At 35.3% G+C, this 144,179-nt stretch overlaps 8 protein-coding genes across 9 annotated transcripts; 5 read left to right on the top strand and 3 right to left on the bottom strand.

Moving 5' to 3' along the window:
• Nucleotides 1-2,751: 2,751 nt before the first annotated feature.
• Nucleotides 2,752-11,728, top strand: LOC144442661 (uncharacterized). Its single transcript, XM_078132039.1, has 5 exons — nt 2,752-2,757; nt 2,829-2,980; nt 3,804-4,060; nt 10,155-10,340; nt 11,092-11,728. Exons 1-5 carry the CDS (start codon nt 2,752-2,754, stop codon nt 11,493-11,495), a joined length of 1,005 nt encoding a protein of 334 aa, XP_077988165.1. The 3' UTR covers nt 11,496-11,728.
• A 19,651-nt stretch (nt 11,729-31,379) lies between these two features.
• Nucleotides 31,380-46,611, bottom strand: LOC144442659 (uncharacterized). Its single transcript, XM_078132037.1, has 15 exons — nt 46,482-46,611; nt 43,399-43,490; nt 42,339-42,431; nt 41,036-41,167; nt 40,588-40,664; nt 39,441-39,550; nt 38,486-39,148; nt 37,890-38,197; nt 36,780-36,884; nt 36,182-36,261; nt 35,198-35,246; nt 34,478-34,658; nt 33,758-33,914; nt 32,485-32,717; nt 31,380-32,317 (listed from the first exon to the last, which is right to left on the bottom strand). Exons 1-15 carry the CDS (start codon nt 46,609-46,611, stop codon nt 31,380-31,382), a joined length of 3,348 nt encoding a protein of 1,115 aa, XP_077988163.1.
• Nucleotides 46,612-48,593: 1,982 nt separating this feature from the next.
• Nucleotides 48,594-56,934, top strand: LOC144442473 (ferroptosis suppressor protein 1-like). 2 transcript variants are annotated; one of them, XM_078131835.1, is made up of 7 exons: nt 48,594-48,760; nt 51,533-51,721; nt 52,463-52,701; nt 53,007-53,208; nt 54,089-54,241; nt 54,751-54,951; nt 55,549-56,934. In XM_078131835.1, the coding sequence occupies exons 2-7, from the start codon at nt 51,547-51,549 to the stop codon at nt 55,707-55,709; spliced, it is 1,131 nt and encodes a 376-aa protein (XP_077987961.1). In that variant the 5' UTR covers nt 48,594-48,760; nt 51,533-51,546; the 3' UTR covers nt 55,710-56,934. The 2 variants fall into 2 exon arrangements, with proteins under 2 accessions (XP_077987961.1, XP_077987962.1); XM_078131836.1 differs by having other exon boundaries at nt 52,463-52,708; nt 53,014-53,208.
• Nucleotides 56,935-59,628: 2,694 nt separating this feature from the next.
• On the top strand, nt 59,629-63,448 carry LOC144442809 (ferroptosis suppressor protein 1-like). Its single transcript, XM_078132181.1, has 7 exons — nt 59,629-59,717; nt 59,834-60,043; nt 60,569-60,804; nt 61,283-61,484; nt 61,957-62,109; nt 62,792-62,992; nt 63,224-63,448. The coding sequence occupies exons 2-7, from the start codon at nt 59,866-59,868 to the stop codon at nt 63,376-63,378; spliced, it is 1,125 nt and encodes a 374-aa protein (XP_077988307.1). The 5' UTR covers nt 59,629-59,717; nt 59,834-59,865; the 3' UTR covers nt 63,379-63,448.
• A 7,040-nt stretch (nt 63,449-70,488) lies between these two features.
• LOC144441925 (sodium/hydrogen exchanger 6-like) lies at nt 70,489-101,199 on the bottom strand. Its single transcript, XM_078131191.1, has 17 exons — nt 100,950-101,199; nt 91,069-91,286; nt 87,269-87,346; nt 85,830-85,906; nt 84,984-85,081; nt 83,791-83,896; nt 83,017-83,143; nt 82,103-82,208; nt 81,390-81,478; nt 80,692-80,805; nt 79,608-79,719; nt 79,045-79,198; nt 78,112-78,166; nt 76,002-76,025; nt 72,089-72,174; nt 71,631-71,727; nt 70,489-71,003 (listed from the first exon to the last, which is right to left on the bottom strand). The coding sequence occupies exons 1-17, from the start codon at nt 101,197-101,199 to the stop codon at nt 70,761-70,763; spliced, it is 2,034 nt and encodes a 677-aa protein (XP_077987317.1). The 3' UTR covers nt 70,489-70,760.
• A 282-nt stretch (nt 101,200-101,481) lies between these two features.
• Nucleotides 101,482-123,500, top strand: LOC144442767 (LIM and senescent cell antigen-like-containing domain protein 1). The gene is made up of 13 exons (XM_078132140.1): nt 101,482-101,521; nt 105,354-105,473; nt 110,971-111,016; nt 111,546-111,612; nt 112,691-112,811; nt 113,676-113,716; nt 114,904-114,934; nt 115,358-115,435; nt 115,727-115,877; nt 116,095-116,187; nt 117,008-117,059; nt 117,457-117,532; nt 118,454-123,500. Exons 1-13 carry the CDS (start codon nt 101,508-101,510, stop codon nt 118,605-118,607), a joined length of 1,044 nt encoding a protein of 347 aa, XP_077988266.1. The 5' UTR covers nt 101,482-101,507; the 3' UTR covers nt 118,608-123,500.
• A 1,301-nt stretch (nt 123,501-124,801) lies between these two features.
• LOC144442502 (ADP-ribosyl cyclase/cyclic ADP-ribose hydrolase-like) lies at nt 124,802-132,289 on the top strand. The gene is made up of 7 exons (XM_078131862.1): nt 124,802-125,163; nt 127,458-127,581; nt 127,958-128,185; nt 129,484-129,560; nt 130,341-130,424; nt 130,770-130,859; nt 131,483-132,289. Exons 1-7 carry the CDS (start codon nt 124,955-124,957, stop codon nt 131,622-131,624), a joined length of 954 nt encoding a protein of 317 aa, XP_077987988.1. The 5' UTR covers nt 124,802-124,954; the 3' UTR covers nt 131,625-132,289.
• A 4,519-nt stretch (nt 132,290-136,808) lies between these two features.
• Nucleotides 136,809-142,422, bottom strand: LOC144442372 (uncharacterized). Its single transcript, XM_078131700.1, has 3 exons — nt 141,961-142,422; nt 140,749-140,944; nt 136,809-139,411 (listed from the first exon to the last, which is right to left on the bottom strand). The coding sequence occupies exons 1-3, from the start codon at nt 142,248-142,250 to the stop codon at nt 138,800-138,802; spliced, it is 1,098 nt and encodes a 365-aa protein (XP_077987826.1). The 5' UTR covers nt 142,251-142,422; the 3' UTR covers nt 136,809-138,799.
• Between the last annotated feature and the right edge of the window lie 1,757 nt (nt 142,423-144,179).

Genomic DNA, 144,179 nt, shown 5'->3' with positions numbered 1-144,179 from the left:
AGAAAATACAATGACACTGACACTGTGACATGACATAGACAATCGAGTACCGCGACTTACTTCGTCTGGCAGGACTATTATATAGTCCTGTTTGCGAGACTCTAATTCTGACAATAGTGTCTCTCCCTTCAGTGGTAAGGGTCATGTTAGTAATCTATTACTGGTATATATAGTAGTACCGTACACCGTCTGCATGCAAGCAGGACTAGCGGGACTAAAATATTTATGTTTCAAACTGTATCTAATACATCCATGCATATATTAATGTAATATAACTATCACGAGATGGTCTCGTGGAGAAATTTCTTAACTAGTGGTCTGGTGTGGCAGGTGAACGAGCGAGACGGCGGTTGAACGAGCGAGACGGCGGTTCACTGATCGTACAGTACTACTATTCTTTATTAAATTTTGGAATTTCCAGTACGTCTTTAACGTACTTGTTCCCAAAGTGTGTACCAGAAAATTCTGTAGAGTATTTACTGTTCTCTGTAAACTACGTGACATATATTGACGGATTAAGATTTGATTATTTGGCTTAAAAAGTTTAAATAGAGAATCGCCAATAATGTAAGTTTTTAACATTATGCTATTCATTTTTTTCGAATTTGTGATATGGACCTTGGACCCAAAAAAGTGAATTCACCAAACCAATCAATCAGTCTGTGTGTTGACTTTGTATTGGCTTTTTCACTTGGTGTTTTGTTTTTTAGACAGACCTTCCCACACTATTAGACAGCCAAGGCTCAGAGGCCCATTGGCAGTTAAAGTCCGAGGCAATTTACCAAATTAAAGTGATACTTTCTCTGGACGCTACGATGACTCTGATACATCTCCGGAGAAACTGAGATGTGTTGGAGTTATTGTAGCTATCCAGAGGAGAAGTGGCACCAGCTGAGTTTATAGACTTTGAGATGTAATTTGTTATACATGGTTCAAAGGAGTTGACAGTATTCTACTATAAAGCATACATAACCATCACTGTAAATGACTAAACTCAAATCTTGTAGTAAGGTATGTCACTTTCAGCCTTTGATATTACAAATATATTTTGTTGCATGATTTTAAAAAATTACAAAAATGATTTTTGTAAAAATGTTTAAGAATTACAGCATCATATTTCAGACTTTGATATTTGTTTCAATATTTTTATAAATTACAAAAAAAAATTCTTTTTAGATATTAGTAATTTACAACATCATATTTCAGTGCTTGGTATTTTTATGATTATTGTGAATATATTTAAATTTCATACATTCCCATATCTGTTTGTGAGGAAGTATTAGTCATAATAGTCATACTTTATTATCAGAATACTCACAGAGGGAAAGACCTCTGATAGAGTATTAAGATTCAGTGTCGACTGGTTAGAACCAGTTTGCAAACACGGAGGGAAAACCTTCTGTATAGTATTAGGACTGGTTACAAGCACAGAGGGAAAGCCCCTCTATAGGAAAAACCATTGCAGTCTCCATTCAGAACTTGTTCAACTAGTTTACTTATGGTGCTGTGTTTTAAGCAAAAGGTTACACTTTGATGTAGAATTTACAAGGTCTAAAACAGTCACATCAGTTGGACTTAGGAGGCATAGTACAGTCGCTATCACTGTGTTTGGACTGTAGTCAGTTCTAAGGAAGAAAACTATAGCCTAGAGCTTAATCGCGGCTTCAATCTCAAGATCGATCTTCGAGATTCAAAGCTCTGGATACTGGAGAAAGCTAATAGTGGATAATTGTCATGGTAATCAATTCCGTTGTTATGAGTATAATGTTGGTCTGTGACAGTCTGTTTTGTGTTTTGGTCAAAATGACGGAAATTGTCTTATGAGTCACCACATAGTGTATATTGATCAGAGACATATTACATGTAATCCGTCAGGGTCACAAAGATATGTCATGATCCAATCTGATTAAATTCTGATGTAGGAATATGGCTTGATTTCTTAATTTACCTTAATTTCCTTGTGTATTGTCCCAAGTTATCAATTTCGGTGTTTCTTTCAAACCATATCCCTACATCAGATTTTACTCAGATTGATCATGATCATGGTGTGTTGTTGTTGTTGTTGTTGTTTACTTCAGCAACTGTAGTCACGGTATTAACAAAAACATAGAGCAACTATGGAATTTACAACCCTCTCATTTCCCTATTGTATATCAGTGTACATGCTGTATAGTTTACAGGAGAGTACAGAGTCATTGAGTATAATATAATGGGGTCAAGGGTCAGATGGTCATGGGACTGTCCCATACAACTTCAGTACATAGCCTCACAGACATTCAATGGGAAGTGACTAACTTAGATTTTGACTAGAATTATATCAACATTTCATTCATCAAAGAATTAAAACTGATATGGATTATGTGTTAATTATTTTTATTTACAGAACACAAGGTCTAGAATGGAGGTTCAGAGATTGCTGAAGCAGATATTCAGACAACTATCTCAACCAGATGATAGTAATGGAGAAGCATTGCCATTACATGAACTGTTGGCACCCAATGCTGATAGAGATAAAGTAATACCATCATTATTTTTTACTGCCTTATATTTTTAGTGTCTTTTTTATATAGTCAGTTTTAGTTTCTGGTGCCTTTTATTTCTGGTGCCTTTTTTTAAAATTTTAGTTTCAATTTTCATTGTTTCCTTTGTGTAAATATTCTTTCCGTTTTGACTTCATTTCACTGTTGCGCAGAGAGTTGGGACAGTAAAGATTATTTAATTGTTTGCCATTACAGGAACCATCAGCACCCGATGTTGGTACAGACAGTGTGCCATTACATGAGCCATCTGCACCCAATGTTGGTATAGACAGAGTACTGCCATTACAGGAACCATCAGCACCCACTACTGAATCAAGGGAAGTTGTAGCATTGTATATACGATCACAACCCAGAGTTGAATTCGGTGTATTTATCAGTGGTCCACATCACCAGATAGTTGATGTTATTGAACATAGTTATCCTCACAGACTTGGTCTCAGGTAAGTCATGCCAACAATTTTATGATTTCTTGGAGGGGTGCTAGGGAAGGGGGAGGGGTGACACTTCCCATATTTCATAATACAAAGACAGCCTCAGTATGTTTTAGAGCCTCACTTTGTTAAAATTGGGTACATATATTTCAGATGAAATAGTCTAAAATGTTGTCCATTATACAGAATTCTTAGTATTTGGTGTATTACTATTATGTTCCTGAATTCCTTATTACAAAACAGCTGACTTCGTTGGCCTGACACAAGACCCATGTGACAAATATGACTATCACTGTATCAGGCCAAAATAATCCAAATTAATCCTCTTTCTCCCAAGGGGGTATTTGTTGTGGGAAAGAGGATCAAACATCCTAATAACAAATAGCATGGCATTGCAGGTTTATCTATGACCACAGGGGGCATCAAGCATGTAATTGATTGGTCAATCAGTTACATGCTCCCCCCCCCCTGTGCTTTGACTGCATGCTTCTTAATCATGTTTTTCTCAACTTCTCAATGGTTGCACACTGAATGTTCATGACAGCAGTTTTACACTGAAATGTATTGCATAAATGTGCTCGTGAATATTAAGCATGCAACTTGAATACATTATTTCTGCTGACTCCCACAATGCAATGGGCCATAGAAAGATACCCTAATATAAAGGCACAAGATCAACTTGATGTTTCTCTGAAATCGCAAATAATTGTAGGTGATGTAAAATCATGAAATGACTCTCCAGAACCCATATTTTATGAAAATGTTTTTCTTTCCTGGAGTGGCGATCCCCTTTAACCTTGTACCTAATCCTGAATATAATTATCTTTCACAGAAAAGGAGACAGACTCTTCCGTCTGAACAATAGAAACCTTCCTGACTTGTCCACCAGAGAAGTTGTCCAGGAATTCAAAGCCATACAACATGAATGTGAACTAATCATCCTCAGGTATAAAGTTGAGAATGAAGTATATATAAACAATGACTATAACGACAGTCATGATGGTACAGGAGGCAACAACACACAACAAGTCTTGAATAATGACAGCTTTGAAGAGATCTGTATGAACATTTCTATCCCCAAATTCCAAGGTAAAAGTTAATTATTTTTAATTTATTGTATTAATTGAATTTCATGTCACTCTAATTGGAAGAATACAATGAAATGATATTATCATAAGTATTGTGTGAAAGGGGCATAAGTTGACTTTAAGTTTATACATGAAAAGGTATTGTAGCCTGTACTTTACTTACTAAAGTATACTTGTCTACTCTATTCCACTCTACTCTACTCCACACTACACTACTCTATTCCACTCTATTCTACTCTACTCTACACCACACCACTCTACTGTACTATACACTACTCTATTCTACTCTACTCTGTTCCACTATGCGCTGTTCTTCTCTATTCTACTCTATTCTACTCTACTCTACCCTACCCTACTCTACTGTACTCTACACTACTCTACACCACTCCACTCCACGCCACTCCACGCCACTCCACTCCACTCCACTCCACTCCACTCCACTCCACTCTACTCTACATCATATGCTATTAACAGAACTTGAATCTAGTATTTAGGCATAATATGACAAGCCCATGACATGTAGGTGCAAGTATGGCATACTTAGAGTATTTGCATGAGTACATATCATTTGCATATCATTTACATACAAGTATGTAGTAGTGTTGCCAGTATTACACTGCCAGTGAAAATACCACTGGTATGCTCATCATGCATTGATATAAGTTATCAGTACATTACATACAGGTCTGTCATGAAATAAAATATGAAAAAATGAATACAAAATTAGTACATAGGCTAGTTGACTTTGTGTAATATCAATAGTGTTTCCTAATATGAATTATGACAAATTTGGCTAGAACAGGTTATAGGTTAATCACAAAGTGCACAGAAAAACAATGACCTAATGTCACACAGCATGTATGACAAGAGAGTATGGATCTACAACATTATACTATAGAACTATATAGAATGGAATCCTGATAAACACAGCATAGAAATGTCCTCTAATGATATAAACTGGGATTTCTTGTGAGTCACCACATAGTAAGAGATAGGGGAACACCAAATTTTGGTGTATCACTAGAAATTGTGTTCGTCAGTGGTGTATCTAATTGGCTTGGATTACACACTGGTCACCACATAGTAAGAGATAGGGGAACACCAATGTGTCAATAGAAATTGTGTGCGTTAGTGGAGTGTTAAATTTGCTTAGGGGGAATACTGTATACTGGTTGGCTCATAGTAAGTGGTAGGGGAACTCCAAATATTGGTCATTCACTAGAGATTGTGTGTGTCAGTGGTGTTGTCATATAGTATCAGTTGTAACCCATAGACTTTGCCATGTGGCTTGACATACAGCCTCAACATAACAAGCCATATAGCCAAGTGTCTGGACATCATAACATATAACTGGATTCCCCAACAACATGGTGTTGTATGAGGAAGACATCTTTGATAAGACGGGAAGACATAGTTAAGCTTTCAGCCTGTTTTTCCAATATACTTGTTATCTATGCAGTGATTGTATTAATGTGTACCACGGCCACCCTATGTGTTAGTGACTCAGTTTTTAGATATCATATCACTATACATACACAGAGCAAATTCATGGTGACCTTCAGTGTAAAGATCACGGCATTCTATTATACTATGTGGAGTATGTGGGAGTTGTGTCCGGGTATTTCGATTTGGCTGAATAGATTAGATTAGATTAGATTAGATTAGATTAGAAAAATCTGTTCGCTTGACAGTTTTGCATAAAATTTGTGGGATATATTTGCCACTGTTGATGATGCCTGTCGGGTACTACTCATATGATTTGGTTTGACTTTGAAGCTCAGAACACAGTGTTGTACAACTATAAGAGTATATCTATATACATAGACCCTGAGGGTCTATGATCTATAATATCAACATATAATGATATATACATATTTAATGGTGTCATTGCCACACTCATGTATTATTCCATATGTACATAGATTACCTGCATGTGTGTACATACTAAATGGTATATGCACTGCAGTACAGTACTGGAAACATTTCTGCATACCTGTATGCTAATGAATGCGTGATTGATCTTTGTACATGAAATGGTACATACACTGCAGTACAGTACTGGAAACATTTCTGCATACCTGTATGCTAATGAATGCGTGATTGATCTTTGTACATGAAATGGTACATACACTGCAGTACAGTACTGGAAACATTTGTGCATACCTGTATGCTAATGAATGCGTGATTGATCTTTGTACATAAAATGGTATATACACTGCAGTACAGTACTGGAAACATTTGTGCATACCTGTATGCTAATGAATGCGTGATTGATCTTTGTACATGAAATGGTATATACACTGCAGTACAGTACTGGAAACATTTGTGCATACCTGTATGCTAATGAATGCGTGATTGATCTTTGTACATGAAATGGTATATACACTGCAGTACAGTACTGGAAACATTTGTGCATACCTGTATGCTAATGAATGCGTGATTGATCTTTGTACATGAAATGGTACATACACTGCAGTACAGTACTGGAAACATTTGTGCATACCTGTATGCTAATGAATGCGTGATTGATCTTTGTACATGAAATGGTATATACACCGCAGTACAGTACTGGAAACATTTCTGCATACCTGTATGCTAATGACTTGCATGATTGATCTTTGTACATGAAATGGTATATACACTGCAGTACAGTACTGGAAACATTTCTGCATACCTGTATGCTAATGACTTGCATGATTGATCTTTGTACATGAAATGGTATATACACTGCAGTACAGTACTGGAAACATTTCTGCATACCTGTATGCTAATGACTTGCATGATTGATCTTTGTACATGAAATGGTACATACACTGCAGTACAGTACTGGAAACATTTCTGCATACCTGTATGCTAATGAATGCGTGATTGATCTTTGTACATGAAATGGTACATACACTGCAGTACAGTACTGGAAACATTTCTGCATACCTGTACGCTAATGAATGCGTGATTGATCTTTGTACATGAAATGGTATATACACTGCAGTACAGTACTGGAAACATTTGTGCATACCTGTATGCTAATGAATGCGTGATTGATCTTTGTACATGAAATGGTATATACACTGCAGTACAGTACTGGAAACATTTCTGCATACCTGTATGCTAATGAATGCGTGATTGATCTTTGTACATGAAATGGTACATACACTGCAGTACAGTACTGGAAACATTTCTGCATACCTGTACGCTAATGAATGCGTGATTGATCTTTGTACATGAAATGGTATATACACTGCAGTACAGTACTGGAAACATTTGTGCATACCTGTATGCTAATGAATGCGTGATTGATCTTTGTACATGAAATGGTATATACACTGCAGTACAGTACTGGAAACATTTGTGCATACCTGTATGCTAATGAATGCGTGATTGATCTTTGTACATGAAATGGTATATACACTGCAGTACAGTACTGGAAACATTTCTGCATACCTGTATGCTAATGAATGCGTGATTGATCTTTGTACATGAAATGGTATATACACTGCAGTACAGTACTGGAAACATTTGTGCATACCTGTATGCTAATGAATGCATGGTTGATCTTTGTACATGAAATGGTATATACACTGCAGTACAGTACTGGAAACATTTCTGCATACCTGTATGCTAATGAATGCATGGTTGATCTTTGTACATGAAATGGTATATACACTGCAGTACAGTACTGGAAACATTTCTGCATACCTGTATGCTAATGAATGCGTGATTGATCTTTGTACATGAAATGGTATATACACCGCAGTACAGTACTGGAAACATTTGTACATACCTGTATGCTAATGAATGCGTGATTGATCTTTGTACATGAAATGGTACATACACTGCAGTACAGTACTGGAAACATTTGTGCATACCTGTATGCTAATGAATGCGTGATTGATCTTTGTACATGAAATGGTATATACACCGCAGTACAGTACTGGAAACATTTGTGCATACCTGTATGCTAATGAATGCGTGATTGATCTTTGGACATGAAATGGTATATACACTGCAGTACAGTACTGGAAACATTTGTGCATACCTGTATGCTAATGAATGCGTGATTGATCTTTGTACATGAAATGGTATATACACCGCAGTACAGTACTGGAAATATTTGTGCATACCTGTATGCTAATGAATGCGTGATTGATCTTTGTACATGAAATGGTACATACACTGCAGTACAGTACTGGAAACATTTGTGCATACCTGTATGCTAATGAATGCGTGATTGATCTTTGTACATGAAATGGTATATACACCGCAGTACAGTACTGGAAACATTTGTGCATACCTGTATGCTAATGAATGCGTGATTGATCTTTGTACATGAAATGGTATATACACTGCAGTACAGTACTGGAAACATTTCTGCATACCTGTATGCTAATGAATGCGTGATTGATCTTTGTACATGAAATGGTATATACGTACACTGCAGTACAGTACTGGAAACATTTCTGCATACCTGTATGCTAATGAATGCGTGATTGATCTTTGTACATGAAATGGTACATACACTGCAGTACAGTACTGGAAACATTTCTGCATACCTGTATGCTAATGACTTGCATGATTGATCTTTGTACATGAAATGGTATATACACTGCAGTACAGTACTGGAAACATTTTTGCATACCTGTATGCTAATGAATGCGTGATTGATCTTTGTACATGAAATGGTACATACACTGCAGTACAGTACTGGAAACATTTTTGCATACCTGTATGCTAATGACTTGCATGATTGATCTTTGTACATGAAATGGTATATACACTGCAGTACAGTACTGGAAACATTTTTGCATACCTGTATGCTAATGACTTGCATGGTTGATCTTTGTACATGAAATGGTATATACACCGCAGTACAGTACTGGAAACATTTTTGCATACCTGTATGCTAATGACTTGCATGATTGATCTTTGTACATGAAATGGTATATACACCGCAGTACAGTACTGGAAACATTTTTGCATACCTGTATGCTAATGACTTGCATGATTGATCTTTGTACATGAAATGGTATATACACTGCAGTACAGTACTGGAAACATTTTTGCATACCTGTATGCTAATGACTTGCATGATTGATCTTTGTACATGAAATGGTATATACACCGCAGTACAGTACTGGAAACATTTTTGCATACCTGTATGCTAATGACTTGCATGATTGATCTTTGTACATGAAATGGTATATACACCGCAGTACAGTACTGGAAACATTTTTGCATACCTGTATGCTAATGACTTGCATGATTGATCTTTGTACATGAAATGGTATATACACCGCAGTACAGTACTGGAAACATTTTTGCATACCTGTATGCTAATGACTTGCATGATTGATCTTTGTACATGAAATGGTATATACACCGCAGTACAGTACTGGAAACATTTTTGCATACCTGAATGCTAATGACTTGCATGATTGATCTTTGTACATGAAATGGTATATACACCGCAGTACAGTACTGGAAACATTTTTGCATACCTGTATGCTAATGACTTGCATGATTGATCTTTGTACATGAAATGGTATATACACTGCAGTACAGTACTGGAAACATATTTGCATACCTGTATGCTAATGACTTGCATGATTGATCTTTGTACATGAAATGGTACATACACTGCAGTACAGTACTGGAAACATTTTTGCATACCTGTATGCTAATGACTTGCATGATTGATCTTTGTACATGAAATGGTATATACACTGCAGTACAGTACTGGAAACATATTTGCATACCTGTATGCTAATGACTTGCATGATTGATCTTTGTATGTATTGGTATTGTTGCACTGTATAGTATTGATGGAATTCTGATAAACATGAAATAATAACAGAACGTACCCCATGTTGTTCAAGTATCAGTGTAGGCACTAAGTAGTATTTACACCCTTGCTTGCAATGTTTTCTGCATTTTTACAAGTGCCAAAGTTTAGGAAACAAAAGCGAACCCAGAGGCTTAAAGAGATTTGGAGTAATCCCGAGTTTGATTGACATCTTGGTCATCTCTAAACACCAAAAGTTTTGTTCCTTTAATATACCATAATTAATACATTTCTATGTAACTTTTCTTCATTACAGAGTTGATTGTACCACTTGATGAAATTCCAGTGAAAGCTAACACTGTTCAACTGAAACACAAGAAAAGCTACAACGCGTATGTGAAAAGTATTTCCTGTTCAAATCGTATGGCAACTGATGCCTGCTTGAAAAACGAAGAAAATAATGTAGTGGCTGCACCAATTAGAAATGAGAATGTTGAATTATGTAAGTATTTGTAGTTATAAGGGGGTATTGGGCCTGAACCTCGAGCTTTACCCAACAGTGTCCGATTATTTTCAGTTAATGGCCTCTGACTTGAACGAAAACTATCAGTTATAAGGGGGTATTAGGCAAAGTAGAATATTCGGCAAAACAGAAAGATGGCAAATTGTCTTTTTATGCTCCAATAAAAATCTTGTTAAATACAAAAAAAAAAAAGGTGGCAAATTGTACAAATATTTTTTTAGGAAGGAGGATATACTACAGGTTGAAGTGAGATCTAAGATGTAAAAATGGTGTCAGATGTCACCAAGCAAGTTATATTTTCTACATACATGTAGGATTAAGTACCCATTTTACGTTTTACTTTATCTCCCATAAATCAATGGTGTTCAATTTGATGCTAGATCTTCCAACAGTAAATTTGAGTAATTGCTGGTTTGTTAGAGGGAGCCCTCAAGCGACCAAATCTGGCATACCCTTTGTTTTTTTCCATAATGCCTCACTAGATACTTTGTCACCAGTACAAGCGATGGTTTGAGGATAAAACTACCCACATGTAGTCACGTAAAGTGAAGGTTTGAAATCTCTTTCACATCTATGAAGCTCTGCAGTGTGACCCACACTATGTTGAGTTGCATTCAGTGGACATTTTGTTCATAAGCATTGTACCATGTCCTACATTTAGCCTTATGTATGCCAGTAATGCAGTTGATTAGTCTAAAGTAACATAATCTCTTCTATTTTGTGCACACAGGGCAATGCAAGGTACACTTGTATAAAAGTATTCTTCCAGTTGATGGCCAGCCATGTGTTATACAAGTTGGACCTGATGGACACTGTATTGCTTGTCGGCATGACAACAGATCAGGCAACTTAATGGTATACCCAACTCCCGATTACAAAGACCCTGTATCTGTGACGAGCGTGGATGAATGTGTCTTTTACAAAAAGGCTCCCAGTGGCAGTGATAGAATAGTTTTCCAGTCAGCAACAATGCCTCATGTTTATCTTTGTATGGATGATACCACACTAGTTGCTAAAGAGACACATGATGTGGAAGAATTGGGAAATAGTGCAAAATTTGATTTACAAACTTTCAAAGCAGAAAAAGCTACTGAAAAGAATTGTATTCTTACACCCTTCAGATTCTTGCGATGAGATAAACACTTCAAACTCTATCCTGTAGTGAAAGTTTGGAGATTTTTCTACTGAAATAGTGGCATTTTGATTTGTGCAATTTTGTTTCTTATGGCACAATGTTACGAGACGATTTCCTTTCTAGGAGGCTTATAATAACAGGTTTGTTTTATCAGCAGTGATCTGTTTTTGAAGATGGAAAACCACTTGTTTATAATAGCCTCTCTAGAAAGACATTTTTGCATACTAAGTATCCCTGAGAACAATGTAACTGAAATCTTACAGAGTTTTACTGAAATAACAAAAAAAAATACACTTAGTATTATGATAAACAGTATCAATTATCTTTATATACAGTTCAAGTATTTCTCTGTGAGAAATCTTACATATAGTTTGCTTACCCCCTGTGGGGCAGCCTCACTGATTGAACTAGGACAATTCTTATTGGTTCTACAATTAGAAATCTTATATGCAGGTCATTTACTCCCTTTGGGGAAACTGCACTTTTCTGATTGGTTCTTTGATGAAACAGATGGCCAATCAATGAATTTTCTTGTTACACTAACCATGTCTTTGTATGGGTTATGATGTTGTATATACATCTCGGCCTAAGACAGATTTTATTCAAACTGCACATTCATATAATATGTGTAGAATTTCTATATGATCTCATATTGAGTTTTAACTTTTACTAAATATTCATCAGTTTACCGTTCTCTCTTTTTCAAGCTATAAATTCAGCAGATCTAGAGTTACGGAACTATGATGACATTTTAGTAGAAGTTAGAAAAGTATGTTGCTATGCAACTGAATTTGTTACCATGGTAACATGACAGTTTTTAACATTCAATCAGATTTTAAGTAGTTTAATTATTTGTTAAATTTGTTGTAAGATCATGAATAATACTATATGGGCTAAAAGATGTCGGCCAACACGACTCTCAATTTGACTGAATAGCGCCCTCAGGTGGCAAACATAAATTAAGATAAATTAGTGAGTGGTACATACATGAAAACTTATTGTTCCATAGACAGTGTAGACACTTCTTATGATTATTCAGATATGCTGTAATGTGAATCTTGACAAATTTAGAAACTTGTTTTTTTCAAGTTTATGGCTTCAATGCTATTTCAAATTGCTATGTTCATAGTTATTTATCAGTTTGATATACAGTAGTACAAAATGTTACAGTCTGGTCTACTGTGATTTGAATGTTATGACCAAAAACCCAAAAACTTGATCTGCCACGTCTCAATCTGTCTGTCATCAGATCTACAATCAATGAAAAAAACCAATGTTTATTATGAAACAGGAAGAGATGTGGTTTCAATGAAACAAAACCTTAATGTTTTGAGAGAAAGCAGAAGTTTTTTCTTGATAGACAGAACTGTTAGTTGTCTTCCATTGTATAAATAGAGAACTAGACATTTCCTATACACGTTTATGCTATGCATATGTAGACCCAGTTTTGAACATTGAACTTCTCGCAACGTTTCTCAGAAACTTATTTTTAATGCTTTGTACAAGTTTTTACTGAGAAGTAGTTATTTGATATCAGAATTGGGTCAAAGTTTTCCCATATTGGGCATTTGAGAGAGAATTCTTGTAATTTTAAACTTTGTTTTTATTTCTTTTCTTTTAACTTAACAGCAAACACAACCTGTGATGTTGGATCAAATAAGATCTTTAAAACAATGTAATAAAAAGACATTTTCATGACGTTTTCTTTAGTAAGATTGATAGCAAGTTTCTGTTGTGCATTTTTGACATTAGAGAGGTTTAGATGCGTGTATTTTATGTCAAAGTTCAGATGCATAACTGTAAACGAATTGTTCGATGTTTCATTTGTTTTTTTGCGGGAAAAGTGGCAAAAATATCGACATGTTTAGAAACCAAAGTCATGGGTGTGGGCTTCTAGGTAGAAAATGCCAAAAGCACACATGTTCATTCCACTGTCTTAGCACATTTGCGTTCTGAATGCGTAACTAAATACAATTTTGTACACGTCATTCTGTGTACGCCTGCACAATAATTCTCCCGTATGTGTACGCGTTCTGAATGCATAACTAAACCTCTTTATTGTGTCTGTTTGTGCATATGTAGTGTATGGTGTGTATTCTTGATATAATTTGTATAAATTATTACTTTGTGTTTAGACCACAGTGGAAATAAATCTTACTCTACAGAATTTTGATGTTGTTAGGTTTTTTATACTACATTCTTTATTTTGAAGTGGGCTGCAAAAAACAAACCAAAATTAAAATAAAAAATCTCATATTTTCTATAATATTGATTTTATCAATTAATGTGTTTGCATAGTTTGTATAAATATTTACACTTTTGAAATTGGTTTATTTCCGGTTGTTTACACGACTCTGTTTTCAAGTCTTCATTTTTGCTTGTTTACAGTGATTCCATTTTAGATATTATTTCTGAAATTATCTCCTTTTTGCAGTGTTTTCAAAATTTTTGCATCTCCATGAAAACAATAGGTGGAAGGCAACAATATAGTTGCATTTTGATTTGAAAGTGAGGCTTAGGCTTGAGGTCATGACCTTTTTTTTAGGTCATTGCCTCCTTCCCTGATGAAGATGGCTGTTAGTCATTGAAATATTGGAATACTTTGATATTTTATTGCACTGTTGATTGATGAAATTAAGTTTTGTTGAGAATTCTACACAGTGAATGAAACTATTTGAACATAACAGATTTGAAAGTGGCATTGTGTACTTAATTTGTAGGTCATCCAGACTGGATTTAGGAGAATATTATTTATTGTATATCCGTGTTTCCACAAATAAAATACTACTGGCATTTTTGCACTTTCAAATAAAAAAAGGGTGTGTTTCCGTTAACCCAACCAACTCTAGTTTAAGCTGCTGACCCTAAACCATTTTACAAACATTTAAAAATAAAATTATTGGAGAACTTCTTTCTCTTCCTGACCTTCATTTACAACTGTTTTCTTTCCTCCAATAATGTCTGTATATATTTCACCAAAATATCACAGAAGGGGTATTCTGACTGACAATTTGTTTGTCTTTGAGTTGAAGTAATATTTTTCAAAATAAAAACAATTGAAAAAATTAAAATCCCAACCTACCTACCCTATTTTTTGAGGACATGTTATCGGAAACACACAGTTAATTTTTTTCTGCCTTAATTACAATACTGTGGAAATTTTTGTACTTCTGCTTTGTTCAATGCAGAAGTAAACAAACCCTGTCATGTACTTTGACATTGATTTCTGTTTGATTAGATTACTAGGAGCATTCTGTGTAGCGTTCAGAGCTTGGTGCATTTTGTGTAGAGTTCACAGCTTGGTGCATTTTGTGTAGAGTTCACAGCTTGGTGCATTTTGTGTAGAGTTCACAGCTTGGTGCATTCTGTGTAGCGTTCACAGCTTGGTGCATTTTGTGTAGCGTTCACAGCTTGGTGCATTTTGTGTAGAGTTCACAGCTTGGTGCATTTTGTGTAGAGTTCACAGCTTGGTGCATTTTGTGTAGAGTTCACAGCTTGGTGCATTCTGTGTAGAGTTCAGAGCTTGGTGCATTTTGTGTAGAATTCAGAGAGTACCTCTGTAAATTCTGTCTTCCTGAATTGTCTTTCCTAAACTTTGGCTGTGTTTAGTCATTTTACAAACACTTTCATATTGTTGAATACTTAATGTCAAAGGATATCATTATCTGTGATATTACGTGAAACAAAGAGTTAACAAGTTTGTTGGTAGTTTTTCCTGGTTTCAACAGACATTTTAAACATAAAGTATAAATAAAATGAACTTTCAAATAAAATTTAGTCAAGTCAAAGATACATAACCGAAATAAAAAAATTCAATAAGAAAAAAAAATCCAATTGGAAATAAAGTATTCTGGTATATTCAGTGTTTCTAATCTTCAGAAAATGGAAAATTCAGTGAATTTCCTTTTTTTTGATGTTCATTTCTTGCAAATATTTTTTTGATGTTCATTTCTTACAAATAGTTGTATTCATCTGTTTACAAGTTTGGTATATAATATTTTGTGACATTTTGAACTTAATGCAAAATAAAATGTTGTTTCCTCTTATATCAATTTTACCCAGTTTTAGTACAACTAGATTTAAAGGGCCATGTTTCAATCCCGGGTCATTGCATTAATAGGTATTCTGCCAAGTATAACATTCTGTAGGAGATTAACACTTACCACCATGTACATAGATCACTTTTCAGACAAAATAAAACCATGGGTTTATTGGACAACATGGGGTAACGGCATGATAAATGTCACATGCATGGACCCTCAAGCACATTTAGATGAAAGCTCGACATTGCATGCTTGTATATACATGTACTAGTAATCCTGTGATATAGTCAAACATCATTGAACATCACAATAACAAAACTAGGATAGGTTCAGTAGTGTTACAGTAGGCATGGTGTGTGTGTGTCTGTGTCTGTGTCTGTCTGTCTGTCTGTCTGTCTGTGTGTGTCTGTGTCTGTGTGTATGTGTATGTGTGTGTGCACATGTTTATGTGCACATGTGTGTTTGTGTGTGTGTGCACTTGTGTTTGTGTGTGTGCATATGTGTGTGTACATGTGTATGTTTATGTGCATGTGTGTTTTTGTGTGTGCATGTGTGTGTGTGTGCACGTGTATGTTTATGTGCACATGTGTATGTTTATGTGCACATGTGTGTTTGTGTGTGTGCACATGTGTTTATGTGTGCACATGTGTATTTTTATGTGTGCATGTGTGTTTTTGTGTGTGCACATGTGTCTGTGTGTGCACATGTGTATGTTTATGTGCACATATGTATGTTTATGTGCACATGTGTGTTTGTGTGTGCGCACGTGTGTTTGTGTGCACATGTGTATATTTATGTGCACATGTGTCTGTGTGTGTTAACGACGTTTAAAAAAGGTAGGTTAATGACTTTGATATTTGGCAACCATGCAGAAACCAACAAGAAACTGCACATACTATACAAGATTGGATAGAGTTTCTTGCAATATTTCGTCGAAATGAAAGACGTAAAAACATTGGCGCCCAAGTGTCTGTGTCTAGTTGCAGTATGTTTAAATCAATGTTTTATTTCACAATAAACAAAATGTAGCAAGAAATTGTAATCTTAGTGTAGAATACGTAGTTTCTTATTGGTTTCTGCATGGTTGTATCAAACAGAGCCGATGAACGGTCAGTTGAAACTAGCTGTACATGTGAGAAATCCTATAACTATTTCAATGGTAAGAACTTTACCCCTCTACAACCACTACACTTTTGTTTCCCACTACTACCACCACAGTGAATTTGTATCAAGGCACTGTCACGAAATAATCCCTGTACAGGTTGGAGCTATTTGGTAGGGCTGATGAAGATCAGCTGAGATCAGACCTTGGAGACTACATGGTTGTGCACTACCATTTCAGTGTATGATTGTCAAAAACATCGCACTTATACAATAACGACAGTGGTGGGATGTGGCAGAATGGCAAATATGGAATGAAACATTTTGATTTAAAAATCTGTGCCCCCCCCCCCCACACACACACACACTTTTCCCGGCCCTCCCCGACGTTTACAACTTATAATTCTGATATTCAAACTACTAAAAATATACAAGTATTTCCATCCTTACTTTAATACAATATGTGTTCATAATTGTTACATATAAACCGGAAAATGTCACAATGTACTTGACCTACATGACAGTTTGTGTACAGGTCAATCCAAAAATGGGAAGTTCAGAAGCAGAAAATAGAAATCGAGAAGTCCCGCTGTATTTGAACTATAATTATGTTAAATCCCATCGCAGTTTCGCATATTCGTGAGCTTCCGAAATTGGGGAAGCCCCTTTGATTTTCTATTTATTCGAGTTTATAAAATGCCAGACCACATGCCATCCTTTATCACACGTGGACTCTGGTCAAACGGTGTTCTTGCTTTAGGTTCTGACGGCCTCTTCCATAGCTTTACTGTAGTGTTGTTGAGATGGATTCAATAGAGGAATTATCGAGACTGTTTGACCAGCAGTGCCTGGATGAATGCAGTACCAACGAAGACCAAATAGTGTCCCGTCAACATTCCAAGGTACGTACGTAGGACAACCGTAATTCTGACTTTAACAAACATTATTATATTTTATCTATGACATAGACATAGTGGTTAACACGTCTCTGTATATGGATCAGAAGATTGTGGGTGCAGTTTTACAATATCAAATACTTCTTTCCTTTCTCCATTCCGTTGAACATATTGGTGCCAAATTTTAATTTTTAGACTTGGAGTTCAAAATAATGCGAGAATTTTTGTTCATTTGAAGGGGAAAGTCTTTTAGGGCTTCATCATAGTAATTTTCATCTTACCTTAACAAGTTTACTTATTTTCTTTATACTTCCCAAAATAAAATCCTAGCAAGATATCAACTTTTCCGCTTCTTATGCTGTTAAGCTTATTTGCACTGTGAAAATAAAAGTTTTCTGTAAACAATAACAATAGCGTAGATATGTACAAAATCTAGTCTTTTTGTTTGCGTTTTATAAACAAACAGACAAAACATTAACCATCACACATCTCTTTTTCAGGAGCCATTACGGAAGAAAAATTCAGGAAAAGAAGTCAAGTTATCCATTCCACATCCCAGTTTTGAAAGCGTCACCGAATTTGATTTGGGAGCGTCGTTGAAGAAAAACGACGAAGGTAACAGAGAGGTGAAGGTGGAAGAAAATGGACAATTTAAGAAATGGGGTATTAAGTAAGATATGAACCAGAATTCTTTTTTTAAAAGATGATTTGTAGATAGATTTGATAGCCTGAAAACCATGCTATGTATTGCACACTGATAGAAATGCGGTGTACTGAGTAGTTTAGCACGATATGGACAATATCACAAGCCATTTTGTACATGTGCATTGTATTCGACCTTGTCTGTGATACAAGGTAGTGTAGTGTATAACTGGACAAAAGTATTTGAAAATAAATCCTCCAGGATATGTACATTTGCTTGTTCTGAATTTCACTCAATATTTTTCGGTTTCACTTATTTTTCATACTAAATCTAATTCCTGTGAAATACTCAATTAATCCACTACTTGCTTCGTTCGTATCTAATAATGGCACGGGTGATCGTGATAATTACAACATTGTATAGTTGCTTTAACATGGCCATATGGATGGCCCCTGTGAAACAACATTAATAATATGCCAATGTTGTACTACAATAACAAACTTTTACAAGTTTTTAAAAATCGTTTTGCAATGTATTGGGTTACAAACACAGACTTGGTCAGTGTTGTTTCACATTGATTTTTCAGATAGGAAGGCATGATAAAATTGTTTTATAAATCCAAAATCTAAAATGAATACCCAGTTCTCATCGATATGTCCGCTTTACTAGTAACGTCATGCACTACCCTGTCCACTTGAAGTAACTGTTCTATGTATTCCCACCTTAAAACGAATACCCAATTCTCATCCATATGGCCATTTTAACGTCATGCACTACCCTGTCCACTTGAAGTAACTGTTCTATTTATTCCCACCTCAAACAGGTCTGGTGATCAATTAATAAGAATGAACAGTAAAGATCTATTTGGAATGCCTACTGATACTATGGAACAGCGTTTTAGGACTTTTAAGAAAGAAGAACTCGTTCTTGTAAGTCATGAACTAAAATTGATTATTTTAAAATACGTACTCTTTGAAAACAATGGGCTGCCCTATTACTCACATTGTGTCTATATATTGAATACAAAAACTACTGGGGATTTTGATTTAAGGTAGAATGAGCCTCGAGGACAAATTTCCCTGAAAATCAAAGTTCTTCAATTCTATCTCTCCAACCTTTCCCATTTGAAAGCTTGTTCCTGGTCCTTTTGACATAACAAAAGAAATCTGGGGGTTCACCATCTTGTTTTCAAGGAAATCATCAATCTTTTATTTCCCCATAGAGTTAACCTCGGTATTTGGTGGCCATATTGGATTCGGCGGCCATATTGGATTATATTAAAATGGCTTTAATTAAGTTTGATATCATTATTACCTCTTTTTCAATAATTTGAACGGTGACCCCTGATTTTTTTCATTTATTTTAAATGATAATCGTGAACAAAACTACAGCAAAGGTTTGAAGAGGTTATTTCCGAGGAAATTTGTTAGTTTTATATAAATTTAAGGTTTCTCTCAGTCTTATGGCTTGTTTGTTTTGATCTATTCACAAAGACGGTGTTTCGTCCAAAACCTATACCTGAGTCAAGTGTAGAATGTTCAAATGCAGTACGCAATTCAGAAGATATCAAGGAGAAACTGAACCAGTCTGGTGATTTAGAACATGGTGAATGTGTTAATCGTATGGACGACTGCACAGTAAAAGAAAGAGTCGTATGTCACACTAACTTCGGAGATGTCGTCGAATATAGCATCGTGTGGGCGTTTTTCAGTACGTAGATTTATTAACATCATATGTTCTAATTTAATCAACGCATGCTCATTAGTATTCAAAATTCTCTTTTGACATTGGTACCATGTAGCTAGGGGCATGGTAGGAGTTTACCCTGCGTTTTAGTATAAATATAACAAATTATGCCATCCAAACGTTTATGTTATGTCTGGATAGTTTCATATCAAGTACCATGAAAGACAGTAATCATACTTCAGTAAGAAGACTACAGATACCTGTTATGTGTAATACAAAGCATAAATTAACATAAATTAACATGATCTAAAATGGATGAACAACTAGTTTTTGAACACCAGGCACGTCCTTCTAAAATCGCCGCTCAAATAACATTCTCTACGACAGTCACATGTTATTGTTAACATTTTTCAAAATGGAATCCTAGGTACAAAATTGTACAATGAGCTGTTACCATTTTGAAATGCTTAAAACTAACAGGACCAAATTTTCAGGCTGAGCCAAACAACTTTTTTTTCAAAAATACGAGAACATTATTTTAACGATTTTCCAGCAATTCCAGTTCTTGTCAGGACAAAGAGATTGAGGTATTCATGACGTCATCACCATGAGTTTTCCCACAAACCCTTGAAGGAAAACCCTAAAATGGCTGAACGTGTGTCAAGTGCAGTAGGGGTTCTTTACAAAATTTCAAAGTTAAGTCAAGACACCCTGTTTAAGTCATTAGGGTAAAAATGAAGTTTTCCCATAAACAGTTGAAGGGAGGGCCCAAAATTTACAAACACACGTCAAGTGCAAAGTCGAGACGGTGTAATCAATACAAGTGTACGCCTACTGTTATAAAGAAAAAGGTAGAAATAAGTCAGAATTTTTCCTTTTATAGCTGTAACAATTTCTTACTTTCTTCAAAACGCATGATAATGACATACCCTGTCGCTGTTTTCTCCCTGACTGCAGCATGGATTCAACGCGTATTTGAACCAATATTCTACTCTGGACCTGTATTACAATACTATGATAAGAGAAGAGTAAATATTGTACTGACAACTAGCCACGGACAGAATTCCGCACCAGCTATGTTAACATTACATGGTGATGATGGCGATGTTGTCAGCACAGCGATTCAGAGTGGTGACCTGGACAAAGGTAAGTACATCACTGCTACCACAGGGAGCTCAGGCTTTATATAGTTAGTTATGCTTACGACAGAACAAAAGTGAACAAACAAACAAACAAACAAACCAACAACGACAATAATAATAGTAATAATAACAACAACAACAACAACAACAACAACAACAACAACAATAATAATAATAATAATAATAATAATAATAATAATAATAATAATAATAATAATAATAATAATAATAATAATAATAATAATAATAATAATAATAACAACAACAACAAAATAAAGATACCAACACTGACAAACATGGCTGCCATATGCTGCAGAGTATTACAAGAATTATAATCCGGTCACAGTGCGTAATCTCACTACTGTATATGAAATGGCTGATTCTAACGAAAACCATTTCGTATAGGGTGATAACGCACAATGAGCGCATTGTAATCCTTGTCATTGCTATGCCATACATGTCTACCATGTTTGTCACCGTCATCGTCATCCATTTTACATGTAGTTCTCATCTTACAAAAACGGGATTATTCTTTTTAAAATAAATATGGGTCTGTTTTGTACCCCTACATACAACTATTTCAAAACAAATATTGAGAAATGGAAGAATTTTCGCCATAGTAAATGCATGACACTAAGATACAACAAAGTGTCAATGAAAGATCTATTTTTCATCACTACATACTGACTTTGTATTCATAGTACTACATACTATTACATATTGGCTCTGTATTCATAGTACTACATACTACTACATACTGGCTTTGTATTCATAGCACTACACACTGGCTTTGTATTCATAGCACTACATACTACTACACATATTTGAAATTGATTTGCTGTCTGAAACAAATTTCAATTTTGACTTTAGTAATTAGTTAGAAAGCGGGTGGGGGAGCTTCTGAGGCCTAACTTAGTTGTTGTTTTTTGTCCTACATTGAACTATTGATCTCGTCCCCAAGTTTAGTAAATTTCCATTTTGCAGGTAGTATAATATATAATTTCCCCATTTTCTCTTCAAAATTACAGGACACATCGAGATGTATTCCTACCGTTCAGACATTCAGGGAAGTAGAGCGGGTCGTCCGGTATTACTGGAATTCTGCCCTCAACGGGAATCCCCGTCACGCTACATAGCATGCCACTACAACCGTCGCAGAAGATCATCATCAGCTGCAAGACTCTACTTAGAATCGTCTGTTAAAGTGTGCCATCCCGAAACATTGCAACGACTGGATAACCGAGTCTTTTACGTAATCGGACAGAGGGACAAAGTGATATTCAATTCTGCAGTTTATGAAGATTTATATTTGTGTATGAATGGCAATTCACTGAGTGTTATCAACACGACCGATCCTAAGGACGACAGTTTTATGTTTCAAATTGTGGAAGTTGAGTGATTGATTTACATTAGATTTAGGAGTGCCTCCCCCGTTCAACACCACTTACAAGCATAAACACATTACGCATGGTCAGTGGACGTTGAGTGATTGATTTACTTTAGATTTAGGAGTGTCTCCCCCGTTCAACACCACTTACAAGCATAAACACATTATGCATGGTCAGTCTCCGCTTTATACCTCATTTACATCGAATATTAAAAATTCATGGTCATGTGGTCAGTTCCCCTCTAAATCCTTATAAAATTATATGAGCTTGTTTTCCTGTAAACGTTTTGCAAGTTTCAATGCTATTTTAGATCAAACTTTTAGAAAAGCACTTTCTTTTCAGTATTGAAATAGCACATATGTGTCGGATGGTGAAGATAACTTTCTGAAATACCTATATTATAAATTTCCGTTGCTATTGACTATTCGTTGCTATTGACATTCATTGCAAATTATTTGATTGCAGTACTAGTGCTAATGTTCTAGATCACAAAATTGCTATGCATGATGTTCACTGAATTCCACTTCTATAAAAAAAAATCGGAATTGTCCCTGGATTACATTTTGCCAAACGATATCTTATAATTATGTGAAGTTTTCAAACGTTTGATAATTTTGCATTCAGTCCTGTCAAACTCAATATCCGAATATTTCCGAGAATTTTCAAGACTTTCGTGTACAACATTTGAGATTGACATGTGTATATTCTACGAATATAGGGAAGTAAATTATCCTGCTCAAGTGATTAATGTTAATAACCATAATCTTCCTTTCTGACAAATACATCATTAATTATATTTACAATTCAAAGTGGAAAGCAGTGTTTAGATAAGTATTTCAAGGATAAATAAAAGCGCATTCTCTCTAAAAATTCTGTAGAATTCAGTGAGACTGACGTACGTACGTGTCACGGTGCTTGACTGTGTATGAAATGTGAAAACACGCAAATGGGCGAGCACACATGCTAATAAGGAACATAAAGTAAAACTTCATACATTTTTGTGTATTTGAATAAAATATCACCTAGAATAATTCCCAAGACGAAATTATTTAGATAAGAAATTAATAGATAAAAAGATTGAATGGGCATATTGTCATTTTGATGGGCAAGCTCATCTAGCACTTTACAACGACGGCCATGGGGCTTTACAATAAACAAGTTCATGTACGACTAAAGGATTTATTTGTCGAATTACTATGTGTCGGTACTGCAACAAGGGGGAGGAGGCGACGGGCGGAGACTCAGTCGATGTTAGACGAGGGTCTGTTAGTTCTAAAACATATTTTTATGCGTACATAAGAGTAACAAGGTTAAAGAATTTGACCGTTGGTGGCGCTATAGAAAAAAAGGTGTAGCGGATAATTGTACCTTCGCCAGTAATATAAAAAAAAAATCGGGAAAGTAATGGGAATTTTGAGCGTTTGACTCATATTTCAAACACAGCAGGACCGGTGACGTACACACGCGTTGTCGTGACGTAGAACGACCAGAGTATGTATTCCATATTGTTTGGTTATGCATGGTATAATCTCGATATATCATACAGTATACACAAAATTACGTGTAAAGTCAAACACACCCTCATAAACCCCCCCCCCTCACATGAACATCATTAAGTACAGTAATATCACATCATGTACAAAAAAAACATATGCATAAAAGGCCAACAACTTGGCAATCTATTCCGATTTGTATAAAAAGGGAAAGCTGGAAAAGCAAAAACCAACACTACGATTATTGTGACTAATCTCAAATTCTACAACTGTCTCTTCAAACATAGCTTCCAATGCCTAGCGCCTACACCTTGCTTACATCAGAGCCAACAAAGTATATATTGCTGGTTGAAAATAGAATTTGAACACCACGCTATGGCTGTGCACCCAAACAACACTCAGAATAGTGATAAATGGCCGTGCTAACAAGCAGACGTTCAAAGGAGAGGTAGTGATAATCCAGTGGTCAGTGAAATCACGTAAGATTTTGAGGCACACAAGGCCGATATCAAGTCTTGTGAACGAAAACAAAAAATTCAGAAGGTGACGTAAACATTTAGAGGACAACGGGACTCCCCTTTTACTTTACCAGTCTGTTCTCGAAATCATGGAGAAGTAGTTAGATTAGTATCTACAAACGCCCCTCAACGTACAGTGCCCATGGTATATGACTGTCCTCTCACGTCACATCAAACTCAAATCTCGGAATGAGAAAATTGATGGAAAGACGTGCTCCATAAGTGCCAGGTGGGTGAAATGAATTGGCCAATCACTGGCCTATTGCTCGCAATGACTTGCTAATGTGTGTACTCACGACAGGTGTGTTTGCGTATTGCAGGTGAGAGGGCAGTTTTGGTTAACCCTTGTCATTTTGTTTGAGTCCAAGGCTCGGCCGAGGACAAATTTAAAGAACAGATATGATGGGTTAACCAAGTGTCCAACAATAAATGGCCGAAGACCTGTACTTTATCGAAGGTATACTTCGAATTCGACGAGTTTTTAGGTGTTTCACTAGAAAATCAACACCTTGTTGTCTACAGTCATGTTACCATTATCATGTTAATTACAAAATTCACTATAGAAATCCAATCCCGCATATCTCGGGGATATAATCCGATGTTTTCATCAAAATTCAATGTTTTCCGTGTGTTCATTAGCCTTAGATTATGCACATAATGTGCAAAAATATACAGTAACTATTGTATCTGACCAGATACTATAATCCAAGGTTTAAGGTTTCCTTATACCTCCATGTAGAATCTAAGGTTGATTTATTTGCTGGCATGCTGGCACGCACGTGTAATTCATCATTTAATTAATCGTTAAAGCTAAACTATTTACTTCGGCGCAACTACTATATAAGGTATATCAGTATCTGTTATCTGTTTCGCAGCCTCTTGCCGTTGAGGGCTCCACCCCATCAGATGGGTGGAGCTGGGGGGCGCTCAACGACAAGCGGCTGACTAAACGCATAGCGCATATAAGACCTCAACTACCTACTTTTCATTTCAAGAAGCAGTACTGGAGCCTTACTTCTTTTAATGATTTCATTCAGAAAACATAACAAGGACAATATTGTTCATACAGCGCATATTCATCTATAATAAATATCAAAGGAAGGTAGCCAAGCTAAACTCGACCGTTGTTCAATGATATAGCTTGTCTTTCTCAAACCACGCTTTGAATATGTTTGGCAAACTGTCAGTCTGTCACAGGAAGTTTACGTACTCGGAGAAAATGTACCAATATAATAAATATCAAGTTGTCTATGGACTGTTAATACTAATTTAAAAAGTAGTAACAAAGAAATACAATACAAAGGAATTGTTTTAGTTTAAACCCCCCCCCCACCCGCAAAAAAAGCAAAGCTCAAAGTCAGAACAAATGCTACAATTATAACAGCTGAAACAGGCTGAAAAATATTTAGTTGAAAGTGCGTAGTGTAAAATGCTCTAGGTGAAAATAGAGGGCGCCCTTGTTGTGATTGGCCGATGTCAACTATTCAACAGATGCTCATATCAAAACTTCACTACTGATTGGCCGATGTAAACTATTCAACAGATGCTGACATCAAATCTTCACTACTGATTGGTCGATGAACACTGATGAACAGATGTTAACATCAATACTTCACTACTGATTGGTCAATGTAAACTATTCAACAGATGCTGACATCAAAACTTCACTACTGATTGGTCGATGTAAACTATTCAACAGATGCTGACATCAAAACTTCACTACTGATTGGCCGATGTAAACTATTCAACAGACGCTGACATCAAATCTTCACTACTGATTGGTCGATGAACACTGTTGAACAGATGTTGAGATTAAAACTGCACTCTTGATTGGCTGATGTAATGAAAGTGATGGACATAATACACTCAAAATAAGGAACACTTGGATATAGTTGCTTGAATTGCTATTTTAATGATGAACACAGAGTTCAGTAATAAATAGGATACTTTTGAAATAATTAATAATCTAAAGATTCCGTAAAGACTATGAAAAATAAACTACATAAAGTATATGTCTTGTCGCTAAAACTGAATAATCAGAGTTACATGAAATACACCATGGAAGTATTACAAGCCTATTTGATGGATAAAAAAATACAACATAGTTAAAGCTAAAACTTCTTAGCAGAAGAAATAAGTATACAACAACTACAAAATGCACAGTACATGTATATTACATACAGACATGGAACCTTAACACAATCATTTAAAAAAATGTTTACAGTTGCATGCAAATTAACATAGAATCATGCCTTCTGATTGGCTCATAAACTTGAGATATTTTGGTAAAGATGTGATTTTAAGATCATGGTAAAATGTTTTTCATTAAAAATGATACAGATATATACTTTTTTTTTCAAAAATGAAAAGCTGACTGTCATACATCTGTGACTACATCACCTATATTAGTATTCCCAATGCCTTGTTTTCTTCTTGAACTAAAATACTTTCCATACAATAACATTCTTTGTTGACCCCCCTTTATACCCCAAGTCGTTATGTGTCATATCACTCAATGAACAATCTGTCTTTCCAGTCATTATATCTTATATTGCCCCATCACCGATGTCTGCCAAGTCATCATATCCTATATTGCCCTTACACCGATATCTTCCTGGTCACCATATCATATATTGCCCTATGATTGTTGTCTTTCAAAGTCATTATATCATATATTGCCTAAGTCCAATGCCATTGAAGTCAATATATCCTATATCACTCTAGGACTAAGGTCTTTCAAGTCATATCCTATATCACCCTATGACCATGGTATCCTAAGTCATCATATTTTATATCACCCTGTGACCAAGGTCTTTCAAAGTCATTATATACTATATCACCCTATGACATGGTATCCCAAGTCGTCATATCTTATATCACCCTGTGACCAAGGTCTTTCAAAGTCATTATATAGTATATCACCCTATGACAATGGTATTTCAAGTTATTATATTTCATATTGCCCTATGACTCGTACGTCTATCAAGTCATTATTATTCAAACTAAAATGAATAATAACTTCAAAGTTGCAATAGTCACAATAGACACATGCTATGTTGCCATGGTTTCAGATATAAATATTGGATAGTTGCCAGGTGAGTTGAGCTGATTCTGGCAAAATAACAAGTTTTGACCTTTATTCAATTGGGCCAAAATATAAATCGTTTTGATCTTTATGTTTGAGGCTACAAATGAATAACATATCCTAGAAGATAATAGTGATTGTTGATATCAGTGAAAGGGCATGTACCAAGATAAACACAACATTTATGTACACTGCGGGACTTAAGTACTCAATCAAAAACATTTTCTTTTCTAACTTATGGTTAATTTTGGCAGCTTCTGCCTCTCCCCATATGTCACACACAATTCAAATTAAATGTACATCTGCGAATATTTGATAAAAACACTGTCAATGGCATAGTAGCACAACTGATTAAATAGAAAGCCATGTAACTGCTTTTTACTCTGAATAATTTCCAAAACTTGACACTAGAAGTATCATTGTACAATTATACAGTTTTTAACAAATCGTATACTTTAACCTGATCTATCAGTACACCAAAGATTTAAATTTTATTGAAGAATGATAAAATTCCAACCAAATTTCAGACCAATCTGTCTGGCAACATTTGAGTTTGAAGTTTATTGACAAATTATCACTTTTTCATCCAATCTCATTCCTATAGTGTCATCATTTTCATTTGAACAATTTCCAGTCTGGGCTATCAGTTGGCAGCTTTTAACTTTATGTCACACACACACACACACACACACACACACACACACACACACACACACACACACACAGAGAGAGACACACACACGTGCACACGCGCGCACACACACACACATACACACACATGAACACAGGTACATGCACACATGTGAACACACACACATAGACAGACAGATGCTATACCATGGCTATAACAACTCTGAACCTCTGTTCAGTTAAAAAACAATGAAGGACCTGCCTAGAATATATTTTGTACTTAATGCTGTCATGTGATTACGTAACAGTAATGGCAGATGGACTATCACACAATATGCTAATTACACCTCCTTAATTATGTTTCTATATATAGTCATTGGATATCCATACATAGTCACTGGGTATCCATATATAGTCATTGGATATCCATATATAGTCATTAGATACTCATATATGGAGATTTCTTGTACACAAATACTTGTCTATGTATCGTAATGACATACTAAATGCTGTGGTTTGGATGTTGAACATGCAAATGACTGATAATAATGACACAAAATATTACTAATTAATATTCATGTATTCACATTTTGTGATAATCACACATCATGAATATTCATAGACCATGGATTGAACACTATATATAAGCATCCTGTAGAAGAACAAAACCACTGTGCTGTGATAATTTGATATAAGCTTGAAATATAAACCACTTGCATCAGTGTGCCCTCTAAGCCAATTTGACGCACCACTGACATACAGCAATATCTTGTAAAACACCAAAATATGGTGTTTACTATCTCTGAGTGGTGACTCATGACAAAATCACCAACACACAGAAATGTCTTGTGACACACCAAAATTTTCTGTTTCTCTATCCCATGAGCTGTGATGCATAAAACTAAATTTTTTAACATTTTGATAAAAATGTTGTCTCTTTTCAAGGGACACACTGGTCAAAATCTTAGTCCTAAAATATGCAACATTAAAATATTATATTCCGACAAAGACTGTATGATTACACTATGTACTCTTAGTTTTATATACTATTTTGAACAAAAATTAACTCTGGTAACATAAGTTGTATTGGAAGTAAGGGCCACAGGAGTTGAGTACTTATTACCATCAAACTTTTGTACTGCTAAAATTAAGCCGAGTAAAAAATGAACAGTTCTGAAAATGTGGTGATTTTGTACAGCACACATCTATCATATGGCAGCCATATTGGATTCTGAACTCTTTATGGAAATGAAGGCAAAACAATTTAAAAATAAATGCTAAAAATGTGCTGAGTTGAAAAATAAATAGCTTTGAAATGCAGTGATTTTGTACAGCATACACCTGTTCATATGGTGGCCATATTGGATTCTGAACTCCTGACTGAAAAGAAGGCAAACATTTAGGATCAACAATATACAAAATACTACACATTTCATATAACATTAATAAGATTTTTGCAGTAAAAAAGTGATATCACACATAATCATTTAAATTTCAAGATAACTTTTTACAAGTTGTAAACGAGTGATAGAAGTCTGGATGTACAGCTTAGTGTTGTACAATAACCTGGATTACATCTGTACAATACGGTTGATGCCAAATCTATTTTAAATCGACAAAAGTTGTACCTACACAGTTTTATCAGCAAATTTGTTACATAGCATGTCTTATCTTTAAATGTTAAATTTCCTGAAGTATACTGAACTGTTGTTGGACAAGTCAGCATGTGTAGGCTGAGTAGTATACATTCAGCAATACACAGTTAATAAAATGGCTTGTATGCCTAGATCTGCACCTCAGGGTTGGATTTCATGATGCTAAAGTTTGTGACATTAAAATAAAATTTTCATAAAAAGCTTTGTGAATTTTTTAAGAGGCAAAAATTCATGGACTGTGCTCAAAAAAATTCCAATTATTAGGGGCTTTACTGTGTAGGTATCCAAGTACATTTGGAGGAGGTAACATGGAATACATTCCTTCCTGGTCAATCCAGTATTCTTCAGGGAGAATAGCAATAAAAAAGGTAAGCATGTCTATGTATGGATAAGTCTTATTTCATTCTATGTTTCTTACCATAAAACCTTCAGATTGATGGGGTCAGTTGGTCAGTCAGTTTAAAAAAATAAAGTGTGTTTACATGTTGGTTATGCTTTCAAGTCATAATCGCATTTAAAAATTCTGGATGCCTTCGGAACATGACAAGTAAACACTAAAAAATGTTTGATTTATAAAGTATCAGTTGTTTTGCCAAGATACACACTTATATTGTTGTAACTACTATTATCAATGATATTGTCATTACTTTCTGGTCACACGATTGATTCGTTGATTTTTGAAATTATTTTCTCGGGTTGAAATAAGTTTCACCAAGATATGGGCTTACATTGATTTTAATTAAATTATTTCTCTGGATTGAGGAAATATATTGGTCTTGTTGTGAGAAACATAGGAATAAAATGGGATGGCCTGATGAATTTACAAAGTAAAATTGATTTAGATAGAACCTTTGTAGTCTATTGTAATTATTAAAGTTGAGACTGTATAACTACACACCGTTGTAACAATGTTTTACATTGCAGTGAAGAGCTGATTTGGACATTGAGTTGATAGAACAACAACTACTATGGAAAATATGCTATCGCCAAACTATGATAGACACAAACTATAACTATTGTTGTTGTATGTGGTAGATTACACTGGGTGGTAGCAGTGACTACAGTTATGTCTAAAATAATCACCATGTAATCAAGAGTGTTAACACTGACTGCGGTTGAATGTGCAGCAACTTGCTATCTGAGATGATACTGCGAATGTAATGCTTAGTACCTATAATAGCATTTTACCTCATGTTAGAGGGTCAAAATAGAACAAGAAGGTTGACTTATTCTCAGTACCTGTAATAGCATTTTACCTCATGCTAGAGGGTCAAAATAGAACAAGAACGTTGAACTTCTTCTGACACATGTCTATAGTAATGCATATGAAGTGCGTGGAGCAGAAGTTATGATGTCAATGGAGAAATTGAATGTTCGTTACTTTTATGATGTATCTAGGCAGTAATATTCTATTTCAGGTACTGAAAATTACATGAATTGTTATTAACAGCTTATATCAATAAGACATAATAATAGTGTTAGGTTGTGTCTGTGTTTGATTGCCGATAGTTCATCTTTCATTGTTGTACAAAGGGCAGCTTTATGCTTCTTTAGAGTCCATAAATGACTGTTAAACTGTACAGTTAGTAGTTGAACAAATAAACTAAGTATCCCTTGTCACATAATCCACCAAGTCTGTTACATTTAAAAGATCTTCATCTTCATCCATATCTTCCTGATTGTTAGCATTATTGCCGTTATGGTAAAAGTTATTGTGTTGATTACCACCGTTCACCTGTGGTGCTGCAGCTGCTGGTGTCATTGCTGTACCTGTTGCTGTTGCCGCTGCTGCTACTGTCGTTGACACTGCTGCTGTTGCAGCAATTGATGCAGCTGGTGGCATACTGTCTTTTGTTGCAATTTGTTTACTTGGTGTATCAGTCCTTTCTGGTTTACTTTCTCCAGTCTCACTACCTTCAGACTGGCTCACTGTCTTTGTCATACCATTTTCACATTGTACTTTCCCTGTAGTATTGTCTGATTTGGGTTCTGTTTCTTTCTCTGGAATTATCTTGTCGTCTATTTCCTCCTTTTCTTCTACATCTTCTTCATCTTTGCTATCATTACTGCTATCATTTCCTACCAAGTCTTGATAATTTATCCTTTTGACCTGTCGCTTAGAAACTCTCATTTTTGGTCGTTTTTTAAGTCCAGTTTGCGCATCAAGCTCAAAGTCACTGTCATCTTCGTACCGTTTTGAACGTTTTGCTACTGGCTCACCATCCTCCCCCTCCTCTTCTTCTTCCTCTTCGTTATCCTCTTTTTCAATACTGCTATTCTCTGATTTCTCCTCCTTTTCTTGCTCCTCCTCGTCCTCGTCTTCACTTTCTGACACAAGACGATGTTTCACTACTCTTGATTTCCTAAGTTCCTGTGGTAATTCTTCAGTCTTTTCGCTTTCACTTTTTTCGCTATCTTCCATTTCTGATGAGTCATCACTGTCGTCTGATTTTTCTTGATACCTTACACGACCTCTACTTTTTCTACCTAAGTTTCTTCGTCCAAGAATACCGTCACTATAATCACTGGAATGATCACTCTCTGTCAAAAGAAAACGCAAACCACAAATAAATGAAAATAAATTGTAACCACAAATAAATGAAAATAAATTGTAAGAACATTATGTAAGTTAGAAGTTCAAATCTAGAATATTATGGTAAGAACATCAATAAGAAATATTGCCATGGCAACCAATTAATCATTCTTACCATAATCTTCCTCCTCCTCTTCCTCTTCATCCATACTGTCACTATAGTAACGTTTTCTTCCTCGGTTCCGCTGACTTCTCCTGGTAGGTTTTTGATATCGTCGACCTCTACGTTTTCCCTTTGAAACCCTTTTAGGTCGTTTGGGTCGATTTCCACAGTAACTTTCATCACTGTCAGTAATATCTTCTTCTTCTTCTTCTGGTATCACAAAATCTGCCTCACTATCAGTAAAACTGTAAAAATAATCATAATATCCAGGTTGTCTAGATACTCATATCCACTCTCATTGGCTAATAATCGTAATACACAGGTTGTCTAGTTACTTATATCTATCCTCATTGGCTAATAATCGTAATACACAGGTTGTCTAGTTACTTATATCTATCCTCATTGGCTAATAATCGTAATACACAGGTTGTCTAGTTACTTATATCCATCCTCATTGGCTAATAATCATAATACACAGGTTGTCTAGTTACTTATATCTATCCTCATTGGATAATAATCGTAATACACAGGTTGTCTAGTTACTTATATCCATCCTCATTGGATAATACTTCTGGGATATTTGCATATAAACAAAGACCTCTAACTCTTTTTCATACATCTGCATTTTGAGTGATTGCTGAGAAACAATGTATGGACACTTCTTCTCCTTCTTTGTTCAATGGGTCCATACCATGGACATGCATTTTCTGATGGGGAATTTTAGACAGGAGTATGCTACTCTGGTTCCGAAACATCTACCCATGTCAATGGATAGAACAGACAGGACTAAGTTTTCTACTACCAGGTAAACCATATTTACAGATTTGTTTGTGAAATAGTGATCCATTTAGATTGAACATGCCTGTTTCCCTTCCTATGGGAGCACCCTACCCCTAACCAGGTGATGTGGGTCATACTGCTAAGAATGCTGGGACAAAATAAACACAAATCTCTCAGTTCTGCTCAGGTAGCCATCACTAGCACATCTGATTAACAATCATTTTATGACATTGACATCTATATTCGTCTTTCATGTTTTGTTGATTTTTTAATGATCAAATTGTAAGGATATCTCTTAATTACAAAATAATACTTCAGTTTTATTAAATCGAACATGGTTTTTTCAATGTACCAAAGTGCCTGAAAGTGCCCCTTTTGTTTAAGTGAGGCCTTGTTTACTTCATTTGATGGCTGTGTGGTGTTTATAGAGGGCGCTGTGTGTGACCCCTACCATCTGAACTCCAACAACTGATTCACTTGTGTATTTATTTACCTGCTTCCATACCTAAATTCTTCACTACTATATGATTCTTCACTTGTTGCATCTAGATCCATTAATCGTCGTTTCTTTCCCTTCTTCTGTTTGGCTTCTCTCTCCCTCTCTGCCCTCTCAATGGTTGCCATGTCTTTACCTCTGCTGACTCCAATTTCTTGGTACTCAGCTAAGTTAGAAATCAATAAATACACTATCAGAACAAAGGGACTTGCTGTACCTCCACAGCTCAAAGTCTCTACTTATGACAGATCCTGTACATGTGGGTTGAGCTTATCATAGAAGTGGAAACATACCTGGATCATTCAGGCTAGTAAGTAGCAGTAGATAGATACAAGTAATTGATAAAGGGCTGTTGTACCGATATAGATCCGAGCCAGGGATAATAATTGAAAAGCGCTTTGAGCACAGAGTGGGAAAGCGTTGTATAAAAACCAACTTTATTATCATCTATTACCTACTAATACTACTATATAAATTATAGGATGATCACTTTGCCCTTGATATGCCTGAGGATCTTGCTGTTTGTCGGTAAAAACTCACAAAAGAGACGAGCGTTGTCAGCAAGCTCAAGAGTGGCGGGCCAAGTTTCAAGAACGGCGGGCCAAGTTTCAAGCATGGCGGGCTGAGTTCCCAGCATGACGGTACCGCCATGCTTTCTCTATGCTAGGGAGAACACTGCAGTAGATAAATAGAAGTTATTAATCTTTGATAGTTGAATAAACAACTTACCTTCATATTCCTCTTTCTCTTTGATCTCATCTTTGATGGCAGAGTAAATAGCATCATCAAACTCTTCAAATCTATAACTGATCTGTCGTCGCTGTCTTCCAGACCGCCTTTCAAACATAAGTTCTTCTTCATAAGTTTCCCTGCCCTTTCGACTGATTTTGGTCGTGATTTTGTCAGCGTTCTTAGATAAAATAACGATATGAATACAATTTAAAATAACGATATGAATACAATTTAAAATAACGATATGAATACAATTTAAAATAACGATATGAATACAATTTAAAGTATGATGAAGGGTAGCAAGAAAACCTGACATTGCCTTGAAATTGTTATGGTCATCTAATACATATGTACATCTACTAACTGAAAGACAATACTTGACCACTTCTAGGACAACAATGAATGTGAAGCAAGTTTCAATTTGGCGTTTCTTGGCAATTGCCTGAATTTATGTGATGAGAATTCATTCATTTCCTGTGCTGGCATCCCTTCAACTTGTGCTAAAAATTAATTCTGAATATTTCTTTTTTGAGATATATCTATTTTTACATAAATTGAAACTAAGTAAATATTGCAGACTGAACCCTTAGAATGGTATCAGATAATCTCTATTTCAAATGACATTAAGTAGCTATAGAGTACAGATGTGTTCAACAAGAACTGTTTCCTAAACTTGTGGTGCTATGTTTATCAATTATTTATTAATTCATAACTTACCATAATGATGTTTTCTGGATTGATTCCAACAAATGTCAGTCTTTCTTTTCTGAAAATTACAAAACATTTATACAAACTGAATATTACTAGATTTATGGTACAGCTGAAAAAGGTCCCAACACAAAATATCTGTGAGATTTTTCTGTGTAGTAAGTTGAAATGTTGAGGAGTATGTGTTCGACGAAGGCTTATCCTGTCTGTATAGTTTAGTACAGGTGACTTTTTACCATTCTAGTGATTCTAGTGGCATTCATCACTTTTGTAGAGTTCAGCACCTATGAACTTTTTGGATATATGGCACATTACAAGTATTATTATTCTATCAGTCAGTACACATGAACTGAACAGCAAATTGTAAAACTCCTTCCCGTAGATATTTGGATTTTGCTGCTTAAATCAGGAGTCAGAAAAATAAATATGGTGTTTACATTAACATGACATATATTGGGTTTATAGGCTTTAAATGGCCATATGGATGAGGATTGGATTTTTATTTTGGATTTTTAATTTATAAAACAATATTATCATGACATCCTACTTGTGTTTGTGACTCAATATATTGCAAAAAACTAAAAAAAAATATGAGTAAAACTGGTTGTTATTGTACGTACAATATCATAGATTTTACACACTTATTAATCTTTTGCAATGTATTGAGTTACAAACAATGACTTGGTCTATGTTGTTTCACACTGATTTTTTCAATAGGAAGCCATGACAAAATTGTTTTATAAATTAAAAATCCAAAGTAAATATCCCAATCCTCATCCATATGGCCACTTTAATACTCTGGAAAAAAGCAATTAAATGAAACCTCTAGTTAAGTAGTCTGGTAAAATGTTAGTGCTGGTGCATTCTTTTCAAGACCATCTTGTGGGCTTGCCCCACTACACTATAAATGCCATGTGGGGAGAGGGGGGAAGGGGCATCCTGCAAGCTGAACAGATAGCTGAAACTATAATGCTACAAGGAAGTTGAACTTACCGTCGTTTCTTACGTTCAGTACGTTTTATCTGCCCATCCAAAACAAACAGATGTTCTTGGAGTATACTGACAAGTTTAACCTTGAAATTATAAAATGAAATGAAATGAGTTAGAAGTCGAAACATTTTGATTGCAGTGAATCAGGTATTCATGATTTCAATATGACACATACACTCAGAATGTCTACTATTGTTGAATTACTGAGATTTGAAGAAGAAATAAAATCAAACTTCTAGTCCAGAAATTTAATATAACGGGAATAAATTGTAATGACATACATTTGACTGAGTTGGTCTATATTTGTTTTGTGGTTTTTCTCAATTACCATTAAATTAAAGTGCTTACAGGCAAAAATGAAAGAAAAAGGTCTGAAGCAAGTACAAGAAGTAAAACGATATCACACAGCTGAGATTAATTAAAAATGAATGGCATAAGTATTATTTTCAGTTTCTTTGATGAAGACACTCAATTTAATTAATTACACTGTCTGCTTGACACCTGAAATGTGTTTTTTAGTTGAAATGAGGTCGGTCGGTGAGGGGGAACGTCACGACCTATCTTACAGTCTAATGTTGACCCTGAGGATGATCAGACTTACGTGTTCACAGGATGGACAAAACCATTCACCATCGGGAATCATCATCAACGGAGGACGAAGACATGCAGTGTGATAACCAGCATCACACTTGTCACAGAGTAAAATCTGAAAAAGTACAACATGGGTTGACATGACATACACATATTACAAGTTTACATGTATTCAGCAGTCAGCTGTAAAAGTGTTCATTATCTATCAAGTAAAACAACAACCTGAACTTGTCAAATGATTGGGTTTGATTATAAATGGATACGTTGTGTACAGTCTTCTGGTGGGTGCTCTCATCATGTAAAAGTAAAATAAAGTTTACATTGTTATAAGACTGCCATACCTACCTATTTACAGCATGGTTTAAATAATATATCACCCTCTCCACGTATCAAACTGTGTCTTACTTACCCATTCTGGATGATCATAATGTCCACATTTACAGCATGGTATATCACCCTCTCCACGTACCAAACTATGTCTTACTTACCCATTCTGGATGATCATAATGTCCACATTTACAGCATGGTATATCACCCTCTCCACGTACCAAACTGTGTCCTACTTACCCATTCTGGATGATCATAATGTCCACATTTACAGCATGGTATATCACCCTCTCCATGTACCAAACTGTGTCCTACTTACCCATTCTGGATGATCATAATGTCCACATTTACAGCATGGTATATCACCCTCTCCACGTACCAAACTGTGTCTTACTTACCCATTCTGGATGATCATAATGTCCACATTTACAGCATGGTATATCACCCTCTCCACGTACCAAACTGTGTCTTACTTACCCATTCTGGATGATCATAATGTCCACATTTACAGCATGGTATATCACCCTCTCCACGTACCAAACTGTGTCCTACTTACCCATTCTGGATGATCATAATGTCCACATTTACAGCATGGTATATCACCCTCTCCATGTACCAAACTGTGTCCTACTTACCCATTCTGGATGATCATAATGTCCACATTTACAGCATGGTATATCACCCTCTCCATGTACCAAACTGTGTCCTACTTACCCATTCTGGATGATCATAATGTCCACATTTACAGCATGGTATATCACCCTCTCCACGTACCAAACTGTGTCCTACTTACCCATTCTGGATGATCATAATGTCCACATTTACAGCATGGTTTATCATCCTCTCCATGTGGTTCCTCCTCTTCTTCCTCTTCTTCATCATCTTCACTAATTTCTTTGTAGGTTGTCACTTTTCGCAAAACTGGTTTCCTAGGACTTCTTTTTGGTGTGAATCTCAGACCTTTCCTTTTCTTTTTTCGCCCCCTTCTAGCTCTACCTTTCCACTTCCTCCCCTTTGTCTTTTTGTCCCTTTCCTCCTCCACTTCCTCATCTTCTCCCTCATTCACATCTTCTTTCTGATCTTCGTCTTCCTCTTGTGGAGCTAAAGTATATCAAGGATATGTACAATATGCATTTTGTCTACATTTTCTGTTGAATCACTAACACTAAAATATTTTTAATACACCAAGTAAGTTGATGTTGTGCATGCATGTACGGGCAGCACTGCTAATGGTGAAGATTCAATTTGTTTCAACACTTCTTTGACTACTGTACATAATAGATTGGATACAGACAATGACATTTTGAGATTGTTTTACATTATCAAAAATGATGCTACATAACTTCATATAAAGTAAAATATTTGAATTTCTGTAATAAGTGTCCTTACCTTGTGCTTTCACCTCTGTTTTCTTAACTTGTTTTTTCTCTTGACTTCCATCATCTAATTTCTCTGTACTCTTTTGTTTTTCAGCACTATCTTTAGTGTCTTTTGTTCCATCTTTTTTATCTTTTGATGTATCTATTTGTTTATCTGATGGTGCATCAATTTTTTTCTCATCTTTATTATCTTTTTCTCCCTCCTCAGATGGTTCCATTTTCACTTTAATGTCTTTTTCCTTTCCAAGTTCCACATCTTTCTTTGCCTTCTCTTTTCCATCAGTATCTGTAACTGACTCCTTTTTCTCCTCATCCTTTTTCACTTCCTTGGTGTCTATGTCTTTGTCTTCCTCTACAGGTGAATCACCTTTCTCTTTATCTACAGATACATCCTTTTTATTTTCATCACTTGACACATCTTTTTTCTCTTCTCCATCTTTACTACCTTTGTCCATTTTCACTTCTTTGCTGTCTTCAACAGATTTTTCCTCTTTCACTTTTATACACTTCTCTTCTTCATTGCTGGGTGGCTTTGTTTCTCCTGTTTCCATATCAACATTCTCTGACTTGGTATCACTTTTATCTTCCTTTTCTATTTTCATCTCCAGTTTATCCTTCTGTACTGCTTTATCTTGTGGTATCGACAGAACTGTGTCACGACTGGTTTCATCATCTAACAAAACAAATATAGATAAAGTCATTCAAAAACTAACATTCTCAAATCTACAAGCCTTACACATTAGATTTCACCACAAACTGTAATCATGCCATTGCATGAAGACCACAAACTGTAATCATGCCATTGCATGGAGACCACACTGACATGTGTATGATAACTGCTAAGTATCATGATCAAGCATACGTAGGAGTAAACACATGTAACACATGTAAAACCTCTCTGCAAAACTCCCAATACTGAAATACTTCTTGATTTCTGATTCAGACCTACTTGGCTTCATACTCACCTATGTTTTTAATATCAGTCATAACTGATCCAGATGTAGAGTCTGTGTCATCTGATTTCTTCTCAGGATTTTGTAGAGATGATATCAAACTGGCAAGTTCATGGCGATCACTGAAATACGATATGATAACAATTAAAACACAAACTTATTTGTGTGTTGTCATAGATTTCATTTGTTTTGGTTTTCCATTCTGGTTGTATGATATCCTTTGTGCGATCACGTTTTTCTTTGTTTGGTATTGGTCATTTGTAATATATTGTATATAAGTGTAAATAAGTATGTGTATTTGATTATTTATTTATCATTTTTACAAGTACACCTTGTATTTAGTTACTGCCCATATTTACCAGGACCATGGACTAGATTAGTTCCAAGTGAACTATTTTCATGGTCCTCACCACAACATATTCTTATCAGTGATATTTCCATTTTGTATGTTTCTAGTGGAAATAAATTCAATTAGAAAATTCAGTTAAATTTCACTGCAATGCTCTCATGAGAGTTTTAGCTGGGTTCAGCACCTTGCTATCAACAATTTACATTCTCGTAGTGTTGGTTATGTACAAATCAACAGAAAGATATTTGACGATGTTGTCCATGATGTGTTTTAACAAGGTCAGTACCCTGCTATCAACAATTTATACCCTCACATTGCTGGTTACGCACTGGGCTGTAGTTTCAATGTCCCCATCTAAATCCCTCAGTTCAAAATATTCCCATAAAATCTACATCTTTATCAAACCATTTATATCTCATTTCAACATTACAAGGACATACAGAATAAGTGGGAAGACTTCTTCTGATGTGTCGTGATCTCTCTATAAGCTATTACCCATCCCAAAATTTTGACCATAATGTTGAATTTAGCAACATTATTTGCATGAGGTCAGAGTTTATTTGAGGAAAAGTCTTTCATAAATCGTGTAAATTTCTGCTCAGAAACAAAGTTTGTATGAATGTCCCTAGTTACTGGTAGGGTGTTTGTACTATGAAATGATGAGGCGTGAATTGGGCAACCATCTTTCAATCATGTGTTGAATTGTCAGCCCTGCTAGAAAGTTATCAGTAATGTAATATGACAGACAGCTTTGCATGTATGACCTGACACAAAGGTTAAAGGTGAATAATTAACCTATGACCTACTGACCTTACAACCATTTGCCAGGTTGAGCTGTCTGCATCATCTTGTTCCTCTCTATAAATACGTACATTGAATTCTACGTCCTAATAGAAAGAAAACAATGGTATTGAAATCACAGGAATGAAATATGAGATGACGGACGGTGTCAGACAGCTTTTATATGTGAAGGATCCACAGAGTTGTCAAATTCTTAGCATGTTGTTGATGCCATTTTCACATTATATTATTTTGTATGATTGTAATGTATCATGTTTTCTTTTTTTCATTGTTGGTTTTTCTTCTTGTGAAGGATTAATAAATAAATAAATAAATAAAATATGGACTCTGGGTTCTTAGGGATGACTGCAAAATGTCACATTCACAAGTACATACATATATTTCTTCCAATATTGATGATTCAATTATTCCTTTGAAAAATAAAATAATAAATTAGATATGAGGTAGAAGTTCTTACCTGTTGATACCAATAAACTAATCCATTTTTATCACGTCCGAGAGGCTGAATTCGCATTTTTTCGACATCAGACTCCTTATTGATGAAGTTCTTAAATTTTAAATTGTCATCAAACTGTGCCTCACAGAGAAACTAGAAGACAAATAAACACAATGCAAGTTTACTGTACAGGCCTGGAATTCAGTCTCAGATTCTTGTATAGTGTTATCTTACCAGTGCTGCCCTAAGGATAAAATAGGGGTACTCTTTTATCTTACCAGTGCTGCCCTAAGGATAAAATAGGGGCACTCTTTTACTTTGGATTAACTTTTTCTATAGTTCTGACAAACAACCGTTTTTCATACTGAAATTTTAATCCTGATCTGACATGGGCATTAAAGGCAGTTAACAGCTTAGGATTAAACTTTAGGTGTGAAAGACAGTTTTCTAGCAGAGTTAAAGAAAAGATTGGTCCACACTAACAGATTAATCCTATGTAACCCATATAATTCCACTGATAAGAAACACTAGTGTAAGAACCTGGGATGAAATCCTGTTCTTTAAAGACATTTCTGCCATCGTGATTTAAACATGGGACTTGAAAAAGTCATTTAACAATTGTTGATCTGATTTATTAACACATGACATCTACTTGACTTATAAAACATATTTTTTCTGCATTTAAATCATAAATTATACCACGATTAACAAATGTTTAAGAAACTGTTCTCATTTAACCAGAACAGTTTACATTAAACATTCTTGGCACACACACTATTAATGAACACATCTCTGGTTTGATAGACAAATTTTCTGTTACCATGTCCATGTCTTGTGAAATATCCTGGTATCATGACAAGTCCATTCTCTCAGGAAATGGAATAATCATTGAAACCAGAATTTGAATGCTTGGCTTGTACTTCACTCAAATGCTAGCTTATACCACAAGTGACAAAACACATTCACTATACACTATCATATTTGTAATTGGGTCCATGTAAATAACATTTGACAACTTGGCACATCCAACCAGTTTTAGTTTAGTTTGGTAGGATTTAGCTGATAGGGCCATGGCTACCACATTTGTATTTACATTTAAACTTTTTAACCTTTCATCATTCAATTTTATTCTTTTCAGCTGTATATATCTTGTTTGTAATTACTCTGCTGGTCTACAGGGAACCAGTAGAGTAGCCAGCCAGGCTTTCTTGTTGATAGTGTGCATGGCATAGCTATTCACACTTGCACTGTATATGCCCCCCCCCCCCCAAAAAAAAAAAAAAAGAAAAGAAAAAAAGATGACAGTAGTTATGTGTTTACTTACCTTCAAAAGGTCTAATTTGGTATCTATCTTAATCTCAGCATAGCCCAACTCATGTAATTCCCAATAAGCAACATTGGAGAGATTTTTACTGATCTACAACAGAATATAGATCAATCCATTATGTGTAAGTAAAATAATAAAGTAGCAAAAGTTGGAGATTACACATGTACACATTATACAGACAGTAAAATTATTGATGTTTTTGAAATTTCTATGGACGTCAGAAAACCACAACTACACTACCTCAATGGTTATGTCTATGTTACAGATTCTGAATTATTGGGTAAATTGTGATATTTCTAATAGGCCTGTTGTCAGTTCCAAGACGCATTGCATGTCTCTCCATACAATGCCATGTATTATGTACGCGCGGAGGGGTTTGCATGCACTACTCAGGGGATGGCTGTCACATGATGGTACCCTGGGTTTACCCGTAAAATCCCACTGTCATCGATGGCGTTCAGTCTTTGTTCTATAAAATCACCCATAATTAAAGAGGTCAACATGTCTTACCATCATTTCCTGCTGAAAATGTTATTTCAAATGTAATAAAGACAAAACAAGACTAAATCTAACAACATAAGCAACGTCTTTTTATGCACTGCATCTTGGAACCAGAAAATTGACTATTACAAACATGTCTAGAGTGACATTCTGTCATATTTCATATTGTCTTGAAAGACACTGACATACATACATTCCACCTTTATGCCAGGTTTGAATGAAATCTGAGTGTCAGAAAAATGGTGGTAGACACACATGTGACCGGAGAAAATAAATAAATACTTGGCAATAACTGATACTTAAAATTGTAAATTTGAAATGTGCCTCAACACAAACATAGCTTGCATACATATATTTATCACTGACTTTTAACGATACAGCAATACTAGGCTACACATGTGAATCTACAAATAACCATCATTTCAAAAGGAGTGAATGGACAACAGTAAAAACTTGGTCAGTTTTTTCATTGACAAAAATAGCTTATACTCACAGCTGACATGGCTACCACACAAAATAAGATTTCCCAAATAAGTCACAAGCTCACTATACCTACCTTCAACAGTGTTCTCTCCCATTTATCTACATTCACAGTTTTATTTATCTTTCTCATCAGCTTGACATGCAACTCTATCAATGGTTGACACACTGCAAAAAAACAACATATAAATAATGAAGAGAGTTTGAATTCAACAGTGACCTAGTCTAGATGCCATCCATGGCTTTGAATCTCAGGATCTCTCTTCATCCGAGCTCAATGAGATATCATGAACCAAAAGTTGTTCATGCAAATAAGAAAATCCCAACCAGTGTTTTTGCTGAGGGCGGTAAGTAGGTAAAATCTGCCAGGCTTTCCACATCAGTTTATTGGGATTCCAAACTAAAATAAAATATATTCTATAGGAAATACTGTCTTTTTTACCCTATCCCCTATTTCTGTTACTGGGGTTCCCCAACCTCAGCAAAAATACTGCTCAACTGTTACAATGATGTAAACAATAGATAGCCCTGTCTTCATCTGAATCTACTAGTATTTAAATTTGAATTAAACTGTGACATGCGTGAAAAAATTACTTAGATGTGCTTGAATTTGCCACAAAGCACTGTGGGTCATAACCATGACGACACTTGATTTTGTGGGAAATAATGACATCGAAATGAATATTTGTCAAGCAGAGGCTGGAAGAGTTTGCAAATTAATTCTTTTGAGACATAGAGAATATGAACATAGCAGGGTAGGCAAAGTCAACTGGAATGTTACATGTGTGAGTGCCTCCCCCCCTTTCAAAATGGTTACTTGGTTATGATCATTATACTACAATGTTCATTAGGAATGAGTCAACAACAAGATCAATTTCAGTCAGGCGTCACAACACTGACCTCTACATGTACATGATTTTACTGTGTGATGAATGAAAATGGATGGAAAATACACAGATTTTGAGAACAACTTGTTGTTAGCAAAATGTTGATCTTGGGTTCATCGTATAACAATACTAGCACATTGTAAATCTATAACATCACAATTACATTGATCAGAATCAAACTAATTCACTTGAGTATGCTCCAGGCTTGTCTGTAAGGTACGCCGTGACAGAGCACCCTCAAACACCAGGCAACCCCTAACACCTAGAGGAGGCTGGTGAGGGCGAAATGTCACGACGTATCTTACAATCTAGCTCCAGGCCTAACTGATTGTGATTTGATTTGAATTCCTTTGATCCAAATGGAAACCACCACCCAGAGTAGGCATTGATCCGGCTCTATTTAATTCAAATTTGATACAAATTAACCATAAGTATGGAGACTCGAGAGGTAAATCAAATAAGATCCAAATTAAATTTTGTAATGCAGACACACTGATATAGATCACTGTTATCTTCCTGTGGACTACCAAAGACCCAAACAGTCCATATGGACCACTTACTAAAGTTAAAACTGTAACCAAAACACAGGTCGAGTCAATTTACCATAAAGTACAGAAGTGTGAAAATATGGAATAGAATACCAATAAATATCAGGAATCTCTACTGCAGGTCAGAGTTCAAATGAGAGTTTAAAATATATCTACAGTCAGTTAATTTTGTACTTTAGATTTGATGTATTTACTTATTTATATTTTTGTTGTGTGTATTGTATGTATTTGTAAGTTTTGGGAATCCCAGATGTATTCTTTTATATTGGACATGCCCAGATAATAGTTATTGCCAATTGTCAAATGTATTTATGGGGTTAGACTAGATTAGTTCAGAGACAACTACTTTCATTCCCCTTTCCCATTAGCTATTGATAGACATATATATTTATCTGGCAAATGTATTTGTAATTCTTATATATTATTGGGAATAAAATTATCAATATTAACAACTATACATATATGTATGTATTTATTTACATAATGAAAGATAACCCAAAACAACAGAAGTAGTCTACGACAGTACGTCTTAATTTCAAATATTTTGATTAAATTTAGAATTCAGGAAATACTTTCAAATTTCAACATTATTCTCACAAAATGAAAGAGAAAAATTCTTTTCAACTGGAAACCATCTGCAAACAATTTCTCTTTTCTTCTCTTGGTTGTTAAAAATTAATACCTAAAATTAACATATTTCTTAGAAAGATTTTTTTTCAGGAAGTAGTAATGTAGTTATTCCATTTATTATACAGGGGTGGTGAAAATAAAATGTTCTCTGTTCATACTTTTTCATTGGAAATTGACAGAATATATTACAACAACATTAAATTGGTGATTATTCTAAGCAAAAAGAATATATATCTTCATTGGAATTTAAACCCCCACATAATATTGTACAACAAAAGTCACTATCCCTACCTAAACTTCCTTCATTAAACCCGTCCCACCTATTTATAAAGTAGAATGGCCACGTCGAGTCAAATGTGGTATTGTTTACATCAGGCTAATTTGCATACACGCTACCACACGCTCAAGTAACTCAGCCACTCTGTCACGCACTATGAAACCGCCAAAACATTTCACACTCGTTTTGGCATCTTTTGAACGATCGTTCAGAAAGGCTAAAATGGAATAATCAAAAATGGCGGACGCTGATTAAACCTTACGAATCAAATGCTGCGAGTATTTTGCCGATTGACCTAAATAGTGCTTACCTACAATTTACTATTTATGGTTCATAGCAGGCCACGTTTCGCGTCCTCGCTGTCTGACAGTCAAGCATTTAGAAATTATATCAATATGCACCCCGATCCTAGGAATCCAAATGACGTAGCTAGCTAGCAGTGGCCCACAAGTACAAAATAAATAAAGAAAACGCACACACACGCCATACTTTTTCAAATAACATATGATTAATGGTCGTGACTAAATCAAATCAGTGTTTTATAAAGGTAATGTCTGCAAATGCAAACGTCAAAGGAACATATCGTATGTAGTCCATCAACACGTCCAATTTCCATCGATGTTAGTTTTCACAGGAGCGTCTTGTGCTCAAAATCTCCGACCTCTAGCGTCTTTATTTAAATATCTACACTCAAGCACCATAAAAAGGCTGTACTGTACAGTATAACAAAGAGTCAGCCAGAAACCATTGCAGCCTTCTGATATTATAGCGACACATCAAGTCATTGATGCAATGGTTTGATAAATGATGCACATACCTGATTTCTGGTCCTCGATGGCATCTCTTAGCTCTGGAAATGTAAATTCTGGGAGCTTTAGCAGTCCACCATATCGCTCTAAAAACGAGCAGATAACTGCATAATTTGGGTTCTTCACAACAGACGCCATGTTGGATAGCATTATACACCACAGAGGGCGCTATGCGTGTCCCGAGAAAGCGACACTGAACGAGCGAAGACGAAATAAGATTAGAAATTCATTTAAAAAATATATGATACGTTGATTAAAAAAAAGCTACATACGTTTTGATTATTGTCATTTGTATATTCTATGGATGTATTCCATAAGTATACTATTACGGTATTATTTCAATAATTTTTTAATGAAGTAAAGTCGCGTTGTATGCAAAATATTTTAAATAAGCCTATCGTTCAGAGTAATATAAAGATAACTACGGCAATAGATAAAATACTCGATCTACAAGTTTTGGTCTTATAATTACAATATACGACGATTTAGGGTTGATGTTTGAAATATTCGTGTCTTCTAACATATTGAACTTTCCCCGAGATAGAAATTGACATGTTTACTGCTAACATGACCCTGAAGGTCAAAGTACTGTAGTAACCTATACGACACAGAAATAGAGCTAAATAGTTGGATGTTTCTATTGGGGATGAGGGTTGTCGAAGACAATTTATTGGTTACTTGGACTAAGTATATAACGCCTAATTCAGTCAATGTTTTCTTATTTCAGGCAATGTTGTGAAAAACATGGTTTTGGCACAAAAAGTGTGACATGGTCAAAAAGTGTCAGTTCTGATTTTTATGTCAATGATATTTAAAAACACTGACTGTGAAGTAACACTGATAGCAATGATTTTGTAGTCATAAAATTAACTAACAATTCTTTAACTAGATATACTATATTCGACATTCATTTTGGGAATGAACAATAAGAAGAACTACTGTTGCGTGTACACGTGCTTTATGAAATGTTAGCATATATTAAATATGTTTGAGTTTTCAAGACAAGCTGAAAAGTGGCTTCAATTAAAAGTTCAAACACAGTGTACACGAGTAGATATAGCACAGACAGACACACTGCAGACAAACGAAGTTCCCGCTCCAATTGCGATGGTTCGATCATAGCCTCCATGATTCTGAATGATTCGACGTGGCACTGGGAAAATGACGTCAGATAAAGAAAGCAGAAAAACGAACAAAAGAGTGAACAAATAACAAACAAACTTACCAGTGAAAGAAAGAGCGAACGAACGAACGAATGAACGAATGAATGAATGAATGAATGAATGAATGAATGAATGAATGAATGAATGAATGAATGAATGAATGGAAATGAAGTATCGGGAAAATAAATAAACAAATGATAAACCAACGACTTGATATGAAAAAGGAATTACATGAACGATGGTTTCATGACGTAAATTGTAAACCTGTTTGCTGACTTTATGAAAATATCAAGTCTGGACATGTACTTTTTGAGTCGAGTTGTTATTGGAGAAGACCCAATCAAAATCCATGTTATAAAAGTAAAATATGGGACGATTTAGGGGGACGATTTAGCCGCGGAATAAACACCCCTTTATTTCATGTAGCGTTTCACTAGTTTGCATGTCAACGAAAATTAGTAGACAAATCCAGCGTACAGGTAGTATTTGGTGCTGTATGGATTTCGCAATATTGGGATAGTCATATGTTTACCTTTACTAGACTACCAGACGTTACTTAAAATAACAATATAATTTTTTATTGATCTTTACTAAAAATGAACCAAAAAAGCATGTTTATCATAAATGCGAATAGATTATAATTCATATCATATTAAAAGGAAAGTTTGCAAAGAAGTTACAGAAAAAAATAAAAAAATATGTACTGATGATTTTGAGCGGGAAAGCCTGTCAGACAGTGAAACCAATTTTACAATGTAAAACTCAGACTGGTATATAGGCATGCCCGAGACAAAATATGCCGAGTATAAATAGAGATGGGTTTCCATTGGAGGTTATTTTGAGATAGGAACAACTAATACGGGTTGCTAAATGCAGGATATCTCTATACACTGTATCAAAATTTGCATATGTGTTATTAATTCATGCATTTTTCACACACGTTGTGTTTGCTGGATGTTGTTCAAGAAAATTACCCCGTATTCTGGGGGTCCGGTTGAATGTCTTACATAACACGGTATAGTCAGTCACTGTCAAATTGTTGACGAGGCGAGGGAGTTGGAAAGCTGTGAACCATTCTTCACCATCCTTCGGGGGAAAGTGACAACTACTTGGTCCATAAGCAGGTAATGTGGCGTACGGTATTTTTATACAAGCAATAATATTGTAATGTCGGTTTAGTTATGATGAAAAACAATACTCTCCCTCTATATGAAGAGAAACATACAAACATATATACGGGCAAAGTGCAACGGAATGATGAAATGAAACAGTTGCATGTTGTTGTGATGACGTAGGGCTCTGTATTAGGTACATATGGCAGAGGTAAAGTACAACAAGACTGTCTCAAATATATCAAAGAGTGGATTTGTTTACTTTCAGAAGCAAATATAACTTAAATTATTACAATTTGGAAGTTTCTGTACTCTCTTTGGGATTATAGAATCAACAAAAACGACTTAATCTGCCTCTTCGTAATTCGCTGGAACTTGAAATATCCAGGGTAACGGGAAGTATACACCTTGTTATGCATGACGTAAATTCAATTTGCGTAAATTTGACATTGTTTTGTCAAATTAATTGAATTCAATTATTGCAATTATCGACATAATAACCGTATGGAAATTAAAATTAAATCCAAGGCCATTATTAAATCAACAACCAGCAGACTGAATGTTAATTAGTTAACTGCCTTGTAACGAAGGGGGGGGGGGGTTGTTGTTGTTGCTATTGCTGCTGCTGCTGCTGCTGCTGCTGTTGTTGTTGTTGTTGTTGTTGTTGTTGTTGTTGTTGTTGTTGTTAAATGACGCTTTGACATAATCTAAGCAAATACTACAAATTTTGTGCCTCTATTTTTCAAGTTAATTGTAAAATAGAGGCACAAATAAAAAACAAACCAACATATTTGTTTCCGATAACATGACTTCATAAAATAGGTTAGGTAGGTCACAATTTTATAATTATTTTTATCTGTTATTTAAATTTTTTGGCAGAAATATTTCGACCAAAAGACAATATGCAGATATTATCTAAAAAGATATAGTGATTGTGATTTTAAAAAAAGGTGACCAAAGATACTTCGGCAAGAAAATCTACACGGAAATAAATTGAAGTACATTTTCACCATTTTACCTGTTTACATGATGTAAAAAATGTTTATGGTCGACGAGTTGGTCGGATTATCGGGAACACACATTTTTTTCTTTGGCCTGAAGGGAAAACTGCTACGAAAGTTTACCAACCTTCATTTTTTAGTGTTTATTGTTTAGTGCGAGGAGTAACAAATATGACAATTTTGTTTACATTAAATATATTGATGACAACAACATTACATTCTATTTGATGAAATGTATATTGTTTACAAATTGATAATCTCATAAAGACCATTACTATTCTTTAGTTGATATCAATATAAATACATATCTAGTTCAGCTTGTAAACGGAGTTTTGTGGGACTCAATCTGGGTATTGTCCCTACACCCACAGACAAGTCTGGGCTACACCATTGGCTGTTCCGTCACCTTTTGCCCCGGCCTTTTACTTGAGTCGACTGACTATACACAACTCCCGTCTCCAGGCAAGACTTATGAACCTAGATACTAAATGAAATGTAAATCATAATTACAATCTTGAATCTTAAATTAAACTTGGCCTAGATCGGAAACATACGGACAGACACAGACACAGACACAGACACAGACACAGACACAGACACAGACACAGACACAGACACAGACACAGACACAGACACAGACACAGACACAGACACAGACACAGACACAGACACAGACACAGACATACATACATACATACACAGACATACATACACATACACATACACAGACACAGACACATACACAGACACAGACACAGACACAGACACAGACATAGATACAGACACAGACACAGACACAGACATAGATACAGACACATACATACACAGACACAGACACAGACACAGACAGACAGACAGACAGACAGACAGACAGACACAGACATATATATATATATATATATATATATATATATATATATATATATATATATATATATATATATATATATATAGGCAAAGGCACACAGACACATACATAGACTTGAACATATACATTTAGACAGATATATAGACACGCGTAGACACATAGACATAGATAGATATAGACACGCATAGACACAGATACAGGCAGACATACATACATAGACATTGGCATACACACAGACACTCACTCACTCACTCACTCACTCACTCACTCACTCACTCACTCACTCACTCAGGTCGATTCTAATACATGTAAAGGACCTAACATATAGCAAATGGTCTCATCAACAAAATGCTTGAGAATGTAAATTCTAAAGCATAGTAATTGGCAGTTTCTAGTCTACTGAGGGTTGATATTCGTAGGATAGTCAAATATTTGATTTAATTATTTATGCAGGTCATTGCAATATGTTGTGCCTGTCAGACTTAAATGACATCTCATTTACATATTTATGCAAATTACAGGTTACATTGAGGAATAGTGTGTATGTCAGTCTGCCGTTGACATTGTCACATCCTTTGCTCTATGAAGCCAAGACACGTGACAGTACTGTAAAGTTTGATATATCTCATACTCTGCTGTTATCATTTCTTTGCTTATTTTCTTTGATTCTAACTAGTAGAGTTACTTTCTTTAAAGTTGACCTTTTTCAATAGAGTTTTTTTTTCAATATAAGACTTTTGATGCAATTTAATGATTGTTCAGTCTCAGCTTTCTTTTCTATGTATCTGGTCAAATATTGTTTTTCCCTTGACGATCGTTGTGAATTAGACACGAGTGGTACACTTCAATACCTTTCGTGTACTTTTCTATACGTTTATTGAAGTATTTTTGTTATGTCAATTTTTCTGTTTACAGACACAGTAAGCGAGATGGGTAACGGATCATCTCGACTGCCGGAAGGATCCCACGTGGTCATTGTTGGTGGGGGATTCGCAGGATGTCAGTTAGCTATGCGATTAAAGGACAAAGGCAAATTCACTCTGATTGACAGCAGAGAGGCCATGCATATGAACTTAGGAGCGCTGAGGTCATCAGTAGAGACGGGTGAGTGTGATGAGGTCACGGTAATTTCAAACTAGTTTACATTTCTCCACGGTGATTCTTAAAACCCCGGAGATAAATCAATACCGCCCTCATCGGTGAAGGGTTGGCTGATGCGTGAGGGCGCCCCATACGACTTAGCTGGCCGAACCGTGTAGTTCCATTGTCATGTACAAGAATGTTTTATTTGAAAGTTAAAAATAATTGGAAATATATATGTTCTGCTATTAATATACATGTCTGCTAACTCCCATGGGACACACAAGTCCGTGGCAAGGACCTCCAATGAACAATGAATGAGATTTCAACTCGGTGTTTTTTGGAAATCACACATAATGTACATGTGAAAGGTTTAACCTTTGGCACTATAGAGGCCAAATACTGTTGAAAACGACTAATAGGCAGGCAACAATTCAGTTATGGGTGGTTTTTCGCATTCGAAATTTTGTATAAGAACTGTGCTGAGTATAGACTGACAGACCAGCCGTTATGGACGCGGTCTAATCATAGACCCTGGGGTCTATGGTCTAATCCATTCTCCTTTGCTCAAACTTTATGAGGGCTGGCTGATAAGCCCTGGACCGATGACGTCATTACAGTCAATGCTGAGTATAGCAATGTTATTTACGCTTTATAGTGACTTTAATATAGTTTTTTTCTTGTATAAAACAAGTGACAAATAGGCCTTAATGTTTCTAGAATTACTGCCATAAATATCAAGTATATGTTTATTTACAATTTCAGGATTTGCAAAGAAAACACTGATTCCATACTCGGAAATGTTAGGAGATAATTTTAAACTGGGAGTTGTGCGTGGTATTCACCCAGAAGAGAAATCAGTTATCTTGGTAGCCGGTGATGAAGTAATCAATTATACACATCTTGTCATAGCAACAGGTGCAATGGGAATGTTTCCCGCCAAATTGATGATGACGACAAGTACGGATGACGCCATCACTCTTTATGAAAAACAGATAGAAGAGGTTAGAGGTCAACTATTTACGATATATATGATATGATATGATATGATATGATATGATATGATATGATATGATATGATATGATATGATATGATATGATATGATATGATATGATATGATATGATATGATATGATATGATATATGATATGATATGTTATATGATATGATATATGATATATGATATGTTATATGATATGATATGATATGATATGATATGATATGATATGAAATGATATGATTAATTATATGATATGATATGTTATATGATATGATATATGACGATGTAATACTTTCCTTTGTTAATTAGATAACAGCTGCCCAGAGTATCGTTATTATCGGTGGGGGCGCTGTTGGTGTTGAACTTGCTGGCGAGATAGCTACTGACTTCAAAGAGAAACAAGTCACCATCGTCCATGCAGGCAACCGCCTGGTCAGTAACGTCATGCATGAAAATTTCCACAAAGAAGTCCAAGAACAGTTAAATAATCTGAATGTTAACCTTATATTGGGTAAGTTACAAAACGCCACAATATTTTATAAACTCATCCAGTTTTAAGCACTTTTCTTTATACCGAAATATTCATCGTTGAGGGCGCTCAACAGAATGACTGAGGAGCACCGAGCGATCACTCAGATCTTTCAGTTAGCTACAATGACATCATTGTTTTAGAGTCAAACATTGTCAAATTTATCGTCCATTGGCCTATTTTTAATAAGGTAATTTTGTTAACGGTTTTAATAACATTACAGCAGTCGACCAGAAAGTGTGTTTGTTTAAGTAGATAAATTAATAAACAAATCGAATTTTCTTTTGTTTTTTTGGAAAACAAATCTTGACAGTAACTTGTAATTGTAAGTTTAGGAATACTTTGTAATGTTCTCAAGTTCATCACATCTCGCAATTGTACAAGCAACAACTACAATGGTCTTGTCTTACTTCATCTTGATTTGACAATGGTTTCGACCGTATACAATGTAGGAGGCATTCTCTCCATAATCTCGGTTACCCAGACTCTCCGTCCCTAGTTTGGTGGGTGTAGCCGCCCAATAACGATAGTCTGGGTAACCGATACTATGCAAGTCAGAGTATAATTTTTTTACTGACGACGCGACGGAATGAAAGTTACGGGGCGTCTGTTAAGCGCTGCCGTAAAGAGACTTGTGAGATACGACGATGACGATATGTATGAGAGTGATTAACTCTGAGAAAAGAAAATCATAGAACATCGCCCCCTTGCGGCCGGAATATTGAGTTACTCCAAGTGTTTTGTTACTTTTAGAAAATAAGTAGCATACTTGTAAAATGAATCAATCAACATTTCTCCTTACTATCTCATCTAATCCACCATAACTAATAACTTCTTTATCTGATTTTAATCTCTGTCACAGGAGATAAGGTCAAGAACTTAGACGAGGTACCCGATGAATACCAGAGAGACAAGTTCAAAATAACGACAGAAAATGGCGTCGAAATTGAAACTGAACTAGCCATACGTTGTACGGGACTCAAGACTAACTCATTTGCATATGCAATGACCATGGGTAAAGAGAAATATTCTTCATAATATTTGTAAAATATCAAAGCTACTTATCAAAGATCAGAGCATTTTTATAATGAATTTCACACATCAACCTTTTTCATGTTTGTGATCGAGCCATAACCCAACTTTCGGCTGAACAGACGGAAATAACTGTATACATTCTCAAGTTGTTCCTATATGATGAAAATTTGCATGTACAAATGTATTAAGTTTATTTCAGTGTTCATATTTTGTATTTGAAAAGGTCATCATAGTGAATGCAAGGAACTTCGCAATCTGAAGTTGACGACATAGTCGGGGTTATAATTGACTTTGCTTCTTTTCCCCCTACAGCTGAAAAGATGAATTGTTAGGTTCAACTCAAAATAAATGACTTCCTAAAAGTAGTCGGTAGTGAGAACGTACACTATTCCTACACATATCACAAAAACAGGAAACTTAGCAATCTGTTGCCGACACAACCCGCCCCCTCGTGGTTATAAATTGTCTTACTTTCGTTTTTCCCTGCAGCTGAAAAGATGAATAGTTTGGGTCAACTCAAAGTAAACGAGTTCCTACAAGTAGTCGGCTGTGAGAACGTCTACGCTATTGGTGACTGCAATAATGTCATCGAAACAAAGATGGCATACAGGGCCGCACTTCAGGCAGACTTGGTGGCGGACAATTTACTAAAAGAAGTGACTGGAAAACCAAAGACACCATATAAGCCTTGTAAGTCTACGTTCGATATATGTCGAATGATAGAATATTCATTTGTTTTCATTATTACTTGTCAACAATCCAAATACCAAGCTATTGGTATGAATAAATGTGACTAAATGTATTGTTAAAAGGTACAAAAACACAAAATAATAAAAAAAAACAGCTATGCATGAAAATACGATTTAATGTTAGATTCAAAGAATACAATTTATATTCTGCTGTATTTAACTGCAATGAATGAGTACAAAAGTGGCTATATATATCTAACTCATCAGAAACGTAAAAACACAATTAGCAGCAATACATTGATATGACTAATCACTGTGTTACAAGGGCCCATACAACAGTTCGAACATTGTCATGTGCATGTTTTCAGTATGGACTCGTACGTACGTATACCAGTGTAGCTTGGTATTTTCCGACTCGACTGACAACCTTCAATTCCCGTTAGCGGCGTTCTTAAATCAGACGGGACCAGTTGTCCAAATACGGTTATTGTATGGTTAGATTTTATGGCTAGATTGCCAATGACATGATTAATCTAATTTGGTGATTAATTTGATTTAATTCATAACGAGATAATTGATTTGTTCTATTCTATTGTAGCTGGTCCTATGATGGTACTATCAATTGGCCGAAATGGTGGCGTATTCCAATTACCAAACGGGTGTGTGTTCGGTAGCTTCCTTACTAAATACCTCAAAAGCCGAGACGTATTTGCTGGCAAATATTGGAAGGATTTCGGAGTAAAAATGCCAACTGAATAATTGGTAGCAGTTGGAGACAACTCTACGCCCCTTCCTAAAACCATGCTGCACCAGCTTAATACATCTGAGAGAGAGACCCAAAAACTGGCAAAATTGACCGGAAAATGGCAAACATTTATCATTTTCGTGGGAGAACCCAGATGTGGTAGTCTCGCGAGAAGGGAAATGACGTGTGTACCATGTACAAGTGTCAAGGGAGGGCTGTCTTCAATTGATTATGGCTATGTGATGAGAGTGCACCAATGTAATCTGGCGTTGATTGACAAAAATATACAAAATTATAATTTATGTAAAGTTAAAGGGCATTAGATATCTAGGTATAGTATAGTTTGCAACGTTACAGTGTGAATAACCAGTAAACATACAGAGGTTACTGATCGCATAGTATTAAATATACTATATGTAGTATGGCACAATTAATCGTCATTTTAGTTTGAGATTTACATGGAATGATTAATATCAAAATGTATTTGAATAATTATTGTTAACGTTACTTTAGAATATAATTAAGTTCTGATTTGTCATCTTTATATTTGTATAACTATAAATATTATAAAATGTACATATTATTAGCATAATGATAGTAACCATGGGCATTGCTCTAATATCCATCCTACTGTTGAATGAATACCACAGAAACGATACTGTGCACTCTTTATGTTGATCGGAATGTCTACAATGTAAAGCAAAACATGTAACAGTAACCATGGTTACGTCAAGTGAACAATTTGCTCTCCACCTCAACATTTCAAGGCTGATGTCAAGTGTCTCTGAGAACGTTATTTAAACCTACATTTAAGGGGAGTTTTTATTTTATTTCTGATCTGAGGAGTTATATTTAGAATAAATTAAAGTTCAAATTCTAACTATTAGCATGGATTATTATTAATTTGAGTATAGTTAGGTTACCTTTAATTTTGCATCGTCATGACTCATACATCACCTCATATGATTTTTAAAAAAAAATTAAGATTCATATTTAAAGTAAAGTGAGTTTTATCAAAACTTTATAAACTTTGAATTATTGGCTGAGAAGGGATAAGTGGATAGCTTGACAGAATTATTGATCTAAAATATTTACTTTCTTACACGTATCAAGCTTGGGATTACGTGAAGACGACTGAAATAAGATAGATTAAATAAGCATATAAACATAATGTTATTATTTGATTACTTTATTGTCTCCAAATATGTAAACCTTATTTAAATGTTATTAAATATTCATTACGTTTCAGTGTAACATAAATAAATCATTGTACAAATAATTAATGACTATTTTTGTCATGTACTACGGGAGGAAGAAGAGAGGGGGTGGAAAGGGGGGGGGGCTACTCTACTCTACTCTACTCTACTCTACTCTACTCTACTCTACTCTACTCTATCCTACTCTACTCTACTCCACTCTAGTCAACTCTACTCTACTCTACTCTACTCTACTCTACTCTACTCTACTCTACTCTACTCTACTCTACTCTACTCCACTCTACTCCACTCCACTCCACTCCACTCCACTCCACTCCACTCCACTCCACTCTACTCCACTCTACTCCACTCTACTCCACTCTACTCTACTCTACTCTACTCTACTCTACTCTACTCTACTCTACTCTACTCTACTCTACTCTACTCTACTCTACTCTACTCTACTCTACTCTACAATTTTCTACTCTACTCAATTTGTGTTCACACAAATACCAGAATTCTGGTATCCTCAGAACTGTTGATTGCATAGTAGGGAGTTCTTGTACATTTTTAAATACATATCATAAATGGCATCGATACCATTAGATCCTAGTACCAGGTTTAGTTCAGTCAAATGCAAGTGATGGTTAACTATACATCGATTCAGTAGAATACTGTGAGTACATTTTAAAATGCAGAAAAAAAAGACATCTCAAAAACATCTATTCAGTTTGTTGATGTAGCTTATAATCGTAATGGTTGATTTGCATAATTAGTGATTTTTCGATGCTGGTTTGCGAGAATGATAAAATATTGTCAAGTAGTTAGCGAGATCACGAGATCACTCCCTGATCACTCCGGTAGCTCACAACAGCGCCACCTATGTTCAACCGTATATGTCTGTGTCTGTACCAGGTGAGAGATCAAAGATACCGTGTTTTGAGAAGCTCAACAGTTGAGTACAGAACGTCATGAGCCTGACGTCATAGGTAAAGCACGAAGTGTTGTGAAGACACTTCAGCACAAATAACGTTGTTGCGTTGTAGTGTCTACTTTCTCCGACAAGGTGATATACATCACTACATGACTAGTTAACAGTCGCTACTTACAACTATCTGAAAGGTGGGTAGGCATATTTGCTTATAGTGTAGATTTGCAATACATCGTCATTTAAAATTATCGATAATGATATATTTGTAATGAATGTTTGTCTATTTTGTGACGCTTGAATTTATTGTAACCTCGATATGTTAAATATACTGCTACAATTTTGGTTTGTTAGTTTCTCAGCCGATAGAGCTAGCTATAGCTTGACTCTGAACTTTACGTTATATATTAGCTTTTGTGTATCACAGTCGCTTGATTAGTTTTTTATTGCAGTATCGATCATATTACGTAACAGAGAAGCGCGATGGGTGACATAATTATCTGTAATTCAGTTGTTGGCCAGGTTTAATTTTGCTCTGTTCTAAATTGGTCACATTACGTCAAACTGTACTACGTAACTAAAAACAACAATAGCTGATGTGCATGTAGTAGTTCATGTAGCAATGACCAACACTTTAAAATACCCGGTTTCAGTCATTTCGAACGTCCGTTTCGCGGACGTCCATTGTTGATATATTTTACATTTTACTACATATACTGTATTTACTGACTATTTACTTCGTGTAATAATTGTTACTGTGACCTGCTTTATTCATTTGCAATTGGTGGTAGAATGGCATACATACTAGTATAGAAGCAGACACTTAGACCCCCGGCTTAGACCCCAGCCTCAGACACATTCGCTCGATCGTCTTTCATCGATCGATCTTGCTGCAGTGTAGTCTGTAAGGTACATTCGTACCACGCTATCAACCTGATAGGGCGTAACAACATGACCTATCTTACAGTCTAACTGCAGTGCGGTTGCGAGGTTTTAGCTATCACTTTTACGATGTAAAGAAAAAGTGTTGATTACTTTGGAAAGTGGAGTTGGATACCGTATCGTTTTGCGTTAACGTTTTCCCGATAACAAAGCAACACGGAAGCAAACACCGACACGTGAAATTGTTTTCAACATCGTATACTTTCAACCCGGATACGTATATTTCATACCGGATTTCAAGGTCCGTCTTTCAAACAAAAGTACATTGTTTACATTCTACGGGTTATAAATTATCTAACCGAACTTACAGCCGCGGACGGGCAAGTAGATGGATCGCCTTTGTTAACTAGTTCGACTAAATTGTGAATAGTTCGTCTTAAGTAATCATTGAAAGTACATCATAAAAGTGGAATAAAGCCTCCTTCTTAATTCATAGCTATACAGTATACTACTTGGTCGGTCCAAGTTGATATAAAATCATGGCTATTTCAACAAGCAAGTGTACTATTGTGTGAGGAATAAAGTATATAATAATGTATATCTAATGTGGAAGTCTTCAACTGTCAAATTTGGGCTAGTACTTGTCTGCTAAGAAGTCTAGTGAGGCAGCATACCCGGGCTGCATATCACGGATCTAATGTCACTGAGTCTCGGTTACCTAGCTAGACTCTCACCGCTGTGGAGGTCTCGTAGGCAGCGCCCCCAGCGGCGAGAGTCTTGGTAACCGACGTTAGGGTCTAGTCTGGTCCCCTGCCCCCTTTCTACCGCTGCTGGCGCTACACTCACGAAAGGAGTCAGGTATGGGCCGCCATTTTTGTCAGGATCTTGACAAAAATGGCGGCCCATACCTGACTCCTTTCGTGAGTGTAGCGCCAGCAGCGGTAGAAAGGGGGCAGGGGACCAGACTAGTTAGGGTCCAGTCCAGTGTTGATTTTGCTAGCGTGACTTTCTCTCAGGTTACGAGATGTAAAACTGTCAGATTTATCAACAGAATATTTTAAGTTAGTGTGATGTATTATTTGTTAAAGTTATTAAAAAAAGGAAATATTTGAACATACTTTTCGTCTTACAGGTAATTGATTGATAGATAGCTAGATAGATAGAATGGGTAGTGGTAAGTCCGTTCATCTTACTCCAGAATCTCACGTGGTGATTGTTGGTGGTGGATTTGGTGGATTGGGGGTAGCCAAGAACCTGAAGGGGAAAGCCAACTTCACTGTGATAGATGGACGAGATGGAATACACTATAATATAGCAGCAACCAGAGCTGCGGTTGAACCAGGTGTGTAGGAATTTAATATGTAAATTACACCAAGCTCATTTTCTATTGGTTAAAATACTTTGTAATCGATGGAAGAGATTACACTATAATATAGCAGCAACCAGAGCTGTGGTTGAACCAGGTATGTAGGAATTTAATATGTAAATTACACCAAGCTCATTTTCTATTGGTTAAAATACTTTGTAATCGATGGAAGATATTACACTGCAATATAACAGCAACTAGAGCTGTCATTGAACCAGATGTATTGAATTTAATATGTAAATTACATCAAACTCGTTTTCTATTGTTGGAATATTTTGAGAATTCGTAACTTCGTTATATAATACACTATGACGATATGGTAGCAACTAGAGCTGTTGTTGAATCTGATGTGTATGATTGTAAAGATGGACCCCCTGGTCCCCCCCCCCAACCTATCATCTTAAAAAGCTATATGTATTGATTCAATAATGTGAGTTTTTGAGTAAGATAAATACCATCGAACCACTCATCCATCGTTATTTTGAACTGTTTTGTCTTCAGGTGTTGCCAGTGTCACTTTTATACCATATTCTGAGTTGATTGGTGAAAATTTTAAACAAGGTGTTGTAACTGGTATAGACACATCCAATAGTACCGTTACGCTGCAAGATGGGCAAACACTACGGTATACACACTTAGTATTGGCTACAGGAACAACTGGGCCATTTCCTGGTAAGGTTACCATGGATACAGACACTCAAGAAGCCATTACGATGTATGATAAAGTCATAAGTGAGGTACGGATCAGACATGGGAAAAACACTGATATAACACACTAGCAAAGAGGGCGCTGTTTTCATGTTCATGCCAAACTTTGATTCTTCCTAGCTGTAATTCTAATCTTGGTAAACATGCATTCTTATCATCAACAAGATTTTTTTCTTCAGATTTATCACATTAAATATTAAATTAAATAATTATTTGAAGAATACTTGATTCAATTTTCTTTTCAATAAAAATATTACCCAAGTATATTTACTCTCTATACATTCATTTGCTTTGTTTAAATAGTAAAATTTAGTAAAGTTGATCAACAATGAGTAGGAAATGTTGAAGATATGCAATATAAAATGAATAACTTAACACAACATGAGATAAATACACAGATGAATGGAAAAAGAAAAAGTACAAACATCAGTATTGTCAGAAAAAATTAAACTGAGCAATGTTTTTCATCAATATTTCCACTATGTACATTTTATGACCAATTTTCAGATTAAAGCATCTAAAAGTATCGTAGTGGTTGGAGGTGGAGCTGTTGGTGTGGAATTAGCAGGTGACATAGCTACTGAATTCAAAGGCAAACAAGTAACACTTATCCACTCACAAGAGATACTAGTAGATTCAGCTCTAACACAAAAAGCACAGAAAGGAATGATGAAACAGTTACAAAATCTTGGAGTCAAAGTCTGTTTAGGTAAGCATTGACAAAACTTTACTCTTCTAACAAACAACTTATAAATACCGTCTCTCTTGTGTGTCAATGAAAAAAAAAGTTTTGTGCTTGATGTACCCAACATTCCTTGTAATTGTTGCTTTAGAATGCAACCAAGTTTTCTTGTGAAACACCGAGATATGATGATTTTTACCAAGGACACCAAAGTATTCAACTATCAGGCCCTCAATTCTGGGCTAAAAATTGCCTCTGAACAGCACTCCTAGTGGCCAAACTGTGAAATCTTTTGTTTTTCTGATAAGCATATTTACTGCATCTGTACTTTGCATACCCATAGGGTTTAGCACTGTTATAACACAATGAATATGCTAAAAATATACATTAATACAAAGCTATCTCTCCCTCCCCCACATTATCCACTAACTCCTGCTGTGGGGTACTTCTTTTTATTGATCAAAGCTGTACATTTTTTTATTTTATATCTCATCTACAGGGGAAAGAGTGAGTAATTTGGATGAATTACCACAAGGTCATACAGACCAACTCTTCAAAGTTCTGACAAGCAAAGGCAATGAAATTGATTCTGACCTCATGCTGAAGTGTACAGGGGCAAAGGTCAACTCATCTGCATATCATGAAAGTCTAGGTGAGTCAGTATAAAAAACAAACTAAAAGACGCATCTGTTCAAATAAGCTTTCGATGTGGATTGACCCTTTTTTGGCAAAGTTAAACAGAGAGAACTATTATTTTTGAGTCTGATACGATATAAAACTCTATTTGATCAATCAATTAATTGATGGATTAATACTGATGCAAAGATTAAACCCTCCAGTATTGGGAATTTTAGGAGCAAAATTTGAAGCAGATTTTCCATAAAATTTGAATGTTAACATGTTGAACAGTTGAAGGCATAGTAGAGGAAAAAAAATATAATAATAATCTTTATTTATACTGGATAGTTCTTTAAGTATATAAACACTTGTCTCCCAAGAAGTCCAGTAAGGGCCATCCTTCATGGGTTCAGTGTTAATGCAGGAGGAAACCGGAGTACCCGGAGAAAACCTGCGTTGTTCGGTAGAGTCAAACTGAACGACACTCTTCTTACTTACAGCGTGGTAAATTTAATTGAACCCTGAATGGGGTTCGAACCCCGACCGCAGTGGTAAGAGGCAAGTGGTTTAACCATTTGGCCACCGACAACTCTCTATACAGCTCTCATGCAAAATTTTCATCTAAATTTGAGAAAATTTAAATCAGTTGAAACATAAGTATAGGTAAGGGAAACACCTTATTTTGAAAAATCATATATTTGTGTTTCTATTAACAGGTGATATAATGAATGAGCTGGGTCAACTAAAGGTCAATGAATACTTACAGGTCAAAGGTTACAACAATATTTATGCAGTTGGTGACTGTACTGATGTGAAAGAAACCAAAATGGCACACAATGCTGAGAAGCATGGTGAAATTGTAGCCAAAAACTTGTTGCGTATAGCTCACGGGAAAGAGAAAAAACTGTACAAACCAGGTTAGTAGACACATACAAGTAATAAATACATCACGTCCAGTCTGTGCATGCATCTGTCACTTCATCACGCTGTAATATCCTACCCACAATTCTCTCAGGTTGGTATGCTCGGAGGTTCCTCAATAAGCCATATATAGGAAAAGTAATAAATTTGTTTTATTAATCAATATCCAAAATAAATACCCCTTTCTAATCCATATTGTCATATGTGTAATTCTTCTTCCATTCCAGCTGGAACTCTAATGGTTGTAAGCATTGGTCGTAATGGCGGTGTTTTCCAGAGTGGATCAATGGTTTTTGGTTCCTGGATGAGTAAAAAGATTAAAAGTGAAGATATGTTCCTTAAAAAGTTTTACAATGACTGGGGCTTAAAAATAAAGGAGTAAAAATACATTGTTATCAAGTAGTCTTGTTACTCTTTTGTATTCTGGTTAAAGTGGCCATATGGATGAGAATTTGGTATTTATTTTGGATTTTTATTTGATAAAACAGCTTCACTATGTTTTTCTATTTGAAAATATAATGTGAAATAACATATACCAAGTCCATGTTCATTACTCAATACATTGCAAAAAGTGTAAAAAGTTTGTTATTGTACGTGCAATAACAAACATTTTACACATTGTTTAATGTTTTGTCGTTTATCAAGATGTGAACATGAACTTTGTATATGTTATTTCATATTATTTTTTCAAGTAGAAAAACATGGTGAAGCTGTTTTATCAAATAAAAATCAAAAATAAATACCAAATTCTCATCCATATGGCCACTATAAAGGATCACTCCAGATTAGGGGTTAAAATGTAAAATTGGGTTGGTTGGTACAGCTATAGAAAAAGTTGGTACAGAATAAAAGAATACTTATAATCTTTAGGCAAAAATAAAAAAAATTGTTTCTGATCACATGACTTCAGAAAATAGGATAGGTACATAGCCTAGATTGGGATTATATTTTATTTTATATTGAATTTTTAAAAAATTACTTCGACCCAAAGACAAGATACTCGTTGGTCAAAATACTTCCATGACAGTTGATGAGGTGTAAAAGAAGTAAATAAAGACAATTATGTGATTCAGAAATAGACAAACACAATATGCAGACTGTGCTGTTATAGACTGAAATGACATTGTTTCTCTCTGGAATGTGATTGTAAAAAAAGTAACCAAAGATACTTTGGTAAGAAAACCTACAGTGAAATAGAAGTAAATTGTCCTTTTTGAATGTTTAGGGTCAATGACTTAAACTAGGGTTGGTCAGGTTATTGGAAACACACTATTTTTTTTTATTTGGCTTTATTAAGATAAGGCATAAAAAAATGTGTGATTCCAATTACATTCAATTTTAAAATAGGTGGGTAGGTAGATTTTTTAAATTTTATTTTATTATATTTTTTTTTTCATGTGCGAGTGCCTAGTTCAGGTTTTCCATTGTTTTCCATTGTTTTCCATTGGTCTCTGTGTTATTTATTTCTTCCTATCAGATGTACAGCCATTACAGATTGGAAGAATAGTTCTATATTCAATTGTCTTTTTAACTTGATGTCAGTTTCTGCACCCACTATTTCTTGCTAGACTTAAACAATTTTTTGCGATTTTATTACTATTTTTCTTGAATACGTAAAAAAAAAATTGGGGGTCAGCGTGAAAAACTAGGTGGGGGTCGGGTTACTGGAACCAAACAACTTTTTTTATTTGGCCCAACACTAATGCAATTACCTGGAATTGAAATCTAGCTCTTTCAGAGAATACAATCTGCTAAAATAGATTTGATTAGTTTGACTGAAGTATTAAAGATTATTTGATAAATGTTTTGTGCAATCTTGATTGTAAATCAAATTCAGTGTTTGGTAATAAGAGAGCCTTCAGTAATAAACCATCTTCCATCTCACGGCATCTCATGAGATCACCAGACCCCATTGAGTGCATAGCAACCACGTTAGGGTAGGTCAAGCTGGTGTCAAATGCTTAGCAACACCATTGTTCTCAACGTCATCATATGTACAGTATCATGGAAGTATAAACCCACTTCCTTGATGATCACGTGAAGCAAACTTTAAAATTATAGTTCTGAAAACAATGTGCATATGGGGAATGTAAGTTACCGACAGGGGTTTCATAACTAGCTGTCAGATGGCGATTTATGGATGTCTGGGTGCAGATGAAGAGGGGGGAGGAGGGGGGGGGGGAATTAGGCCTGGGCTGTAGCATAAAATAAGACCCTCCCGAGAACAAATTTGTAAAAAGTGACCCCCATTCTCACACTTGTTTTTACTGATGGCTCCCTAAATGAAATGAATGTTAGAATGTAATCAGTGATACATACCACAGTGCCATTCTTTGTATTTTTAATAAAGTTATTTATATGAAATGTCATTTCTTTGCCAGTCAATTTTGTCATTTATATGTATATGACCAAAAGTGTTCATCAGCTTTGTAGATCATCAAATGAATAACAGTTTATAATTTGCAAGCAGTTCAAAGTTTGTTAGCATGATGCTTTTGATCTGCCTTGGTTGACTCTGGACAGTTTGTACATTATAAACTGTGTAAGTTATATCTATAAGGTTTAGTCACAAATCAAAATGGTGTGTTATTACGAAAAACAATTACATAAACACAACTACATATTACTACTACATTCCATTCAGGTTTGGGACTACATCACAAGGCCATATTGCATGCTTCCTATAATATTCCTGTGAAACTGTCATTGCATGCTCGCTGTAATATTTCTGTGGAAACGCCAAGGTTTTCGCTGTCAGTCCATTGACTGGAATCATCCACTCCTGGCAATGTTGTGTAGGTTGTCTGAGACAACACAGCACAGAAACACAATAAAATCTTTATTTATCATTTTTCGGTTTCCTTTTATTGAAATTGAATAGAATGTACAATTCACATAACTGATCAAGGCATGCCTAATACATTAATGTCTGTTTTTTTTTGTCTTTTGAACTCAGGAATACTCACTTCAAAAAGTAGTGAAATTTATGAAATGAAACTATGAATGAAACACTCAGGCTTAGGAAACTCATTAATTTAACGGTATCAGCAATTCATTTCCTTTATAAAATCATTATCTTTTTGAAATTACAACAATATCTTGCTACAACAAGGCTCTCCTGAACTACACAAGTCATAATTTTATGTACATCATAGATAAATGTTTTATCTATACTCTGAATTGAAAAATACTTTCTTCTCTTTTTTTTATAGACTTTTTAGAAATACTTTTTAATGTAGAATGCACCTTGGGGAAGTAAACTCTCTAAACTTTTCTTGTTACTAAAACACAAACCCATTCTCAGTTAAAATTTGAGAAAAAATTTGGGGTTACCGCACAAAGTTTTGGAATAGAGGCCAAAATGATATCAAAATTTAGTCATTTTAGAATCCAATATGGCCGCCAAATACGGTGTTAATGTGGGAAAATAGAATCCAATATGGCCACCAAATACTATGTTAACTGTGTGGGAAAATAGAATCCAATATGGCCGCCAAATACTGTGTTAATTCTATGGGAAAAGGATTTCCTTGAAAACAAAATGGTGAATCCCAAAATTCCTTTATAATTTCAAAAGGACCAGGAACAAGCGTACAAAATTTGGAGTGAATTGAAACGAATAATTTTCATGGAAATTTGTCCCAGAGATGCATTCTACCTTAACACATCACCACGAAGTCCTACTTCACCAATTATTCGGATATGAATATACAAACAAGTATATCTTGTCAAACTAAATAATTCCTGACTTTGGTCATTTGATTGTTCAATTTTATATATTTATACTAAAATCAGAGCTTATCTCTTGGCAAACTGAGCTATAAACATAGAATAATGACATGTCTGACTTACCACCTCATAACTAGCTCTAATAGCAAATATGTGTGGAAAAGAATAATTTCTAAAAGTCTCCACTGAGGTCATAGCCCCCAACCCCATCCGAATGTACAATTGCATTGTCATCAGTAAACTATTTCAAATATTTCACTTTTGCACAAAGTTCAGCCTTTATATTTGGAGATAAAAAACTCACAAAACAAAATAAAGTGACAGAAAAATTGACCACACGACATCGTTACTTGTAAACAACTAGTTGGTGAATTGAAGCACAGTCACATCTTTCTTTGTACGCAGTTTGGTTTACTTTAGTTACCAGAAATGGTCATATGACAATTATTACTCTAAAATTTAAATATAATAGAATAGTTTATAATTCCATGCAATGAATATAAAGGAGAATAATATAATTATTACATATTTTGAAAATAGATATCATATTGTATGATCTACTGCCCTCGAGTGGCAGCTGATAATAGCGAACACATTTTGATAAACAGTTGGCTTCACTCGTGTGGTGAAAGAGTAATAAATGGAAGTAATCATGGCACAGTTAGGGGGCACTCTATGACTGATAACATGTAGTTAGGGGGCACTCCCTATAACTGATCATGAGTATAGCGCATACAGCCTACACGAATGTAGGGTCTATGAATACAGGAACGAATGTAGGGTCTATGAATACAGGAACAAAAACAGGTATTGATAACATTTGGAAATGCATCCCTGAAATAGATATGGCAAGAAAAAGTTGGTTTTTATGGTAAACAATACAAGCTCTTTTTTGTTTTAATTAGCTAGGTACATACAAAAGAAAAAAGAACTTTCAGTTCAGATGCAAAGTATGATGAAGAAATATATAGATACAAATATACTACAACATATACAGTTTAGAATTGTAATTAATATCAAAATATATTTAGTATAATAGAAAAAGATATACTGGCTTAGTTTAAAGTGCATAGAAAATGAGGAAAATAAAACAAAAGTATTACAAATAGTCACCACTGATGGCAGTATTCAGGCCATGCGACATCACCTTTGGCGTAGGTATGAATTTACATAACTATTGTTCTACCGAATCATATTTCTTGAATTTGTAAGATAAAACGTAATGCAAGTTCATCAAATAATTTCATTTTTACAGTATTTGAAAAGTTAATTATCATGAAAGATATTAATGTCTATATCTCGACTTTATATGTTTATCAGAAGTGTCTCCAAAACATATTTGGAGAATTTATATTTGACACTGTCAAGCTCCGACGAATTTAGTGTTTATGTACAAAGTCAATCGGTTCCATTTTCCATTTCACTGTTACTGAATACTAAAATACATCATTTTTTGGTTTTTTGGTTTTGTTTTAATTTCACTTCAACAAAATTGTCAAATCTGGCAAACAAATCCCCATAATTTAGTTATTTATAAGAACCAAAAATATTTAAATTTCCTGTTACTTTATTCAGGAAAATTCCCAACCGATTCTTAGCTCAAATCAAGAAAACAATTAGATGTCACCCTGCAATCATGAACAAAGAAGCATATGACCTCAAAATGTAACCACATTTAAATAAGGACTTGAAAGATGGCCACCAAACACTGGGTTAACTCTATGGGAAAGTAGATTGGTAATTTCCTTGAAAACAAGATGGTGGACAACCAAATTTCTGTAATGATGTCAATATTAAGTGTACATTTCATATGTTTGAGGTGATTGAAACTACTTTGATTTGGTCCTCAATATCCATTCTTTCAGCCATAATTTAAAATATCAAAATGTCCCTTTCCGACAAAAAATATGAATTAGACAATAAAATATAAAGTGGCGTGTAATACGGAAATCGAGGCATGTATTACGGAAATGCGAATTATCCATTGTATATAATTTTGTTTTATAATGCATTCTATTGTTTGTCTTGTCTGTTTTAGACGTTCCTCTTTCATAGAGCATCATATTTTCTTGATCTAAAAGATTGCATTGTATTCTTGATGTAGTAACAAAATGTCTTAACCAGCTACTTTTCGTAGTAACAGTCTAACATCGCTGTAGGTGTTTCGTGTGGATTTTAGTATACATGCTGATCATAAATACTTCAAAGTTAATTTTCTTAGATTTACAAAAAAACACTCACAAATAAATAAACCTCAACAACTCTTCAAAATTACAAAATTCTGATATGTACCTAAATCTATAAATTAAAAAAAAAGAAGGTTTACCATTGAAACAGGACAACTACTGCATCAAATATCTGTCAATTTTAAACTGATTTACTGATCTTTGTACTAACATCCCAGCTGTGTGTTTGTTTGTTTGTGATCTCTAATCTCAGCGACAGCATTCCTGGCTTAGGTGTTATAATAAAGAATCTTATTATTTACAGTGAAAACAAAATCATTTATCTTAGTTTCTGTTGGCAAGAACTTAGATAAACCTTTCATTCAATTTGTCTGTTTGACTTATGAAAATACTTCAGTAAATTATTTTTATTTTTTACACATCGATGTTGTCAATCAAAGCAAAATATAGCAGTGTGTTCGAATCTATTGACACAACTTAACTAGGAATGGGAGGTAGGTGGGTTTTGTATTTTAATAGCTGTCTTTTATATGTATTACAATGATAGTATAGTAGCAAGATTAATTTGGACAAGGTGAGACAACCATAAACTAACGGCATGATTGTGACAAGTTGACATGACCGCAATCTATCAATGGACATTAACAATTACACTTTATAGACTGTAAGATATGTAGTTTGGCTTCATGCTCACTGGCTTGCTCTACCCTCACCATACCGTTGACCGATTTGTGAGGGTGCCCTCTAGCCGGCTCTGCCCTCACCATACCATTGACCGATTTGTTAGGATGCCCTCTGGCTGGCTCCACCCTCACCATACCATTGACCGATTTGTTAGGGTACCCCTGGCCTGCTCCACCCTCACCATACTGTTGACCGATTTGTTAGGGTTCCCTCTGGCCTGCTCCACCCTCACCATACTGTTGACCGATTTGTTAGGGTACCTTGTCATGGCATACCTTACAGACTATGTAATGTGGTGACACTAATAGCTTACCAAATGTACTAGTAATGTAGTCTACTACATGCCACAATATATTCCTTTCTGTCTACATTTGTCTTAGTTTGTCGAAACTAATCTTGCCACAGTTATACTTCAGAGTTCATTGCATTACGATTATAATCAGTGCGTTCCTCTACAGGCATTGTACAAAAATCATCAATCATTTTGAAAATTTCTATGTATCACTTTTTATCAGCAATAAGTGAGTAAAAAAAACCCAGCTTTGACTAGTTTTGCATCTCAGCAACACTTTTTACAAATTGTCTAAATAAAAAAATTTAGTCAGTGCAGCTGTGAGCAACAGGATAGGTCAGGATGTTGAAATATGTTTATATCTGTGTTTAAAACATGAATTTTCAGTACCTGTAAATAATATTTACCTCATGCTAGACGGTCACAATATAGCAAGGTTGACTTATTCTCATTCTGAGGTATACCTATACTAATGCATGTGTAGCACATTGGGCAGAAGTCATGGTGTCGACCAAATGGCTTGCAAACAGCACTCCTAGTGGCCAAACCAGGAAATCTTTTATATCTCTGATTATCAGAATATGACATTTCTTTATCTCTTAATGAATATGTCCTATACTATTCCTTAGGAATGTCTGATAGTATTCAAATAGTGTAGTGGCAAACATACTACAGTATCAGATCCTGCAAGATACTGTAAAAGACTTGTTTCTATAGAAGTTCTACAGGATATTTTCTGATAGAAATGATAGCGGTTTACAAATAGTATGAATAACATATGATATACAGTAAAACTTTGCTTTTCAAGCATTGCAACATAACCTCTATGTAAAACTCTAAAATACTGAATTCAGAAAATCCTGCGTTCAGTATTTATACATTTGATGAATCCTGTGTAGCATTCATTCCTGCTTTGACTCTCATTTCATGATCTCCCAGTCCTAAGTCTCCATCTGTAGCTGAGTCTTCCTCTACAGGGTTTGGTGTAATGTTTGGTTCTATTTGTGCTAGAGTAGCAACACCACCACTACTACCTGTAGCAGCGTTAGAGTCACCGTATGACACTTCATCATCAAGTATTATCTCAGAATCACTATCTTCTCTTGTGTTAGATTCCTATTGATACAATTACAGATCACAGTTATCATTCATGTCACCTTTTACTGCTACTAGTACTAAAACCAGAAAGACTATAGTTCAACTTAGGTGACACAATATTTTACATCTCACACGTTTATTGTTATGAATCACACAAACAAGATACAAACAAAAATAGCGTACACACATGTGAAATGTTACATTTTATCTCATGATTTCATCTGACAATGATGTTAAATTGGGTTCACAGTGAGATAAATTTTATCATTTTATATGCTTACATGCTACCGATGTCTGTATTTTGTTTTACTTAATTCGTAACAAAAAACCTTATGAGATGCAAATAAATAAAATAGCACCAATGGTGTTATAGCACAAGTGTATTTGGACTGTTGCTATGGGCATGGTCTTGTTGCTAGGTACATTTAACAAACATTTTATACTTCATCAGTCTTTTGCAATGTATTGAGTTACAAAAAGTACTTTGCATATGTTGTTACAAAACTGATTTTTCAAGTAGGAAGCCAAGATAAAATTGTTTTATAAATCAAAAAATCCAAAATAAACATCTAATCCCTCATCCATATGGCCACTTTAAGTCAACTGAATAAAGAGATTTGAGATGACAATGTACGTATTTCTTACCGGTCTCCTTGTGAAAAATCTAGCAACTGGAGCACAGCAAACTGGTAATGTTTTAGACAAATCAGCTCCACGATTTGTTAAAAATGGTTTCATATAACTTTACCGGTTAAGGACTCTATCAAGATAAGATATAGTTGTAAATCTATAAAATGTAAATAAAATAGTCTGGTAGTACTCTTGATTTTCACTGTGAAATAATTCATTTAGCGTTAATATTAGTAAAGCGAAGCTCCGAGGACTGTGAAAGAGTCTAGAACTAAATGCACTTATGTAATCAAATGGAAATTTTGTGTCAGACACAAAAGATACGTCGACTCTAAACCCCCCTTTTACCTGAATTTGACCAAACTCAGAGTTAACATTAACTGTTCATATTTCTTTACTTTTAGGTTAGGTAAGACTAGAATTGACTCAACTACTGGCTAAGTAAGAACCCCTATAAAATTAGGAAAGGATACTTGTGGTCAAAATTGTACCATCTGCTGACCAACCAGGCTTGTTCCATTTTTTTAGCTCTTCTCTTGGCTCTTTCACTTTGATCCATCTGTTAGTATACAACACATAAAAACACAACAAAGTAATACTGCAGTTGTTGTATAATATCGCAGTCAGTTGTTGTACGATATTGCAGGCAGTTGTTGTATGATATTGCAGGGTTCAAAGCAGAAAAAAATAATAGGTAGAAAGAACTCACATAATGAATAAATGAATGAATTACAAAAGAAGAAAGATGAAGTAAATGAATACAGCAAATTTCAATATTATTCAACAATTCTACTACAAATTAAAAAAAACACTGCAATATTTTTATACAAACTCTTTTATCAAAAAATATTCTTTCTTCAAATAAAAAAATGCAAATTTTAATAATAGCTTAAGACAACAAAACAGAACGATAAGATATAACATGACACAACACAAAAAAGCAGGATATTATAAAACTACCTAATTTGGCACACCTTGACAATATAGCATGGTTATCCACAGCACAACACAAAACAAAAATGGGTAAGACAAGAAATGACAAGATAAACCAGATGAGACTAGACTAGACTAGACTAAACCAGATCAGACCAGATCAAACCAGATCAAACCAGATCAGACCAGATCAGAAGAAATAAGACAAGACAGAAACAAGACAACATATATCAACAAACATTCACCTAAGAAAAGGTGAAAACGTTATGAAATTACTGGTATATATATATGGTTGTAGTTTTCCCTTTATAATCATCAATACGTTTTACCATTGGTCAATTCGCTATGTAACACTATCAAAGCACCTTGACCCTGAACTCCAAGGTCAACAGCTAGCATAATCACAAAGTATTTGTAAATGGTTATCAATACTATGTGATTCTCTTTTCCCATCAAAGATTCAGCCAATTAAAGTAATGCTTAGAAAAGCTGTTTGACGTACAATTTGATGCTTTGAGAGATTACAGATCAATATTGATGTTAGTTTGAAAATGGTTAATTTATTGAGTTTAAGTTGTGGTATCCTCTAGCAGGGCTATCACTCAGGAACAGTTTCATTTCAATAGTAAGAAGAGATGGGTTGACATGAGGTGGGGGCACTGTCATGGTATGGTGGTTGGGGGGGGGACACTGTCGTGGTATGGGGGTGGGGGCACTGTCATGGTATTGGGTGGGGACACTGTCATGGTATGGGATGGGGGGGGGCACTATAATTGTAGGAATGGAGAGCTGTCATACAAGTGTTACCTTAGTCCTATATGAAGGGAATAAGGTGGGGTTGACATGGGGTTGTGGGCACTGTCATTGTACAGATGGTGTGGGGTTGGGACTGTTGTGAAGTTGTGAGCTTGTGTTTTGGATATGGTGTTGTCTTTGCATAGGCATCAGGCATTGTCAGAAATGATATAGATTTTGTGGTGGGTCATGTGGTCGCATTATTACTGTCAAAGAGGAACCGATATGATGGTTTTGCCACAGTGACAGTGGGTTCACATCAGAGAGCATTGTCACATTGGGAAATGTGGAGGGGCTGTCATGACGGAGTTAATACTAGGGGTGGGAATATTACTCTTGAAATGCTTGAAAAGGATATGCCACCATAGGTGTTTACTTTCTGCACTACCATGTCTATAAAGGGTATAAATTTGTTATAGTATGTTTACATGTAACAACTCCATCACAACGGAGTTGACAATTGGTGGCGCTGTCACAGTGAGGTTGACAATTGGTGGCGCTGTCACAGTGGGGTTAACAATTGGTGGCGCTGTCACAGTGGGGTTGACAATTGGTGGTGCTATCACAGTGGGGTTAACAATTAGTAGCGCTGTCACAGTGGGGTTAACAATTGGTGGCGCTGTCACAGTGGGGTTAACAATTGGTGGTGCTGTTGCAGAGGGGATGTGTAATAGTACCACGAGTTTGGTTGACAATTGGTGGTGCTGTAACAATGGGGATGATAATTGGTGGTGTTGTACTGTCAGTGTAGCCGGTAAATGGTAGTGATATCACCTTGGGCTTGACAATTGGTGGTAGACAGTGAAATAGACAAGGTGGCCTACATTACAGCAACTCCATAAATTCCTGACTGGTAGTAGTGCTAGAGGACAGAACTGGAGAACTGGATGTTATGTGACATGTGGACAGTAGAGAAATGCATGTACACAAAATAGAAGAAATACAAACAAACAAACAAACAGAAAGATAGAGAAAGGAAGTGATAACACAAATTAAAATATGACATTAACATTATCAGCATTCTTGCATAAATCAATATGTGATGAAGACCATAATGCAAAGGAAAAGATAGGAAAACAGGACAGGACAGGGGAAACAAACTGCAGCAAACTCAACATGCAGTCATTCTTTCGTGAAATTTTGGAATTTTGGAATCAACATGGGCTCAAAATTAAACCCTAATTATAAAGGAAGATAATAACATAAATTCTATCAAAAACAGAAATGTTGATTAGAGGGAAGAAATCTTTCCTGTAAATATTTGAAAAATGTCATGGATTCGGACCAGTCTATTCAATGTGCATGTGAATCTAATGCTAAGTTGAATATCAATTGACATCATGCATTAACTTTTGCAGCATTCCTGATCAGTGAATGATATGATTGGTCCATGAAAAGGAATGATATGATATATACTTTTATGAAAATGACCACCTAGTCCATATAATTTTGTGAAAATGACCTCCTAGTCTGCATACTTTTATGAAAGTGACCACCTAGTCCATATACTTTTATGAAAATGACCACCTAGTCCATATACTTTTATGAAAATGACCACCTAGTCCATATTCTTTTATGAAAATGACCACCTAGTCCATATTCTTTTATGAAAATGACCACCTAGTCCAAATTCTTTTATGAAAATGACCACCTAGTCCATCTTCTTTTATGAAAGTGACCACCTAGTCCATATTCTTTTATGAAAATGACCACCTAGTCCACATACTTTTATGAAAGTGACCACCTAGTCCATATTCTTTTATGAAAATGACCACCTAGTCCATCTTCTTTTATGAAAATGACCACCTAGTCCATCTTCTTTTATGAAAATGACCACCTAGTCCACATACTTTTATGAAAATAACCATCTACTAGCAGTCAATACACTTTTGTGAAAACAAGAGTACTTTGATCAGATCAAAATTATGCAGATTACTAATTTTTTTTTTTGAAATGTTCTGAACTTTCCTTAGAATTATCCATGTTTATATCAGGAATTCAGTACATAATAAAGGATGTGTTATGGGACTAGGGATATAAAGACAAGAAAAGAACTGGCTAACATATCACATAATCCAAATAGGTTCAATGGCTGTTCTTTGTTTTTTCCGACATTATAACTTTAAAAAAAAAAATTTTCCAAAAAAACCATAACTTTTAAAACAAAATTTTGGACAGGTTTGGTAGTTTGAACTGTTTTGGTAGTCTGTAACCAGACACGGATTATAAATTCCTAAAAAATCTCTGAAATATTTTATTTATTACTAGTTGTGTGCACATAAATAACATTCAATAAAATAATCAGAATGTACAATGCACATTCTATACAGAATGCATGCTACTCACTGAGCATTTGAACATATAGATAATCCGATGTCTTGACTTTACCAAACATAGAACGCACACTATGTTTTTAATTCTATTTCATCAACAAAATTAGTACTAATACTTCTATTAATCTTGCATGGCTTTAAAGATAAATTACAAAAAAAAGTCAGACAATCGTTGACTGTCTACTGTTTTGGTACAAAATGAAGTAAGACATAAACCAAAATTTTCAAAATTCAGAAATTTTATGCAATGAAAATTTGGCGGGAAAATATGGGTATGAAAGTTTCAGATTAATTTTGAGCCCTGTGTTAAACATGGAGAACTTACATCAACATCAATGAGCAGGTCGTCCTAGTTATGGGTACATTGTGGAGTTGTAACATCGGCCATTGAAAGGAGAACAGAATGAAAATAATTAAACACATTTATTAGAATCTGCAAGGAAACATCACAGCATTGGGCAAAGTCAGGAAGGTGCCAACATTGAATAAATACACAACTTCAGCATGCCAAGCTACCAGACATGGGTGTAAAGGCAGTAATCACATGGTGCCCGAAGCGAAGCTTTTTCTGGGAAAAAAGAAATACTCATGCTGCCTAATAGGCAAGTAGGGAAGAGAAAGGTGCCACTAAGAGAACAAAAAACAGAGAAGAAGTAAGAAGTGAAGTGTTTGGATGTTGTTACTTGTTAGTCTGAAAATGTCAGTGGGTTTGATATTAAAGCTGGTTACAAACACACAGATTAATACTTCTACTAATCTTGCATGGATTGCTTTATATTCGCCAGATATTAAAACTACATAGAAAAGAAGCAGAGGTTCCTGTTTTTCTGTTAAGTTGCATATTAAAGGCAAATGAATCTTGAAAACTTGAGAAACCATAAACTGTAGTGCCTCAATAACCCAAACAAAAAAACGGCCAATTTTATAAAAAGGGCATTTTTCTTATTTGAAATATAGAAGAAAACTTCGGAATAAGAAAGTGAACAAATTTGGTACTGTTCACAACTTTATTCCTGGAAGACAAGTTAGAATATATGCACATATCTGAAAGTTAAACACTGACTTCATCATATATGTACACTGTCCTTGCTAAAGTCGGGGAACCTCATAGTCTAGTAGCTATCCGTGGCTTCAAATCTCAAGATCTCTCGTCACCTTGTCTAGCTCAATGAGAAATCACAAACCAGAAGTTGTTCATGCCAGTGAGTATATAAACCCCCAACTGTTACCGTGAACAATGTATACGTAGAATGCTGACCTGAGAAACTACTGAAATGTACCATATTTGGACATCATGAAAACTGCCCCTACAAACACTAACTTATCATTGGGATGAATTCTGAGATTGATTAACAAAGACATGATTTTAAATGTGTTGGTGGCTTTGTTTGAATTTGAAATTTTATCTCAGCACCACGTTGAGCTAGACGTGAGAAGAGATTCGTAGCCACGGCTAGCCTCTAGACTATGACCCTCTGTAACGGAGGTAATCTGGGACTATAATTTTTTGTGGAGAACCCTGGTAATGTGATTATGAAACTCAGGAACATTTATCTTCTTATAAGATCATCTTGGTTGCTATCCATACAGCCAAATTCTTCATCACAGTCTTGGGTTGCCCACATCATGTGAACATGTGAAAAACATTATTTATTTAACACAAATTACAAGTTACAATATTTCTTGATTAATTCCGAGGTCCTTACATGATTTACTGCTCTCCTAAGGGATGATCGCATAGTGTCACATAAGCTCAATAAACAAACTTTGTTCATTTAGGGGGAGGGGATCTGGTGTCAATGCGATTGTTGAACTTCATTTTCGCACTTCTAACCAAATTTCAAAAACTTTCGTGCCTTTAATGATAACAGGCTACCTGAGATGTTGATGAGTTGATAAAAATTTACTTCTTATGTGAGATACAGTTCTGGGTTTATGGTAGTATTTTAATGTGTTTATCATCATCTTTTTACATTGCATCGATCATAGTGATGTACTGCTACAATTCTAATCATGCATTCTAATCATCATCACCATCCATAAACCACGGTCGAGATCACAGACTCTCTGATATGCCACCCTGGTTTATCCGCCATTGCTCTCTTCAGTTCAACCAAACTGAGTCCGCTGTCTTTGCAAATTGTACCTGGGTATGTGAGTGGTCTCCACTTTTTAGCTGGGCATAGCCTCCAGAATAGGATGTCGGTGCTTTACACCATATACAAATGTGTCAATGTCACTCTTATGAAGAGTCGTTTAGGGGGTTCCTCCTAAACAAACAAAAGTTTGTTTATTGAGCTTGTGCGATCATCCCTAACAGTCACAGGGAGTTTAATCAGTTTTTTATGTTGCCATGGAAACAACCTCTTTTCTAGATACCGGTTATTTGATTCAACAATAACATCAAACAAAGAACAAAGAAACACTGCCATTACCATTTCCAGTTGATGGAATACATTTTGTGCTGGTTCATCATCATCGACACCAACTCTGAAAATCAAAATAATGAAACACATATTTACTTAAGATTCATCACCTAGTTACTACCAAAATTAAAAGAGTGTAAAGTTTGAATAGGTCATTCCAGACTGTAAACAGGAAATTGAGAATGCAGCGCCCTCGCTCAAATTGGGGGTATCATCACCGTAACTACCAAAATTAAAAGAGTATATAGTTTGAATAGGTCATTCCAGACTGTAAACAGGAAATTGAGAATGTAGCGCCCTCGCTCAAATTGGGGGTATCATCACCGTAACTACCAAAATTAAAAGAGTATATAGTTTGAATAGGTCATTCCAGACTGCAAACAGGAAATTGAGAATGCAGCGCCCTCACTCAATTAGGGGGTATCATCACCTAGTTACTACCAAAATTAAAAGAGTATATAGTTTGAATAGGTCATTCCAGACTGTAAACAGGAAATTGAGAATGCAGCGCCCTCACTCAATTAGGGGGTATCATCACCTAGTTACTACCAAAATTAAAAGAGTATATAGTTTGAATAGGTCATTCCAGACTGCAAACAGGAAATTGAGAATGCAGTGCCCTCACTCAAATTATGGGTATCATTACCTAGTTACTACCAAAATTAAAGAGTAATAATTGAATAGGCCAGATTCATCTCTTGGTATTCTGTAGAAGTGTAAATCAGAGATATTTTTATATTGTTCAGACATCAGGGAAAGCAGCAGTGCTCTATGATAACCAAGTAACCTATACCATGTATACCCCCAATGTACACACAGACAGGAAGTAGAGCGCCACCATGGCAAATTTTGGAAAGGAAATAATATCTGAATGTACCAAATAACATCTTGTAGACAGATAATGAATACTTTCAGACTACAAATGTTGTGATAGAATCCTACCTGATTTTCAACCATGTTAACATTTGTGTTGTTCCACCACCACAAACAACAACTGTGAACAGCACTATCATCAGAGTTGTTGTCAACATTGTCTGACGTCCAGCTGTTTCTGTGTTACGGATTGCTAGGGCAAATGCTATTGCACCTCTTAAACCTGTCACAGACAAAGAAAACACACATGATAGTGAACACATCTTACACATCTTTTATTTGTTAAAGTTAAAAGCAAAACTTACACAGTATTTATTAAAAGTTTAATAATTGTGATATGGATTGCAACAAGACCAGGGGTGAACAAATCCACTGGTCCTGGGTCCGGGACTAACAATTTTTTTGGGTGGACCACACAAATTTTACCTTGTCTGGTCCATCAGACCAGTACCTTACTGTTACTAACTGTGTTAAAAAGTCATCTGAATATACAGATTCATAGGTAAGATTTATTGTTCACATTAGCGGGACCTTGGACCACTAATTCTTTCAGCAGGACCACTGGATTTTTTAAGGCACTGGTCTGGGGACCACCAGTTCATAAAATGATTTCTTTATCCCTGAAGACCTACCTGTAAATACCAACATATGCTGCAAATTAGCCCCTATCTTGTTCTTCCGGCCTAAATTTAGCAGACCTGATAGGGGATAGATATTACACACTCTGGCAACACCAATAGCCAACTAATAATCAGTGTTAAGAAAAATTCAGACACCTAAAGTTTCTCTTATTAATGATCATTTTATGAGAATAATAATTCACAGTTGAATTACGAGATTTACTCAAATCTAATCTAATCAAATCAAATCAAATTAAATCATCAAGCCAATAATCTGGTAGTAAAAAAAATGTTCAAAATGATAAGAATCATTGGCTGCAGGAAAAATGATTCAAATGATAGTCTGTAAATAACACCCATTATACACATATTTCTGTGACTATTTTACATATGATTCAATATATCAGTATTTGGAATAAAATATATATATTTAATTATAAAACTAAAGTAACCACTAAATTCTTAAGTTACAGACAGTGCCTCTTTATTAAGGCCAGGAATTCAATCCCAGATTCTCAAATTATTGTTATGTTATCAGTGGAGCCATACAGATAGCATATTATTCAGTTAATTTTAATACCTCAACTATGAGGACTTTAAAGGTCTGGCATTCAATCCCAGGTTCTCAAATTAGTGTTATCAGATCAATGGAGCCCTAAGGATTACACAGGATCGTTCTTCACCAATATTTTCTATAGCTCTGATAGACAACTGTTTTATTTAAATCCTAGATCTTAATCCTAATCTAATCTACCAGACAGGATCATTCCTTTCTTCAAAAACCAATTTCGTACGGTTCTGCCAGACAACTATTTTTCAGACCTAAATTTTAATACTTATCTAATCTACTATTAACTATTTCAGTGATCATTCACATTCTCAACATGATGCATAATAAATAAATACAACTGTACTCAACGTATGAAAAACTATAAACATCTGTCAAAATTTAGAATAATATATTCATTTGGAAAATAAATACCGAATGTAAATTTCACCCCAAACACATTATTTATAATTCTCATCATGGGAACATCTATACAAAACATGTTTTTAGTACCGTAATACTAGTAACAGTGAAGATATTTAAGGATACAAAGGCAGCAGCTATGAAATCTACATGCCATTGATGGCTTTGAAATGTAAACATTGCAACTCCCATGTAGGAAAAGATGAAATTCTCTGATAGAAAATTAAGTACTTCAAATAACTGCAAAAAAAAAAGAATGAGAAGAAACGTTACAAAAAATTTTTGTAGAAGACATTCTCAGACTAGGGTACTGTTTTTTCTCATAAATATGACAAAAGTGATGATGAAATAATATTCAGAATGATTATATTAGTATACATTATCTAACACAGCTATTACCAAAACAAGGAAGGAAGGAAGGTAAGTCGGTTGGTAGGTAGGGATGTTGCTAATAAGTTGGCTGATTGGTAGGTATAAGTAAGTAGTCTCTCTCTCTCTCTCTCTCTCTCTCTTTCTCTCTCTCTCTCTCTCTCTCTCTCTCTCTCACTCTCTCTCTCTCTCTCTCTCTCTCCCACCCCCCCCTCTCTCTCTCTCTCTCTCTCTCTCTCTCTCTCTCTCTCTCTCTCCCTCTCCCCCCCTCTCTCTCTCTCTCTCTCTCTCTCTCTCTCTCTCTCTCTCTCTCTCTCTCTCTCTCTCTCTCTCTCTCTCTCTCTCTCTCTCTCTCTCTCTGTGTTTCAGAATGTCTTGCCATTCACAACAGTGAAACTCATTATCATATATTATTACTAACTACATTCTATCAAATTGTTCAAACATAAACTCACCTCTTTTGTTCTTCTTTGGGATTCTTCTGATAAATTGTTGTAGGTATAATGAGCTTGAGTCATACCACAGAAAAGCATGGCAACAATACCTATCAGAAAACAACACAGACTTAGTCTAAATATTTCAGCTAGCAACATTTATAAATGATCAACACTAAGGAGAGCCTTCAATGAACCCTCTCTACTCTTATTGAAGTGCAGGTGTATATTTCCTATCAAAGAACATTTTTGTAGCCTTAAATCTGTTATCCCCTTGTCTATTTGTAAGACATGTCAATTTGGTTCAAACTTTCTCTTTATTCAGCCTCTAAACTGAACACAAGATTTAAACAGCACATGCACATGAAACAGATATTCACTCAGTGTATTGTGTTTCCCTAGCTGTAATCTAATGAAGTACAGCTACCCGGAGTGGGCGCCCCCAACGTATAGACTCTGTAAACTTTTGTTTTCTACTCATTGTCTGGACTTCATTTTGTGATTTGGGGTCAGGTTGTGTACATGCTATCTTAACCCTTACTCATAGAAAATCGTGAAATCTTAAATATCAGAATGTGGGACTGGTACAAGACAAAGTTAGGACTCCTTTCATATACATGTATATACCTGCCTGTCCAATACCCCATGATAACAAAAATGTACCATACAAAAAACAAAACAACAACAACAACAACAACAACTACAACAACAACAACTACAACAAAAACCCTTACCTGTCAGCCCAATAGCCTCAGATAACAGGAATGCACTGTATGATAATAAACAAAATAAACCTGTTTCCAATAATGGAAAATCTTGAATTTTAGTAAATTTTGTCAGGTGAGAAAAAAGTTAAGGAAAACTGTTCAAAGCTGTTCGATGTGACGGAGAAATTGATGTCAACAACAAATATAGATTACCATGCCAACTAAAAGTAACTGGAGATTGTCTATGAGGTTGTTGATGATGAAATCTGATATACAGCAAACAGGATTTTTCTTTATTTTGGATTAGACCCCTTCCCCTTCATGTCATCTACAGCATATATGGAGCTTACCTCACCTCAGGTATTAACAGTATCATAATCCCTATTGTCAGCCATGGTTTTTTTTCAAACTTGAAGATTTGTTCACACATCTATTGTAGTTTTCATCTATGTAATGATTTACCATACACAAGAGCTGTTGTTACTTTAGTCTGTCCTCCCCTGGGATGTGCTTTTGTAGACAGCACAGTGCTAATTGCATGAAAACTTACAAAACTGGTAGTGCACAGGCTCAAGATGTTTTTGTTGAGAGCTACGCTTGAATTTCCTATGTCGCACCAATGGGGTGGGTATGCCTGATTGATGAAATGGGGCATTCACAGCTTGCTTGAGTTTAGTAGGGTCTGGGTTTGGTATTCTCAAAATGAAACTTGTTATAGCAAAGTAAACTAACCCAAATTATGGTACAAGGTATGGAAATCCGATTTTACCTGACCCCCCCCCCCCCCCCCCCTCCTCTGTTACTTGGGTACAACACCACAATTATGGTACAGGGTACATACAAATCTGTGTACTGCATTTTACCAGCTTTTCCTCCTCTGGTAGTGTTTCCCAAACCATAACAAATACATCGCATATGGAATGATTCCAAGCAAAGGATATAATTGCATTTATACAGCCTATTATTCCACCTATAAGGAAAGAACCAAGGAATATTCCCACAAAACTACCAATGGCAGACAGTATAGCTTTGACATCAAATGTGGTGGCTTCATAGTTGTCCACAGTTCTACAAAATACAAATATTGAGTTATGTATGTTAATGAGATGTGAATATTCACGAGTAATGAATACAAATATCAAGTAATTTATGTTAATGAGATGTGAATATTCATGAGTAATGACTACAAATATCAAGTCACTTATGTTAATGAGATGTGAATATTCATGAGTAATGACTACAAATATCAAGTCATTTATGTTAATGAGATGTGAATATTCATGAGTAATGAATACAAATATCAAGTCACTTATGTTAATGAGATGTGAATATTCATGAGCAATGAATACAAATATCAAGTCACTTATGTTAATGAGATGTGAATATTCATGAGTAATGAATACAAATATCAAGTCATTTATGTTAATGAGATGTGAATATTCATGAGCAATGAATACAAATATCAAATCATGTATGTTAATGAGATATGAATATTTATTGAGTCACGAATGTTAATGAGATATGTTAATGAATAAGTAATATATGTAATTGAAAGCTAATTTGAATCGACCTTCTTGGAAAAAACCCATTGTACTGAGGTGTGAACTAGTCAAAGTCATTTTTGAACTCAATTACTGCTACAGAGTACTAGGTTGAAGTATATAAACATCCCAAGTACGAAATCTGAGATTGAATGATAAAGTCTAGATACTTACGATGACAGCACAATGGCCACAGCATCATTCATTACACTTTCACCAAATACTAAGGCATACATGTCCACATCTACATGAAGGTCACTGAATATTGCCAGTACTGTCACTGAAAATTTAATATCACAAGAAATGTCTTTGGATAAAGAACTACACTTGGAATATGTCATATAAAAATATCAATGCTTCAGAAAAGAGGGTTGTCATTGTCAACTATCATCTTCATAATGAAGTCAAAAACATCACAGTACTGAACAATTCACTAGGTACACGTAGTACATACATGTACATGTGTATTCGGTACAACCCATTGATTACAAGCAAGATTCAGAAATCCATAAATTCAAAAGTTTGAAAGTATGGAGAATTAGCTACATTTTGTATAACAAGGACTGCATTATTTAGCAATTTTATAGTTAATAAATCTTTAAATACAGAACACAATGCAATGGTTCACATTGTAACAATTCCACACATAAACAGCAAACACATTGACCAGCATATTAGCTTGTAGTTGTACCCTCACTAAATTTGATGTTAAAATTATTAAAGATTTCATGTCAGTATTTATATTTGTCCACGTCTATCTTTTAAAATTTCTACAATCTTTTTTTTTAAAATGAAGAATTTGGATGAAAAAAATGACATTTCAGTCACTTTACTGAATAATTGTTTGGCTAAGAAGGTACTTATACACTTAATACTGGTTATATTGATATTGTGCCATAAACTCACACATACAAATCAAACTCACACGTACAAATCAAACTCACACGTACAAATCAAACTCACACGTACAAATCAAACTCACACGTACAAATCAAACTCACACGTACAAATCAAACTCACATGTATAAATCAAACTCACACGTACAAATCAAACTCACATGTATAAATCAAACTCACACATACAAATCAAACTCACATGTATAAATCAAACTCACATGTACAAATCAAACTCACACGTACAAATCAAACTCACACGTACAAATCAAACTCACACGTACAAATCAAACTCACACGTACAAATCAAACTCACATGTATAAATCAAACTCACACGTACAAATCAAACTCACATGTATAAATCAAACTCACACATACAAATCAAACTCACATGTATAAATCAAACTCACATGTACAAATCAAACTCACACGTACAAATCAAACTCACACGTACAAATCAAACTCACATTACCTGGATCTGTGGCTGATATAAGAGCTCCAAAGAATAGACAGTCTTTGAGACCAAATGAACTCCAGGGCATTAATTGTACAAAACCAAACATAATCATTCTGTAAATAATAGAGAAAAAGTCTCTAAAATTGGTAAAGTAGGAATTACCTGGCTAAAGTACATTGTACAGGGTGTGATAAATTGAACTCTTGGGGTGGGAGTGTATGTGTAGAAGATGGTTTAGATGAGGAAAGAGGGTGGGAGTGTGGATGGGGTGGTTAGTTGAGAAAAGGGACAGGTATGTGGATGGGGATTAGGTGAGGAAAGGGGAGGGAGTGTGGAGGGGGAGGGTTTGTTGAGGAAAGTGGTCATATAATTCTATAGTATTTGTATCCAATTATTTGAGTTGCAATGACTGTGTGACTTACAACATACATGTAATGCAGTGTTGAGTTTTGAATGAGGATTTAGTGTAGCAAAGGTAGATGGAGTGGGTTGGTGTTTGCACTCAACTCTTTGTCATTCAAGTACTAATACTATTTGTCATTCAAGTACTAATACTATTTCACTTGACTATGTACCACACTTGAAATAAGGCCTTTGGAATAACAATTCTTACACAAATTGATTTATATCTACATTTATACTTTTCTTAAAATCAGTTATTATTTAAAGTATAAGTGTGTTTGAAATAAATCAAACCAAAATTGAATGAGTATGAGTGCAACAGAGCGTCAGAAAACCACTTAACAACTATAACATGTCTAACAATATTGATAGATGCTATATACAAATGTATGTGTTTACTGTATAATATAAATATATATGTACATACATGTGTAAATGAAGAGAACACTGTATACCTACCCAACAACAATACAAGATATCGTTGTACCAATAAATGCAAACATTAGAATGGCTCCTAAATTTCGGAAAAAATGTCGCTGAAATAAAACAAAAGAAATTTGAATGACGTGGGTTTTTTTTCAAAAGAATTTCAAGCCATGAATCTGATCTGATGACTTGTTTCTTCTGTCTTACTTTTTGACTACTGCATGCATTTAGTATCATGAAACAAACTGTAAATATACCATGCAAAAGCCAAAAATATGGTATTTATACCCTGGTAGTTCAACATCACTGGTTCTGCTGTATTCAAAATATGATTCAAAATGTTCAAAATTGCTATTACTTCCCCCGATTTTTCTTTGATACCGTATTACTGGTACTGGAAAAATTATGTTATTCTCCAATATTTTTCTTCATTCAGCTGGAAAATACTTGTGACCTAAGGGGTCTTGTCATCACTCATCTAGTGACTCGTAGTGACAAAGTCCCCTTAGGTCACTCATATTTTCCTTGGCTCAAAAAGGAAAAATACTGGGGAATAACATCTAAATATACTGGAAAAAGAGACGTATTGAAATATGCACAAACAAAACACCAACACAGATTTCAGGGCAAAACATATATGTGATAAATTTCTACTCTGTGAACTTCATCATATAAACTATCACATCCCAATTTGACCAAATATGGAACAGTGCGTAAATTATGCATAAATTGTCTAAAATAATTCAACTGAAGGACTGCAATATTTCTATGCAATATTTATGTAAAGAAGAATTTTCTTTCATGACATTTCTCATTTTTGCACAAATTTTAACAATACATGTCTATGATAATATCGAGGAGTAACGTGATCGTACAGATTAAGATTTCTATGACGACAAATATAGTTTCTAGTTATTTTATCCTACAAGGTACATGTACAAACAGTATATTATTAGACATGTACAAAAGATTACATGCACTGGTGCACACGCATACTAGTAGTATTTGCACTGTAGTGGAATACTGACAACATTATTGCATAGGTATATGCAAATGAGAGGGAGTGAAATTGTTCCATATTTATAATTGCGTGTAGACTACACAATACATAATTTTATAGTATTTACAATAGGGAACTTGCAAACCTGCCATGTTGAATGTTGTATCATGGGAAATGTGATAATAAATACTCATCAATTATTATTGTAAACAATGTTGATACATTGTTTGTAACCACAAATAATCAATTCATAGTTACCCTGACAATTGTGAGAGGTTAATTTTATCAGTAGCTCCAGATTAGGTATTACAATAACCACAGATAATCCCATAATCCTTTGCTCAGTCTGGATTGCAAGTTCCCTATTTAAAGGGAGTTGAATGGATACTGGTCATAAAGTTAACTTGTTCTGCTAAAGGTTAAACATTAACTCTATTGTCAACTGTTTTTATTGATGTACATAGACACTTACCCTCTTCATACTGTAGCCAGCATTGAAAATAATTGGAGGTAATAAAATATTGAAGAATACTTCAGGGTCGAAGGTCGCCTACAAAGACAAACAGCACATACCATAGTTAGTATGGTGAACATTGAATGTACTAACTACACACTAGAAGTTCTTAGTTTACACAAAACTATTTTTTTTCTTCAAAATCCACAATTACAATGTATGAATTTCAGCAAATAAATTTGTTTTATTGATAACATCCAAAATTATAACGTTAAGGGTGGTAAGTAGGTAAAATCTATCTGAGTTCCCCAGTCATTTTACCAGGGTTCCCTACTAGTGTTTTTGTTAAGGTGGTAAGTAGGTAAAATCTACCTGAGTTCTCCAGTCATTTTACCAGGGTTCTCTACCTGCGTTTTAGTTAAGAGTGATAGGTTGGTAAAATCTACCTGAGTTCTCCTGTCATGATGCTACTGAACTCTCCACTAAATTTATTCAAATTTATTCAAATTTAACCATTTTTGTACTAAATTTACGGTACAATGTAATATATGTGTCTTAGTTTTACAAGATTTCACCTTTCCGTTACCAGGGTTACGAGATCTTGGCAAATTCACTGATGAATAATTCAAAACCAAGGGTAGGTTTTGCATGTACATGTACAGGGATATGAAGTGACGAGATTGCCATAGAATTGGTTATTAATGGTTACCTGTTATTCAAGATGACAGGCAGAGAAGGAATCCATAATTACATCAGAAAATCCTGCACAAAATATGGTTCATTCACTTTTAATCCATTTTGTTACAATTTTTTATTGTTGCTAAAATGTCAGACGGTCATAAAAAAGTTGCAGGAAACATTGGTTTCCATGGGAACCTGAGTTTTCATTGTATTAAAGTATTCAACTCCTAGCCACTCTAATGTGTGGGTTATGTACATGTATATTTTGTTAAAATGCCTAGTAACATAGAAGTGACACAATCAACATGTGTTGCCATGGAAATGTTGTACATTTCACTCTTTGTTTGATAAGTAGCTACTTTATCATAATACCACATGCATCCACAATAACTCAGTTTCTTGTAGAAAGGATGTTTTAAAAGAAATTTAGTGTCAGTGGCACTGAAGCACTAGTGACATTTCTGAATATTATACTCTGATAATATAATTACAGTACAATAGCGGATATTCTCTACTTTATCTAACCAAGTTTTATAATTATAATTGATATTTCTCGTAAATTATCATTTCAGTCTTTTTGTTCCGGACCAACTCATTCTTAGTTCTGCCAGAATGTTTTTTCACAATTCTTAATCAAGCTACCGGTAGGCCTTCAAAGGCCAGGGTTTCAATCCCAGGTTCTCACATTAGTGTTATCTTATCAGTTAAAGGCCAGAGTTTCAATCCCAGGTTCTCACATTAATGTTATCTTATCCCTGAAACCATAAGGATTAGATAGAATCATTCTTTTGTCCAGGATCAACTTTTCCTGTACCTATGCCAGACAACTGCTTTTTTATACCTAAATTTTAATCTTAATCTGAGCCGAGCCTTAATCTGAATTGGGCTAATCTGAGCCGAGCCTTAATCTGAATTGGGCTAATCTGAGCCGAGCCTTAATCTGAGCTGGGCTAATCTGAGCCGAGCCTTAATCTGAGCTGGGCTAATCTGAGCCGAGCCTTAATCTGAATTGGGCTAATCTGAGCCAAGCCTTAATCTGAGCTAGGTTCTGAGCTGGCCCTGAACAGGGCCTTTAAGAAGCAATGTAATCTATCCTGTATAAACTGTCATTCAACAATAATGAAGTGTTGACACTACAGTCTAACAAATACCATTAATAACAATGTAGACAGTGTACATGTCTGATAACTAATTTACTTGACTAAACCCAGGGGAAATAAGATACTAGACTCTTACAGGTGTTAACTAATTCCCATCATTATTTCTACTCCCAAGTTGAGTAGTTTTTCTTTTCAGTTGCAAAAAATACAACTAATGAATGTAACAGCAATATTATTGAATGAACTTGTTCTTTCTGTACAGTGTGCCTGACATGTCCTATAAAATTGCTATTTCGCCAAATTTTTCATGTGCCAAAAAAAATGTTTAGTTTTTGTATTCTCAACAAACCTGTCACTCAATCTACTATTTATGGCAATTACTATTCTTTTTATTTAGTACTTTTAGAGCAAGTGTGTATGTGGGGCAGATGTCATTTGCTTGTTCATGATTGGCTCTGAAGTTGTCTTCAGTGAAGTAGGGAGAATTAATTTTGTGTTTCCCCACAGATCTGCAGACTGCATGGGCTGGACAAACACACACACAAAAAAGACCGACATGAGGGTATTTAAGTGACTGACGCACTGACCCGAAACAATTCTTTTTTGGGGCCTAATAAATATGATTACAGTGTGAAGTAGACATCATCAATGGAAATTCATCTGTGTTGGTGAACCATAGTATTACATTTAACTTTTGGTTCAAACACAAACTTGAAAATCTGTGTTTGGAACAAACGTTCAATTTAATACTGAAGTAAGACATGTTTTGTTAACTAAAAAAGGTAGCTCTATATTCCAGTTTATCTGAAATGAGTATTATAGCAATGTTAACAAAATAAAGGTGATAATCAACGTCCAGCTAATTAAGTTACGGAATTGAGAAATATTCTCATCACAATATCATTTTTATCTGTTGATTAAGACATAATGTGGATATCTCCGAAATGATGACATTTCATTAGATTATATGGATGAAAATCTCTAATAAGTATTATCATGAGACTATGCTCATATACAATCTGTCCCAAACGTAAGAATTGAAATGTAATAACTATTAATGAGTTTCTCTATTCTTGTGTCTCTCCACTGACAAAGGAAAGGTAAACATGACGATAACCAACTTAACCTTATCTCTTGATCAGTAGTTTGTTTTTGTAGTATTGTTTCTTTCATGTTGTGTATATCTGTTATCTGTCAAACCAAAATGCCTATTTGGGATAAATAAAGTTATAGAATTATAACCACACAATCTTTGCAGAATCATTTGGCCTCATAAATCATACAGCATGCAAACTGATGATTCCGAGTTGTTAAAGAAATATAATGTATCAGAAACCATACATCATGTGAACTGATATTTCCGAGTTGTTATAGAATTATAAAGTATCAAAAACCATACAACATGTGAACTGAAGATTCCAAGTTGCCACGGAAACCATTATGAGAAAACACAGCATCATTATTTTAAAAGTTCTATGGTTTCTAGGGCCATGATGATGTCATTCTGCGACGTCAGTTCACATGTTCTATGGACGCAAAAACCATGATTCTGAGATAATGAGCACAGTATCATCAGTTCCTCAGAGACAGACACACACAACAGAAAGCCGTATCATGTACAAATAAGGAAGTTCCCCAGATAAAATCCACTCATCTTAGGCTTAAAAAAAAATTCTGTGTGTCCAATTACATTCAATTTTAAAATAGGTGGGGTATAGGAGGGTCCAATTACATTCAATTTTAAAATAGGTGGGGTATAGGTGGGTCCAATTACATTCAATTTTAAAATAGGTGGGGTAGGTAGATTTTGTATTTTATTTTATTATATTTTTTTTTTCATGTGTGAGTGTCTAGTTCAGGTTTTCCATTGTTTTCCAAATGGTTGATGTCAGTTTCTGCACCCACTTGTGAGACTTCACGATTTTCGCTATTTTATTATTATTTTTCTCAAATACGTAAAAAAAGGTTTAGGGTCGGCATGAAAATCTAGGTGGTGTTGGGTAACTGGAACCAAACAATTTTTTTATTTGGCCTTACCTTTTCTTCTAACTCCAGTGTAACTTCTGATGCTGTCTCATGAACAATCCCCTGTAGTTCATATGAGAATATCTTGACGGAATGACTTTCATTTGGATGGTGTAAATATAACCATAGCATCTCTGGTGCTAATGTGTAGTTACTGATTTCATCTATCTTGTGTGGCGTCTTTGTTGATCTTTTACCTGAATACCGAATTATGGCCCCTATTACCATACCTGGAAATCAAGGAAGAAAAAAAAATTCTTTATCAAATAAAGGTAAAATTTCACACCATTCATTTGACATGGCACAGTAGCATCAGAAGTCACCTAATTTGGACAAAAATATATTATTGATTAGTTGCTTTGTTCAGCCAAGGAGGAATATAATAGACCTAGGGGGCCTTGTCATTTTGAGTCTTCAACGGTCTTTGACTTCAACTTTGACTGATGTACAAAATAGAAATGTAGAACATCCTGGATGTCAATCTCATACATTTTGTTTGAACGTGTTCAACTTGGCTTGTGTGTGTTAATGTACACATGTAATTCACTTTCTATTTTCTACTTTTATTTTGTTTCTTTGTATTTACTGTGTACTTTGCTTTGCGACAAAATGTCAGTAAAAATGCACAAACACATCAAATGCTGGGATTATGTTAACAAGACACAGTGAAGGGATAAAGAATACTGTATCTATATCTTGTGATCCATCTACCTGATACACATAAGTTACATTATTTTAATGTTTGACTATGGAACTGTAAGGATCTCTTTACGCACATGCATTGGCTACAAAATGGGATATATTGATATGAACCATGAAGGTAGAATCACAGTCCTTCTACATGTATAATGCATCTTCATGCCTAAATAGGCAAAAAAAAAGCAAAAACTACATGTACCTGTGCATGTACATACAAAATAGCAAGACCATGAATAACCCTTTATTAAATGTGTATATCATTTCTATGTACTACATTACTACCATGAATGGTATATGTACATTGTATGCACATGCTACATATTAAATTATACCATGAATGGCACATACAAAATAATATGTATGTAAGCAGCATTCTTCCAATACTAAATTACACCATGAATAGCACATGCAATGTACATACATGTATGTATGTGTGTGTGTGTGTGTGTGTGTGTGTGTGTGTGTGTGTGTGTGTGTATGTGTGTGTGTGTGTGTGTGTGTGTGGGGGTGTGTGTGTGTGTGTGTGTGTGTGTGTGTGTGTGTGTGTGTGTGTGTGTGTGTGTGTGTGTGTGTGTGTGCATGTATTCTGAATATCAAATTACACCATGCATGGCAATTACTATGTACAAATGTGTGCATTTTACATTCTAAATTACACACCATGAATGGCACACACAAAGTAATATGTATGCATTCTACGTACTATATCATACCATGAATGGCACATACAAAGTAATATGTATGCATTCTACGTACTAAGTCATACCATGAATGGCACACACAAAGTAATATGTATGCATTCTACGTACAAAATCACACCACAGGGAAGACTATCCGTAAGGATAGTATCAGATTCTACAAGTTCTAAAGGTTAAAAGGGTATTATCTTATTTAATCCTACAGCTATGTCTCATATGTCATATCATCTTATGAAAAGACTTCCAATCTTGAGTACTTTATCGTAAATAATAAATAACCACAGGTTTAAAAAGATATACAATGTATATGTATCTATCAGTATAGATATGTTTGAGTAGATAATATGCCTATTTATTAGTATACCTACTGTATACCAACCATCATAACTTACATCAAAGCAAAGATACATTTACTTGAAGTGTATATGTATCTATCAGTACATCAAAGCAAAGAATTTAGATATATTTACTTGAAGTATATATATATCTATCATTATTGCCATGTTTGAGTATGAGGCCTAATCAAAAAAAATTGTTTGGTTCTGATTACGCTCAATTTTAGAATAGCTGGGGTATGTAGATTTTTTATCTTATTTTTTTTTCTGTGCGAGTGTCTAGTTCTGGTTTTCCATTGTTTTCCAAATGGTTTCTGTGTTGTTTATTTCTTCCTAGCAGATATACAGCCCTTACAGATTGGAAGAACAGTTTTATATTGTCGTTTTAAGTTGATGTCAGTTTCCGCATCCACTATTTCTCATGAGACTTCATAATTTTTGTGATTTTATTATTTTTTCCCCCAAATATATGAAAAAAAGTTTAGGGTCAGCAGTGAAAAACTAAGTTTAATTTTTTAGGCCTTATATGTAAATATAAATGAACTGGTAAATGTCCTAGTATACATATATACATTTACCAGCTATTACTTATATCAATACACATATAGCATATACATGATACATGTACACATAGGTTTACAAAGATACAATGTATAGTGTACAAATAATTGTTCCTACATTTTGTTTTTTGTATATTAAACTACAAACATATACCACCTATTACTTATACCAATAGACACACACACACACACACACACACACACACACACACACATGCACACATACATACACATACACACATATATACACATACACACATACACACACATATACACACACATACATACATACAATACATACATACATACATACATACATACATACATACATACATACATACATACATACATACATACATACATACATACACACATACACACACATACATACACACACATATATATATATATACACACACACAAACAAACACAAACACACACACACACACATATGTAGGTTTACAAAGATACCTATGTACTATCTATCATTACCAACATGTTTGAGCATATTATAAATGTCCCTATTATTCTACACATAAATGTACATGTACCAGCCATTACTTATCTCAATGGTCATAGGTTTACAAGATGCAATGTATACAGCCAGTGTGCAAATAATTGTTCCTATAATTACAAACATATAGAGCTATCAGTTATATCACTGTATACACACACATTGGTTTACAAAGATTCCTAGTGTATGTGTTTCTATCATTACCAACATGTTTGAGCAAATAATTATTCCTGTTATTAGTTCAGTTCAGTACAGATGAGGGATATATGTAAGGTAGCCATGGATAATACATGTCCCTTTGGTTCATGTGTCACTGTCAGCAGCATGGCATACTTCCATGTATTTTTGAAAGCATACATGTACCAGCTATTACACATGTATATCAATGAACACACACACACACACACACACACACACACACACACACACACACACACACACACACACACACACACACACACACACACACACACACACATACACACACACACACACACACACACACACACACACACACAAACACACACACACACAAACACACACAGAGGTTTACAAGTGATTCACTGTGAAAATATACCCCAATTGTTGATGTATACTATTGGTACTTGGTATTTGGACAAGACATTGAAGGTCAAGGTCAAAGAATAGTGCCTTATCAGATATCTACCTCTGATAATATTGGTGTAATGTCATTGTCAAGTTATTGCAAAAACTTGTTACGAGGATAAGATACCTTAATTCCAAATAAAGTTGAAAAACAGCTGACATATTGGGAGTAACCCTTCAGAGAGCCCAAGTCTTCACACTACTAAGAGTGTGGGGAAGATATTATATGTATGAATTAGAATGGATTACACATGTATGACATACTATGTGCAAATTGCAATTTTACCTTGAAGATGAAGGTCAACTGTCATAAATTATAGTCACCTAACAGTTAATAATTAATATACTTTCATTTTCCAGACCTGTCCCTATTAAGTTTAACCAAGTCAGCCACTTCCATTTTCCAGATCTGTCCCCTTAACCAAGTCAGCCACTTCCATTTTCCAGATCTGTCCCCTTAACCAAGTCAGCCACTTTCATTTTCTAGACCTGTCCCCTTAACCAAGTCAGCAGCCATTTTCTGCTACATCATCTATTCTTTACTCTGTTCAATCTCAAAGATATTAAGATGGATCTGTTCATTATGTCTATTTTTGACATTTTATTACACTATTATTATTATTTAGTCATTATCAATAAAAATGTCTTCTTCGTTCTTTGGACAAATCCAAAGTGATCTTGTCAAGACATTTATATAATTTTCAAGACAACATAGACCTCCCTATACGGTTACCCTAAGGATGTCTTGAGTGTGCACAGAATACAATAATTAGAATGACCAGAATGACATGACTTTTTATCTACTAAAACAGTGAGTCATGTCAAGCTCTGATGGATATATAGATGAATAATTAATGATATGCAGACTTTAGGATCAGGTGATATACTCTGTGGTCATCAAATGACATTGCAAATAACGGACTTTAATAATATAAAATTGGCAGTTTGATAATGCAAGGCTACAGTCAATATATATTACTAGAGATATTAGGGCTCCATTTCAACTGCAAAATGTGTGATATGTATGTATGTGTGTGTGTGTGTGTGTGTGTGTGTGTGTGTGTGTGTGTGTGTGTGTGTGTGTGTGTGTGTGTGTATTCATATATGCATCTCACTGGAGAGAACAGTGCTTGATGCAATATTAGTAGCAGAGCAATTATAGACTTAATCCAATAATCGCTGAGGAAGAGTGAAACTCGAGAAACGACTTGTAACATCCTTATTCTTTGGATTAAGTATATATATATATGTGTGTGTGTGTGTGTGTGTGTGTGTGTGTGTGTGTGTGTATGCAAACACACTAAGTGGTTTCATTAGATATTATTATATATAAACTCAGTATATGTAAAATGTCTATGCTGGAATAAACAGTGCTCAATACATACATGTAATGTATATATATATATAGTTAGAGTGGTACATGTAACATTATCAAACAAGATATCTTGCTAGAAAGCGAAATGTTGCTGTATTTTTTCTTGGGATTGAAGTTAAAAGTGACTTGGAACATTTCAACCCATTTATCAACTCATATAAGTGGTATCTATAGAGTTTAGCAATGAAGCAAGAAGACACATTTTGGTTCAAATTTTCTTTGAAATGCAGGATAATGTTTGGAATGTAAATGACATCCATTTGCAAAAATAATATTGATTATTACCACTAAAAGTATTGGTTTTAATATTACGCTGTCATTGTTCAGCTTTTGCTAAGTGCTTTCTAAATTTCAATCAGATAAAATGAGTTATCAAATAAATGCTAACAAATGCCTACAGCTTCACTTTAATTATAAAATACTAAGAAAATTATACCATGAATGAGCCAAGTTGAACAAAATAATATGGAATGTATACCCTGGTCATTCTATGTCACAACAACACATGTTTATGCCATGACAATGCATGTCTGTGTCATGGGTCTGCTGTGTTTGAAATATGAGTCAAAACATTCAAAATTAGCATTACTTTCCAGGATTTTTCTTTGATATTACTGGTACTGGTAACTGTATAATTATGTCATTCCCCAATATTTTATTCAGCTAGAAAATACTTGTGACCTAAAATATTGGGAATAATATCTAAATATTCATTGTCTTACATGTACAATAGATGTCAATATATTTTGCCTAAAATGATGGAAGCCACACATTTTTTTGGTTTCTAGACCTATATCATACCCTTGACCATGTCATACAATTTGTTGTTCAACTTCGTTGTTATGCCTCAGGTGTACATGTACATATGACCTTCGAAATGAAAACTTTTCTCATTACCTTGAGGTATCACTATAAAACTAGATTAAAATCCTGTATGGCTACTGACTATTGTGTTTAATATATAGGAGAATACATGTAAAGATATCCTTGTAAACTCACTCACAAGACAAGTGCGAATTTGGGGGGACTCCTTGAATAAAGACTCGAAAAGTCAGGGACGATTACTCACACAGAGCCCACAGGTGCTTTGTTTGCCGGGCCTGGGTGACTCTGGGATAGCCTGTGGACTGACTGGGAAAGCTTTGACAGTTCCACAGCAACGTGTTATAGACCATGCAACATAGTCCTGTCACGTAGTCCCAAACCTGAATGGAACTCTGTAGCATTATGTGTGATTGTGTGTTTATATCCATTCAACATGAATGGATCTCTATAGCATTACAATGTATGTGTGATTGTGTGTATATTATGTCTGCATAATAGAAAATCGCTGGGAGCAATTCCCAGCACAAAAAGTTGTTTTTTTAAACATTAAAAAAAATCCTTGCAAACAAGACTAGGCTCTCAAATTTCACCATTTCCTAAGGACCAGTAACAGCCATTTATATGGCAAAGTTTTTACAAGATCTGAAGAACTTTTAAATTCGGAGAAATTTGTCATTTTGACAGTATCAATTCCAATTGTATGCCAACTTATTACATATTGAAAGAAATTAGAAAATATATTGAACAATATCAGTTACTTTTACAGGAAACTAGAGTTCCAAAGGTTAGATGTGTGCTGGCAGTAAGGTTTTCAAATTAGCAAGTGCTGTTAAGTGTTGAGGTCAATAATCTGACTCTCACATACGAAACTTGTCATGTGATGAAATCATGCAAAGGGGCATGTTAGCTGTTAATGTAATGCATTTTATCCACTGATCTACAAAATAACTATAGATTATCAAAGTAATCAATATTTCCTGTTCCGTTACCATAAATTTTTATGCCACAATACAACAGTTGCCATAGGTGATCAAAAATACATACTGCATGTGTACATTTGTACCTGACTTCCCAAGTTTTTTTACTATGGTTCAATTACTATGGTTCAACACTAAATATTTTGCAGAGTGTATGGGAATTTATCATGCACCTATAAACACACAGACTTTCCCCTCCCACAGTTTTACTAAGGTTTCAAAATCTTCCAAAAAAACCTCTGCAAGGGTTCTACATAATATAACATACTTAAGGCAAGTTGACCTGCATGTCTGACCTTTGACGCTTTGGGTATAATATATCAGGACATGAAACAATGAAAACCTTCTCTATGTTTATATCAGGTCACAGTTTTGTTTATTACACTTGCTGTATAAACATAGTTTTTATAACTTGCAGAATCAATAGGTATAAATTATTCAGTGTTATTGCACATAGTCAGAATTTTAGAATATTATTGATTAAATATTAATTATTTATCATTCCCTATATTTTACTTAATTCACATTTCAATTGACTAAAATACAGTGACATAAGGGGCCCTGTCACTGAGTCAAGGACAAGTAGTGAGAAATCCTTTGGTCACAACTATTTTTGGACTGAGAGATGACAAATATGAATAAAATAATTATACCTGCGCAAACTTGGGAAATAATAGCAATTATGAATATTCAGAATTTTACTCATTCTTCTGGGTACTGCAGAAGGAATGATGTGGACCAAGCGTGCATTACTGTGATGTAGAATGACCTGTAAACCTACTAATTTATAAATCCTGTGTTTTCTGTATGAAGGGATACAACTTGGCTTGCACATCATTCATAATATCTTGACTTTTAATTCTAATAGTTATTATGAAGACATCCAGGGGTGAACAAATCATTTTGTGAACTGGTGGTCCCCGGACCAGTGCCTTAAAAAATCCAGTGGTCCTGCTGAAAGAACTAGTGGTCCCAGGTTCCGCTAATGTGAAACATTAACTCTTCCTTATGAATCTGTATATTCAGACGACTTTTTAACACAGTTATTAACAGTAAGGTACTGATCCGATGGACCAGACAAGGTAAAATTTGTGTGGTCCGCCTAAAAAAATCGCTAGTCCTGGACCCAGGACCAGTGGATTTATTCACCCCTGACATCTAAACACAATTGAAAAGTATTTGAAACATGTACATTTTGTACACACACACACACACACACACACACACACACACACACACACACACACACACACACACACACACACACACACACACACACATACACACACACACACACACACACACACACACACTTAATTTTTTTATTTTTCTGAACTAACCCCACTATTTTAAGCTGTTTTGATGAGACCAATAAAATTAAAAACAGTCATCTTGAAAATGTTCTCATTTCTCATAACCAAAACAATAAGTTCATAAAATTATGACTGCATTCTTTGAGTATTAAATTAAATTTAAAACTATGTTACTGTCCCCTGTGGCTAAATTTCAGTGTAGCAATGAATGATGTGCATTATTAATAGAAGACATCACTAAGGAGATGATAATATCAGTCAAAATATTTCATTTGATAAACTCAGTTTTTAGAAGGGTGAAAAATTGATCATGCATGTGTATTTTGACTTGCACATTACTCTAAATAGGAAATCAATTTTTCATCTAAAACTCATGCTAGGGTTCATTTGAGTTGTATGCTTGCAAATATATAATCAATCAATTTGACAGACATTTCTATCAGGAACACATGAATGTTAACATTTAGTGAAGCTCTTCCAATATGAATACATTTGTAGTACTTCGAGAAAGTGGTTTGATTGCAAAAAATGATACCACAAGCCAAGTTGAATACATCTGAACAACAAATATGGCATTTATACCCTAGTTGTTCTATGACACGACAACACATATCCATTCTCCTTGATTACAGTACTGAAAATGTGAGTTAACAAAACACTCAAAGTCACCATTTATTTTTCCCAATATTGCATAAATTGGGTTTGTTCTGAAAACAGCTGGGAAATATTTACATGTACAGTGTGGAGTTGTTTTTCAGCTGTCTTAAGTCGGATCGAAGATTTTGAACAATATATATTTGCAAATTTCATTTCCCAAAAGGTGAAAAATAGAACTGATATCTTCATTAATTTTCAAAAACTTACAAATTTTGTGTATGGAAAAAACAGTAGTTTTAGGTAAATTTATACATGTAGTTTCTGTATTGAGAAAAGTTGGCATCTCATCAAGAAGTGGTACAAACATACATACAGCAAAGCCAGACATATCATTTCCTATGTAAACACGGCTCCTACACTGTACACATAATGTATACTCATTTCTTAGATTTCATTCCTGACTCTGGAATTCTGCAAAATCTACAAATTGCTGTGTTTTACATTTTGTAACACAAACCCTAATACATGTAGTTGTTAAAAGACAAAGACGGTCCCAGTATTAAATCTTGACCCAACTCTATGTCTGTTGTTGCTGCTGCCGTCGTCGTCATCATCATCTTCATCATCATCATCATCATCATCTTCTTCATCATCGTCACAATTGTTCTGTTAATATTGTCACTGTCGGTCAGTTCTTGACAATATACAATCATTATTATTCATAATTTGCCCTGATGTTGCCCTGGTGACGTATATATCAGTACATTTTTCTCTTTACATAGCTTTACCAAATGAAAACCATAACCTTAGTCTATAACTTATAAGTTTAATTTATTTCCCTCCATCAGTACACAAGTTTTTTGTTAATACTTGTTAATTATTTACCAAATTACTTTTTATTTCGTTATGATACTCATATATATCACATTTGCATTCAAGTTCTCATAGTTTGCATACATTGTAGTGAAACCCGTGATAACTAGTACCACTGTAGATGCACTTTATAAAACATTACTAGATGTTAAGTATGCTATTGACCTGACCTTTTCAATTTTATAGCATGTCATACATTATAATTTCGGTTGTAGTATTATTGATATATCATCTTTGGTCGTTGTACCTAGATGTACATTCAATAAATGCAGGTACAACAGCCAGAATGATGACCCTTTGTAATCCGTAGCTGTGCGTAAGTTTTAGGGAGATACCGGTGTTTGGTCAGTGAAAGTGTTATCATGTGACAACATTGACACGTGTATCGCGGATGTCTAAGACGTGACACAATTTTATCTTGTGATCTTACTAAGTTCGATTTTTCACTTAGGAACTCATACGTTATCGTTTGACTCAATCAAAAAACATAAAAAAATGAGTTCTTTATAGACTTTACTTACCGTAGATCATAGCCAAACCGGTTTCGTGGATAAAACGGAATCTGCGATGCTTGAACAGCCATATCGTCAATACAGTTAAAACTAACAATGCAATAAAAATTAATAAATTTATACTATCGATGCGATGCTTTTGTATCGCTTCTGTTTCTAATTCGGCTTCGGGGTCTTTCAATGTCGCCTGGACTGCCCATCCAATTGGCAGAAATACCAATGATAACAACGTCACTTGTTTTGTGCTGTGGGACGCCATTTTGGGACCGTCCCCTTTCCGTACGGCCTCTTTTAAAGCTCCCTAACTTATTCTAAAATTTCAAAATGATATAATTTATTATAGAAATTCAGAAAAAGATGCAATTTTCGTGAAATTGCAATCCTTTTACGTAAGCAGAAAATTATCTCAAGCACATTCGCAAAAGTATTCACCAATAAACCTTTGCCTTTATGGGTGATTTAGAACCGAGACAGGAAGAACCCTCTAACGTATATACTTAAAGTTTTCATTTAACCAAGCAGCTAGGGGGTGTGCTACAAAGTCATTGGGAGGAACTCTGCAGGCCGATGACACTGGGGAGGTAAGTAAATTCACGCCAATGAAACTTTACCGTGACTCTGTTATAAAAAATGACCTTCAATGTTGATATCATAAGATGATAACAGGTCAGTCGAGGCAGTGATTAGAGTAAGCTCTATATTTATAGTCAATTTTCTTCAAGAATACAGAAAGTGTTTGGGACGGAATGTCGCCCAACCCATCCGGCGCCCGTATGTGAACCAAACTTCTTCTTCAACAGAAACTTGTTTATTGTTATCTGTTTTATATATCAATAGCAGAAGTTACTGATAATTTGATATAAATTGATTTTATAATTACATCAAAATATCTCTGTTTTGTCGATTGAAATGATACTGATTAGCCAGATTTGAGATTGAATGCACACACAGTGTATGTAGAGAGGTTAAAATCACTGACTAAGTTTCCAAATATGGTCATGCAATGTAACTTATACACTTCCACATACATATGTACTTAGTGTACTGAAATGTCTGTTTATAATAGCAGTACATGGCTCAACATTAATTTTACTAATGCTTTTAACACCACTTTTAACATGAGCTAACTTGTGGCACTCAGGTTCTATGATAACATACATGTACATGACAGATAGTCCATCAAAACAAACAGTACAGGGTAGGTGTGGTTGTGTTTGTATTTAGCTGGTACTGTCCTTGACATTGATTTCTCTGTTAACTTTCATATTTTGAGAAATTTAAAATGACATTCAGATGCCATTGTATCAACTATTTTAAAAGTAATTATTTCTACTCATGTGCAGTGATGTGGATTTATTGGATTAGTCCAGATTAAGATTACAGTGATTTCAGTAAAGCCTAGTGACCCAATTCATTGATTATCTCAATATCTGTGTCTCAATGGAATACTTTGGCAAGAATGTAGATCTGTAGACAGTCTGTCAAATAGATACAGTTATATTCAAGCTAGGGAATTAGGGGGCTAGGAGCGTTAAATAGGACTAGACTATCTAGCATAAACATATATATAATCTACAATGAGTAGAATCTGTTCTGATGTATGTGTCCTTCCAGTTGAAGTCATTCTTGCAACTATACAATGTTTTAAAGCATGTCATGTGTTTTAACACATCTGATAAGTGTTGCCTCAGGGAGTGGCTCATACATACATACATAGCACAGTACCAATAAAAACAAATGTTGTGATCAGACTGACCCTCTCTTCAACGCTAAGGGTACTACATAGGGACATGTAGTATTTCTTAGATGGTTGTTTTCCTTATCTACAGGCTAAATATGATAACACTAAGACTGTAAGATAGTCGTGTTGTTCAGCCCTATCAGGCTTCTTAACCTATGAGTTCTGGCTGATAGCCTGGCACTAATGTCTGTATCTTACAGACTAATGACAACACCGACTTCAATATATATCCTGTACGTTATGGAAAAAAAACTAATTCTCTTATAGAGTGCATATTGTAGTCGCAGGATTCATTTGACATTTTCCTTAGGAAAACAATCATCTAAACAATACTACCGGTATATGTCCCTATGGTAATATTTCTGGCCTAAGGCTTTAGTCAAGTCAGAGTGATTGCAAAACATTCTAAACAATACTATGTGTCCCTGTGGGGTACTGTAATCATTAATGAAATCAATCCACTTCTAGGGGCATCAAATGTTATGAGTTTAAATCAGTACTTGTTATATCCTCAATGACAGTCAGGGTGAGTGTAGAAAACTAGTCACTGATACAAATCAAATGTATGTTAAGGGGTCTAATCCTATTTCTATCCCTATAACCTAACCTAACCATAACCCTATATTTGTAACTCCCTAGCTTGGATACAATTGTGTCTACTGTCAGTCCACTGCTCAGCATACTTTATTTACCTTGTAATGTATTGTTCATTTTGTCTGCTCACTTGAATATGCCAAATGATTATCAGTTACTGACAGAAGTATAGTCAGTGAGTAAGAGGGGGTATATTGACTTGTGATTACATGTGTATACATTTACAAATTGACAATAAAACGAACAGAAAGTTAATACATCACCCAGCCCATCGGGCATATTTGTCACTATGAAATTAAATAACTAATCTAAAAAAAAAAAAAAAAATGGAAAGAGCACAATCATGACAAGTAAAGAAAAGTAACAGTACATTGTACTACGATGAAATGTACTAATGATTACACCTTCTGGTTTTTGCTCGTTGAATAAATTTACTAGTTGCTCTTGGCTTATACGTCATTATAAAGTTCCATATATAAGTAGAAGCTATCAGTAGAGATTATGTATCATGCAATGACATTATATTAATGTACAAATGGTATCCAATCAATTTACACATTATATGTATCTGAAAATGATAAAGGAATACAACCTATGCAAACCGGTGTTCAACAGTTTGCACTGTTCTTGTTATAAAAATGAAATATTTGGCTTTCTGTTAATTTTTTTAATTCCGGGAAAAAAATGTTTATACGAATTGAAATGTGATTTTGATGTTCAAATTGACTATAGACTATTTTATTTGTTGGGTAATTTTAGCCATTTTGTTTTGTTAACTTGTGGCTTTTGAAGATTTTGGGATATTGGTGAAAGCTTGACCAAAGCCACTGTCTCTCTATGATAGAATTTCTTTATGATAGTGGGAATGTGAGACCAGACTACACTGCTGTTTTTCACAGTCTATATTTTGAATATTTTATGATAATATAAACCATTATAGTGACTCAGTTTGTTTAGTGAGTGATGTGACTAATTTATAGCTACAATGCTGCAGGTCATAAACCACACGACATAAGTCACAAGTAGTGTTTTGTACTTAGAGCACACAACGCTTTGGAGGTTTCAGATGAAACACATACATAGTGTTTGACTAGATTTAAGAACAACTCTGAGAACAGAGGGTGAAATTTGGTAATATTTAATCCCAAGTGTTTTATACATTTAACCATACCTTTACCAGGAGAGAATCTATATATATACAGGTACATCTGAAACGTTGTTGGAACTCAGGTAAATTTTTGTGGATGAATTTGACTCTCAATCTCATTGATAGAAATCATATTCAGATTGAGTGGCCAGTGTTTGTATGTTGGGATAATTTAATGATGAGATCTGTGATTACTACATTGCTGTAGACCATATGTTAGGCTAGAGGCTATCTGTGGTTTTGAATATCTAATGATTTAGAGATTGAAAGCCATGCATGTCTAGACTAAAGATAAGATATTAAGATAAGATATAACTTTATTACAACTGTATAGAAAATTGACAATTCTATTTGGGTATATAAGTGTAATAATGATATTAAAGAGCACTACAATGAAAGGCTAATGTTATAAGTATATAAGTAAAACAATTTTATTGATTAGGTATTTTTACATGAGCTCAGAAACATACAGAGAGCAATTATAGTCTCTTTTTGTCTTGATTGCAATATAACTTTAAATTGCTCTTACTTTTCTATAATTGGCAATGTGATTACTTTGATTATTTCATTTTCTTCACTTGATATGTAAATTTGGTTGTTGTTGTTTTTTTACCTCTGGCAAATAAATAATATATTATATTGAAATCTGAATTGATATTATAAATATGTACATATGTTCCATTTGACAGTAGAGTTTTGTTATATTACACAGATATTTGAAAGATCTGGGGGTTTTGTTTTCAGTGAGAATATATGCAACGACACAGATATTTGAAAGATCTTGGTTTGTTTGTTTTCAGTGAAAGTATGACAGTGACACAGATATTTGTGTTTGTTTGTTTGTTTGTTTGTTTGTTTGTTTGTTTTCAGTGAAAATTTGGCAATAACAGATATTTGAAAGGTCTTGGTTTGTTTGTTTGTTTGTTTTCAGTGAAAGTACAGGGAGTATGGCAATGCCGCACACAATATGTACACGATGTAGTGAAGGCTTTCTTACTGAAGAACGTATCATTAACTGTAATGGAGAACTATGGCATGAACAGTGTTTTGTGTAAGTATATATAAGATTACTATTATCATTAATTTTCTGACCTGATGGGGCTCCTTTAAAGGTGCATGTCAGATAAGGGTTAAGTTTTACATGAAAAAAACAGATGTCTGGCAGAGCTACAGAAATATTAACCCAAAACAAAAAAATAATCATATATACTGAAACGCTACATGTAATATGAGAAGCTGGGATGAAATAATAGGCCCTGAGCAGGACTAGATTTCTTTCTCGGCTGTGACAGATTAGTGGGTTTCATCTTAAAATGTACTGAGAATAGTATTAGTATGAAATCATATTGTTTTGCCTTCTAATGGTAGTGTCTCTGAACTTTACATTGTACTGGAAACAAACACCTTATACAGTGATTGATTGATTGATTGATTGATTGATTGATTGATCAGTTGACAGATCAATCAACTGACTGATTGATTGATTGATTGATTGATCAATCAATTGATTGACAGAACTGTTGATTGATTGAATGAATGAATGAATGAATGAATGAATACATGAAAGAATGAATGAATACATTATTGATTTTCATATCCTCAATGACCATATATCATCATGCTATTTGTGAACAGTACATCTGACATCTCATTACATGAATAATGTGACTCTACTAAGTGTTTGGAGTATAAATATATACACTGTATCCTTGAATGCAGGACTACAGTACCAGCTAAGTTATATCTGTATTTGTCTAAATGCTAATATGGTATTGAATCGATCATCTCTCTGACTCCAGAGTAGCCTGGAATCCATGCAGATGGGGATTTTAAATTAGGTGGAAAAACCAAAATTGAAAATCCCAATCCACATGGATTCCAAACTAACTCAAGAAAGATTTTGGGATTTGATGCAGGATAGCACTAGACTCAAGAGAGATTCTGAGATACGATGCAGGGTAGCACTAGACTCAAGAGAGATCTTGAGATTTAATGCCATGGATAGCCTCTAGACTAAAGAGAGATCTTGAGATTTGATGCCACAGATAGCCTCTAGACTAAAGAGAGATCTTGAGATTTGATGACATACATGTAGATAGCACTAGACTAAAGAGAGATTTTGAGATTTGATGCCACAGATAGTACTAGACTAAAGAGAGATCTTGAGATTTGATGCCACAGATAGCACTAGACTAAAGAGATATCTTGAGATTTGATGCCACAGATAGCCTCTAGACTAAAGAGAGATCTTGAGATTTGATGCCACAGATAGCCTCTAGACTAAAGAGAGATCTTGAGATTTGATGCCATGGATAGCCTCTAGACTAAAGAGATATCTTGAGATTCTATGCCACAGATAGTACTAGACTAAAGAGAGATCTTGAGATTTGATGCCACAGATAGTACTAGACTAAAGAGAGATCTTGAGATTTGATGCGATGGATAGCACTAGACTAAAGAGAGATCTTGAGATTTGATGCCATGGATAGCACTAGACTAAAGAGAGATTTTGAGATTTGATGCCATGGATAGCACTAGACTAAAGAGAGATCTTGAGAATTTGATGCCACAGATAGCACTAGACTATGCCTGTACTGGTATGTTAGTATTTATGCCAAGTTTCATTACTCAAAGTTGTGTCAGCATTACATCTGACAACTTATACTACATGTAAATGAATTATGTGACCATAAATAATGGCTTGAATTATTTAAAGATACTTAAAAATTTTATTTTTGAAAATAAGATGTGTTTGCATCACGAGTGAAGTTATTATTATTTCACATTGCTATGATCATTATACTACCAAGATAAAAGCATTGCAATTTTTAGAATCAGTTGACAAAAAAATTCTTTGGATTTTTTTAATCATTAACATGTCATGGATTGATGTATGTATTATAGGCCATAGTTGAATTATGGAGTCCTATATTTTACAATTGAGACTACATGTAGGTGTAATTTGATAGATGTCACAATGTATAATTATGAAAGTACACATTTTTTTAAAGTGACTTTCTCAGTGAATGTTGTGATCATAGTGCTACAATTTAGTATGAATATAATTTATTAAGAGTGAAAACGATTTCCTCATTAAGCTCAAATGAATTCTAGAAAAATTTAAAAACTTCAAAATGTACTGATGAGGATTTTGAACCTTTATGAAGTCACTATGTGAGTACTAAAATTTTAACAAGTATAATTTGATACGTAAATTACTGTGAACATTGAAAAGCTACCCACAAATTGGGTGTGAAGAATGTATAACCCCCCCCCCCCCACCCATTTCATACTCATATATAACATTTTGAGCCTATGTTTTAATAGAAATGAGAAAATCAACTTCTTTTATTGTTTCTTTGCGATTTTAAACGGCATTTGCACAATCTTCCATACTTTTAAACTTAAAGATTTCAAGTGTTCAAAATTGATTTCATTAAAATTCAGCCCACTGACTTGCAATCTTCCTTGGAGATCAGACAAGACCTCCAGACATACATATAATATGTTTCCTTGTAATTTGAGATGATATATTTCCTGTATAGCCACTTGTAGAAGTCTGAAAGGAATACATTTATGATAAAAAAAATTGGGTGTGTAACCAAACCAAAAGGTTCATTGCCCTACCAGTGCAGAGTAGACAAAAGTTAGACAAAATTATTCATCAGCTTACTATGTACTGTAATTTTAACTACTCAACTGTACCTTTGGTGGGTATAGTTCTGACAAAACAGTTGAAACATTTATGTATTTGTATATTTCATTGTATTTATAGACATTATAAAAAATACTTCTCAATTCAAAATGACTATTGGATAAAAATGTCAAAAAAACAATGATTTCTGTTCAACAACTTTTAGAGGGAAACTATTTCAAGACTACATTTATTATCAAGATTTGGGCAGACTTCAATATCTTTTCCACAAATTTTGGCGGGAAAAATTTATCGCAACGTGCTGAACTCTGAAAACATTGAGGTATTACAACCACCGTAAAATATATGAGACAACTGCAGTGGGTGACAAGGTCAGTCAGCCCATTCACACTCTGTGCATGACCTGGGGAATGACCTCTGACCTCAGACATGTCTGCACAATCTCATGAATCTAGCAGAGTATGCTGTGACCAAGAAAATGCTTCAAATTCTTACCTCACTAATATGTAGCTCATACATAAAATGTGTCCCTAGTCTTGAACCAAAAGTTGTATGCCAGTCACTGATATTCATAACACAAAATGTAATACCCCCCCCCCACATATAAATACCCCGTGATATCAAACATATTTTAGTTACTAAGTTTTGAATGACATCAAACATATTTTAGTTACTAAGTTTTAAATGCCATGCATGCAATCCATAGTCAAATGTTGAGATTATTTGATCAAGTTTGTTCCTGAACAACCGTACAGTTTATACAATTATAGTATCTGGAGTATTAGTGCACCCCTATCAGCAAGTAGAAATCTCTCTCAGAAAACCCCACTATTTACTCATTATATACATACATAAAATTTGTGACAAGATTCTTGACTCAAGAAGATCTTTTTGTTTCATGAAATGAAAATATGCGTCCCAGTCTTGAACCAAAAGTTGTATGTCATAGTCACTGATATTCATAACACACAAAAAATGTTTTGATGTTGTTATTAACATTGTTGTTGTTGTTGTTGTTTACCATACTGTATTCACTGACGATACAGTTGTGTAATAAAGTTAGTACTGTCATTATATATATGTATAATATGTTCTCCATAGTGAATAATATCATTCAATTTTAAACTGTATGTGTTTGAGTCGGAGGGTTTAACCTTTCATATCTCAAGACTCAAGACTTTAGGAGATCAATGAATCAATGACGTACATCTAGTGTTATACTTGCAAGAATAAAAGTAATTTAAAAAATTGTATTGATAGATGAAAATTTCTACGCATAGTAAAACAAATTTCAGTAAAACAAACACCAACTTCTGAGATTTGATTTCAAAAAATTATTTTGACTCCATGAATAGGAATTTTCATTTATAGTGTATCTTATGTTATAATATTGAGATGTATTTACAGAACATGTTTTTCCCTAAAACATTTCCCTTGTAGATACTCATAGTCACATGTATATTTTCATTGCCTGGATGACATTATAAATGTTTCAGAAAATGTATTTATGTAGCCATCAATATATGTACTAGTACATGTAGGGTTTTCTCTCAACCATGTAGCCAAAATATTTAAAACATAATACTGTATATATGTATTATGAGTAAGTGTACTCAGGAAGTGATAATATTCAATATGAATTTCTGTCAGAATATGAAAATTTGTCAGAAAATATTGATTTAAAACCCAAAATATTGTGTGTTGCCATTATTGATGCTTGGGTTCACTTCTGAGACTATGGTGTAGTCCACGACATGTAAACATCTCATACATGAAGTAATTATATGCATAATATGAGGCAAAGTAGTGATTAATTTATCAGAAATGTACATATAATTATATCTACTGACATGAGAAGAACTAGTTGTAAATTTAAAACTCTGATGATTTTAAAAATTAGCTATAAATCAAAGCAAGGAGTTCAGAGAGTGTACATGAACAAGGTATAAATCAAAGAAATATAGCGTGAATACGTGTATGGCCCGGAACATACTATATTATTAGCTAGGAAAAAGGTGGAAAATATGTCAAAGATGCCTCAAGCTTTCTGGGCATTCCTACATAAATACAAAGGAACCAGTATCCAAACTTGTCCTGTGGTTTCACCCAAATATGGCAGAAAGAACCGAGGCAGACTGAAATACACTTTCCCTGACATTTTTGTTGCGAGGGATATCGGGGTGCTGCAAGAAGACTTGCCAAACTTGATGGAGAACAGAATAGAATGGGCGAAACTGTCTAAAATTCTGACACGCTGAATGGTGATAGTGGTGGCAGTGGCAGTGGTGGTCAGAATAGAATTGGTGAAACTGTCTAAAATTCTGACATGCTGACTAGTGGTGGTGATAGTGGTGGTAGTGGCAGTGGTGGTCAGAATAGAATTGGTGAAACTGTCTAAAATTCTGACATGCTGACTAGTGGTGGTGATGGTGGTGGTGGCAGTGGCGGTGGTGGTCAGAATAGAATTGTTGAAACTGTCTAAAATTCTGCCACCGACTGACTAATAATAGTAGTAGTTGTAGTAGCAGATATTTATCTTGTCCTTAACTATGGTGCTTACAAGTAGAAATGTAATGTCTAGAAGCTACCTTTTGAGATCTAAAGCCGTACCAGCTGTCACTAGAATTATTTTTTGTTCAGAGAACTATTAAGTAACATGTACTCACTGACCTGGGAATGAAAGATGGCCCTTTAAGGTGATACTTATGGGTAGCATACTCAGAAGGTGAAATTTTCTGAAAAGCTACAAAACTAATGACAGAGAAGTTAGTAGGGTCATTATTTGAATATTTCCTACATGTATGCTATGTATCACATGTATTGTAATTTTAACACCAACATCATAGTAGTGATTAGTACTGATAATTTTCTTTTTTTATCTCTCCATCTATAGATGTGCTCAGTGCTTCCGACCTTTTCCAGATGGAATGTTTTTTGAGGTATGTTTGTTGTCAGATTCTTTCACTTTATCTTAGACGTAACCATTTGTTTTTGACCTCTCAAATACTTATTACTTCTAATCACATGGCAAACACAAAAATGTCCTGACTGTTCTACTGTAGTGAGGAATCAGGACAGGACAAGAAACAAACTCGACAAACTCAGCTGAGTAGTTTGATGTTTAGTTTTAAGTCGTATGACACATAATCAAAATGCATTCATCTGTAGTTCGGTATATTTTCATGCACCTATTCTGCATAATTAAACTGGGTCTATGTGTGGTATTAAAGCCAGGGGGCAGCATGACTAAGCAATGTAAATAACTTGTTAGTGTATTAAAGTTTGTGTATGAAGCCATGAGTGCAATCAGAACATGTAATTTCTCGAGTTTCAAAGTATAGACAGAAATTAATGTTCTTGAGGCAAGTTGAGGGCGCTCTTGCATGCATAGATTTAGTAGAATTCCATTGCATCATCATTTATCATGTATAAAGTTTTGTATTCTATATGTCCATTGTATCTTTACAGTTTGAAGGCCGTAAATACTGTGAGCATGACTTTCATGTCTTGTTTGCACCATGCTGTGGTCGATGTGGTGAGTACATGTTATCCCTCCCTCCATCTTCCGATGACTATAGTGAACACATTTTGCCTGGCCTATATTCGGGCTATAGCACCCATTTATTACACCCAAGGGACTGTGAGTTACCAGAACCATGTGATTCTGGTAACTCACAGTCACGAGGGGGTAATGAACGGGTGCTATAGCCCGAATATAGGCCAGGCAATATGTGTTTTATAATATACCTCATGCTGTGAACTCGCGGTGGCAGACGACATCCTCAGAAGCTGCCATTTTGACCTGCTGTGAACTCGCGGTGGTCACGTGACCATGTAATTGTTTATGGAACTATTCCCCTAGGGAAATAGTCATTCTATTTTCCTATCACGTGACTGACTCTAGCGAATCATGGCACAGCATTATCACTAGGTATATTATAATGCCCTCTATCGACAATAGTTGACCATGTTCAGGTTGACATTGATTATAAGTTTTTGCAGAAAATGCCTAATTCCTGGCTAACAATGATCTCAAAAGCTGCCAACAATAAATCTCACAAAGACAGATGTTGTTTCCCAAAATTTATCTTTGCGTGAATAAAAGTAGCAGAAGTAATGACAATCTCTCATCAGTACATGAGTTGACGCATGTTTTCTTTAACCATGACAACCATGTTTTTTATTCTGTAACCATGACAACCATATTTTTCTTTAACCATGGTTACTTTTAAAATATTGTATCTATAAGTAGTATAATGATAAGTTGAAATCGTGATTCATTAGGGTGCTGATTTTTAGGTGCGGACCCAAAAATCAATTTGGTTGGATATATTGCATGATACTATGTACACTGATACACAGCTATGCTTACTCACAAGTCATTCAATACTGTGTGTAGGGTATAGCACAAAGTCATTGTATCTATTAAAAAAGTTTCAAGAAATTATTCAGTTGCAGCTAGTACAGTGCAGCTTTCAGTTTTATTTTGTTATGATTCTTCAAGTTAAGCTCTCAACATTGAGACATTGAATTTACTCACATAATTTGCATACTAATTTGCATACTAATTTACTGTTGATGATTTGAAGTTGTCACATGATGTTGTCTTTCAGGTGAATTTGTGATTGGTCGTGTGATCCGTGCCATGAATATGAGCTGGCATCCTGATTGTTTTATGTGTCAGCTGTGTGGCACTATTTTATCTGATACTGGATTTGTGAAAAGCAGAAACCGGTAAGTTAAGGAGGCCAACTCTCAACCACTCTCACCTGCCCCCCTATGTGTCAGATATGTGGCACTATTTTATCTGATACTGGATTTGTGAAAAGCAGAAACCGGTAAGTTAAGGAGGCCAACACTCAATATCTCACCTGACCCCCTATGTATCAGATATGTGGCACTATTTTATCTGATACTGGATTTGTTAAAAGCAGAAACCGGTAAGTTAAGGGGGCCAACTCTCAACCGCTCTCACCTGACCCCCTATGTGTTAGCTATTTGGCACTCTATCATGTGATACTGGATTTGTCAACAAGTAGGTTGATCATGGACTTAAATACTGGATTATTGCCTTCAAGAGACTAGAAAACAACATCCAGTGTTACTTAACCCTGAATAAGATAAATGAAGCAAATTCTTGTTATCTGAAATAGAACATTATCACTTAGCCGGGTTTCATAAAAATACCAATCATTTGATGATTGCTGCGCTACATGTATTACTATAGGCAAGTGTGTCAATAAAGTTTTACAACACCTTTCAATTCAAGTTGACTGGCTAGCTTGATGTAAAATGTTATTACAGCTACCGAGATTTACTCTATTGTTATTTTTAAGTCTCTTGACGGCAATAATCCGTCATTTGAGTCTATGATAAACCAAGTTTGAACTCACACAGATAACGATGTCCTCTATAAATGTAGTTATGTTATTTCACCCTGTGAGGGCATCATAACAGATTGTTATCATTGCATCCTGACAGACTGTTATGAAGTAGTCATGTTACGGTAAAATTAAAAGCTAAAATTCTCTTCTCCACCATGTGAAATCTATGTTTTGGTATTCAGTATGGTTAACTTCATTTCTATTCATGTTACAGGGCTCTGTGCAGACCATGCCACATGAGAGAGAGAGCTGAAAGTAAGTGTGGAGTGTCTAAGCATAAACCCAACACGTAGGGTTTATGGTCTGAGTAAAACACCAAGTCACATTGTGTTATTGAAATGCTTACAACAGTCTCCTATCCCTCTGGATGCATATACTCAGTAGTGTTGCAATATGGATATGTGACATGCACGTTATTAGAGACAGTATAGATTAGATAGACAAAGATTTCAACTTACTATTCATGGCATGTTGCCATTGCTTTTACGAAATCAAATACACTTTGACTGCTGAGTTCCAGTGAACATTTAGGAGGAAATATGCAACCAAGGATTGTTATACAGTACAACTACATGTATTGACATCAAAGCATTGATGAATGTACACAAATGTATATGCATGTCTGTGTGTGTGTGTTTCTGTGTCTGTGTGTCTGTGTGCTTGTGCCTATCTGTGTCAGTCTCTGTGTCCATGTGTCTGTCAGTCGAGTCTCTGTGTGTTCATGTGTATATCAGTCTCTGTGTGTCCATGTGTATATCAGTCTCTGTGTCCATGTGTCTGTCACTGTCAGTTGAGTCTCTGTGTGTCCATGTGTATATCAGTCTGTGTGTCCATGTGTCTGTCACTGTCAGTCGAGTCTGTGTGTTCATGTGTATATCAGTCTCTGTGTCCATGTGTCTGTCACTGTCAGTCGAGTCTCTGTGTGTTCATGTGTATATCAGTCTCTGTGTGTCCATGTGTATATCAGTCTCTGTGTCCATGTGTGCATCAGTCTCTGTGTGTCCATGTGTGCATCAGTCTCTGTGTGTCCATGTGTATCTCTGTGTGTCCATGTGTATATCAGTCTCTGTGTGTCCATGTGTGCATCAGTCTCTGTGTGTCCATGTGTATATCAGTCTCTGTGTGTCCATGTGTGCATCAGTCTCTGTGTGTCCATGTGTGCATCAGTCTCTGTGTGTCCATGTGTGCATCAGTCTCTGTGTGTCCATGTGTGCATCAGTCTCTGTGTGTCCATGTGTGCATCAGTCTCTGTGTGTCCATGTGTGCATCAGTCTCTGTGTGTCCATGTGTGCATCAGTCTCTGTGTGTCCATGTGTGCATCAGTCTCTGTGTGTCCATGTGTGCATCAGTCTCTGTGTGTCCATGTGTTTGTATGACATGTTTGTAACAAGAAAATTTGATAATCTGTTATTTAAAATTCTTTTTTGTTGTTCTTGTTTTAGCTATTGGAAAATATGTGTGTTTCCGTTGCCAGTAAGTATAATGCATTCCTATCTAGACCTGTACAAGTTATGTGTTATATACAAGTAATGAATCTTAGAAACAAACAAATCAAACATTTCATAAAGTGATTTTGAATGAATTATACTTCTTATTGATATTATGCTGTATACAAACTTCATAGTCAAATTGCACACACAGATCAACAAATCATTTCAGTGTATAGATTTTCTAGTGGTAGAAGATAGTACAGCAGCAGTGTGTGCATTTTAATTGCTGTATGTGACAGCAAAGTCAAACATAATTTATACCTGTGTTCAACCACTTTCACAAGCAAGACTCCCACCATGCCATTTTTTTACCTAAATTAATACTATTTCTAGGTGCTATGGGTAAAGCATAGTTACCATGACAACTAGAGTAGTTTTATAAACAAATGTTTGATGTTATTTTCAGTACCATTATTGAGGAAGGTCATATCAAGTTTCAGATGGAAACCTATCATCCATATCACTTCAGCTGTAAGAATTGTGGGTAAGTAAATAATACAAAGTTATCTTGATTCTAGATTCTATTGTCTACGTTCCAGCTGTAGATAGGTTGGAATTATTTAAATCTTAGTTTTATTCAAATCTGTCAAACCCCTCTCAGTCTGATTAAAATTGTAAAAATATGGCTGGGTTTCTTTATTTACCGCTATTTCCTTTCATAGATTGTAGTTTTCAGTTATTTTGTTCCAACAGTGAGCCCCTCTTCCTACACCTGCTATTATTATACTTATTAGTTGACAATCAGGACAAATCTAATGATTTCATTTTGTTACAGTGAAGAGCTGACATCAGATGCTAGAGAGGTCAGAGGTGAACTCTATTGTTTGCGTTGCCATGACAAAATGGGCATCCCTATCTGTGGTGCCTGTCGTCGTCCAATTGAGGAACGTGTTGTTTATGCATTGGGAAAATCCTGGCATGTTGAGGTAGGTGAAAATGTCTGCCCACTGTTCCTATGGTAACCATTACTGTCATCCATTTTCAGTCTTTCACATGAAATTTTATTGGAATTATTTGTAACTTTACAATTTCCAACTTTTAGTCAGTTTTCTTAAATTAGTAATTTCATAAAACACATCAAGTATACTTTTATTTATGTGTAACATTTTAATTTGCATATTTTCACTTTATTTTTGTTTTTAGCATTTCGTGTGTGCTAAGTGTGAGAAGCCGTTTCTTGGACATAAGCATTATGAGAGGAAAGGTATGGCCTACTGTGAGACTCACTACAACCAGGTAAGATATCACTTGTAACTTGTTACTGTAATCATGTATAGGTTTAGGGTACTTACAAGTGTATCACAGGGTCAACAAAGATAGTGTTGTGTTTGCTCAGTAGAGGTTGACAATTTTTATGATATGCATAGTTCCACAAATTATCATTGTGAGACACCAAACACTGCAGTGACTTTTAAGTATCACGTTTTCAGAGAAAAACATCATTTCATGGTTTCAATAACATTTACTCTACAAAGATGAAAGCCAAACACAAAGGGTGCAGGCTACATACATGTACAATCAATGGTTAGCGATCTAAAAGATGAAAGTTATTGCCTAATGTATTGCTGTGGGGTTAACATCAATGACTGCAGAAACTCAATGGGATGCTCACTGCAATCAACAGTAATCACTGAAACAACTCTGGTTTCTTTGTTTACATAGACATAGAATTTCTCTTATGTGTGCATAACAAATGCAACACTACCTTGATAGCACTAGAAAGACAACAAGGCACAGAATTGACTTTATGATCCTAATTCCCTTGTATGATTTATATGTCTCTGGTATGCTGTGAAAATTTTGTCTAAGTCTACAGAACTCAATCCTTGCTGAGCCTCTTGACACATTAATCCAACAAACTGCAAGTCCACATTATATATATGTGCTGCAAAAGTTGGAAATGAATTCAAGAATGATATTTTTGTTTTTTGAAGGTTGTGTCGATTCTGTGGAAAGTATTTTGTATAGATATAAAACAAAATAAAATGACTTGGAAAACTAGAAGTATTGTATTTGAAAAGATTGATTCATTTCATTGTTTTATATTTAATTCTAGTTATTCGGTAATATCTGCTTTGTATGCAATAAAGTGGTGACTGGAGGGGAAGGTAAGAATACTACATTATTTAAATGAAAAAAATAAATGGAATATCAAATGTATTTCAATGAACCTAGTGTGACAACCATCATTTCTTTCAATGAAGATAGTATGCATTTTAAAAATAACAGTTATATACCTGTGCTGTTACTTTATTAAACAACCTGTGAGGGCGCTAACACATGTAAGTACGGTATTATATTTCAAAAATGTTGTATTTTGTATTACTTCAGGAAAGAAATATCAGCTGCTGCAATATATGAAATGAAACGTAGATAAAAACACTTCATATTTTTCATACTCCCATATTTGTAAAAGTAATTTCAGATAATTTCAGGATAATTAGACTTTGAGAGAATTAATTGTTCAATGAAATGACTGATTATCAATTTCTGTCTGTTTGACAGCTATCACTGCTATGAATAAAGCCTGGTGTCCAGACCACTTCTCCTGTGTTGGCTGTGATGCAAGATTGACTCTGAAGTAAGTTTTGTCCATGTTTGTTTAATTTTATATTTGCATGTCCTTATTGTATTATGATTGAAATGTTAAAAACAACAAACAAACAACAAACAAACAAACAAACAAACAAAATAAAACAGGTATATGAGATCAATATCAATGTCAGACATAAATAAGACATTTACCTTTTCAAAACATCAGTCGTGATTATGGTCAATGTCTAACAAAGTATGAAATCTAAAAATAATTTTTATTGGAAGTAAGAAATCTCTCAAAGAAAGAAAACAGATATACGTGATCAGTGTTGAAGTATTTTGAAAGTTAGATATGTTGTTTGATAAGAATCAGTCTTATGACGTCAGTGTCAACATTAGACTGTGAGATACTTTGTGTTGTTCTGCCCTTACTGGCCTCTTCTCTCCCAGGGTTGACTGATGTGTGAGGACGCCCTCTACCCTATAGACTATGTCAACATCTATCAAAAAAAAGAATATCTTTAAAAAATATTCATGTGTGATCCATGTCAATGTCTATCACAAGTAAGAAATCCATCCAACACCCAAAGTTTATGAAAATATCCTTATTTTCTGGAGTGGTATTCCCTTTTAAGCTTACATTTGTGATGAGCAAGAGTAGCCAGTAGTCTACCTTGAGAAGCCGATATATGATATGTGTCAAGGTCTCTTAGCACTAAGAAACCTACCTTTTTTTTTAACTCGGTTATGTGTGATGTTTGTCACTTTCTATTGGATTTAAGAAAATCTACTAAAAAAAACTAATAAGTTATATATGATGATAGTCAGTGTCCATCAAAAGTAAAAAATCTACTTGTATAAAAAAAATAGTGATATGTGATGTGTATCATCTGCCAAATATGAAATCTACCTTTAAAAATATGAGTCAAATGTGATATTTTTTTGAATTGTTATATTTTGTCTATAGGAGTAAGTTTGTGGAAGTTGACATGAAGCCAGTATGTAAACGATGCTATGAGAGATATCCACCAGATTTGAAGAAACGTCTGAAGAAATGGACTGAGGAGAAAGTAAAACAAGTCAAGGTCCCCATTGTTCTTCCAACGCTGCCTAAATTCTAAAATCCATTCAAAATCCTTACTGTTTTGAAACACATGGTGATATCATACCTTAGTTATCCCATGAATAGTGATCAAGACATTTTGTCCAAAATGATCAAGGTCTTTGACGAAAATTACAAAAAAAGTGAAAAAAATGTATAGTAGTAAAAATATGTAGTTCATTATAACTTTGTAATCATATAAACTTAACAATTGAATGTGATCCTATAGGGGGGATCTGTTAATGAAATGTAGTATTCTAAAATTTATGATAAATGCATGTATAGTAAACAAAAATTTTATCGTCAATTTTTTTTCTGTCATATGATAAAACATTTTTAGTTAGAAAGAATATTTGTTAAGTTTTACTTCATAAGCTCAAACAGAATTGAAGTCTACTTATTGTTCCAACCATTCCCGCCAAATATAAAGAAAAGAGATTTGCACCTTCACAGGTCATAACACTCCTGGAAGGTCCTAGCCTAAAAACTTGTCACCTAGCTCAGTGTGTTTTTAGTGCTGTATGTCAAGCTGAGAAGCCTTACAAATGGAGGGCATAACAGAAGTAATTTATTACATATTGACAGGAGCTCATAACTGACTACATATGGTTATCATCAGCTTGGTAGATCAAATGATTTACAAAGGTTATAACACACAAACAGTTCAAAGTTTTTTTAGGATTGAGTTTTCCATCTCAGTCAATGATTCTCATGAGAATGACAAATTTTATAGTTACAGCTGACCACTAGGTGACGGTATGATCAGCCATATGTTTAAGCAATAACCCCCGCCGAAGGCGGGTATACACGAGATTTTGGTACAATTCGCGACATATAGCACGAGCCGAATGGCGAGTGCTATATGGAGCGAATTGTACCAAATTCGAGTGTATACCCGCCTTCGGCGGGAGTTATTGCTATTATATTATATCAAAATGTGTGTATATTTCTTCTAAATGTGATTCTGTGGTTATTTATATGCCCGAAAAGGCGAATTCGCACGTACAGAAAAAGATCGTCGGTAATAGATCGTCGGGAACGAGCATATTTTAATGAGTGGATACGTTCATGTAGCCCCCACACACACTGCATGAACACAACCATACACTGCATTGCAATGCATTGCATTGCATTGATAAATTACTTTATTTACATCATATAATACATAACGAAAACGCGTTGAAAACTAGCAACAAAGAAAAGGGGGCAAGAGGTCAAAGAAAGTAACAATTTTGTTTGGATATTTTCATAAGAACAATACAATCTTGTACACTGCTAAAAATAGATGTCTCGGCGTTGAATCGGAGAAAGCGCGAGACAGTAAATCAGAGACACGACGTTACAGTCTACTTTAATTTAATGGGTAACAAATTGAACATTGACCGAACCTGAAAATGTACAGTTTCGAAATAATCCTGACGCACCTTGACTGATGGTTAAAAGTTGAATCGGTGTTGCTTGATTCAACGCGTAACGAGAGTAGGACGCTGAGACGGCTCGTTGCATGGGGAGAACTTGTACCTTATCAGTGATGTTGCAGCCACTGATCGATCGTTGCTTTCGATCGCAAGGTCATCAGTGGAATTATTTGGACTACTGTAACCCAAACTATTGTACAGGATACCTGACACACCTTATTACTCTGGGGAAGTGTTAACTTATTGGTATAAGAACGAACACATTCAGCTTGTATGTACTATTCATATGCTAGTTTAGGGGCCCATTTTACCACTGCCAGCCGTGGTAAAATGGGATTTTACCACAGTTATTATCCAATCAGAATGGCGCATAGTAGCATGATATAATATAATTCTAGATTTACCAACTATGTTCATCATCTTGGTGCATCAAATGATTTACAAAGATTATAACACACAAGCAGTTCAACTTTTTAGCATTGGGCTTTCAATCTGTCTTGGTCAATGATTCTCATTAGAATGACAAATTTCATAGTTACAGCTGACCACTAGGTGGCGGTATAATCAACTAATGGTTATGTTTATGACCTAACTCCACCTTCCAAGACATGAGGAAGTGATAACAATTTGGGTTTGTAGTAATGCTCCAGGTGGATTTTATACAGCTCTTGGTAATTTCAAACTCAGAACCAATTTAGTTTTAAAAACACACATTGAGCTGGGTATTGGTTTGGATCATAAGATTAGAAATGGTAATGACAAGTCTCAGGGCTAGGAAAGTCAAAGACTTGACCCTAATCTAAAACCAATAAGTGAAAATCTTGAACAATTTGAACATACACTTAAAGACTTTATGAACATGTCTTAAATTTACAACTAGTTTCACATCTCAGTGAGCTTTTTCAGAAGTTTGATTTAAATTATCAAACAAAGGTGCTCACTGTCAGATCTTGACAACTGTTGTTTTTATTGAGTACTTGTTTTCGGATCCGTCTTTGATACTTATGTACACAAGCTGAGTTAGACTGTTTTGGGGAATGTTTTGTTGTCATGTATTTAAAGGTACTCACAGTATTCTACGTACTGAAGAACATTTATTTAATCATTGATTGCAACTGATAGAACTTAAACATAGTTAAGATTTAACATATAAACGATCTGATGACATAATTTATCATACTTATACAAAATGTCTAGGACATCCCTACTGTGCAGTCAACTGTTCTAACAATGCCAGAAGACAATTGTAATGTTATAGAAGGTATGCATTGACAATAACATTACACTAGAATGATATTTGTGGAAGTATTTTCATAAATAGGTTATGAACTCAGCCTGGGCCAATTTAAAGAAAGAGGTATCCACCGACCCTCCACCAATGTGCTGTAAACATTCAGATATCCTTTGATGTTTACCACAGTTGCGTATCCTATTGGTGGAAGGTCTGTGATGTATCTAAAACCTGAATGTTCCAATAATGATGCTGTACAGCATAGACCTTCTCTATGTTTACCACAGTTGCGTATCCTATTGGTGGAAGGTCTGTGATGTATCTAAAACCTAAATGTTCCAATAATGATGCTGTACAGCATAGGCCTTCTCTATGTGTAAAGTCATAGCTTTTGTTCATTGATTTTTGGCGGGAATTTTTGGATACTGAGAGACTACATTCAAACAGACTTTTTCCTCTTCTTGCCTTAAAGAAAGCTGCATAAAACATATACAAGTATGTATTTCAACAATTTTAAAGTGTAGAATTATGTTAATAACTTATAACTTTTGTTGTGGTTTATAGATATCTTTTAGTACATAACTTTAAATTATTAGTGCACTGTATGAAAGAGTGAATTGCATATTTTAATATTTTTAATGGTGCTTGTTATGTAAGGGTCCCTAACTTAGTCTTTATTGTGTGAGGGTCCCTAACATTATCATTATTATGTAAGAGTCCCTAATTTAGTCTTTGTTTGGGGTCCCTTACATTGTCAATATTATGTAAGGGTCCCTAACATAGTCGTTATTTTGTGAGGGTCCCTAACATCTTGAGTTTTCAGAAGAAATGCTTCCAAAACGCTTTGCTGTAATGCTAATCCCATTTAAAGAATTTAGTTTCGAACCCAAGTATTTGTCTATTTTTGATAAATCACATCATGCATATGACAAACTGAAAATAATTGATAGATTCACTAGTTGCATCTATCATCAGTGCTATAAATGCATAAGAAATGAAAACCACAAAAAATTCATTTAAGCCTTTTAAAATTTACTTGAAATTTCAGAAAATGTTGGCTTGTGTAAGTTATGATAATTCTAACAAATACTTTTCTATGACTGTGAGAAAGTACTGAGATAGTAGGCGACGTTATCACTTTTCAGACAATAGATCATTTCAAAATTTGCCATGGTGGCGCCCTACTTCCTGTCTGTGTGCACCTTGGGGGTATACATGGTGTAGGTTACTCTGTTAATCATAGAGCACTGCTGCTTTCCTTGATGTCTGAACTATACAAAAAACATCCCTGATTTACATTTCTACAGAATACCAAAGGACAAATCTCATAAGAAACGGTACTATGAGGTGATGATACCCCCAATTTTAGCGAGGGCGCTGTATTGTCAATTTCCTCAACAAGACTCTTATTGCACACATAATCTCTTATTGGACAATAATTCAGAATAAAATTAACGAACTTAGAAATGGATTTCGAACTTTGTTCTTGTTGCTTCCATTTTATAAGAATAAGATACACAAGAACTGTCCTGTGATGTAAGCTGGGTTCTCCCCATACTGACCAGCACTGCTTGGTACCAACTATAAAATGCTGTGAAAATGTAACCTTAAAGTTTTCAATGAAATCCATTGTTTACCTAAATAGCAGGGGTTGTGAGTACTAGTAACCTGTGATTGACATCTTCAGATATTGATTTATCTCATGAATATTAATGGGCAACCAGCACTCCTGTAAGGCTGGGGAGAACCCTGTGTAAGATACAGATACAGAATGTCGTTGGTGATGCTGTTATGATCTCCATTTCATTTGGAATGGAGATTGTATTGAACCAGCACCAATGAAAACCGAGTATCCAAATATATATCTACACATTCAACAACTCAAAACAAAACAAAAACTCTACACTGTAACTTACTTGGTTTTATATTTAATGAAAAGTAGGGATAATAAAGGATGTATTATTGATAAGGTACGCATGATTTCTTATCATTTGCATGCATAGAATAAACCTTATACGCTTCAGAGAATATCAATATGCAAATTTTTGTATTCAAATTCAAATTACTTAATTTTATGAAATTTTTATTAAAAATACTGATCATAGAATAGAATTTTTTTCAAGTTGTATGTATGGATCAAGTCGATGTTCAGAATAAACCGAATATTTGAAGATGGGTGGGTCAAATAAACATTGATAAGGAAGGAAAAGAACTGTCTTGTGTTATAGGTATATATAGGATGTTGTAATGTGTAGATGAAATAAAAACAAAATATTATTATTCTCAATTCAATATATATGCAGTGTTTTGTTAAGAGTGGCAAGTAGGTAAAATCTACCTGAGTCCCCCCGTCATTTTACCAGGGTTCCCTACCAGAATTATGGGACAATGTATTTGAACCTATGCTAGTTTAACCATATTTCCCCTTGTTGATAGATCAGTTTGTCACTGTTTATGTATGTATGTATGTATGTATGTATGTATGTATGTATGTATGTATGTATGTATGTATGTATGTACGTACGTACGTACGTACGTACGTATGTATGTATGTACGTATCTATGTATGTATGTATGTATGTATGTATGTATGTGTGTATGTATGTATGTGTGTATGTATGTACGTGTGTATGTATGTATGTATGTATGTCTGTATGTATGTATGTATGTATGTATGTATGTATGTATGCACGTACGTACGTACGTATGTATGTATGTATGTGTGTATGTGTGTGTATGTATGTATGTATGTATGTATGTGTGTGTGTGTATGTCTATGTATGTATGTATGTATGTATGTATGTATGTACATATGTATCACGTACGTACGTACGTATGTATGTATGTATGTATGTATGTATGTCTGTATGTATGTATGTATGTATGTATGTATGTATGTATGCACGTACGTACGTACGTATGTATGTATGTATGTGTGTGTATGTATGTATGTATGTATGTATGTATGTATGTATGTGTGTGTATGTCTATGTATGTATGTATGTATGTATGTATGTATGTACATATGTATCAGGTACGTACGTACGTATGTATGTATGTATGTATGTACGTACGTACGTACGTATGTATGTATGTATGTATGTATGTATGTACATATGTATGTATGTATGGATGGATGTGTGCATGTATGTATGTATGTATGTATGTATGTATGTATGTATGTATGTATGTATGTATGTATGTATGTATGCATGTGCGTGCGTACGTACATACGTACATGTGTAAATGCGCATGTATGTAATATGTATGTACGTACATACGTGTGTGTATGCATGTGTACGTGTGTGCATAACTTGTATACATGTATGTATATACAAAGAAATGAGAACTGGATTATCTCAACAAAACTGAAATCAAAGGGTTTCTAAAAGTTCTGACTAACTTTGGCGGGAAATGTTTTATACTGCAGACTAAGACTTTGTGGTGAAACTGACATGGTTGGTTGGTTGGTTGGTTACTTTACAGCCCAATCGCGTGATCTCACCTTTGCGAAACTAAAAGTAAAGCCCTATACTAGTCCAAACAATGTTTTGCGCATGTGTTGACTAGTAATTTTTCACAAATTCCAGGAAACAGGGTGCCACAACAATTCGTAATAACACTTTTTTCCGCAGTAACGCCTGTACATCTCTATATTCCTGTTTCACTACTACATTCATTTTGTGGATCCAGAGTCTTTGACACAACTGATACAAAATGAATCTCAGTTGTATTGCTATGACTGCCTTTAGTCTCCTTATTGTAGGGAATCCAGTTACGTCAGCTGCAGGTACCATTCGTGACCTACGGGAAGTAGACCCATCTGACAACAACCGATGGCGAAATCCTAGTACATTTTCAGGTAGTGGAACGCCAGCTGATATTGAGCAACTTTTTATGACTCGGTGTGAAAGACGTCAGTGTGGGTAAGTGTAAATCTGGGTCATATCTTTGCATATTTTATAACGCCAAGGTGAGAGTTAATTTAGACCACAGTGACTGTGTTTAGACAAAACACTAGTTTTTGGCCAATTTTCGTATCAAGAAGCAGTTTCTAGCCGAGTGACCTATATGATGCACACTATCTAATATTCACCATAGCATGGCATGACCTGGAGTGATTTATTTCGGACGAATGGACAAAACCTACAGCAATAGTTTCCCCTTTGAGGCACTGTAATAAAACATGTAATTCAATATAGTTGGTCGTAGGATGACGGGGTAGGAGGCTGTATTTTTGTTATAATTAATTGAAAAGCAAAATCATGGACTTCAGAAAGATCGAGCGATCGAAAATATTCCAGTGGAAATTCTTTGTATATATATTATGTGTGTACAACATTAAAAAGTTACAATTCGATTAATACCACTTTGCTCTTGACAACCAACTACGATGGCCTGGTTTGAATGTGTATATGTGAAAATAGGAGAGGGTGATATCGTGATACAGGATGTCATCACGTTATCACCACAAAGGGTAGTCCTGCTTGCATACGGAGGAATTCGGGACTCGATTCTGACAATTGTCCCTCCAGTCAGTAATACCATGGATGTATTAGTCTCACTAATACATCCATGGTAATACAGACTCGTGCACCGTCATGGAAGCAGGACTACACAAAGGGAAGTGTGGTATAACTGTACATGTAGTGGGAAAACCTAATCAGCGCCAAATGCACCTCGGCCAACTTCCTGTACTTATATTTTGCAGAATAAACTGAGTTTGGATTGCCCCAGACATCCTTGACCTTATATGGGGTCAGGGACAAACGTCGTTATTTACGACAGTCTCGATCGCATTACATTCTAGCGATACGCGATACAACATCGACTTTACTTTGTGACTAAAATTTACAATGAATTGCAATGTTCTCTAATTAAAAGTAAGGAATCACCAAAATCACTGAGATAACTCGGTACAACTGGGCTACCGAAAGTGAAAAACCTTTGGCTATTTCAATGGTCATTGTTCAAATCTGAACAGCGAGCTGACCTTTCATATACTGGGTGCGTGGTGTCGTAAACAAAACTTGTCTTCACCTGTATTACCAATGTATAGATTTGTTTGCACTCGTACTCTGCATGTAGATAACAGGAGCGCCACCAACGGTGAAATCATCTGTCATACCTGTTTGTGATCGTGTAACGATACACAAACATATTATACATGGTTTTTGTTGTCTGTATAATCATATGTGCACTTCCTAGAGATTAAAAAGCTGATTTTTTTCCCTAAAATTATCATACCATTTGCAAGTTTCTTTTCACATGTTTTGTTGTCTTTCTTCCAAATTGATGGTTTAAACTCCAGTATGATTTGTACTAGCCTGTACATGGACCATGGGTGGTATGATTTAATTTGAAATCTCTCTTTGGAATTTTTAAATTTCATATCTTTGTATTTATCTGTCAGACTACCCTGTCGTGCAACAAGTATATCATACATGCGATAGCAGCTAATGATATAAACACGTCTCAGATCATGAACAGTGCCCCCAGCGGCAGGCAATTTAAGGTAGTCGTACGTGGTGGTGAGTTGACTCCACTGTACACTATAATAAAAAAAATTGTGTGGTTCCGATTACGCTCAATTTTAAAATAGGTGTGGTAGGTAGATTTTTTTATTTTATTTTATTTTATTATATTATATTTGTTTTCATGTGGTGAGTTGACTCCACTGTACACTATAATAAAAAAAATTGTGTGGTTCCGATTATGCTCAATTTTAAAATAGGTGTGGTAGGTAGATTTTTTTTATTTTATTTTATTTTATTATATTATATTATATTTGTTTTCATGTGTGAGTGTCTAGTTCAGGTAGTTATGTTTTCCATTGTTTTCCAAATGGTCTCTGTGTTGTTTATTTCTTCTCATCAGATGTACAGCCATTACAGATTGAAAGAACAGTTTTATATTGTCTTTTTTAAGCATTATTTCTGGCGAGACTTCACAATTTTCGTGATTTTATTATTTTTTCTCGAATATGTAAAAAAGAGTTTAGGGTCGGCAGTGAAAAACTAGGTGTGGGGTTGGGGAACCGGAACACACAAGTTTTTTATTAGGCCTAAGACGCTTCAATCAAAAGGGGTAGACTGTAAATTGCGTCATGTTGATAAGGCGTCTAACTGACAGCGTGGAACGAATGGTGTATCTTAGCGACTGAAAAGGGGATGATATTTTGACTTACTTTAATTACATATACACCCGTCTTCTGTTACAGGCAAAATTGTACTAATCTGTGGCGTCTGTTCCACGATGCCTTTGCATATAAGGATCCATGTCTTCTCAAGGACAGCTACATCAATTACTGTAAGGCTGCAGTGCACCCAACGCCAAAGGATAAGGTATCTCGGTTATTTTCATAGCATAAGTGTACAGTAGACTGTCAAAAAACAAAAATCAAAGAAACTTGAAATTTAACTTTCTTTGATGGTATTAAACTGTTATTCATGTCGAAACACAAAGCCAAGACTCAGTATGCGAATTGATCAACTTGACCATTATACAGAACACGTGACATTATGGACACCTACAATGCATTGTTGTTAATTAAGAAAAAGTCTTGTTTTCACCCCTGATTACGTTTTATATATTCTCCATGACGTGAAATGACGAGTTTTAGTCAACGTCGTCCACACTTTTTCATTAAAATTTTAGTCTTGTATTTTATTTTTACGGTCACGTGTCTTTTCATTTCATTTCCAATGTATAATTATGTAGACGTTGTTCTGGTCCAATACGACTAATCAAGCACATGAAGCATCAGCAACATGTGACTTCACAACGTTAGAGGATACTTTGACAGGGTACACAGCTAATAAGTTGACATGGTGTGGCCAGAAATCGACGCCTGGAATTAACTACAATTCATGTCAGGGCTACAAAGAATGCCGTCAAATCGAGAAATTTGATGCGGTTGGAGCTTTTTGGCAGCAAGCATCGATTGTGGTGAGTAACAGTCATGGTAATCCTCTTTGTAAACGCAGTTACAGTCAAATCAGGACTCCCCTTTAGGAGAACGGAACTTTACAGATAATGGCAGAATTGAATCGCGACTTAAAGTAGGTTTTTCTCGTCATTCTTGCGTAATACATATAATAATAGTAATTTATAATGTGCCTGTTCTCCGAAGAGCTCCAGGCGCAGACACAGAACTACTAACAAAATGAGAGGATACAGAGAAACAATTGAAAACATGGAAGGATGTAGAGAGAAGTGTGTATAAAGTGAGTGGGAGTTAAGATTGAAATAGGTAAGTTTTAAGGGCAGAACGGAACGGAGACTTAGAGTGAGTGTGATGAAAACTGTGGGAAAGACTGTTCCAAATTGAAGAAGCAGTGTAAGATCAAGAACGGGGAATGCTCGCCGAGCTTCTTAGTGACAAATGGTTTCTTTAGGATGCGTGTTTTGGATGAAGACCTAAGTTGTCTGTTGGGAGCATAAAGATGAAGAAGATGAGAAAGATATGCAGGACCATAGACCCTCCACCAATGGTGGTGGGTCAGGACCAATCACCTCCAACACGTCATAACAAACAGAAGAAACCTTGTGTTGTATGCGAGAGTTGATCGGTAACCAATGTAAAGAATGTAGAAGTGGTTCAACGTGGTCAAACTTTGTGGCTTTGCACACAAGGCGTGTGGCTGCATTCTGTACATGCTGTAGCTTGTTAATAAGATTCTTAGGACAACCAGAAAGAAGACTATTACAGTAATCCAAGCGAGAAAGAACACAGACAAGAGTCTTGGTGGCCTGTTGCGTTAGAAAATGACAGATTGAAGCAATATGACGACTGCATACACGACATATTACAGACATTCTGAACATGCTCTGCCATGTTCACAAAGGTTCTTGACGCAAGAGGAAAAGTGTACATCAGCATCACCGACATGGATGTGAGTGGGAGACTCTTTAGTGGTCAGTCTAGGTGACATGATTAGCATAGCTTCAGTTTTACTGTCGTTGAATTGGAGTTTGTTGTGAGTCATCCATACTTTAACATCATAGATACAATTCTGCATGGTTTCGATCATGAGTCGAATTTGGTCAATTTGAGCACTTTTATACATTTGATTATCATCAGCAAATGCATCATGATCGACAGAATGTATGAACTTACAAGATCAAATATATGTTGCAAAAATGTCAAACGACTCCAGAACACAAGTTTACGAAAATGCCTTTATTTCCTACAGTGGCGTTTCCCTTTATAACATGTGAAATAAACCCCTTATCTTTTCTTTTAGTTTGCTGAAGAAGCCGTGGGAATTGTGTCTATTATGCTCGATGGTTCAAGAGATGGTGGTGCATTTAGAGACAACAGGTTAGTATAAATCAACATAGAATTTCTCTCCCTATCATGAAATTCCACTTGGTCTGTTGTGACTCAAGTTTTCAGCAAATAAGAATCACAAGAAAATGTGTGTACTCCTCTAGTAATAAAGAAGTAATTATAATCTACCCTACTGGGCTTGCTATTGTTTTGAGTGGCAATAGTTTCACGTCCTATCCTGGATGCTTCTTCAGGCCAACTGATGATCTAATGACAGATGATGGTTGGTGACACCTGACAGAGGAGAATTGTCAGGTGATGAAGAGAACCGTTGATGAATTTTATTAATCACAGTGTTGCTGTACGCGCGCTCCTGCCAAGTTATGGCGTAGTTCCCCTCCCCTCCCCTATGGTCTAGTATGGGGGTTTCGGTACACTGATTGGAAACCTCTGCTAACTGAAAAAGTCATTGAACGTCTAGTATGCATGGTCGAGGGATCACAATTGTATATCTCAGAAGTGAAGAGGAATTATAGCATTTTGTAAGACTTTGTGAATCTATTACCAATCTCGTGTTAGGAGTCCTCTACAGAATACTGTTTTTGTAAATTTTTCATTACACGCAAAATCAATGCACATTTCATTATATATGTATCAGTATATATATGACAATAAAACACATATCATCACACCACACCACACCACACCACACCACACCACACCACACCACACCACACCACACCATACCACACCATATCATATCATATCATATCATATCATATCATACTTTCTTTGTAATCATAACTTACAATTAATTGTTTTCTTCAAAAGCATCTTCGCTCTTTATGAACTGCCAAACCTACGGACAGGAAGAGTTACACTAGTTCGTATACTCTTGGTTTATACATCGACAAGGTAGGCAATACATAGATTATGTAACCTTAGAATTGAATATCCTGGGTGATTGAGGCTTGTATTTTTAGTATAGAATCAGTGGACAAATTATCCATTCAAAGTTTTGAATGTTAAAGACAATATCTTAAATTGGTTATATTATGTAAAACGCTTTTTTTTCCAAAATCGAACAGCATAACATTGAGATAGTAATTTGTATTTTCCTGATGCTGAGAGTGACGTGAAGGCCTGCCTACCCTGTCACAGCGCCCTCTGGAGAGACAAATTTGTATTATGATTAAAAGACAATCTTATTAAAATCATGATTGATCGAGTGGTAGACTTTCCCCTTCTGCATTTATGTAGGAAAGAAACTTGTAAAAGTGGGACAACATTAGATAATCTGAGAAACAAGATATCTGAGCATGGATTTCAATCTGAATGTATGGATTACACGTAAGTATAATATCATGATAAACATAAATATCGGTTAACCTGGAACAAAACATCGCCCGCCTCTACAAAAAGTCTAACATTGCTACATTTTATTGTCCAATTGCAAAATACATTGTTTGTGTGAGCTATCTTTAGGTACTGTAGGTGCTCAACACTAAACAAGAATCTAGCCTAACCAGTTAATTCCAGTGCCAGTTTCATAAATGGCTGAAGTCTTTGAATAATTATTGTGTCCCTGTCTAACCAATTGAATAAATGGAGGACCTGGTAGGACGGAGGTTGCTATGTGAAAGACGCATTCCTATGCGCTTTCAGACGGGACAGGGAGCGTGCGCAAAGGAGGTGTAGAGGGCGGTAGTGCTGCTTAGGTATATGCCAGGAGTAAGAGTAACTTTGTACAGACTACATTCTCATATTTGATTGCAGGGAATGTAAAATTGTAAAATGCGCTTCGTTAAAATTATATCTGTATGGCATTTTATCCTTTTTAAAACATGCATGGATAAATACTGACAAATGTTTCTGATTCAGTTATCAAAATTTGATTCATAAGTATATAGATTTTGAAAAATCCACAAGTATATATTTTTTTTAACTTCAATCTTGTTATTTGTCTTCCATAGGGACTTTGTTTCTGACAGAGTACGTCGAGATGTTGATGACGTAACAGATTCCAATTGTTACTGTGGAGGTAGCATTCCTATCGCGTCTGTCTTGTGCCTGATACTGACTGTCTTGACACAGCTAGCAGTTTCACAGGGGTGATTATACTGGTGAAAAGAACACACTTCAATAACTGTCGTCGTACCTGTAGTAATGCACGAGCTTGCCATAACTGCAATGTTTATCTTATTAGCTGTTGTAGTGCTTGCAGTGATAATACTATACACCTCACACTGTTTTTAGTGGTTTGAATATACACAAACCAAATTGAACGCTTTCAAACAAATAGTACGGGGTTTATCCTGGTCGTTACGTCACAACATTGTCCTTCTACGTCATCGATTCTACAAAATCCCCATATTTTCTGGTAATATTCATAAAGTTCAGTCCGGAAATGCAGGTATTAATGTCGGAATGGTGATGTGAAGGACTTTATATAGAACCTTTTTACATAACTGAAACATTTGGAAGATAGAAAGGCTAAACAGTACTTGTACGTACTATTATTGTTGTTGTTGTTTCAAACTTCGTAAGTTTTTTCGATCTGCTATTCCTAAACAAAACACACGAAAGCTTCAAAATATATTGAGTGCATACATTCATACTATTCAAGCGTACATCAATGTAATAAGCATCAAAGTGTTCCTTTATGGGTCTCAAACTATACAAATCTAGTTTTATATGCAATATATTAAGTAATGCACATATTTCTGACCATGCTTTCCATGTATGTTATCATTTTATTGTGTTAAAGGAGTACAACATATGAAAGGCATTGCGATTTATAGTCAATGTATGTCATTCACGTTGTTCTCGCTACATACATACATACATACATACATACATACATACATACATACATACATACATACATACATACATACATACATACATACATACACACACATACATACATACATACATACATACACACACATACATACATACATACATACATACATACATACATACATACATACATACATACATACATACATACATACATACGTACATACGTACATACGTACATACGTACATACATACGTACATACATACATACATACATACATACATACATACATACATACATGCATGCATACATACATACATACATACATACATACATACATACATACATACATACATACATACATACATACATACATACATACATACATACATACATACATACATACACATGCTTCCACACACTCTTCCACCCCTCCCCCTACACACACGTACGTCTCTACGTACATCCATCTATCCACCCATATCCATTTAATTTTAACTGTTTCTAGAGTTTTATCAATCAGGAAACTAGCCATCTAGTTTGTTATACACAGTATGGTAGAAAAGTAAACATTCTTACAGTTCTGTTAATAATTACAACGATACAGATTTTTATATGTTGACTTTGTTGTTGGAAAGGGAATGTTTAACCTTTTCAAACGTTGACAAATTTTATGGAACGTTGGATATAAGAACACTATTCAATGAAATTATTCTATGGAACAGAATACAGAACCAGGTGACCGACCCACTGACTGACCGACCGATCGATCACTCACTCAGAGAGAGAGAGACAGACAGACAGACAGACAGACAGACAGACAGACAGACAGGCAGGCAGGCAGGCAGGCAGGCAGACAGACAGACAGACAGACAGACAGACAGACAGACAGACAGACATACTGACAGACAGACAGACAGACAGACAGACAAATAGACAGGTAGTCTGTCTGTCAGTCAGTCGGTTAGTCAGTGTATTATCCAATTTATAATAATTAGCTTTGTTATGTTGCGTTATTATTTATAAGCAGCTATTTGTCGTAACGCAATAAAGGGCCATAAAGTTAATAAAGTAACTGTTTCGTGTGGGCGAGAAACGAAAGGTGATCAATCAATCAATTAATCAGGCAATCAATCAACATTGCTAAATCATTTTTGCGTGGGTGAGAAATGAAGGGTGCATATTTGATACAAATTTATGAACGATTCAAATTGATTTTAGAATGTTCAGTTTGTCATCGTAAATGTAGTCCGGATGTCAACGTGAGCGGAGGTGTAAATCGTAACCATATACTGTATAGGAACTAGACTATCGTAATCAGTGTACAGAATCGGTATTACTAATAGTCTAGCTAGTTCCTGACGACCGTGTTCCGATTTTACACTACTACACATCACAGTAATGTGTGAAGATAACGTAGTGTAAAATCGGAACACGGTCGTCAGGAACTCGACTATATTACTGACGATACGTCATCAGATTATGCGAAATGTTAATATGTAATCTATATTGTATGGTTGGTTATTGACACACACACACACACACACACACACACACACACACACACACACACACACCACACACACACACACACACACACACACACACACACACACACGATCTTGGACGCCGCCTACGCGATTACTATATAACAAAGTTCTTTTCGAAATTCCTAACGGAAATAGTTTCTTTTTATGAAAAGTAAATTGCACCAACCTGCAAAACGGATTATATTGTAAAAGGAATATAATGTTAAAACTACTGTGACAAGAGGAAAACTACACAATTTTCAAATGAAAGGATGCAAATATCACAGGGTTTATAATATGTAGTTTTTATTGTAGTACAATGTAAACTAATACAACTCTCATAAAACTGTGCGCGAATAGCTACCTGTTACCTTACATGCAATATGGCAGGAAACAATGGTCGGATATTAGCAATCAGAACGGATATTGGTGTCAAGATATACATACTTTTAACTTAGTAAATAATGTATTTACAAAAGCTAATCACACTACGAACAATATCAAACATAATGAATAATAATAATATCAATATTTTCACTTCCAAATATACATTTTCAATTATGAATTGTTACAAATGAATGAGATCGTTTGACATATAAGAACGAAAGTGGCGAGTGTCGAGAGATATTCTGTTATCGCACTCAGGCTTCTAAGTCTGAGAACATTTCTTCCTACAAGACAGAATCAGGTAAGTTATACTTTCTTTACAACGTGCATACAACATACATTCAAAATAACAGTGAACGCCTGTATCCATAAATCGAAATCGAAATGGCTGGGTTCTCACGTATCGCCGTAAACCACAACCTCTTTTACGGCACCGTCCAAGACATCGTCGTAAACCACAACCTCTTTTACGGCACCGTCCAAGACATCGTCGTAAACCACAACCTCTTTTACGGCACCGTCCAAGACATCGTCGTAAACCACAGCCTCTTTTACGGCACCGTCCAAGACACACCGTCAAGTGGTGTTTTATTTCGCAGTGTCGTAGAAGAAATAAGAGCTCTGATTTGCGAGAATGGTTCTCGCGTGGCACAAATTATTTTTTAAAACATTTACGACTTTATGAGACGTGACTCATACATTATGGTTATGTTACATATTCTGTAAGATTAACTCTGACACCTAAAAAGAAAAACTTGAGAAGTTGCTTACTCCACGGTCAGATTGGACATCATCAGGAAGTATTTCTTCCCTCAACGGACTGTATCTCATTGGAATGACTTACCTGAATACGTTATTCAAACCAAGACTGTGTGTGACTTTAAAATTCGAGTAGATCAGCATATGAACAAAAAAGGGGGATTATCTAAGCCTTTGGGGTTTCCTTCCCTTTCTTGCCATGGAGTCTTCCACGTTGATCATAATAAATCATGGTAAATCTTTATAAGACAGTTTTAGGGAAGAAATCGAACATTTTCTCTTACCGAAATCAGCTGTATGTGACTTCCGCCGTGAGATGCACCTGTCGGGTGGTCCCGCAAGTGACCTGGACATTTACATTGAACACTAGGAATTCAAAACAGAACAATGTCTTTGCACACTGCCACTCAAAAAGTGAACATTTAGTATTGCATATAGTCATTGTAGTATTGCATATAGTCATTGCAGTATTGTATTTTCGAATATTGGCAGGCATTCTACGCTATAGATGCGTGGTCTAGCGTTTGCAGGCAGGTGAGTAGGGAGAGATCATTTACAATACAATACACGCGTGGTCACAACATTTACGTACTTGTAAAGTCATTGGTTTTTCACAGCGCCCTCAATCGACATAAAAATACCTAGGTACCTTCTGAAATATCAGGCCAGATTATATATGATATAACAATATACATGTAACATGTATGCTGTTTGTTTAATTCATTTTACTACCATACCATTATAACCGATATTTTGATATGCGTATAAGTGCGTCGTTTTATCTGCATGCATTTGTGTATTTTGTACTCTGCTGTGTGCAGTGACCATGTCTTTCTACGATATCATTAGCTTGTTACTGTGATAAGGAGAAGACTTCTACGTACCTTCAAAGCCAGTTTTAACTTTTCCCCACTGATAAAACGACATGGAAGTATTTATGGTTGCCAACCACACAAACCGTAAAAAATTACAACATTTAATGTAACCTCAGATCTTACAATTTAGCCATTATACCTTACCTGGAAATCTGAAGGGTTGTCTGAAGTGCCTCTTGTTTTTATGGACGCATTCTCGTATATTGTGAAATAAAACTAGGTATTAACCTGGGTATTAAATAGAGCCACACTTCAGACTCTAAGGGATACACCATTGGATATCGGGGGGGGAGACTGGAGTATTTTAGAAAAATAATTGTCGCAGATCGAAAGTGAAAAGACGAACTGAAGCTGACGAACTCAAGAAAAAAATGTGCTTCCATCTTTTGAGCTGAAAGATGTGATGCAAGTACGGAAACTAGCTACAAAAAATTGTTGTCAAAAGCCATGATAATTTTTCTAAAGTCTGTTTTCATATAGCAACAACTTACATTTATTGCACATAGCAGCTACCTTATAGGAATTGTCATTGAAACACCCGAAGCGGGTGAAATCTTGACATAACGTCTCCAAATTTCAACAAATGGATATACGTAACATTAAAATTGGTATAAAAATGGGGATTTCTATGGGTGTAAAACACACGAACAGGTATTAGACACACAAATTAGCGTCCATAAAAAATCACAGTAATCTGTGCCTATGTTTGTATATAACCAGGCAAAATTGGTAGTTTGAACTATGACCTACAGAGGGGTAAAGAAATGTTATACGAGTAAGATAAGCCTCAGGAAGAGTTCGAGGATAGGCTAACATAAAGCGAAGCCTGTAAAAGAGAGACAGTCATTCAGTGACTACTGTGTATATGTGAGTATACGTTTTATTTCTGTACTACCTCAGACCACTAAAAAGATTAGTGGTCTAAGATACTACGTAGTTGCCTCCATGATTTTAAAGACGAAGATTTCTGACAAATTTGAATGCAAATATGGAGTCTGAATGGATTTTAAAATAATGAATGCCTAGCGCCTGGGTATATGGTCATGTATAGTATTGCACAATAAATATAATGATTCCACGTACATTATTGGTTGATAGGTTTGACTGAAATGAACATACTTTTCAAAAAATTTATACTGTAATTTTTATTTGTTATATTCGTTGTTAGTGGAGTGAAGGTTAACAGCAAAATATCGATTTATAAATTACAATAACTTAAATGACTATAAACAATTAATGTACAAATATTAATACAAGGATGTCAACGTCACATACTGTAATAGTTTGTAAAGAACTATAATACAAGTAATGTAAGTATGTTCATTTGATCTGGTTAAATAAACTAAAAGGTAATTATACTTCGAACAGCGCAGAACCAATGACGTAAACGCGCGTTGTCATGACGTAAGCAACAAGAAAATAAATCCCATATTTTTGTTCAAACGCGTACAACTTAGTTTTCGCGTGGTGTAATGTAAGCTGCGCTCAATGGTCAATGTTTTCTTTAGTTAGATTGAGATCTATGTACTGAACAGATGCGTATAATTGGAGTCGCATGTATTCAATAAAATGTATATTCCATTACAATATATTTGAAGTTGAGTCAAAATATCACACGTCCAAAAGTTCTCCGATCTCCTTAAAATGGCCTGCCATGACAGACACGCGACCAACAACGACTAGCAAACTGTCCATTTTGACTAAAAGTATAAAGAAATATTTTCAATATATAAATTCTAAAATGCTATTCAAATGTGACTACTCTCTCCACAGTCCTCGGGGCATCGCAATGACACTAAGCCCCAGGCCTATGTAGTCGATGAGGGCACACAGTACAAGAATATTCGGGTACAATTATGCGGTAGATATCAGTACATACAAAACAGTCCTTTTAGCGATGCTCCCGAGGACTGTGAGAGAGTCTAATGTGTATACTATCTTTGGTATAATAATAATATTGAATGTATATTTTAATGTCCTATTTATAACACCGTGACGAATCATTCCTCTTTATTCAATCCAATGATAAGATAACATGTGGCCCATATTCCGACTAGAATACAAGACTATGAATTTGCTTAGTACATTAACTACTTTTTTGTGTATTTATCTCTATCGGGCCGAGGTTTGGCCTTCATCCTTGCAAGCTTAGCATATCCCCCGCAACCAGGCTCCTGACTGTGCGTGTTGTACATGGTGCCGTAAAAAGGCCTGTAGTTGTAGCAATGCTTTTATGTCGTCACTTAATGCTGTGATACAACATACAAACTTCCCTACTATAGCAATACTGTAATAATGGTTTTTCGTTGACGTTTTGATGTTACGCTATTAATAGTAAATTCAAACTCAACAAATTTAGGTTTATCACCGAAGGAGTTAGACTTAGATAACAGCCCAGCTTACACGTAGGTGTTTATCTCAGTTGTTCCACACATCGAGTCCCCCCCCCCCCCACCTCCACCACTACTGTTGTGTCATTTGTTCCAATCCAATGCATGTCATGTCCAAACCGGTAATGTAATAGGTACATGTATATGTTCAGTCACAAAAGTACATTAAGCGAAACAAGTTCAGACACGACAGGTTACAAATACCCCAAGGGCATTCTGTAAGGAGAACGATTTGAAGGATTGCCGGCGCCTTCGTGGTAACATTGTCATTGCCTCCAAGGCGTAATAATAGTACCGAGACCGGTGTGACTGAACGTACACAATTAATATCTTTAAATCAAAAACTTTCAGCAAGTTTAATAGTAACAGTAATCAGAAGGTTTTCTAACGTTTTAGCTAATTGCTGGATTGGTCATTTAAAGTTACATTCTCGCAAACCAGGGTTATCATTTCTTTCGCGACACTGCAAAATAAAGGTGCGTGTTGGACCGTGCCGTAAACGATGCAGTGATTTACGACGATGAAGAGTTGAGGCACAGTACCTTAATTAATATTTACTATAGCTATAATCTAAATTTTCAACCTTTGTGGAATCTCCCATCACATCAACAGATATAGCTTCCACGGGTGTCACTGTCGTGCGGTCTTCCAAGTTGCTTTTTGTGCATTTCACACCTTCAACAATCGCAAGGGTAACACCAACAATTGAGAACAAGATACTTTTGACAATAAAGAAAAAATAAATGGCACTGATTTGTTTCAGTGGAAGGTAAATATGGTACAGAATAAAGACCCGGATACAGGTCAACGGAATATCTGTGATCAATGCATAAATGATAGTGAGAAAGAGTCGATATCTGGCCGCCTTCACGTCGGCCTGTTTATCATTTTCGTGGTACATAATTGGATAGTACATGAAGGTACACATAGACAAGAACTGGATGCAGCCAGCCGATGCCGCAATGACTACGGCATATGCTAGGTATGGATGTGGTAGTACTTCGTTGTTGAGGTCATCGAGAAACGCCAACAGATCCAGTGCACTGGCCATCCAGAACGCAACACCTTTCATCATATCGGAGAAGAAGACGCCCCCACGCGGTAGAAATGCGCGGATTAGTACAAGGACAAGGAAAGATGACTGCACGAAGATCAGGTCCTACAGATACAGAGACGAGAATACAACATAAATTAGACAGGTTCATGGCGATACATTAGTATTAGGTAGGTAGGTGCACAGGGCGTGTAATATTTCATAGATTGTTGTTTTCCAGGTCTACAGACTAAATATAACAACCTTTTGAATATATATTCCTACCTGTACAGGGGAAGAGATATATATTTATAGTATACGTAGTACTATAGAGATTGATACATTTGTAGCAGCAAGATTTGTATGATATTTTCCTAAGAAAACGGAAATCTAAGCAATAATACACGCCCCTGTGGGTAGGTGGATAGGTAGGCGGGATAAATAGGTAGGTGGATGGGCAGGTAGGTGGGTTGGTGTGTAGGTAGGTAGGCCAGTGGATGGGAGGGTGGTTAGGCCAAAAAAAGAAGTGTTTCTGGTCAGCGCGCGCATCTCGCGTCGACCTTTTTTTCGTTTGGCCAGCCCATACAGTCTGCAGATCGGGAGGAAAGACACAAAAATAACCCTCTACTTCAGTGAAGACAACTGCAGAGCCAATCATGAACAAGCATATGACATCTGCCCCACATAAACACTTGCTCTAAAGTAGTTAATAAAAAGAACAGTAACTGACATAAATAGTACATTTAGTAACAGGTTTTTTGAGAATTAATTTTTTTATATTAAAAAACCACTTTAGACGAAATGTCCTGACCAAAAACAATTCTTTTTTGACCTTAGTAAACTCTTCTCGTGTTTAATTAGGATCCCACGTTTGAGCTATGGCTCAGCCACATTTTCTCTCTCAACGGTGATAAGGATGAAATACTGCTACACTCGATGTACAGTCGTCTTAAAAGGCACCTTGTTTATAGTAGCGGTGTGAGGGGATACGAGTGGGACTCACAGGAGAGAAGGGATGATATGATGTCGTAAGACGTTTAGTCTAGTTCCTGACGGACCGTATTCCGTACTACGTTATCTTCATACTGTACTATCTGTACGTGGAATACGGTCCGTCAGGAACTAGACTATACGACATATTATCTCTTTTCACTTGTGACAGCACTCGGTGATTTAGTGGGAAGGTCATATTTTATAGCAAGGCATCAATCTGATTAAAATCCGATGTACATGTCGGCTAATCATTCATTGCTATTTTACCTTCGTTATTTAGCTTGAATTGACCTTCGTGGTACATGTTTACGTTTTTTATCCTGATCGCCTCGACATCGGATTTTTATCAGATTGAGCAAGGCGCATATGATGGAGGGTCACAATATTTATATGACAGGTTCGCTTGCTTTCCCCAACCCACCCCTTTGTAATATTACTGAAGACTCCCAAATGAAAAGTACATTTCTTACCAAGTTATACTCCTGTGGTGACCAAGGCCAATCACCGTTATCAAAAAGGTCAAGTCGTTCATCGTATACTTCCTGAGGATTTTCTAAAGATGTATTTCCCTCCAAGAGTCGATGTGCTACCTGAACACGACCAAGACCAACAAATGGTACCCATATGGACACTTGTACGACGAAGAAAAGTAATGGGTCACACCATCTAGAGGAGGAAAAATATGATGCAATAAATTAAGACAATTCAATTACTATCACAGTGCAGGGTTGTGAAAATTATATAGCACCTCTTGGTCAAACTACATTGCATTACATATTCTATTAACCGTATGAACGGTTTGAAAGAGTCTGGTTGACTAAACTGCCTGCATAAGATTGTCTTCATGGAACAAGTCATAAAAATACGTGTGTGACAGATGTCTTTATTTATTGTGCTGTGTTGTGTTGTGTTGTGTTGTGTTGTGTTGTGTTGTGTTGTGTTGTGTTGTGTTGTGTTGTGTTGTGTTGTGTTGTGTTGTGTTGTGTTGTAAATTTCGTCAACTTGTCATTTCCTTTGTCACATTTGTTATTTAACGTTCTGGTGCTGTCCCACCAGCCTGTCACTTCTTCTAGTGGTCTGAGCTTTAACACAACAATGAGTCTTTGTGCTGGAAGTTTGTTTTAACATTTCTGCGAAGACATGAGTATAGACTAGCTTTGTACCCACAAGGCGATGGACTGACAATTACTTTCAATAGAATGTTAGTTTGAACTATACATGTTCCCCTCCCCACTTCGAATCACGAACAAAGGTTGTCTAGTCCATAGACAATTCATTGTGGCGGCATGTACATGTACTTGTATGGACCAAATACGTATAGGTAGTAGTACACGGAAATTGAATGATGGACAAGGACGTAATGGCAGTGATCAGTTTAATCATTTTGCCCCAACACAAAAAAATGGTGATTCCGTTTACAAAATGATTACTTCTTTTTTAACAGAGAAAATATCACCGCTGGTAAAACAGATACAAAACCAACGGAAAATCACCAATAATATAAAAACTGAGTCGTCATTTTGAACGTAATCAACACCTCGTTAACAACAAATGTCCAAAGCAAACTGTCACTTGGATCATTTCTTAATCTCAAACTCTTTTGAAGAACGAGGTGTTCAAGTTCAGTAAACGTTGGCAGTAATATCTATGTCTGAATATCATATAAAGAAAGGTATACTTACGAAAACAGTCCGTAGAACTTATTATTACAATTACAGCAACATAATTGACATTTTGAAGGAGTGATAAAAGTGAGTAGAAGTTGTAAGACCACAAGGGAGAGAAAACCGCTTGGGATAAGTGACATGTAAAAGTACAAATCCTCCACCAGGTAGTTGTGTTCTATGTATATCCGCCACCCTGTAAATATTACGGTTGCAAGAGCGACCAAAGACAACGCCAGGGTACGTAACACGTCCAATCGTTTCAGTTCATGATTACCAGGCCCAATACAACATCCAGCTCCGCTCATTTTAAAATAAATGTGTACGTTGCTCAAAACACATACAACGAATTGTTTCTCGATAAGCTTTGACTGCGATACTATTCGGTTTCACATTAAAATGATGACTGTATCACCGAAAGTGTTGCGACGACACATGAAACCTGAGTCATCACTACGGAAACACATACACACTGACTACCCACCACGACTTCTATTGTCATTATGGAAACCTTTTGTTCGTTTTATAATTTGACTCCAATGACCTCTGTGTGACCTCATAAATTGCAATACTTTACACTAAATGGAGCTGAACGAACGGTATTTTAATACCAAAGGAACTTTGCTGAAATATAAGGGGGGGGGGGGTTTACGTTGACCAATGTTCAATTCCTAAACCTTTGTTAAACCGATTGATCTTTAGAGCTGGTATATATCTACTGTTACATACATTTTTATATGAAAATATACTAAAAGATATTAACTGATTTTAGGTTGATAAATTTGGAAACAGGCGAAATTCTAATACAGAAGTACTTATGTATCGATATAATGGATCCTATTGTTTTTGGCCAAGCACTTTAGCAAAACCAACACACAATTATAACTACAAAAGGGAACATTCCAATCAAATACAAAGACACGTGAATAACAAAAGAATACAATTAGAAGAAACAATGGAAAATGCTATTAGTAGCGAGAACAATAAGTATCTAAAACCTAATCTCCGGTAATGTTATTATAGCTTTTGTTAGTTATAGTATCAAGTTCAAGTTAGAGTGCTGGGCTTGAAACAAAGGGAACCATTAGATTAGCTTTCAAAGAAGAGACTGGATGTCTGGAGACATCGATGTCGGCTAAATGTCAAACAAACTTATTACAATTTCAAAGGAATATAATTTGTATGCATTCATAGTCGGCATTGACTGTCATAAGAATATATTGTTATAGAAAGTATTTGTTAAGATGGCAACGAACATTGATGCGTGGCAATGATAATTTGAATATCATGTGATCATATGTAAATATAGTAAACTCCCAACCAATCGGATGTTTGAAACGTCTCGACGCCGGATGCAGATTTAGAATAAGAATTGTGTTGTGATATTAATATGCGTTGCATATCGAGAAACGCCCCTTTTCTGGGCTATAAGATAGGATAACTATTGTAACTAGATATGGAGAGAGATGGGTGGAGTGATGGATAGGAGCTTGGGACTTGTTGGGTAGATTTTATATCTCCCGAACCTGTGTTGAAGTGGTGTTTGAGCCAGTGCTGAACAATAAATCATCTTGTAGTCATATTTTGGTCTAGTCCCTGTGCAGTGATTCTGAGAGTACCTCTTGCTAGCTAATTCCCTGCTAGAAGTTAAGTTGCTATATCGAAAGAGAATATCATAAACGAACCCATAGCAACACTACTCTTAAAGAGGTATTACATAAAATAGAAACCCGTATTTCCTTTCAAGGGAGTATTACCACTGGGAGCAGAGAGCATATCGATGGTTTTTTTTATTTAATTTTTTTTTTTTTTTGGGGGGGGTGATAAAACTATTTTTTCTGTTGCTTACCCTGGCTAGTCTTCTCCCTGTGATATGATAGAAAAACGTCATAAAAAGTAAACCAGTTCAAATACTTTCAAGTATCCCCTTCGACGATTCCTTCGACTCTTGACTGTCTCACCAACTGATAGTTTTGAATGAAACTCAAAGTTCCAAGTATATAAAGTTCCACGTACACAAATTTGAATGACAAGATCTTTACTCCGTCCGTTTAACTGATAGTTAACACATCGAAAAAAAACTCGGGTGATATTAATGTAACTGCATGCCTTCAATGTCGTCAAGTACACATAATCCGACATCAACACACTCACCATGACTCCCAGAAACATACCCCCCCCCCATCGTTCCATTGTGGTATCGCCCTGAATAATAGAATAGTACATCCTACAAGTCG

Source organism: Glandiceps talaboti, chromosome 11 (assembly GCF_964340395.1).
Source record: "Glandiceps talaboti chromosome 11, keGlaTala1.1, whole genome shotgun sequence".
Taxonomy (NCBI): Eukaryota; Metazoa; Hemichordata; class Enteropneusta; family Spengelidae; genus Glandiceps; species Glandiceps talaboti.
The sequence above is the reverse complement of the archived record's forward strand: the minus strand, read 5'-3'. Positions and strand labels throughout refer to the sequence as shown.

Bases quoted from the DNA above. Each gene is read 5' to 3' on its own strand.
- LOC144442372 (XM_078131700.1), bottom strand. From the start codon at position 142,250: ATGAGCGGAGCTGGATGTTGTATTGGGCCTGGTAATCATGAACTGAAA. The intron at 140,945-141,960 runs GTAAGTATACCT...TTCCTCCTCTAG, and splicing joins AAGTTCTACGGACTGTTTTC to ATGGTGTGACCCATTACTTT. The intron at 139,412-140,748 runs GTAAGAAATGTA...CTGTATCTGTAG, and splicing joins CACCACAGGAGTATAACTTG to GACCTGATCTTCGTGCAGTC.
- LOC144442473 (XM_078131835.1), top strand. From the start codon at position 51,547: ATGGGTAACGGATCATCTCGACTGCCGGAAGGATCCCACGTGGTCATT. The intron at 52,702-53,006 runs GTTAGAGGTCAA...TTTGTTAATTAG, and splicing joins ATGAAAAACAGATAGAAGAG to ATAACAGCTGCCCAGAGTAT. The intron at 54,952-55,548 runs GTAAGTCTACGT...ATTCTATTGTAG, and splicing joins AAAGACACCATATAAGCCTT to CTGGTCCTATGATGGTACTA.
- LOC144442502 (XM_078131862.1), top strand. From the start codon at position 124,955: ATGAATCTCAGTTGTATTGCTATGACTGCCTTTAGTCTCCTTATTGTA. The intron at 127,582-127,957 runs GTATCTCGGTTA...ATAATTATGTAG, and splicing joins ACCCAACGCCAAAGGATAAG to ACGTTGTTCTGGTCCAATAC. The intron at 130,425-130,769 runs GTAGGCAATACA...GCATTTATGTAG, and splicing joins TTGGTTTATACATCGACAAG to GAAAGAAACTTGTAAAAGTG.
- LOC144441925 (XM_078131191.1), bottom strand. From the start codon at position 101,199: ATGGCGTCCCACAGCACAAAACAAGTGACGTTGTTATCATTGGTATTT. The intron at 85,907-87,268 runs GTAAGTGTCTAT...GTTTTATTTCAG, and splicing joins CTGGCTACAGTATGAAGAGG to CGACATTTTTTCCGAAATTT. The intron at 85,082-85,829 runs GTAGGTATACAG...TATTATTTACAG, and splicing joins ATATCTTGTATTGTTGTTGG to AATGATTATGTTTGGTTTTG.
- LOC144442661 (XM_078132039.1), top strand. The intron at 2,981-3,803 runs GTAAGTCATGCC...TATCTTTCACAG, and splicing joins CCTCACAGACTTGGTCTCAG to AAAAGGAGACAGACTCTTCC. The intron at 4,061-10,154 runs GTAAAAGTTAAT...TCTTCATTACAG, and splicing joins TTCTATCCCCAAATTCCAAG to AGTTGATTGTACCACTTGAT.
- LOC144442809 (XM_078132181.1), top strand. From the start codon at position 59,866: ATGGGTAGTGGTAAGTCCGTTCATCTTACTCCAGAATCTCACGTGGTG. The intron at 60,805-61,282 runs GTACGGATCAGA...ACCAATTTTCAG, and splicing joins ATGATAAAGTCATAAGTGAG to ATTAAAGCATCTAAAAGTAT. The intron at 61,485-61,956 runs GTAAGCATTGAC...TCTCATCTACAG, and splicing joins TGGAGTCAAAGTCTGTTTAG to GGGAAAGAGTGAGTAATTTG.
- LOC144442767 (XM_078132140.1), top strand. The intron at 111,017-111,545 runs GTATGTTTGTTG...GTATCTTTACAG, and splicing joins CAGATGGAATGTTTTTTGAG to TTTGAAGGCCGTAAATACTG. The intron at 112,812-113,675 runs GTAAGTTAAGGA...TTCATGTTACAG, and splicing joins TTTGTGAAAAGCAGAAACCG to GGCTCTGTGCAGACCATGCC.
- LOC144442659 (XM_078132037.1), bottom strand. From the start codon at position 46,611: ATGGCGTCTGTTGTGAAGAACCCAAATTATGCAGTTATCTGCTCGTTT. The intron at 35,247-36,181 runs GTAAGTTCAACT...TGTAATTTTCAG, and splicing joins ACTGAACGTAAGAAACGACG to AAAAGAAAGACTGACATTTG. The intron at 32,718-33,757 runs GTATGGAAGCAG...TTATTTTTACAG, and splicing joins TATAGTAGTGAAGAATTTAG to TTTTACTGATAGTGAGGCAG.